Source organism: Delphinapterus leucas, chromosome 9 (assembly GCF_059928025.1).
Source record: "Delphinapterus leucas isolate spDelLeu-1000000601 "Yukka" chromosome 9, BTC_Dleu_Yukka2, whole genome shotgun sequence".
NCBI classification, from domain to species: Eukaryota; Metazoa; Chordata; class Mammalia; order Artiodactyla; family Monodontidae; genus Delphinapterus; species Delphinapterus leucas.
Window position 1 is genome coordinate 33086488 of NC_143137.1, and position 144179 is coordinate 33230666.

Below are 144179 nucleotides of genomic sequence, written 5' to 3' on the forward strand. Positions count from 1 at the left end.
GTGACCTTTGTTGATAGAATCCACCATTTATTAACATCCTCTGTTCCTGGAAGAAAGAAAAAAAATCAATATATTGCAGCTACCAGGATTCTCCATGTGGGGATTTTTGCAGGTATCCCCCATTCCAGCGAGAACAAGCACTGTGAGGTTAAATGGAACAAAGAGAAAACTGGAAACTGGGAGGCTCTTGAAAGTTCGGAACAGCACTACGGGACTTGCACTTGCTTTTAAGAATGGGTGCAGTGTTTTGGCTGGGAAAACCAGGAGCAGGGCATACACAAGCTGTGTACTCATCCTCCTCTCACATATATGTGGTTATCAATAGCCAGCCCTGTGATTCACCAGAGACTTATTTGTATAGGAGACTTAGAGGAAAGACAGGGAAGGGGAGCTCTGAACTCTAAGGTTAAGCCCTATGACTGGGAAGAAGCAAGAGTTCAAACCTCTTAGCCATCCAGGAGAGAACTCTTCAGAAGGGAGAGCAGTACTATTGTAGTCTCCGAGTTACTTTATAATTCTTTAGCACTAACAGAGGGATATGTGTGTGTATGTTTAGAGTGGATAGTGGTGGATAGTTAACTTCTGAAATACTGGACTAAGGAATTTACACTCCGGGGGTAGTCAACTAGCATTGAAAAACCATAACCTGCAATCCTATTAAAACTTTATCTCCAATAAATACAAGAAGGTTTGCTAGTTTGTGTAAGGGATACTAGAATGGTTTTTCATTGGTGAAAGAGTGGTGATCGAGTTATGTGGATTAGCTGGAAATGTTGTACATGCATTGCTGCCTTTGTATGAACATCAGGGAGTAAGAATCTAGAGAGAGCCTCATAGGGGCCTTCTTGGACAGGTCTTCATTCAGGTTTTGTTCAACAGCTTAACACAGGATCCTGTGGCTTGACTTCTGACCAGAAATTTAGCTGAATTCTTCACTAGGACACTGATGCGTCTGCCTTGAGTGACCATTTTATACATAGATAGTGTTTCCTGGGACTTCACTGCTCATGTCAGGTTATCTAGTTGTTTGGGGGCCTTATTGTAATGAGTATTTGAACAGGTGGCTTCTTTGATCTGAAATGTGTTTTCAGTATAATATATCACTTGGTAATGGATTGTGGGGGAGGATAATTACAATTCTCACCCATAGCTACTGGAGGTGACTGATATCTGCCAGAATAACCTAAAACTCATGAGCAACCAAATTTGCTTGTCAATTCCTTAGGTACACTCTCTTGATCTAAGAAAATTGTTTGAGGGTTGAAGAGAAACAGTGGTTTTTGAACACAGCCTAGTGAGTGTAACTGGGCTTGTTTCCAGTTCAGCCCTCACAGTTCTATGGAAATAGAGGCTTTGATGAAGGGTGGGTCAAAAAGCCACCTCACTATGGCCTCTATAAAAAATGTGGAGTAGAAGGAAGTCCTGCTTTGAGACACAGTAATAAAGTTGATAGCAGCATGATTTTTCTTCAAAACACAGGATATGAGTAATATTACATTTCTTTCCTTTTCCTAAATAAATTTAAAATGCTCCAAGCTCCCGTTTAGCCTGACTGGTAGAAACGTCAAACCTTGTCATGATAAGGTCCTTTTTGTTGCCATGCGAATGCCCTGAGGGTCTCTTGTATTTGGTCTCCAAAGATCACAGCTGACGTAGTAGTCAGTCTTCAGATTTGTACCATTCCATATCCTTCTCAAACTCTTCCAAAAAAAAAAAAGATAAATAAAAATAAAAAAAATAAAAGACTCAGATTTGTACCATTCCTCACGGCTGGGGGTTCTCCTGGGGGACTGAGGTCATTGCCAAGGCCAGGAGCTAGGTGCCCAGGGTCCTGCCTCTTTAGGAACTTTAAGATCCCTTCTGAGGTCCTGTCACATATCGAGGCACTGCAAGACATCGGGAGAGGGACTCCCAGTGCTTGTGGAGTCTACACACAGCTGCTGTCTCCCTAATCTTGAAGGATACTGTCCAAATTGCCTTCCAGTCTTGCTTTTTCCATTCCTTTCACTTCTGAGAGGAGCCCATATAATCATTCTTCAGGGGGACCTTTAGAAACACAATGTGAAATCTCCTCCTTGGGGGAGTGGCTGGGAAAATAATATGCCAATACATTTTTTTTTTCTACAAACACAGATCCTGTAACATAACCCTGTTGTGCCAACAGCCACATCCAACAATGTTGAGAGATGGGTGAGAGGAATAGCTTCAGAATTGTCACTTGAAGCCACCCAGTAAGCAGGGTGTGACCTTATGAGATAGGAAATGGCGGAGAAAAAACAGAATTCAATTTAAAGTGGAAGAAAGTAATTTGACCTTTTTGGAGGGCACATATATGTTTTTCCTGTGCAAGAAAGTACATATCCAATCATTTGCTAATAGCACAAGCACCATTACTATGATAATCATTATTTTTAGATATTACTTAAAAATAAGTAACTTTTAAACCTTTGTTTAACATTATATATTGTCACATTATAGCATTGTATATATAGCATTATATGTTGTCACACATGTGATCTTATTTGCTGTTCACCACATCCTGGGAAGTAGGCAAGGCAGATAAGATTCCCTCATTTTGCAGATAAAAAAAGTCAAGTGTTTTTTATGCTAACTGAGCTCCAAAGTATATCAGGCAGTAGGCAATTCAGTGGGATTAGAACCCAAGTAGATTGTTTTTCTACTTGACCACTCTGCCCTAAGCTGTAAGACTGGGATTGAAAATATGGTTTGTAGATGACTTATTCTTAAGCAAATCAGTTACTTTTAAGTGTATCTTTCAAATTAGCCACAAAAGGCTTTCCTCACAATATCCAGAGAATGATCAAATTCACTCTTCCTTTAGATCACATATTTAATCCCAACTCAGCCAAGTTAATGATTAGGTATTGAATGCTTCCAGTACTCTGCAGCTGACAGCTGTTTGGAGGGATGTGGTTTTAGGAAGGATTAGGTAGTCATTCATTCATTCAGAAACATTTGAATAGTAACTACTATGTGCCATGCATCACTTTAGACTCCAGTGCTGCTCTGTCCAACATAGTAACCATGAACCACAAGTGGTGACTTGAATTTAAATTAAATACAATTTAAAAATTCAGTTCCTAGTCACACAACCACATTTCAAATGCTCAATAGCTACATATGGCTGGTGGTTTCTATTGGACAGTGCAGATACAGATTTTTAGAGGAAGAAAGTTCCTTCAAGTGCTTTCCATTTATTATACTGGAAATAGAGCATTTCTATACTTGAAGAAAGTTCTATTGTATAGCACTGCTCCACAGTGACAGAGATGTAAAGGGATCAGACTGGGCCCCTCCCTTTTAAAAACATAATTACTGTATGCCTGTAGCACAACAGAATATATCATGGTAAGTTCTATAACAGAGGTTCAGTTCAGTTTAGCAGATATTTATTGTCAGCCCTTATGCTGACCTCTGTGGCCATACTGATGGCTAAAAATTGGTCTCTGCCCCCCAGTAGCTTACAGTTCAGTGGAGATATGAATGAAATGTCTCAAGGCCTCCAGGGCAGAGCAACTGTCTCTGCCTGGGAAAGTTACAAGAGGAAAACACAATTATGCCCATTTTTTTTCATCTTCTCTATCCATGAACATGCCTTGTTTCCTGAACAACACAGAAAACACTTTAATAACTATATTATGTAATAAGCAATTATTATAATTTTGCATTGACATTCTCAAAGCACTGGACTCCCTTTGCTCTATTTTACAAATGAGCCTGGACCATAGGGTGGGAACCATGACAACTCCCAAATTCGCTTGGTGACATTATTCATAAGGCAGGCTATTAGACCTCATCCCAATGATGCTTCTCTTTGCACTCTGCTGCTTAAAGCTGGGAGAACCTTCCTCCCATCTCCTCCTCTACCCACCGTGGGTCAGGTGCAGAAGACATTTATGTTTAACATGGTCCCAATGTACTAAGAGTGGCCAGCAGTGATCTTTTATTGAAATTTCCGAGAGCGGCTGTTTTGTGTCTCTTCTCCTTTTATCATGTATCATTTAAATTTGTACAAATAATGAAATAGTTGTCCTTTAGAGTAAGATAAATCCTCATTTAATTTGAGGGTAGTGGCTGAATATTAACTGTGTTTTCTGAGACTTTTATGAAAGAGACTCCTATTCACTGGCTGAATTATGGGGGGAAAAGTTCTCCATTGCCCTCTAGGGTTAGTGCCAAGGATTTAACCCTTAGGTTCTTTCCTGACTGGCATTAATATGACTCTACAGAAGGAAGTTGCCCAGGAGTGAAAGCACAGCATTGTTGAGACACAAGTCCATTTCAAGCTGATTTATTCCATTTAGTGAGCTGGGGTAGTTCCTTCTTCTAGTTGTGCCTGCGTTTCTGTCTTTACAATTGATACTGATTCAGCATTTGTTGCCCTTGCTGTATTTAGAAATCTTTGCAATCTTAATTGTTAAAGAGAGACCAGGCTGCCTAAGCTCTCAGAAAACCTGGATTTATATCTTGCTCCACCAGTCACTCATTAAGTGACCCTAGGTAAGTCTTTTGTCCGTGTTGTTTTATTCTTTCCATATGTAAAATGAGGTTACGGGACACCTCCATTCCCTCATGGGAATATGGAGGGCACAGATGTGGAAGAGTTTGGAAGATTAGAGTTTTATGGATATTTAGACTGTAAGAGACATGTTTGCTGGTTTGCTGGCCATATCCCTATTTCTAATTAGCTTCCCTTCCTTCCATAACCCCTTGAATGGATAACCTTTCAAACCAGGTGACTCTGCTGCCATAGCTGTCACTGATAGGATTAGAATGGACAACAAATGTAGGAGAAGCCAGTCTATGATCTAGGCTGAGCCAGTCAGATGTCCATCCTCTAGTATGAATATAGAGACAAGAAATGGAAGTCGGACAATGATAGGTCCTTGAAATAAAACGTCGGGTAGATTTTGGACATTTTAACTCAGTCCATATTGATAAGCACAAGAAGAAATATGGTTTATGAAGACAGGCAAGAGAATGGCTAAGATGTGTGTTTATCTATATCTATATCTATATCTATATATATATCTTTATTGGGATATAATGGATTTACAATGTTGTGTTAGTTTCTGCTGTACAACAAAGTGAATCAGCTATATGTATACATATATCCCCATATCTCCTCCCTCTTGAGCCTCCCTCCCACCCTCCCTATCCCACCCCTCCAGGTCATCATAAAGCATCGGGCTGATTTCCCTGTGCTATGCAGCAGCTTCCCACTAGCCATCCATTTTACATTTGGTAGTGTATATATGTCAGTGCTACTCTCTTACTTCGTCCCAGCTTCCTCTTCCCCCACCATGTCCTCAAGTCTGTTCTCTACATCTGTGTCTTTATTCCTGCCCTGCCACTAGGATCATCAGTACTGTTTTTTTAGATTCCATATATGTATGTTAGCATACGGTACTTGTTTTTCTCTTTCTAACTTACTTCACTCTATATGACAGACTCCAGGTCCATCCACCTCATTACAAATAACTCAATTTTGTTCCTTTTTATGGCTGAGTAATACTCCATTGTATATATGTGCCACATCTTCTTTATCGATTCATCTGTCGATGGACATTTAGGTTGCTTCTATGTCCTGGCTATTGTAAATAGTGCTGCAATGAACATTGTGGTACATGTCTCTTTTTGAATTATGGTTTTCTCAGGGTATATGCCCAGTAGTGGGATTGCTGGGTCATATGGTAGTTCTACTGTTAGTTTTTTAAGTAACCTCCATACTGTTCTCCATAGTGGCTGTATTAATTTATATTCCCACCAGCAGTGCAGGAGGGTTCCCTTTTCTCCACATCCTCTCCAGCATTTATTGTTTCTAGATTTTTTGATGATGACCATTCTGACCAGTGTGAGGTGAAACCTCATTGTGGTTTAGATTTGCATTTCTCTAATGATTAGTGATGTTGAGCATCTTTTCATGTGTTTGTTGGCAATCTGTATGTCTACTTTGGAGAAATGTCTGTTTAGGTCTTCTGCCCATCTTTGGATTGGGTTGTTTGTTTTCTCAATATTGAGCTGCATGAGCTGCTTGTAAATTTTGGAGATTAATCCTTTGTCCATTGCTTCATTTGCAAATATTTTCTCCCATTCTGAGGGTTGTCTTTTTGTCTTGTTTATGGTTTCCTTTGCTGTGTAAAAGCTTTTAAGTTTCATTAGGTCCCATTTGTTTATTCTTTATTGTATTTCCATTTCTCTAGGAGGTGGGTCCAAAAGGATCTTGCTGGGATTTATGTAATAGAATGTTCTGCCTATGTTTTCCTCTAAGAGTTTGATAGTGTCTGGCCTTACATTTAGGTCTCTAATCCATTTTGAATTTATTTATTTAATTTATTATTTTTTTTTGCGGTATGTGGGCCTCTCACTGTTGTGGCCTCTCCCGTTGCAGAGCACAGGCTCCGGATGCGCAGGCTTAGTGGCCATGGCTCATGGGCCCAGCCGCTCTGCGGCATGTGGGATCTTCCCGGACCAGGGCACGAACCCATGTCCCCTGCATTGGCAGGCGGACTCTCAACCACTGCGCCACCAGGGAAGCCCTGGAGTTTATTTTTGTGTATGGTGTTAAGAGGTGTTCTAATTACATTCTTTTACATGTAGCTGTCTGTTTTTCCCAACACCACTTATTGAAGAGGCTGTCTTTTCTCCATTGTATATTCTTGCCTCCTTTGTCAAAGATAAGGTGAACATCTGTGTGTGGGTTTATCTCTACGCCTTCTATCCTATTCCGTTGATCTATATTTCTGTTTTTGTGCCAGTACCATACTGTCTTGATTACTGCAGCTTTGCAGTATAGTCTGAAGTCAGGGAGCCTGATTCCTCCAGCTCCATTTTTCTTTCTCAAGACCGCTTTGGCTATTCGGGGTCTTTTGTGCTTCCATACAAATTGTAAAATTTTTTGTTCTAGTTCTGTGAAAAATGCCATTGGTAATTTGACAGGGATTGCATTGAATCTGTAGATTGCTTTGGGTAGTATAGTCGTTTTCACAATGTTGATTCTTCCAATTGGATGTGTTAAGAAAAGCAGGTAAGGTACCCTGAGACACTGGAAAGAATGAGATAGGGTGATGGAGTGAAGGGTTGTTTAAAACTTTCTATTTCCCATGAGGTCTGGCTCTGTTTTAGGCATTTTTACTTTTTAATTTGAACCACAGTCTCATGAGACAGGAGGCATTATGACTGCTGATTTAGGAGAACATAGTTATGTGACTTATCCAAGGTCACATAGTTGGTTTTGAAGTTGGTTGAGGATTTTTCTTTTTTTTTTGTGGTACGCGGGCCTCCCACTGCCACGGCCTCTCCTGCCCTGGAGCACAGGCTCCGGAGGCGCAGGTCCAGTGGCCGTGGCCCACGGGCCCAGCCGCTCCGCGGCATGTGGGCTCCTCCCGGACCGGGACATGAACCCGCGTCCCCTGCATCAGCAGGCGGACTCTCAACCACTGTGCCACCAGGGAAGCCCTGGTTGAGGATTTGATTACAGTTCCCTGCTTCTAACTTCAAAGTTTTTTCTGCTACAGTATTTCTTATTATTTACATTCATTGTTGTTTAAGGTTGAAGGTGAAATAAGAACTAAAGAAGTTGTTTTAGTCCAATGTAGATACTGAAGGCTGATATTTTATTTGTAAGTTGCCTGAGCAATATCTGATGTCATCCCAGATATTTGTCCTAATGCCAAAACCTCACTGTTAAATTTGTTTCCTCCTCAGGAATATAAATGACGCTCCTAGTTTTTTCCTATTCATCCCACTCAAAAATTATTACTCATTTCTGTTAGATCTGGAGTATGAGAGTTTACAAGGCTATTGTATATTTTTTTCATGGTTTTGATAGATATTTTCTGAGCTTGGTCATCTCAGTTTAGCTTGGATTTTCAAAAAAATATTATTAGGACATATTTGAGTAATAATCACAAAAGCAAGCACTAGTCTTTCATTTAAGATCTAAGTTACTATAAAAGATGTATTTATTTCATCAAGGCAGTGGTTTTCAAATTTTCTTAGTGATGGAACTATTTAATCAAATAAAATATTATGTTGAAAATTAATATGAAAAGAAATTAAAATGGACCTTGTTTGTTTGAGGGAAAGTGGTAGATACTGTTCCTCTCATCTCTACCCCTAGCCCACCTCTTTTCTCTTAGGGGATCTATCAGTACTTCTGACTTCTATAGTTCTATATTCCACAGTTTTAAGGCCACTATACTAAACCATAAAATTTATTGTCAGTAATTTTTATTTTACAAAAAGCTATTTTCTCAGAGAAAAATAACAAAACATTAATTCTAAGAGTCACTTTCATTGGTGCTTCACTGAGCTTCCTTGAAGACAAAGGCCTTTGTCCTACCCATTTTGTCTTGCTTGTTTTTCTATTTTCTACTGTACCAAATAGTTGCTTCCTGCGAAAGGAAGAAAACGAACAACTATGTGAACAGAACCTTGGACTAGGGAATATATTATCTGCATGGCTTTTAACCATTTACTGTCTTTTTTCCCCCTTGATGACACTATTTTAATACTGCCCAATAGTACTTCACTTTTGCAATTTCTCCCAAGAACATAGTGAGTTTCTCCATAAAGAAGAGCTTTGGAGCTAATAGTCATGGGTGTTAAACTTTCTGGGAAACCTTGAGTAATCTGTTTAACCCCTCTGAGCTTCTGTTTTCTGATCTCGAAAACAGAGCAGTGGCATCCAGTTGACTTAGATAAGGTCACATAAGCCATAGGGTTGTTGTTAGGAATGTTTGTAAAATGCTTAGCATACTGCTCCGCCTAAGGTATGTGCTCAGTAAATGAAACCTATTTTTATTTTGAGGGCAATAGGAAAGGCAATGAAGAAAAGGACAAAATCACAGTGAAAATGCAAAGTCACTGTCAAGCCAAATTATATCCATCAATGTGAACATTGTGCTATGTATTTCACAGAGTGCTTACTTGTGTTATACAGTTGATAGAAATTTGTTTTAGAGTTGGCAGGTAACTAAATCTCACCTTTTCCAAGTGTTCGTGCAATGTGATGAAGAGCTTAAAAAATATCCTCTCAAAAATGACTTTGACTAATGCCTGGGATAGTTATTATCTCATTAATAGTTAGCATGATATTAATACAAATGAAGTAGAGGAGTAGGTTTCTTTGTTGCCCATTCATAGAGTGGCTCAGACTGACAGCTGTTACCTTTTTTTAATGACTGCCTTCTTCCTGCTGCAAGTACCCCACCCTTTATGCCAGTTTCCACATGTTTTTCACTTGTTCTGTTAAAATACTAGGTAGATTATAGTTTTTTCCCTTTGACGTATAAATTACTCAACTTTCTATAGCATCAAATCTGTCACTCCAGTTGATTTTATTCATTTTCCCCTATCTAACTCTTCCCACTCCTCTCTCATTACAATAATAAAATTCCTCTTCCTTACTTGTAACTTTCTAGCTCTGTAGAAGTTTGAGTGACTCATCACATAGTGGAGTTGATGAAGTCAACAGCTGCTGGAAAATCATCTTTTTCCTTAATAACTGTATCAACATGTGTTTGCCATTATTCAAGTAAGAAAAAATGTATATATCAAATATCCATGGTAGTCCTTGCTAAAATTTTCATAGGGGAAACTCATGTTTTAACATATCAGAGTGTTCAAATGGGTACAATAGAGAAAGTTTCAATGGGGGAACAAAATCATGGAGAAAAGAATGAAGTTGGGGAAGAAAAACAAATGGCAAGTATGTTGTTGGTAATGCTATAATTTATTTCACAATAGGTTAGGTGACCTTCTTCATGACACTATTAGCAGTAAAGCAGAAACTTGGCACTTCATGCCTTCATATTTTCCATCCATCTATCCAGCAATCTATCCATCTAACAAATACTAATTGAATGTCTATTATGGTAAAAATCTCTGCTTCATGCAGTTTGTATCCTAAGGGAGGTAAAGACAAAAAATTATAAACTGAAAAATAAAATAATTTCTCAATATTATGTGCAGTGAAGGAAATAGGCAAGAGGCTAAGATAGAGACTAACAAGGGAGGACTTGCTTCAGATAGGGAAGACATGGAAGACCTCTCTGAGGAGTGATATTGAGGCTGAGACTTAAAGGATGAGAAGGAGGTAGTAAAGTAGAGAGGAAGGTATAAGAGCAGTCCAGTCTGATTGAACAGCTGTGCAAAGTCCTGTGACGAGATGGGACTTAAAATGTTCTTGGGAATGAAAGATCAGTGTGTCTGGAGGACAGGTGGTAAGGTGGTGGTGGTATGAGCTAAGATGGAAGAGACAGGTAGGGTCTGGGTCATGTAAGACTCTGTGGGCCTTGGTAAAGGGATTGGATTTTATAATGAATACAATAAGAAGCTACTGGAGTGTTTTAAGCTGTGTGTGTTTGTACATATGTGTGACAGTTTGTGTTGCTGTGTAGGAAAATGACCAAGTGAGTTAGATTAGGGGGCAAGAGTGGAAACAGAAAAACTAGCTAGGATAGTTTAGGATTTAAATGATGGTTGCTTACACGGAGGTAGTGACAGGGGAGATGAGGCAAGAGTTTAAAAGCACTGGAGGTGGAACTGACAGAATCCTATGAGTTAATGATAAAAGAGAAACCATCCTAAGAAAAAATTGCTCAATGACATATAAGTGATATCATATGATATTTGTCTTTCTCTGTATGACTTCACTTAGTATGATAATCTTTAGGTCCATCCATGTTGCTGCAAATGGCATTATTTCATTCTTTTTTTTGGACACAGCAGTGAATTTATTTATTTAAAAATTTTTTATTTTATATTGGAGTATAGTTGATTAACAATGTGTTAGTTTCAGGTGTACAGCAAAGTGATTCAGTTATACATAGACAAGTATCTATTCTTTATCAAATTATTTTCCCATTTAAGTTGTTACAGAATATTGAGCAGAGTTCCCTGTGCCATACAGTAGGTCCTTGTTGGTTGTCTATATATTTTAAATAGAGCAATGTGTACATGTCAATATGGCTGACTAATATTCCATTGTATATATATACCACATCTTCTTTATCCATTTATCTTTTGGTGGACATTTAGGTTGCTTCCATATCTTGGTAATTGGAAATAATGCTGCTATGAAGATTGGGGTTTGTGTTACTTTTCAAGTTAGTGTTTTTGGTTTTTTAGGATATATACCCAGGAGTGGAATTGCTGGATCATATGGTAGTTCTATTTTTAGTTTTTTGAGAAAGCTCCATACTGTTTTCTACGGTGGTTGTACCAATTTACATTCCCACCAACAGTGTAGGAGGGTTCCCTTTTCTCCATATCCTCTCCAACATTTGTTATTTGTGTTCTTTTTGATGATAGCCATTCTGACAGATGTGATGTAATATCTCGTTATGGTTTTGATTTGCATTACCTAATGCTAATGATTGGTGATATTGAGCACCTTTTCATGAGCATGTTGGCATCGGCATTTCCTCTTTGGAAAAATGTCTATTCAGATCTTCTGCCCATTTTTCAATCAAGCTGTTTATTTTTTTTATGTTGAGTTGTATGAGCTGTTTATATATTTTGGATATTAACCCCTTATCAGTCATATCATTTGCAAACATTTTCTCCCATTCAGTATGCTGTCTTTTTGTTTTGTCAATGGTTTCCTTTGCTGTACAAAAGCTTTTCTTTAAAGTCACTACACTGATTCTTCTTGAATAACTTTGGCATAACTTTGGCCAAGATCTGACATGCTGCCACGGTCAAAAGCATGTCTCCACACTGCGTACGAGAAATGGATTTAGTGGGTAAACACAAATGCCAGCCTGGGTTATTAAATAATCAGCCTCAGTGCTTGCTTGAGAGCCCAGCAAAGGGAGGGACTCTGTTAACAACATGAAAGGAGTTTCAGGGGGAGAGAAATTAGGAGAAGATCCCTTTGCAAAAATTTTTTTTGGAAGCTGTGATGGTTAATTTTATGTGTCAGCTTGACTGGAGTACCCAGATATTTGGTCAAACATTATTTTGGGTGTTGCCATGAGGATGTTCTCGGATGAGATTAACATTTAAATTGGTAGACTGGGAGGGCAGACAGCAGAAGCAAGAAGAACTACAATCCTGCAGCCTGTGGAACAAAACCCACATTCACAGAAATACAAGATGAAAAGGCAGAGGGCTATGTACCAGATGAAGGAACAAGATAAAACCCCAGAAAAACAACTAAATGAAATGGAGATAGGCAATCTTCCAGAAAAAGAATTCAGAATAATGATAGTGAAGATGATCCAGGACCTTGGAAAAAGAATGGAGGCAAAGATTGAGAAGATGCAAGAAACGTTTAACAAAGATCCAGAAGAATTAAAGAACAAACAAACAGAGATGAACAATACAATAACTGAAATGAAAACTACACTAGAAGGAATCAATAGCAGAATAACTGAGGCAGAAGAACGGGTAAGTGACCTGGAAGACAGAATGGTGGAATTCACTGCTGTGGAACAGAATAAAGAAAAAAGAATGAAAATAAATGAAGACAGCCTTAGAAACCTCTGGGAAGACATTAAATGCAACAATATTCGCATTATAGGGGTCCCAGAAGGAGAAGAGAGAGAGAAAGGACCTGAGAAAATATTTGAAGTGATTATAATCGAAAACCTCTCTAACATGGGAAAGGAAATAGCCACCCAAGTCCAGGAAGCACAGAGAGTCCCATACAGGATAAACCCAAGGAGAAACACGCTGAGATACATAGTAATCAACTTGGCAAAAATTAAAGATGAAGGAAGATTATTGAGAGCAACAACGGAAAAACAACAAATAACATACAAGGGAACTCCCATAAGGCTAACAGCTGATTTCTTAGCAGAAACTCTACAAGCCAGAGGGAGTGGCATGATATACTTAAAGTGATGAAAGGGAAGAACCTACAACCAAGATTACTCTACCAAGCAAGGATCTCATTCAGATTCAATGGATAACTCAAAAGCTTTACAGACAAGCAAAAGCTAAGAGAATTCAACACCACCAAACCAGCTCTACAGCAAATGCTAAAGGAACTTCTCTAAGTGGGAAACACAAGAGAAGAAAACGACCTACAAAAACAAACCCAAAACAATTAAGAAAATGGTCATAGGAACATACATATCGATAATTACCTTAAACGTGAATGGATTAATGCTCCAACCAAAAGACACAGGCTTGCTGAATGGATACAAAAACAAGACCCATATATATGCTGTCTACAAGAGACCCACTTCAGACCTAGGGACACAGACAGACTGAAAGTGAGGGGACGGAAAAAGATATTCCATGCAAATGGAAATCAAAAGAAAGCTGGAGTAGCAATACTCATATCAGGTAAAATAGACTTTAAAATAATGTTACAAGAGACAAGGAAGGACACTGCATAATGATCAAGGGATCAATCCAAGAAGAAGATATAACAATGATAAATATATATGCACCCAACATAGGAGCACCTCAATACATAAGGCAACTGCTAACAGCACTAAAAGAGGAAATCGACAGTAAAACAATAATAGTGGGGGACTTTAACACCTCAATTACACCAATGGACAGATCATCCAAACAGAAAATTAATAAGGAAACACAAGCTTTAAATGACATAATAGACCAGATAGATTTAATTGATATTTATAGGACATTCCATCCAAAAACAGCAGATTACATTTTCTTCTCAAGAGTGCACGGAACATTCTCCAGGATAGATCACATCTTGGATCACAAATCAATCCTCAGTAAATTTAAGAAAATTGAAATCATATCAAGCATCTTTTCTGACCACAATGCTATGAGATTAGAAATGAATTACAGCGAAAAAAATGTAAAAAACACAAACACACGGAGGCTAAACAATATATTACTAAATAACCAAGAGATCACTGAAGAAATCAAAGAGGAAATCAAAAAATACCTACAGACAAATAACAATGAAAACACGACAATCCAAAACCTATGGGATGCATCAAAAGCATTTCTAAGAGGGAAGTTTATAGCTATACAAGCCTACCTCAAGAAACAAGAAAATTCTCAAAAAACAATCTAACCTTACACCTAAAGGAACTAGAGAAAGAAGAACAAACAAAACCCAAAGTTAGCAGAAGGAAAGAAATCATAAAGGTCAGAGCAGAGCTAAATGAAATAGAAACAAAGAAAACAGTAGCAAAGATCAATAAAACTAAAAGCTGGTTCTTTGAGAAGATAAACAAAATTGATAAACCATTAGCCAGAATCATCAAGAAAATGAGGGAGAGGACTCAAATCAATAAAATTAGAAATGAAAAAGGAGAAGTTACAACAGACACTACAGAAATACAAAGCATCCTGAGAGACTACTACAAGCAACTCTATGCCAATAAAATGGACAACCTGGAAGAAATGGATAAATTCTTAGAAAGGTGTAACCTTCCAAGACTGAACCAGGAAGAAATAGAAAATATGAACAGACCAATCACAAGTAATGAAATTGAAACTGTGATTAAAAATCTTCCAACAAAGGAAAGTCCAGGACCAGATGGCTTCACAGGTGAATTCTATCAAGCATTTAGAGAAGAGCTAACACCCATCCTTCTCAGACTCTTCCAAAAAATTGCAGAAGAAGGAACACTCCCAAACTCATTCTGTAAGGCCACCATCACCCTGATACCAAAACAGACAAAGATACTACAAAAAAAGAAAATTACAGACCAGTATCACTGATGAATATAGATGCAAAAATCCTCAACAAAATACTAGCAAACAGAATCCAACAACACATTAAAAGGATTATACACCATGATCAAGTGGGATTTATCCCAGAGATGCAAGGTTTCTTCAATATACGCAAATCAATCAATGTGATACACCATATTAACAAATTGAAGAATAAAAACCATATGATCATCTCAATAGATGCAGAAAAAGCTTTTGACAGAATTCAACACCCATTTATGATAAAAACTCTCCAGGAAGTGGACATACAGGGAACCTACTTCAACATAATAAAGGCCATATATGACAAACCCACAGCAAACATCATTCTCAATGGTGAAAAATTGAAAGCATTACCTCTAAGATCAGGAACAAGACAAGGATGTCCACTCTGACCACTATTATTCAACATAGTTTTGGAAGTTTTAGCCATGGCAATCAGAGAAGAAAAAGAAATAAAAGGAACACAAATTGGGAAAGAAGTAAAACTGTCACTGTTTGCAGATGACATGATACTATCCATAGAGAATCCTAAAGATGCCACCAGAAAACTACTAAAGCTAATCAATTAATTTGGTAAAGTTGCAGGATACAAAATTAATGCACAGAAATCTCTTGCATTTCTGTACACTAATGATGAAAAATCTGAAAGAGAAGTTAAGGAAACATTCCCACTTACCACTGCAACAAAAAGAATAAAATACCTAGGAATAAACCTACCTAGGGAGACAAAAGACCTGTATGCAGAAAACTATAAGACACTGATGAAAGAAATTAAAGATGATACCAACAGATGGAGAGATATACCATGTTGTTGGACTGGAAGAATCAATATTGTGAAAACGACTATACTACACAAAGCAATCTACAGATTCAATGCAATCCCTGTCAAATTACCAATGGCGTTTTGTACAGAACTAGAACAAAAAGTCTTAAAATTTGTATGGATACACAAAAGACCCCGAATAGCCAAAGCAGTCTTGAGGGTAGAAAACGGAGCTGGAGGAATCAGACTCCCTGACTTCAGACTATATTAAAAAGCTACAGTAATCAAGACAATATGGTACTGGCCCCAAAACATAAATATAGATCAATGGAACAGGATAGAAAGCCCAGAGATAAACCCATGCACCTATGGTCAACTAATCTGTGACAAAGGAGGCAAGGATATACAATGGAGAAAAGACAGTCTCTTCAATAAGTGTTGCTGGGAAAACTGGACAGCTACATGTAAAAGAATGAAATTAGAACACTCCCTAACACCATACACACAAAAAACTCCAAATGGATTAGAGACCTAAATGTAAGACTGGGCTCTGTAGAACTCTTAGAGGAAAACATAGGAAGAACACTCTGACATAAATCACAGCAAGATATCCTTTGATCCACCTCCTAGAGTCATGGAAATAAAAACAAAAGTAGACAAATGGGACGTAATGAAACTTAAAAGCTTTTGCATAGCAAAGTAAACCATAAACCAGACGAAAAGACAACCCTCAGAATGGGGGAAAATATTTGCAAGTGAATCATCGGACAAAGGATTAATTTCCAAAATATATAAACAGGTCATGCAGCTGAATATTAAAAAACAAACAAACAACCCAATCCAAAAATCGGCAGAAGACCTAAATAGACATTTCTCCAAAGAAGACATACAGATGGCCAAGAAGCACATGAAAAGCTGCTTAACACCACTAATTATTAGAGACATGCAAATCAAAACTACAATGAGGTATCACCTCGCACCAGTTAGAATGGACATCATCAGAAAATCTGCAAACAACAAATGCTGGAGAGGGTGTGGAGAAAAGGGAACCCTCTTGCACTCTTGGTGGGAATGTAGATTGATACAGCCACTATGGAGAACAGTATGGAGGTTCCTTAAAGAGCTAAAAATAGAATTACCATATGACCCAGCAATCCCACTACTGGGCACATACCCAGAGAAAGCCATAATTTCAAAAGACACATGCACCCCAATGTTCATTGCAGCACTATTTACAATAGCCAGGTCATGGAAGCAACCTAAATGCCCATCGACAGACGAATGGATAAAGAAGATTGGTACATATATACAATGGAGTATTACTCAGCCATAAAAAGGAACAAAATTGGGTCATTTGTAGATATGTGGATGGATCTAGACACTGTCATACAGAGTGAAATAAGTCAGAAAGAGAAAAACAAATATCGTATATTAATGCATATATGTGGAACCTAGAAAATGGTACAGATGAACTGGTTTGCCGAGCAGAAATTGAGACTCAGAAGTAGAGAAAAATCATATGGACACCAAGAGGGGAAAGTGGCAGGAGGTGGGGGTTGTGGTGTGATGAATTGGGAGATTGGGATTGACATGTATACACTGATGTGTATAAAATGGATGACTAATAAGGAAAAAAAACATAAAAAAAATAAATTGGTAGACTGAGTAAAGCAGATTGCCCTCTCTTATGTGGGTGGGCCTCATCCAATTAGTTGAAGGACTGAATAGAACAAAAAGACTGATCCTTTCCTGAGTATGAGAGAATTCCTACTGCTTGAATTCTTTTGTACTGGAACATTGGTTTTGTCCTGCCTTTGAACTCAAAGTGAAACATCAGCTTTTCCTGGGTCTCAGCCTGCCAACTTTTGGACTGGAACTACACCATCAGTTCTCCTGGGTCTTCAGCTTGTTGACTTACCCTGAAGACCTTGAGACTTTTTAGCTTCCTTAACTTGTATGGACCAGTTTCTTACTCCTTAATCTCTCTCTCTCTTTCTCTATATGTAGTTTCCTAATATATTCATATATGTATATTTCATATATGTATTTCCTATTGGTTCTGTTTCTGTGGAGCACCGTGACTAATACAGAAGCTCTTAATGTAAACTTAGCCAAGGCCAAAATAAATTATTTCTGAAATGTGCATCTTAAAAAATTCCAGTTAAGAAATGGCAAAAATTCAAAGCAAAGCCCCCTCCCTGAATGTATCATTTATCAATGGAGAAAGTTAATATCTATCACATAAAGTTGTTGGGAGCTCAAATTAGATGACATAAAACAAAACATTGAGTAAACTGCTAAACAAATATTTCTTATTAATTATAACTTTCACCTGAAGTAACTCATGAATGTTGATGGCCTTAGAAGAAAGAGCCCAACTAAATGTGGAAAATGTGGTCTTGAAAACTGGAAGACCACCACCCCCCAAAACATACTACAAATATGTACACACACCATGAATATGCTCATTACACACACACACACACACACACCACAGAAATCAACACATACAGAGCTGTTTTGAGGAAAAATAATAAAGCTGACAAACTGTTAAACATTTTTATTGTGCAGACTTATAACTTTACAGGACATGCAGGATAAAAAAGTGTAAAATATCAGTAAGCATATAAAATTTCAGCTATCTTTTGGACCAGCACTTGATTTGTACAAGGGACTAAGCATCTATATAGAACAGACATGTCTTGGGATACACAGTTTACAGATTGAATCACAAAGCAATTTTCCAAGTGATTTTCCTCATATAAAGATAAAAATATCTTTGCACTTAAAAATATTTCAGTATAGTACATTTTCAGTTATGTACACAATTTAAAAGTAAAACTATGTCCATGCCAGTGTCTGTTTTAAATGCAAAAAACCTAAGTAGGTAACAGGTTGGCAATTAAAGTGTCAGGAAAACTGGAAGAGGCCAAAAAACAAACAAACAAACCAACAAAAAAAACAAGCAGAATTCCAACAGTTGTATGGAAATAAAAATAAAAGCATAACTGAAGGTTAAAAATAAAGTCCCCCTGGGAGGACTCTTAATATGAGCAGGAGGAATAAAAAGCTTTTTGATGTACCAGGCAGCTTTCTGTATGACTCAGGTTTACAGGTAAAATTCCTCAGTTTGAGTTCAGAAGAATTTGAATTTATTCCAGCAAAATTACCTCAATCTTTTATTACTGCCTCCTCCCCCATCTTCTCTCTGAGCAAAGTGATGCTTGGATTAGGTCCAAAGCTCCTGGCAGGGGGAGGGGCCATGTGTCACAGCATTACAGACAGTTGCAAGTGCTTTACTTTGAAGAGGTCACATTTGCAACAACTCTGACAGTCTCACACAATGGCCTCCATTTTATGAGCCCTTCCCCAGAGGCCCACTGATCAGCTGAAAAGGGAACACAATGTTCAGCCACTAAACCACCCCAGTGATGGATTAGTTTGGAGTCAGGAAAGCGTGATTATTCTTGAAAATAAACGAAGCTGAATAGACATGCTGACCTCATTCAGCTGGTGAGAGGCGGGGAAAGTTGGCTTCTACTCCTGCCAGCCCAGAGAGGGCTTGGCCCCATTTATCCACCTTAATTCGTTTAATGGGGCTGATGTGGACCATACTCGATATGGGTAAAGATGTGTGTCATCAAGTGCAGACATGAACTTCATCTGATTCTGTATCTCAGAGTCAGAAACAAGTGTGAAGAACTAGGTAATGGATTTTTCTAATTTTGGTCTTCAGGGAGGCTGCTGACATAATGAAAGTTGATGAGGTGGACCCTATTTGAAAAGGAAAACCTGAAGAACAGGAAGGCACTTAGGTGTCACCATCTATATAACAAATATTCAGGCACAGGTTAAAATTTCAGGAGAGTAAGGCATTAGTCGGATCATGTGCAGATTATATTTTCTAACTTGATAAAGATCACTAGATTCCACTGGATCATTAAAGTGAATGGCAGCAATTCACTAACAGTTCAGAGGGAAGAGTTGGTTGAAAACTGCCCACATACCTGTACACTCAATGGCAATAGCCTGGAATTCTTCCCTTACCATAAAATGATCAACATTTTAGAACAGGCAGTTGAGGTTGTTAGTTTTTTTTTTTCTCCTCCTCAGTTCTTCATATTTCTCACAAATTATCTTTCAACGATAGGCTCATATCTCAGCCAATAAAACAATGATCCAAATGTAAGGAAAATATTTTAAGTGGGTTTTAAAAATTCATACCACCCCAAAAATAGAAGACATAGCTCAGAAGAGACAAATAATAGTTATGAAAACTGAGTGATTTCTTTGCTCTGAACCAAGAAAATTCATTCATATATTGTTGCTAACAACTTGAAATTGGCACCAAGAAAATTAAAAGGGAAAAAAAGAATCGGATATACTTCTATCCTTGAAATGTCATTTATATTTCTTTCTGCGTGTTGATGTGGATATTGCTGAATATTTTGCCAATAGACTCAAATAGCGGGTCACAGAAGGCGTGGACGTAGATGGAATAGACACGGCTGATGCACTGAATCTCAATCAAGAAACTCTTAATGCACGGTACAACTGCCCAGATGTGCAGAAAAGAGAGAATGGCAAAATAAATGCCCCAGATGAGTGCCATTGGGATGCCAAAGAGGGCAGACAGCAAACGGTAAAACCAGTACTTCGTCACAGTGAAGGTGGTGAAGCTGGCCTTCCAGATGCCATCGAAACTGTGTGTCCCTTCTGGTTCTGCAATCACATCTTCAAAATCAATCTAAAAGGAAGAAGTGACAGAACATGAGCATGAAATAGAAGAAGAAAAGAAAAAAAAAACATTTCTGAGTATGCATAAATATATATTAGCTTTTATGTACAGGTTCTGTGTAAGATGCTAAAAGGCACCCAGCAGCATAAGCCTCGCTTGGAATTTGTAGGAAATTCAGAGATTTGGGCCCCACAAAAATCCCTAGGAGTGGCATCAAGGAGATTTTCTAACATGTCCTCCAGGTGCTTCTTTGCTGTGTGAAAGGTTGAAAACTGCTGCTCTGAGGGAAACTAAATGGATATGATAAAATTCCTGCCTTCAAGTAAAACCCAGCAACATGGATAAGTATACATGGCACTCAATAAAATGTAAATGACATGACCTAAGTTAATTGACTCCAAGACAACTACACACACAATGTTAAAGGGTAGTTAGTTCATAACTGATTATCAACTCTTCAAACATTCAACTGGTAGAATATCTTCAGGAAATTAGATCATTGTGAGCTCTGAGGATTCAAGAAGTCTTCATGGGGTGGTGGGACCTGAGCAGGGATTGGAAAATGGGGTATGATTTGGAAAGGAAGGAAGAAGTGATCTTGAAAATGCAGTGAGCAAGGCCCCAGGAACAAGGAAGGATGATACAGTGAGTGTCACAGGCAGATAGACCTGTGTGGCCACGGCTGGAAAGATGGGTTGAGGCCAGATTCAATTTTATTTTATATACAGTGGGGGTCTATTGAAGATGTTGGAGAGGAGGAATACAGCCACAATCAATGCAGTCATTTATCAACATGAATTTGATATCAGTGTCCAGCCTGAGAAAAAAGGAAGAGACTCAAGGCAGAGAGATTCTTACTGTATCTCAAGTTTGAGATGGTAGGGCCAAAACTGGAATAGGCCATGAAAAAGAAAAAAGAAAAGAATAAATAATGAATTTCAGGATGTTAAAGGAAGAATCCACAGGACTTAATTACTTCAAGGATAGGGAGAGAGAAAAGCCTAAGGTGAGCTTTGAGCTTTGAGCTTCAGGTTTTCCTGCTAGAGAGAGCAGAGGTGACATTAAAAGCAAGAAGAAAATTAGGAAGGCAGCTAAGAAAATGTTGAGAGAACTTAATTTTTGAATTGAGCAAACAGTAAGGTTTTGAATAAGGACAGATGCAAACATCAGTGGTCCACACCTGTACTAGTCCCTTTTGGTGGCCACTAGGAAGTAATCAAATGAGTTTGCAGTCACATAGCACTTAACAGTTACCAAGTGCTTCTACATGCATTGTCTCCATGTGATCTGGGATTTCAAACCAATCTGGGAAGGTAGGTTGTCATTTTACAAAAGAAGATACTTAGGTTTAGAGAGGTGAAGGTGACTTCCTGAAGTCAAACACAAAGCAATGGTGGGGACAGAATGCAAACTTGGCCCCTTTCCCAAATAGCGTTCTCTCCCACAGTACGTGTTCACTTAAGCAATTAATTCCCAGGAGCTTTTATCCCTCTGGAAGGATTATATAGACTAAACTGAAACATAGGGTAAAAAAATTACCACCAAAAGAATAGGACAGAGCCAGCTTAACTGCTTGGTGGTGGCAGCAATATGAAGGGATCTAATGTAGTTTGAAATCCAAACAAGTTGATGACTGCTAGCAGCAATCCAGCTAATCTCAGGATTAGGGAATTAGGACTTGGGTGACTCCATGGAGCCTCTCAGTGCCAAGGAGCCACTTTTGATTCAACACAACAAAACCTCTTTCGTAAAAAGTACATAATACTTACCAATAGTTAAGGTTTATTCTCTAGAACATTCTGTTTCTTGATCTGTTGTCCAATGTCCTAAGAATATGTAATATATAAAAATGGTATGTCCACAATTATCTAAATGAAGCTAAGTAAATTTATTGTTGTTCTAATGTTTTCTTTCTTCATTTAGATCTAGATTCAGAAGTAAACATTTACTTGTGTGTCTTCAAAGGCTGTTCTAAATATGTGGCAAGTCAGATCAGTCCTTTAATGAAGTTTCTGTGCAGTTTACTTGTCTACTGTGGGGTTTTGCTCAGATAATGCATTTTCCTAGAGCTATTAAAAATAAAGCCCTGCTGTTTTCCTTCATTCAACTGAAAGGTACCCAAAGAATTTTATTTTTTAAAGATGACCTTATTTTGTAAGAGGATTTGGTGAAGTCAGAATGAATGTGCTAGAGCAGGTGTTCTTAATCTGAGTCAAAGGATGGGCAGTGTTGGTCCACGAATGCCCTGAAGTGGGTGCATACATTTTGAGTGTACAATAGAAAAGGGTCCATTGCTTTTTCTTAGAAAATAGTCTATTACCAAAGAAGGCTGGTAAGCACTTTATGGGAACAGAGGATTCCTATCTCTTTACAGAACAGAATTTAAGCACGTCTGCCTAGAGATTCTTTTCCAAGGGAATGGATAGTTGCTAACATTTGTTGATTGGCTATCATGATCAAACACTGTTCTCATTTAACTTACAGCAACTCTGTAATTTATTATTCCCATTTCATAGAAAAATGTAAGGTTTAATAAGTTGTCCAGGTAAATAAGAGGTGGATTTGAATTTCTAATCTTGTTTGAAAGATACCGACTCTTTCTTCAATACCACATTGCTTAAAAAAATATTTTTCAAATTTTCTCTAAGACGATTATAGTATTTCATAATTAAATGGTACATTAACAAAAAAGAGTTTACTGAATTTAACCCTTTGGTAACTGTAAGAATTCCCACAGTGTGGTCTCTGAGGAGCGTGTTATGATGAGGTCATACACATATATTCACAACTGGTCCTTAGTGAAGATCTATGAACATATGCATGTGTGTAAGATTTCTCAATGATAAGTTAATTTTTCTAAACATAAATATAAATGCTTTTTTCAATGAATATTTTGGAAATTCTTAAGCTTTATTTTAACTTGCTTTGATTATTTCAAAGCAAGTTTAGTGTTTTTTAATGCTTTCCAGAAACTGCAGTGAGCATGATTTATTTATCCTCAAATAGCCAAGTAAATTTAGAGCAGGTCTCCAGGGGTGGACAGCAACATGACAAAACTAACATGTTATATAAATATATTCAGTTAGTTGCTGCTTTAGTCTTAAAAACTTTAAGTGGCTTAAAATAATATTAAAAGTAGAACCAATTAGATGCAGCTGAGAAAAAAAAGGCAGGTTAAGGAAACACAATGAAGCCAGAAATAATGTTTCGTTTCTCTCCACCTCCATTTCTGCAGCAGTAGTAGTAATAGGTTTTTGTGAGGAGAACATGAGAAAATTTATGCAAAGTGCTTAGCATGGGGATAGAGCATTGCAATACAGTAAATGCTTAATAAACGGCATTAAAAAAGTACTTGCTCTGGGTGACTAAGCTTTTTAATTGCAATAAGAGAAACTATCAGCTGCAAAGTATATGGTGGCTGTGAATTCAAACCTCATCAATGCTTCAAAAGAGCTAACTTCCATCTGTAATCATCTTTAACACAACCCTCTGAGATGCGTGCTCTTATTCTCATTTTACATATGAGGCTACTGTGGGAGGTTAAGAAATTACCCAAGGACACAAGGATGATAAGTGGCAAAACTGGAACTTGTCCCACCCCAAGTTTGACCTTTTTTTGCTTATGTATCCCTAGGACTATAAGCTCTTCCAGTAGGCTTATTCGCTTAATTTTCACCCATATAGATATGCTTTCTAAAACATTCACATTTTGATTATTAAAGGAATTACTCTTGTTAATGTTTCCATTTTAAGTTAGGACATCTAGTAACTACGATGTTTTGCATTTTTGGTACTGATTGAATTTCCATGGCCCTGAACATTATGTTCTCACAGTCCTGGGCTCTAGCCAAGGACTCTCTCTAAATGGCAGATAAGGAAACTGAGGCACGATTTAAATGGGCCAGACATTCTCAAGGTCCCAAGTGAATCAGTGGAAAGGCTGAAATTAAAACTGTAACTTCCTGATTCCCAGGCCTAGGTCCAGCCCTGCCCTCCACATAATTTCCCTAGGAACTTACATCTCTCTCCCCAGGTCCCTTCTCTGCCTACCCCATTCATATCTCTAGGTCTCCTGTAAGTCTCTCACTGTCTTCTAAGACATAGACTTGAAATGTATCTCTGTGTGAGGTTAGGAGAAGTGTCCTTTTCTCAACACTAATACAGACATTTCTGTACATTTATCTAGGGTGAAGAAAACTGGAGGGAATATTTTGAAAAATATCCTCATTGTACATTTTGATATGTATTCATAATGCACTGAACCCAACAAAGTTCTGTTAGTAATCAGTCATTCCATCTAAAGGTAGTTCACAATTCCATCAGTCAAAGCATAGTTGCTTTAGCAGATTCATAGGTATTTAAAGCTGAAGGAATCCTTAAAGAAAGGAGTCCCATTTGAGATAGAGAAATCGATGGCAAAGCTGTCAGATGACTGGATCAAGAATACTTTCCCACTTAATGGCAGGCTCAGGATTGGAATTCAGACTTAGAAACTCTCCTGGGCTCTTCCACAGCTGTCTGCTGTCACCATACATCCTCAATCATCTGGATGCTACATTCTGTAGTCAATGTAAAAGGCAGCTAGGCTTGTATGTGAATTTGAACATCACTGAATGAATGATGATGCCTGTTTCTGACAATCCCCAGTGTGCTCATCGTTCACATGCATCATTGGTTTGATTTATCCCTTATCAAAGCTGTCACTCTGGCGTCCCGTTCCCTCAGGGACATGCTCCTCTTATCCCTCTATAGGAGGGCAGGTCTTGCTCAGAGCAGAACTTTATCTGCTCACCTAGATTTGGAGCAGAACAGCAGTTAGAGATTTGCTTTTAAACAAACACAAAAACCAAGACAAGCAGGTGCCATTTAGTTTCTTAGAATGGGATGCCTCAGATGAGGTTGAACAGCTTCTCCAAGAACTGATTTTCTGTTCTGTAATCTATGGAACAGGTTGCGCCTCTGGCCCGAATCATTATGCAGACTGCAAGATCAAAGGCATAAATATGCTTCAGTGATATTTCTGTGTCTTAATAGATGCTTTATAAGGAGTCAACAGTTTATATAACTAGATTTTTATAAATGACATTAAATACTTTTGTGCAACATTGACTTATGATGCTATAATTTTGGAAACATAAGTTAAAAATCTATCAGCAGATGTTCAAGAAAAGCAATCTGTCTCATTGTGTTTTAATAATAGCTGGCTAATACAGTAAGCCTCAGAAGATTTCATCTTGTTAAATGTATGCAGTGGAAATATTTAAAAAACATTTTATATGTACACAGGATTAAAAAACCATGGGGTCATTTTTTGTCTCAAAATTTGGACATTTTATTTATGAATAAGGAATTTTCAAGAAGGAAACTTTAAGTATATTTGAGATTTAACAAGCAATGATGCTTGCCTTGTCTGTTTCTGTGGGAAAATATCTTTTTAGACTTTTGTCAAAATTGTGAAAAAAATCACAAAATTGTGATTGTATTGGATATATGGAGCACATAAATAATAACAAACAAGATGTTTACAGAAGATGTGTGTTGCCTGCTCTAAATCCACAGTCCCACTTCTCTGCCAAGTGAATCTTCGTTTATTCAGGTCTTGGAAATAATTCTTTTATCTCAGAGTTAAGTTATAGTTGGTTATAGACTTGCCAGGGTAATCTTAGTCTCCTTGGTGAATGGTCAGTTTAGAGTAGACATGTGACCCAATTCTGGCCAATGAGATCTAAGTAGAAGTCTGCTGGGCAAGACTTCCAGGAAAGCTTTATCTTCCTTATGAAAAGAAACAGAGGTATATGGTGTGGCCCTTTGCCCCTTTCATCCTACTTAGAAAATGATGTATTGCCTTAGTGTAGAGAAGTCATCTTGTGACCATGAGGTGACATGTATAATTAAAAGACCAAGAGAATAGAAGATGCTGCTTTTGCTATTACCAAACTACTGAAACAATGCCAGTAGCTGTCTGCCTCTAGACTTCTCCTTATGCTCTTATTTTTAAGCCACAGCTCTTCAGATTTTCTATTACCTATAGCAGAGAGCATTCTTAAGTGATATAGTAACTAACACTCTTTCCTATTGGTTGGCATAGTAGGTGTACAGCTCCTCATATAGAAACCTGAGTTCAATTAATAACCTCAAAATATCTTTTCAACACTACTAGACTCTACCCCCAGAATGTACTCCTTGACCTGTATCAGAAGAGTTTGTTTTACATTAACATTTAGTTTTAGCAAAGTGTAAGTAGGATGATAAATTGACTATGAAAAAGCAAATTCATGTATTCTGTGATAGCATCTAAGATGACTCCCAGTGATCTCCCCTCCCCCACTTCTTAGTATTCATGCTTTGTGTAACACCCTCCCCTTTAGTGTGGGCTGGATTTATTGATTTGCTTCTAAATAGTAAAATGTGGCAAAAGTGATGGGGTGGTCACTTCCAAGATTAGGTTACAAAAGACCATGGCATCATCTTGCTTCCTTTCTTGCTCTCTTGCTTGCTTGCTCTGCTGGAAGCCAGCTGCCATGTTGTGAGCGGCCCTATGGAGAGGTCTGTGTGGAAGTTAACTGAGGGAGAACTCTAGCCAACAACCACTGAAAAACTGAGTCCTCAATCCAGCAGCCTGGGAGGAACTGAATCCTACCATTGGCCATGCGAGTGAGCTTGGAAATGGGTCTTCTCCTAGTCGGGCTTTGAGATGACTCCAGCCCTGTCCCCTGGACTGCAGCCTGTGAGAGGCCCTGAACCAGAACTACTCAGCTAAGTCACACTTGGATTTCTGACACTGTTAGATGGTAAATATTTGTTGTTCTAAGCTACTAAATTTGGGGGTCATTGGTTATGTGGCTAGAGATGACTAAAACAAACCATCTTTATTTTGATGATCATGTTTTATTTTCTATTACATTGCTCTTTTTTCTGTTAGATAATTTTTAAGCTTATAGAAAAATGTATATAATGAATGTACATAAATATCCTAGAATTTGGTCCTGGAGCAAAGTCTAGAATTATATGAGAAGGAAATGCAGCATTTTCAACGTTCTACAATTCATATCAAACTGAATATTAGAAAAGTTTTAGGCAATTGATAGTGCTATCAGCGCATATCCATAAAGTGCTTGGCTTTCTACCCAGATATGCACCAAGGACTAAGAGCCAGCTCCACCTAGAAGACGCATCACTGAATCTTGACTTCTGAATATAATGTCTTGAATGCACCAGCACAGGGGTAGTGTTGCAAAAGAATCAACTGGAGGGAGGATGCTTGTTAAAATGCAGATGCTCAGGCCCATTTCAGACTCATATCACACCCTCTGGGTTGGGGCCTGGGGAATCTTATGCAAATGATTCCTAGCGAATGACACATCCATTTGGATTTAGTGACAACTTCTTTTTGTTGCCGATACTCTTTCCCCTCCATGCCTGGAAGCCCTAGTCTGCTTCCTGCTTCTTTCTGGAAACTCCTCATGTGCTGGCTGGCATCTGGAAGTTGATGGATAATGAATGAATGGAAATTCTCTTGAAAAGCTATTCCTAATTTAAACCTATAAATATTTATTATTGGACAAGGATGAATGACTACTATTTATTATGAAAAACACAAAAACTGGCAATAGAAATCCTGATTTATTTTTCATGACTCTAAACCCAGTATAAACAAATGCATGTTTTAAAAATCAAATACGTACTTCTAAAATCCTAACACATGAACCAAACCCACACATACAGAAGGAGGGTTGAGACTAATTTCAAACTCCCCTCAGTGTTCTCTCACATATTTCCAACATGTTGAACAGCCTTTGAAGTCAGTGGAATAAATGTTGTCCATGAGTGTGTGGGTGTAGAGAGGGCTGAGAACCAGCACAATTAAATGTTACCAGAACACAGGAACTTTGCTCTAATGCCTATGTGTTTTCTCAGGGGCAAAGGCAAAATACCCATTTGTTTACTGGGCTGAACTAGCACCACTGTAGGAAAAAAGCTGCAGTGTTCTTGCAGCCCCGATTGAAAAGAGGAGGCCTGGACTGTATCCTTAATGCTTATGATTGCTTGGATTTCCAGAGGATCCACACACGGTCCTAGGAAAAATGTAAACCTGGGGTGGGAACATTGAAGTGTTCTTGGGCTGCTTTGGGGTAGCAGGTGCTAGGCAACTTCACCTTGTGGGAGAGCACAGGATTGCCTGAAGGGAGAGGGCTGCATTACTAACCAGGGTTTCAAGCTGAAAGAGGACAGAAAGGTGGGTATATACCTACCTCTGAGTGAGAGAAGAGGGCTGGGTGTAGAAAGAGGGGTGCAGAGGGGACCTGCAGTCCCTGGCCTGGGCCTCCAGCTGGGACCCTTGAGTGTCTCTCTTTGGATTGACCTCCCTGTTGTTGCTTCTCAGACATTACAGAGACCTCAGAATAATGATATTTTATACATATAGTGTCCTATTTCACTCATCTGCTTCTCTTCACAAACTTGTGAAATTCTAGGTTATCTTCATAACAAGAAAGGAAAATAGTCTTTTATTTCCCCAATAAGGAAAGGTCACTTAACTAATAAATGAATGGACCAAACCAGGACCTAGGGTAGGTCTGTATCTGTTGTACCCATCTTGGTATCCTCCACAATTCCTAGTAGTACTATGCACACATTAATTAGCAAATATTCCTTCAATATGTATAATATTTTAAAGGAGCTATAAATGTCCACTGAAAGAATGTAGGCATACATTAACTATCATATTATCTACTATGAATTCTTTTCCAATTTCACAAGTGCACTTTTATTTATCGATATTTTTGGTATCCCATTTTATTAAAAGAGATGCTCTTTTCACCATAGCTCTATAATACCACAATCTGATCAAAATGAAGTGTAGGGTTGGTTATCATTTAAGTTACTTGAACGGCATGGAAAGCCTACAGAGGAGGGGGCAATTCAAACTCAGAAGTCTTCAGCTTTAAGGAAGAATGATTTAGAAAATATTGATTAAAGCATGTTGTTGCTTTGTTGGGTTTTGCCTCAATGATCTGAATAACTACAGTTGTGTAGATCTGGCCCCAAAACAGGGGGCACGCACTGGAGTATGTTGAGGAGGGGAAGCAGGGGTAGAAGCAGAAGTAGCAGCCCAGCTCTTCGGGGGATCAGTAGAGCACACCAGTGGGGGAGAGATAGAGTGAGGAGAGTGAATTTGTTCTTTGGTGTCTCTAGTCTCCACTTTTCCTCATGTTTTCCTGTGTGTGTGTGTGTGTGTGTGTGTGTGTGTGTTTCCCCAGTGCAGGAGGCCTACATTGTAATTTGTACTTTAGAATGAATTTAGGTGACTATGTTCTTTTTCCTGGCAGGGGTATAGGGGGATGCACAGAGCAAGGCAGAGCATCATCTCCAACTGTCCTTTATTGTGTCATTAATGGACTTAGGGCATGAGTGTGGCGGATATATTCTGAGGCAGGAGAGTTGTACAGAGGTTTTGGAAAAGCAATGACATACATTATAGAGTACTATATGCCTTAATTGGTTCATCACATCCTGTATGTGAGGACCTTCAAGGCAGGTGTTATTTCCCCCATTTTACAGACCAGGAACCTGAGTCTCAGGGAGGTTGTAATCAGTGACTGAACCAAACGCAGGACTTAGGTCTCTTGGATCCTCCATCACACAACTCTCTTTAACCCCACACCAGTCCTTATTCTGCTTATGAAGCCCTGCTCAATCAGAGTCACGTAGGAATTTCTGAATCCACGTGCTCTGGTTGCTCTCCCTTGCCTGCAACCATGCTTCCCATCCAAACTAACAGAAAATGCTGCCCTGACTCAGTATAACCATTTCTACCAAGACAGGGCATGTGAATCCAAGCCAGAGGATGTGGCTGGCCTCCTTCTGCTGTCAAACCTCCATGCTCAGCATTACCCTCACTCTCCAGCAACCAAGCTCTTCTCTGGTCAGGACCCCCTGAGTCATTGACCATTGGTTACGAGGGTCCCCATTGCCTTGTCACCTCTCTGTGGCTTTTTCTGGTTTACCATAACATTGTACCTTTCCCTATTCCATTCCTGTAGGGCCAGTGGTTCTCAAACATTAGTCCACTCATTTCTTTGTTAAAATGCAGATTTCTGGGCACTGAGATTCTGAATCGGTTGTGTCTGAGAGTAGGGTCCTGGTGTCTGTACCTCCTCCCTCATTTTGATGCAAGTGGTTATAGGTAAGAAACTTTGAGAAAGAAAAAAAAAAAACTGTCTTAGGCTGTCTTAGCTCTTTGCTAGGTGAGAGCATCTGAAAAATCTAACACTCAGACCTGAGTGGGCATGATATTAAGTTAGTTACTGTGTTGCTCTCTACTGTTGAAAGGCAATATGGTACCCTGCTTGATAGCATGAGGGCTGCTTTGAATCTCAGCTTTGCTAAGCTACTAAATCTCCCTGTGCCTTAGTTTCTTATCTGTAAATTGTGGGTATAATGGTATATACTTCATAAGATTATTCTGTGTATTAAATGACTTAACTTATGCAAGATATTTGGGACAGTGCCAGGGGCAATGGTCAATACTACATCAGGAGCTTCTGGCCCAGGCACCCAAACCAGGAGAAGTGGGGAAGTGTCAGGGATTTCGGTAGCAGTGTTGGGAGGATGGAGGAGCTATCTTGGAACAGGAGAACCTCTTGGCATTCCTGGAACCATTTTGTGCAGGTGGGTGCTTATTTTCCATTCTGCCATTAAGCAAATAAGAAGGATTAGCTCATCTCTTGCATGTGCGTTAGCCTTCTGGAGTTTATTGTAAACATGAGGCATACATGCCCTGGGGGAGAAGATGCTCCAGCTGACTGAGTGACTGGATGTGTCTGAAAGTGGCAGCAACACCAAGCAGACAAGACTCTCTTTGCTTTAGATTAATTCCTTTTTGCCTTATTCTTCCTTTCCTTTTGCCTTTCACCTGAAGGCAACCACCAGGTTTTTCCATCTTTTGCTCTTCTTAGGAGGGAGAATAAATGATCCTTGGGTTTGTATTACACTTTGAAAATTTAAGTTAAATTTCCCTGCTCTGATAACAAAAATATACACTCCTAGTTTACATCCTGTTATGCATTGAATTGTGTTCCTCTCAAAAAGATATGATGAAGTCCTAATCCCCAGTACCTCAGAATGTGACCTTATTTGGAGACAGGGTCTTGTAGATATAATTAGGATGAGGTCACACTGGTGTAGAAGTGGGCTCCCCATCTGAGATGGCTGGTATCCTTATAAGTAGACGGTAATTTGAAGACACAAGGAGAAGGCCATATGATTGATTTGAGTTATGCAGCTGTAACCCAAGGAATGTCAAAGATTGCCAGAAAACCAGAAGCTAGGGAGAGACAAGGATGGATTCCCCTGCAGGTTTCAGAGGGAGCATGGCCCTGCTGACCTTTTGATTGTGGACATCCAGACTCCAGAACCATGAGACTGTAAATTTCTATTGCTTTAAGCCACCTAGTTTGTGATACTTTTTAAGGTATCCCTTGGAAACGAATATACATCCTTTTGAAATTGCTAAAAACTGTCCTTGATGATGAGATGATTTGGGGATTCCAGAGCATTTTCATACCTCCTTGAGTATGCTGTGCACTCTTTCTTCTGGCGATCCCAGTCAGGAACCTAAAACCACATTTGGTGTACCTGAGACCAATTGGCCGTGAGCCTTCTTCAGGAATCTGGAACTATCTCTCCTGTCCACATGGCCTCACATTTTCATTATTACAAAAAGCACCTAGTTTCAAGTGGCTTGGTACAAAGCAGGCTACATATCTTTTGATTCTTTTTTTTTTTTAATCTTCAGGCTTCTGGTATTGATTTGGTGGCACTTGTTGATGTTGAGTGTTACCAAACAAGTGACATGGAACAGTTCACAGTGTAAAAATAGGCCAAGCAAGGGCCAGTGATAGGAGCACTGAGACTAGAGCATTGAACTTGAACAGGGAGGAGCCATACCTTGGGGGCGCTTATGTTTGTCATCCTTGAGGAGAAATAACTGCAGCCCTTCAAAGTGTTGGAAGCTTACTTCTCAAATAGAAAGTCCTGTATTGTTTAATGCATGGAAATCTTATTTTATCCAAACATGCAATGATAAGGATTCATCCAGAGGGCTCACTTTCTCACAATATTCTGTGTTTACACTTGGGAGTTTGTTATTCTTTAAACTTCTGGGCATGTCATGGGAAAAATATGAATGATCACTGCACTAAAGAAAATAAAAGCTCTTTCCATTCTATCAAAGACGTAAGAGACGGAAATGTCTTCACTGTTTTCAAGCTACCCATTGGTTCACATAGACATTTGTTTGAACCAGAGCTTTTTAAACACTCTTAACTTTTTTTCAGTTTCTACAACTCACTTCCTGATGGCAGAGGTTGTTTCCTACCATTCACTTAAGTCAACCTAGTGTTACTAATAGTTTTCGTCATACCTCACTGCTTGAATATTTTTCCCTCCAGTGCTTTAAGTCTGTTTATTAAACAAATAGAAAATTAATGAAATAAATCTCTGTAGGTTTGAACATTGCTTGGCTAGTGAGGAAAAGGATTTACACTAGGGTCCTTGTAAGGTCTAAGCAAGGATAATCACTGCCCATCATGTGGCTCCCAAGACACAGCTACCAAGCTCTACCACAGGGTTACTCCATCTGGGCACTTGTTGGCATTTTGGGCCAGATAATTCCTTGTTGTTAGGGTGAGGGTGCTGTCCTGGGAACTGTAGGGTGATTCTCAACATCTCTGTCGTCTACCTACCAGATGCCAGTAGCACCTCCTAAATTTTGACAACTAAAAATGTCTCCAGACATTGCCAAGTGTCCCCTGGGAGGGGGAGCAAAAAATATCCCTGGTTGCAAACTGGTGCTCTAGAAAATCAGAATACAATTTGCTGAGACAGAACCTGAACTTTAGAAACATTTATAGCCTAGAATGCATGCATATTTATTGCAGGCACTTTTGGTTTACAGTACTGTGGCCTTGTGAGTTCATTCATTCCTTCATTCAGTAGTTATGAAATACCTACTTTTTGAGGATGGAATAAATGAACCAAGCAAACAGAGCCAGGATAGGGTCTATGAGCTGGCTACGGGTGTCACTGAAAAGGGGACAGTGCCAATAAAATAGACATGGCCTCTGGCTGCTCAAGCTTACTTTTAGGGTAATAGAGGAAGTCACTTTCTTGCCCCTCCCCAAATCACTAACCTCTTGAATTTAGACCAGACAATTTTTTTCATCCCGCCTACCCCACACCCCACACTTATTTAATGGTTTGATTTTGTATGTGTGTGAGATTATTTCTGCTACTAGACTGTAAGCTCCCTGGAATCTAGTAGATACTAAATTAATATTTGTTGAATAAATTAGTGAATGCTTCCATTTATTAAGTTATAGTTCTCTCTTTCTCCTATTTACAAGAGCACAAACACGATAAAATCTCCTTTAGGAAAGAAAGTTCTGAATGTGTTATTATCTGGCCAGAGGCTAGTGATTGCATTTATTGATTGCATTCTATTATTCTAACCCAGTCATAGTAATTTTGGTAAAAGAATGATCAAAAGGTGAGTAATGACAGGGAAGACAGATCTATTCGGTTTTTGTTTATCATGAAATTTGGGTTCATACCTACAGATTTAGGTTTAGATTTAAACCGATAGCTTAGCTTAGGGAGCTGATGAGCTCCCTGAGAATGTTCAGGGGGTCTGGAATTCAAACAACTTCATTTTTACTTTCAGATTCATACAGCTGGGGTGCTAAATGATGGGATTAAAATCACCTAGGGTCCTAAATTCTGAACTTTATATGGGTCAGAGAGAAACAGACTCTTTATAGCTGGGTAATGGGAAAATATGATTCAAAGTAATAGTGCTTCCGTCCTGTAGTTCTTAGTCATCTGATCCTATTGCTCACAGGTGGGCTGTTAAAAGAACTTCAGAAATGTGGCCATATATGAACTAGGTAAATTTGATAACTGTTGGCACTCAGAAAGTCTGAGCATTTTCTATTTAGCTAGACCTTTTTAAGACCATTGCTCTAACTAAAGTTGCAAATAATTATGCGCTTCTTTGTTATGTGAACTAAGAGAAATTGGCTGGTTACAAAAAATAAAAAAACAAAAATTACTGAAAGTTTGTAACCAACTTTGGAACTGATTTTCTGATCCATCTTTGAACACAAACAGCCAGTTTGGAGGCAAGGGCAGTAAAAGGAAAGACTGCAGAGTTCTGAGCCCAAATGAGAAGGGGAAATGAACTCCAGCTCTTGATCTTCTTCAGGACCAAATATTTATTCGCAGTGTATTTGCATTCAGCATGCCATCTGTTGATAGCTCAGTATTTCAAAGATGATTTAGTTAAGTCCCACAGCCTTAATATTAAGAGTAAGAATGACAATTGGTAAAATCTAGGAAGAAGGTAATAAAAATAGTATTGATGAGGGGGTCCTCCACCGTTATCTCTGCATGGACTTTTATGCACGTTTACAGCGTTCCACACTTTTATGAATACTGGTTAACTGGAATCACAGAATTTTAGAAATAAAAGTGACTTAGCGATCTTCTAGTTCAACTGATTGATTGTTAGATGAATAAACTGCTGTCCAAAGGGTCCAAGTGACTTTTCCGAGGCCCAAGGTAACACTTGAGGTCAGTGTCCAAGAGAGATCTGGAATTCAGGTTTCATCTGAGGCTCAGTTTCCCCATCTGCTCTGAGGAGTGATTGGCATCAGTAAAGCACTTCTCAGTGACTTCTCTCTTCTCTGTGCCAGGCCCTGGAGAAGTGTGGGACACCTGCCATCCCTAGGTCCAGTGAAGCTTCCTGTGGCCTCTGCACCATTAGGAGAAAAACCAGTGCATGTTGTCAGCTCCATTCCTAGTATGCCTGAACCATGAACCCAAGTGAAAAAGAGGGATGGGGATGATGTTCTGACACTCTAACCTGCTGATCTTCCTCTTGGGGAGAATAGAAAGAATGAGCAAAGGAAAGGGAAAAACACCAGGACTGAATTACATAAGTGACATGAGATTTATCCCACATACAAAGTCTATCTTATGTAGTTGCTATAGCAGAGTTCCAGAAAGCACTTTTTTTTGTAATAGGAATTTGAGTGATAAATATCATATTCTAATAAAAATTCTAAGGACTGCAGGATGAGGACCTAGAGAAGTAATAATTTCCCCACTGTAGCCCTTACAGTCCTGAAAATTTTGTCATGATACACAGTTTTATTATTAAGAAATTCTGCGAGTCGAAACCAGACTCAATTCCAGCTGTACATTAGCATCACCTGGGGAGCTTTCCAAAGAGAAAAGAATACATAGGCCTGGGCCCCATCCTAGACCAATTCAGTCAGAATTTCTAGGGATGGAGCGTGTACAACAGTATTTTTAATTGTTCTCCAGATGATTTGTAGCTAGGGTAAAGGACCACTGGTCTAAAGTCACAAAACAGCCACCCTTTGCAGAAGCCACACTCTCTCATGAGTTTAAATCACAATAGGGATTTATACAAGCTGCAAAATTGTGTGACTATGCAGTGTGTAGGAGGGAGTGGATGGGCAGGCTTGCCATAAAGATAATGTTTCATACTGACCTTTTGGTACATACAATGCATGCATTTTGTAGTATTCTACTTTCAGATGTTTACTACTTGCATTCTCAACCACTGTTAACACAATGCCACATCAATTCCTCTTTGCCCCCAAACAAACCAGGTATCCTGCAGGAATAGAGGAAAGTGTTCATACATATGCTTGTGCTTAATTATGAGACTGTGTCAGTATTCTTATACACCAAATTGTAGCTGTAGAGGTAGAAGGATTTGAGAAGCTACATAGACAAGTAAGTAATTTAACACACTACTCTTACAGAACAATCTCTTGTGACACATTCCTGGGATTAACTGCTCTTATTACTTGGAATTTCTTCTCCCATGTAACCTAACTTTTCTTTTTTTTTCAACTAACCGCTTCCTCCTTTTTCCTTGTCCTGAATGGTGATTGTGTCTGAGCAGTATTTTCCTTGTTAAGTCTCATAAGAACCTAGCAGTAACTAAAGGCAGTTGTCATTTTATGTTCACTCAACTCTTCTAACAAACTGCCAGACAAAACAGTCCCTCCCCAGCCCTACCTGGGTGTTTCTCTTCATCTCTTATCTCCTTCCTTTTGCTCTTCCCTAGGATCTTTCCAGCATCTCTACCTCCTCATAAGATCAAAACAGATCCTATATTTAATAAGTCTGACCAATAGCAAATAAAGTAGAGAATCTTGTCTGTGACATTTTTGTTTTTTTGGATTACATTCTCCTTTTGATTCCATTCATTGTGCTTCCTTTAAAATATCATTAAATTATTGAGATGTTTAATGTTCAGACACAATTGATAGACTTAGTTTTGGTCCCCTATTGCTTAAGGGGTATGGAGCATGATGGATTCATTTAAGGGTGTGTTTACAATAGTGATTCTCACCCAGGAGATCTTGGTCCCTTAGGGGCTGTGGAATTATTACAAAGGGTTTCCATATCCGTTGTGTTTACCAACCATCTTGATTTTCCACATCACAAGCTCCCACAGAAATGACAACCCTCTCCTGATATTTTCTTATTTTTCATATATTTACCTATTTGTTTCCCACTTAATAGCTATACGTTTTATTCCTAGTCTTTTAACATTATCTTACTTTGTATTGGTTTTTATCTTATTTTTATGGGCTGTTTGTAATTTGCCAAAAATCACTTTGATGTTATTTTTTATATATGTTAATAAGGTCATTGTAATTGGTGTCATTTGTAAGTTGAGAGTCCTCTTTAACTTGTTCATTCCAGTCATCGATAAAGCATTAAATGTGCTACGACTGTGGTCTTGGCTGTATATTAGATATCAGTCACACCTAAAATTCACATTACACATCATCACCCTTTTTTAATGGCAACTTTCTAGTCCTACCTATGCTTAACCGAATAATGACCCTGATTTCCTATACTTAGCTTATTGATGAGAAAACTATTTGGGGTCAAATTGACACATCTTACTCTTATCCTTATTATAGTAAATCAACCTCCTATCACGGGAAATGATAGAAAGAAGCATATCTGGAAAAGGAGCTAACATTCATTTCACTTGGCCCAGACATCAATAATGAAACAAATGATGTCTGACCCCCTTCTAGAAACATTTAAGTGTTTTGCTTGTTTTTTGTTTTTTTTCTTCTGAGAAGAGATCTGAGATCTCTGACAGACCACCTATGAGGTACAAAGAAACTTCTGTGCTTTTGAAATAGTGGATACCACATCCCAGCTAGTAAAATCTCAGATCTCTGTGTACTTAATATCTAGAAGTAATAAAGCGAAAGAGAAGGAAGAAGAGGCTTGGGTTGCTCAAAGCTGTTGTCTCCTTTAGGCTTTGAGAAAGGTTTTAGATTTTTCTTCAGAACTGTCTCCGGACCTAGTCATTTCTCTGATGTTTGCATTTGTCCAGAGGTATATGGGGAGTCTGACAGGGAGTCCTTCTACCCCTCTCTTGGCAGGGGAGCTCTCATGTGGCCTGAGACCCAACTCTCAGCCTTCATACTTCTGGCCCCAGGGGGCAGTGCCAAGCAGCAGCAATGGCATCTTTTGGCATTCTAGGAATCTCCTGCCCTGCCTGTGAGATACTTAGGAGATGAGCCTTATTCTGCAGGCCCTGGGAAGTCATCCAGGTGCCTCAGCCTGCTTATTGGAAGGCTCAGGAGAGATGTATCTATGTCCTCTTCAAACTGGAAATTAAAAAATTCTAAATAATAAATTTATATACATATTAGAGCAGGTTGTCTCTTTACCTTAGTAAACAGAGTGAATGTTTTTGGATTTCTTTCTTAATTATTTGGATATGTGTTTCCTTATAAGGCTTTAAATGTGGCAGCTGCAGAGAAAAGGAGCAAAGGAATACACTCAATGACATAATTCTACTGTCTTTTAGCTCACTGAAGACATTCAATTACTTAAAAAAGAAATTTCAGATTCTTTTCAGCAGATTCAATTTGGCATCCATTTTCTTTCTTTCTTTCTTTTTTTTTTTTTACTAAAGTACATGCATATTTTTCTTTAATTGGTCTTTTTGCATGTCCACTTTTCCTCTAGACATGAAGTTTTGTTTTGTTTTGTTTTTTTAACATTTTTATGGGAGTATAATTGCTTTACAATGGTGTGTTAGTTTCTGCTTTATAACAAAGTGAATCAGTTATACATATACATATATCCCCATATCTCCTCCTTCTTGCGTCTCCCTCCCTCCCACCCTCCCTATCCCACCCTCCTAGCTGGTCACAAAGCACCGAGCTGATCTCCCTGTGCTATGCGACTGCTTCCCACTAGCTATCTATTTTACATTTGGTAGTGTATATATGTCCATATATACACTACCACTCTCTCACTTTGTCCCAGCTTACCCTTCCCCCTCCCCGTGTCCTCAAGTCCATTCTCTAGTAGGTCTGCGTCTTTATTCCCATCTTGCCCCTAGGTTCTTCATGGCCATTTTTTTTTTTTTAGATTCCATATATATGTGTTAGCATACAGTATTTGTTTTTCTCTTTCTGACTTACTTTGCTCTGTATGACAGACTCTAGGTCCATCCACCTCACTACAAATAACTCAATTTCGTTTATTTTTATGGCTGAGCAATACTCCATTGTATATATGGAGTATATCATACATATACTTCTTTATCATAATAAAGAAGTATATATACTTCTTTATCAATTCATCTGTCGATGGGCACTTAGGTTGCTTCCATGTCCTGGCTATTGTAAATAGAGCTGCAGCGAACATTGTGGTACATGACTCTTTTTGAATTATGGTTTTCTCTGAGTATATGCCCAGTAGTTAGATTGCTGGATCATATGGTAATTCTATTTTTAGTTTTTTAAGGAACCTCCATACTGTTCTCCATAGTGGCTATATCAATTTACATTCCCACCAACAGTGCAAGAGGGTTCCCTTTTCTCCACACCCTCTCCAGCATTTGTTGTTTGTAGATTTTTTGTTGATGTTGGCATCCATTTTCTGACAGCAGACTCCGTGTGGGGCCCTGGGTGGGCACTGGGCAGCCACAGTCCTGGGGCCACCAGGGGCCACTGTTCTGTCCTGAAGGACTTGCATATGATGTGGGAAGAGAAGAGGGGAGAGAGGCATGGTGATAGAGAAGCAGAATGCTTAAAGGGCTTTGATACACGCTAAAATAGAAACAAAAACAGAGTGTGGTGGGAACCAAGAAAAGAGATGACCAGTTCTGATGAGGGCAGTCAGGGAAGGCTGACAGACGCCCAGATATCTGAGGTGAGCCTTGGTGGATGGCTGTGGTTCTGTCAGGCAGGCTCTGGTGCACAAGGATGCATGGCAGGTTCCACGCATACTGCAGAGTAAGTGCTTCCTAAATATTTGCTGAATGGCCTTTCTAGGGAGCACCCATCTGAGAATGACTCTCATTCCTACCTTTATAACTAGAATAATAGGCTTACCCAAAATACTTTGGTGAACTCGTGGTTATTAACCATTTTAGACAAACAATTTCTCTCCCTACTAAAAAGCCTGACACTTAAGAACAAGTGAGAAAGAGGGCTCTGTTGACCTAACCAAAATAACTGGCAATGAAATCCAATGAATGCAGTTGCATTTCCTTGACACGTTTTGGTATGCCCACTTCCAGCTATATATTATTATTACTAACATAGAAAAAAAACAGTGAGCCATGATTGATGGAACATTTTAATTGTTCTTCTGAGAGATTAATGGTACGTTGTAAAAATGCACTGTTCCTTACTTCTGGTATTTGTTTTTGAGAACAAATATGTAGTTATTAGGGAGGAAGTCTCATAGAAACTACTTTCAGGATTAAATAGGCATTTCTCCCACTAGCATAAAACTAGGATTTTTCTCAATTGTTTCCTATTTTTACAATGTATTGTTGTAATGGCACGAATATCTGTAGAAACTGGACAGAAAAATTGAGAACCTTAAATGAAGCTATTAAATGCAAAGTGCCTGTCAGGACCTGCTTCATTTTCTCACACCTAGCCCTCCCTGCACATCCAGGCAGGGTCAGCTGCAGCCCAGGAGCTGTGGCCAACCTGGGCAGTCAGCATGCTTTAAAGACTCAGGTAATTCAACACAAGCCAGCGTTGCAGCTTGTCTGGTCCTGAGTGTGTGTTCCACTTCTAATCACTGGGACACATCCCCACTTTGTACCCCACTTCTGTCTTTGGGATTTGACCCTCCCTGCCTTGTTGGGAGCTCACCCAGCTTGCATATTTCTTGAGGTGTGTGGGGTTTTATCTTGGTCTTTACGTTGGTCCTTCCTCCTCCTTTCCCAACTCACCTACCAGGATCTAAAGTCTGACCTTAGAACTATAGGCCTGTCACTCCCCAAACAGACCATGTCTGGAATCCCCCTGCCAAATGCTGCTCAGCCACTCTGAGAACACAGTCATGTCTTTCCTCACTATGGAGACACCACTGTCTGCTTGGATCATGATCTATTACAGAGAGGCACTGGAGCACAGTGGTTAAGAACCCTGGTCCTGGGGTCTAACTGTCTGGGTTCAAATTCTGAGTGTACCATTTCCTACCTATGAAATCCTGAGCAAATTGTCAGGTCTGAATCTCCTTATCTGCCAGATGAATATAACTGAAAATGATAGCATCTCCTCAAAGGGCTGTTGGAGGAGTAAGTAAAATAATCTGTGCCAGCAAGCTAGCCTGTAGAAAGTGCTGGAGGAAGCCTTCCATGTCCTGTTTCACTCCTACCTGCACATTTGGCATCCCTTGGTTTGCCCCGTTGCACTGAAGTTAGCCCTTTCTGTTAGCAGATGTCATATCTCATCAGGTCACTTCCTGGCCTAAAAACACCTCTGTGGGTTGCTGTGGCCTACACAGGGACAGGTGCTTTGGCTGGGCACAGAAGGTCATGCGGATCTGGCTCCTGCTTGTGTCCCTTGCTCTGGCTACACTGACCTGCCACTGGTGCCCAGAACATGTTAGGTGTCCTCAGGTCTCTGTACCTTTGCTCCTGCTGCTCCCTCTGCTGGCATCCCTTTCCTGCCACACATGCCTGGTGCTCAGCCTTGGAGATTGTTGAGAACTCTCTGCTTTGTGTCCAACTATAGCGCATCCCTAAGTTACAGTGACCTCACTCAGATTTGTTTATATATTTGCTTTCCTGATAAACTCTTCAGGGCGGGAACTGAGAGTTAATACTCAATCAATGCCTGAACCTGATCGTGTCATCAGACATGACAGCACCGTGCAAAGCAATGGATGTGGGGGGCTCCTGGAGTTGGCACGTGCAAAGCCCAGTCCAGCACAGGGTGGGTGGCAGGGCAGGGAGAAGGGGCCTTGTTGTCCTTTCTTTGTCTTTGCTTCTTTTCCTCCCAGTTTCCTACTTTCTCACTACTTGGGTTCAGAAATCAGAATCTTTCTCAGTTCTTCATTATAAATGAGAAACCGTAATTGTGTTTGATGCCTACATCAGTGAGATGACCCGGTGTAATCTCAGGATGCATTTTATCTTTTTACATAGAATCTATCAATGTCCATTTGTATTATAATGTCCTTGCTGGGCTCAAGAAAGGTTTAAATACTGAATGCACCTTTTAAAATTTTCACTTTTAAATTGCTATGAAATAATATATTAAGCACATACATACACCATCAAAACTTATTTAAGCCTTCTCAAAATTAAAAATGCCTGCTTCTTAATTACCTAAATAACTAACAGTGGCTAAAGGGAAGCTCAGTTGTGTCTTTAGGAATATGTACTTCCCCTGCTATGAAATAATGACCAAAAAGAGACATCTTCTCAAGGTTTAATAAAGAAAACAAAATGTATTTTATATCTAAAACATCAGCATAGGAGAGGCAGGAAATATGTATTCTGTGCAGGTGTAAATCTGTTCTACCAATTAAATTCCCTTGGTAGTTGCTCAGTACATGGATCATGCAGATTTCCTTTAAGACAAAATTAAAAGCACTTCCCCACTCTAAACAATGGCTCATGTGAAAGCATGCCATTTTATGTTTCCTGGACTAACTGAAAAAAATTAAAACTATTTTAAACATTTTAATCTTTGATTGAGTAGTTGACAAAGTATGTGATGGAAGGATGTCAGTTTCATTAACCCTGTGTTGCAGGGAAAGAAACTAAGGTCTGAGGGTAGAGTAGATTGGCACTTAAGAGCAATTCCTCCAAGTTATAGTACAGCTTGGTGGCCAATGAAGGATAGGAGAGAGGTGACACTGGAGACTGGAGAGGAAAGAAAAGCATGACATTCTTAAATGGAAATTTTGCCCATTTTGCTAAAAAAATAGTGCAAGTAGGGACTTCCAATGTATTTCAGGTACAGGAATCAGTGACAGGTCATTGCCAATTCATTCATGACCATATAATTTTTCTTCCAAACTGGGACAATTCTGAGAATGAAAGGGGCATTATTAATAATTAATTATAATTAATAATTAAAAATAATTAATAGTTATTCAGGATAGCTATTGACCATTATTAACTTGCCTGCATGGGACAACCTAGAACATATGGCCACCCCACCCCTAGGTCACTCTGAGGCTCTAAGCTTGCAGTTGGCTGTAAGCCCAAGTGGCCTCAAGGGATGGAGGACCACTGAGCAAGGCTGACTTGGGAACCCTCTATGGTATTTCAGAACTCCTTGGCAGAGTTTAAACTGGCCTAACCTTCAAGTGTTCTTCTGGCAGGAGGAACATCTAGAATTACATAGTGTGACTGAACTGTTCTCTTAGGGTAGAACCATTCAAGTGTATATCTTTAAGCCAGCCTTGGGTACAATAATTTCTAAACCTGACTTCACAATCTAGGGAGCTTAGAGGCCCTAGGTTAGGCCCCATCCCTAGATACTCTAGTTTAGTAACTATGTAGTGGGCCTAGGCATCTGTATTTTTTAAAATTCCTGTGATGATTCTGATGCCCAGCTGAATATGAGAGCCCTCTTGGGTTTGTAAAGAGGATATGAGGTTTTAAAATGGTTGAAAATTTTAAATTTTCAATAGGATGATTAAAAGTCAAGCAACAATATGGGAAGGGAGAATATTAGAGAAGAACTGAAATATTTTCTATAAGTTAATTATAATTTTTATAGGACCCAAACAGGGGCAAATTGTTTAAAAAATATATGTTCCTTTGGTGTTTTCCTAAATAAAAGTGGTACATTGGACTCTAAAAATATATATATATATTACATATTTTTTATATATATATATATATTATAAATATATGTTCCTTATTTTCCCCTAGCCTTACTTACTGGCCTAGGAACAATTCGAGGCATTATAGATGAGGCATGTTTTAAACTATGCCCTAAAGATTTTAAGATTTTACCATACAGTAGAATTTGGTAAAGGAATTTCAGCAAAAGTTTTCAAAGGAAACTGCAATGAAGAGAGACAAGGAAGATAGTCATAAACTCTTTGTGGGCAGTGCTCATATCTATCTTTGTTCCATATTGTAGTGCATGGCACATAATAGATATATAGTAATCATTTATTGAAAGGTGAATGGGTTTGGGAGGGGAACGCTATTATATGAGAATGACTCTCATTCTTTTCTTTATAGTTAGAGAAATTGAAGCATAGAAACGTAAAATAGCTTGCTCAAAATACTTTTAAGGCTGGTGTTTATTAGCTTTGATTAGTTAAACAAGTTTGCTTTTTGCTTATGAGCTCCACTCTCAGGGACTGCTGAGGAAGAGAAATCTGTTGCCCTGACATCCTTCCCCATCCTTCCTTGGTGTCCCACACTAATGGGACTAGACACTTTCTAGTTTGGCCCTTAGGTTGAAACCAAAACTGATCTGATTACTATGTGCATGCCTTTTCTTGATTTTTAAAGAAACAGAATTTTGTGTCTATATATTTAAGAATCGTTAACATTCAAGTTTTAAAAAAGAAAGTTAACAAAAGTCACAAAAATTTCTTTTCTTGGCACAGTACTCTTTCTACTCTGTCCAGGTGCCTCTGAGCACCTGTGGTTAAGCATATTTCTAGGGGCTAAGGGCTACCTTTTTAGAAAACTTCTTTTAACAGAAGTATAGCATGCAAATCTTTTTCTCCAGGGCCTTAGTGTATAGTAACTTAGATAGTATACATAGGGTCCAGAGAGTGGAAGACGAGTGTGTGTTTCTTGGCCTAAACCATCTTTGTATGAAAATAGCAGCCCTACCCTTTTCCCGCTGCAAATCTGGCCAGGAGGATCATGAAAGGGCCCAGGAGCCCATAGCCCAGTGCACACAGCCCTATTCTTCTAGGGATCAGCTCACTCTGGATATTTCATCATAGAGAACAAAAACTTATGGTTAAAAGTAGGGCAAACTAAAAAGCAGTTTAATTTAGAATATGAAAGTGTCTGTTATTTTATGAACTTGAGTGGGCAGGACGCATAAGCAGGTGGTTTTTGAAGTTATTGGACTTTCCAGATGCAATAGTTTGCAGCTGCTCTTACTTCAAACCCCTTTAAAAGGTAGCCAGCACTGCTGTCGATTGGAAGAATAACCCACATCATGAACTTTTTCATAATTCAAGAATATTTGGTGTATCTTATCTTAAATTTTAATAAATAATATGAAATTTTATTCAGTTAGAACCAAAGTTGAGCTAATTCTTCAGTTTTTTTGGACCACAATTTGGAGGTGGAGAAAGAAAAAATACTTTCTTTTAATAAGCATTTAAAATGTATGTCACTGTTGACTGAATTTGAAAGTGTTTCAGGTGGTTATGAATGAATAATGTCCCCCATTTTAATATTGTTATTTGCTCAGTGATGTGAGAATAATTTCCCAGCACACATGACCATAGTGCTCTTTTACAAGCTGGGGATTCTGAACTCCATGCATATCCTCATGTGTGGCAGAGTATTAGTCACCATCTTGTGAGGCTATCTCCTAAACAAACAAATAAGCAAAACCAATTCCAACAGAAGAGACTGTTAACATGGTGCTGAGTGTTTTGGGCCAGTCTGACCTTTTAAATCTTATGCTTTGATTATATCAAGCAAACATGAAATTTAAAATATCTGTTATATTGATATTAATTACTAATTGCTCTAGAATGCTTTATAGTTGAAAGGGATCATGGCGGCATTAGGCTGTTATTTTGAAACCCAAACTGATTACCCTGCACATCCCTTTTCTTGACTGCTAAAGAAAATTTTGTATCTGTGTATATTTAAGAATCATTAATTCAAATTTTAGAAAAGAAAGATACAAATGCGTATTTTTATTTTTAACAAAGATCTCCTCTCAGATGTACTGATTTGTCTCAGAGCTAGGCTCAGAATCATCTCAGCTCATTTCTCCTCTCATGACAATAATCCATGAAAATCACATAATCTTATCTATTCATGCCTTATGTTATATTTCAAAATATCTGTTTTGGACACTAACCATGTGAAAACGTGGATAGAAATTTAAACTTTTTTAACCCTTAAGTTTCTCTTAATGTTAAAAAAAGGAATTGGGAATTGGAGGTTAACCTGGTAACCATTACATTCTCTTCCAATTTTAAAATTCTGTCATTTTGCACCTATATGGTTTTATTCCCAGTGCCACCGCATATTGTTCTTCTCATTTCATGTCCAGACCATGATGCAATTACATCGTAACTGTTTGCTCCTCATCCAGACTGGCTATCTTTTATTACATCCTGTACCTTAACCAGTCATCTTCCAAAGAACCCACCTTCATCATGTCATTCCAAGCTTGAAGTCTTCTTGGCTTCCCACTGCTGACATGATAAAGTTCAAACTTATCAGGAGTACTGGATTCAGGATTCTATCATCTGGCCACGATCAGTCGTTTCATCTCTATGACCTACCACTATGCCACATTAACTCTAATTTCAGTCAAAATGGGCTGTTAAACCTTCCAGACTTATGCCCTGTGTGTGACATTCCCATCTCCATGCCTTGTCGTTTAGAATTACCTCCTGTACTTTTCTCAGCTATTTGCATTCCATCTGTCGATTATGACCCAACTCACATTGCACCTCCTTCATGCCCTTCTCCATTAAACTATCTATAATGCATCCTTCTCTCACCCTAATGCCCTATCCAAGTAGGGTCTCCCTAACACTTAATATCAGTACCATTCACTTTCAAAAAAACTTTATTGAGGAATAATTGACAAATATAATATTTAAAGTGTACAACATGATGACTTGATATACATCCATATTGTAAATGATTACCAAGATCAAGATAATTAATGATTCACTTTTAAATAAACTTTTTATTATGCAATATTCAATACTACTTACTTTTGATTTATTATAGTATATATTTGGTATATTTCCAAAATGATAGTGAGAAACCTTATGATAGAGACTGCATAAAAACGCATGCCAGTTGAAAAAGAAAGTGAAAATTCAAACCCATATGTGAGAGAGAATAAGTAACATGGATTAATGAAACTTAAAAATCTAGTTATATGTTTCCTGGCAAATAAAAAAAGGACCAATTAGATAGCATTTGGAAGTGACTTACTGTTGTGATATTGTGTGTGTGTGTGTGTGTGTATGTGTGTATGTGTGTGTGTATTTTTAATCTGTATGCATCTTGTCTTCACTAACTCTAATCTTTGTGATTTCTAGGACTTATTTTAGGAATTACACTTTGTAGTACGTAGCACAGTGTCTAGTCTAGCATGTGATGAGTTTAACAAATTGATTGATGGCTAATGTGATATCAGAATCATAAATTTGAAGTCATTTTCTTTATTAGAAAATCAAAATAGTACATAATAAACATATGAATGAAATGTGAGCATAAGAAAACATAGAAATCTTAGAGGGAGAATGGACAGTCTGAAGGTATGACCATTTTAATTAGAAGAAATTTTAAAAAGCGTTCATAACTTACTCTTTTTTTTCGATAAATGTCTATACAGACATCTCATAATATGGTGTAGCAAACCTTTAGTGAAATAAGAAACCAACTTTATTGGAACTAAATTGTTCAGTCTAATTTATGTCATTATCACTAGTGGAATAGGTGATAATACTCTACCTTCTTGAAGTATAAATTCACAACACATCCATCTTCTGAGTTTTCTTCCCTACCCTAAATAGCTGTTTATTGGACTAAAAGGATACTGTGCAGATACACTCTGCTGCTCCTCACACTGTACATCAGTGTTTCATTTCATCTCCATCTACAAGTTTCTAAACTTGATATGGGGACATTTTTAATATAGAGAGAATGAACACTCTAGTCCTCTGCTGTCCAATAGTAATTTCCATGAAGGTGGAAGTGTTCTAAATCTGTGCTGTCCACTACGGTAGCTACTAGCCTTAAGTGCTGAGAACTCAAAATGTAGCTAGTGTGACCGAAGACTGTATTTTAAATTGTATTTAATGTTAATTACTTGGAATTTAAATTGAAATAGCCAAAAGTGGTTAGTGACTATAGAATCGGACAGAATTGGCAGCTTTTACAGAGCTGCTTGCTTTTAGAACAGACCTTTTCTTACCTGATTTGGTAACTCTAACAGTAGATTCAGTTGGCCACTGTTTCTTTATTATCATGTGAAGTTTTAAGCTACCATGCATTAAGCGTGAAGCTTTGGGTGTCTTTATTATTTTAAGAAGTCTGTGTAATCAAAAGTAAAATTTAGAGAAATTTATTATTTACTGTCTCGGTAACATGGAGAGGATCATCACTGTTTCTATCATTAGATTTGTGCTTGGATTCAAAGAAAAAAAAATTATAAAATAGGAGTCTCCACTGGGTGTAGGCCCCCTTTTCTGGCCCTACTGGCAGATGTACTCTTTGCATCTCTCTTTGCAGGGCATTCTCTGAAGGCCTCTTTAAGCAATACATCTGAGTAAGTGAGCCGACCAAATTCTTCTCGAGGTAGATTTTTTCTGTCTGATTGTCTTGTTTTGCTCACAGTTCTATGAGCAAGTGGGTGGAGTTTGCTTTCTCTAGGCCAGCAGAAGCTTGTTCTAACTCTTCCTTTTAATTTCTTTAATATGAGGATCCCCACACTTGCTCTCTGAAATGCTATTTTGTGAACTATTTCCTCTAAGTCTGTTATGCCTTTTTTCCATTTGTGTTGAAGTCTCTTTTCCCACGGGGGCCTTTCTTTCTCAACTTAGTCATGCTATGTGTGGAGACCCACATCTACACTGCTGGCTTCTCTGACTCATCCTGGGAGGTTCACTTGCTTCAGGAATCCCACTCAACGCTGCAGTGGAACAACAGGGAGGCTCTAATGAAGCTAGGCCCTTCTGAAATCTGCATCTTTTCCTGGCACTTTTCCTTCTTGTCCAAAGCTACATGAGAAGGGAAACAAGCAAAAATGCCCTTTCCTCCTTTAAGGCAATGTTTTTAGTAAATAAGTTTTAGCAATTCTAATTTCCAGTTTATAAGCTATTTTTGTTATTGCTGCTGCTTTTAAATATTCCATAATCTGGTTAGTAGAAAAGCCTGCTAAGGCTCCAATTTTCCTTTTTCCTCCACCAGCAAGCCAAGAGAGTCAATTCTGACAGTTACATTTTCCTTCCAGTTGCAGATTAAATTGTTCCCCTTTTTGAAATATATTATTCATAAATGTGAACAGTCTCTGAACTATGGCCCCTCCCATCCTGGATAGGAGGCTGGGTGGGCGGAAACTGCTCATCCACCCCATTGGCTGCTCTGGGGGTCTTCACACTTTAATCTTCCAGGCCAGGAATTTCCTTGGTCATCCCCCTTCATGAAAGAAAACCCTCTGCCAAGGATGGCTTAGGCCTATGATTTCCCAATCAAGATGGGTTTAAGCAACAAATTCCTCTGATGAGATTTGTTCAAAGGGTCAAAGTTGAGTAACATAATCATAATCAAAAAGTGACCATCCAGTCAGATCTAAGTTTAGCCAATACCCATTCAGTTAACCTATTTTTAATCTCACCAAGCACATCCTTAAAGTATGAAAAGAAACTCCAACCTGAACATCCCATTAGCTCAGGGAAGGCTTACCCAAGCAGTCACTAAAGAAGCAACTTTCCACACCTAACTAGAGGTCTATAGGAGAAATCAAAAGGCACAGATTATTTTGGTTGTGTAAATATGCATAGCTGTGTACAACAAGCGCCATGTTTTTCCAGTTAAATACCTTTCATATAAATATTAAATATTTGATTCTATTCTGTATATATATGTGTATATATATACATATATATACACACGCACATATATATATATTTCATCTTTAGTCAGAAGTATTTCTACCTACTTTGTTATTTTTAAGAAAATCACTTCAAGTTATCTTAATTTTAGCTGAGGGAACCTGCTCACTTAGTATTCCAGTTGTCACCTTTGGCACAAGACCTTACCAAATGATCTCACTGCTTAATTCTATATACAGTGGAGAGCCACCCTTCACTTAGACTTTCAACCTGAAAACGGAAAAAGGGTGACCTGCAGCGCAAACATCTCACCCTCTCAAGGAGTGCGGGGCTGTCTCTTGCTGAGATCCAGAGGTTCATTTGCCAGGAGAAGAGTGCAGTTAAATGAACTCCTACAAAACTCAAGTTAGCTAAATTCCAGCTGAACTAGCCGGCAGGAGTGGGGAGGGGAGATGTGACATTTCTGACAACCGCGGGAGTCCCCGCACATCAAGCCCAGAAAATGGTGAGTGTGTGGCAAAGACAGGGAAAGATGCACAGGCAGCTGGCCAGAGGAGAGCTGTCCCGGCCCTCTCAGTGTCTTCTCGGGGCACATCCCTTCCTTGCTGGCCGCCTCACCTTACCTTGACCACGTCGTCGTTGAGATGCTTGGGGTCGCGGTTGACCAGGTCGATCTCCTTGGTGTGCGCGTCGTACACTTGCTTCTCGTTCGTCTCTTCTGCCATGGCCTTGTTGTTGGGCTTGTAGATGTTGCCCTGTTCCCGGATGGGAACAGTGTAGAGATGTCCCTGCGGAGGGCGGACGGCCAGGAGGGGGAGGGTGGCACCGGCCGTAGAAGAAAATTTCAAAAAGAAAAACCGGCGATCAGAAAAGTCAGCCTAGTAGCGCGGCAAACCTCGAGGCTCAAAATCGAACTAACCGCTTCGGAAGCGGTGGCTCCGCGCACAGTAAACTCCTTGGAGCCGCAAGCTTTTTAAGAGGATCGAAGAGAGGACACCACACCCCTCGGTACCAGGCAGGGAGCTCCTGCCTCCCCCTCCCGCCACCGCCAGGGGTCAGGGCAGACCCCGCCGTGCGGTCCGCCCCGGCCTCAGCCCTGTGCACGCCCTGCCCGCGGCACCCCGCGGAGACCCCCGCAGGGGAGAGGACCAGACTTCCGACTTTTCTCCAGCCCCTCTCTCCGCCACGCCACCCTCTACCCGAGCTCTTCACCTGTTCCCGTCCCTGGCCTCCATTTCCCTTCTCTCCATAATCCCTTCTAGCTTCGTCCTTAAGACCCAGCTGGAACCCCCCGACCCATGGAACATCCTCCGCACCTGTCCGCGTCCCCCACCCTCCCTTTGCAGTCTCTGTTCCTGCGCAGCTCCCACCACTCCCCTGGTGCTCACAATCCCGCATCCCCCATCTTTGGGTCGAGCCAAGTGTCAGACCCTCCTAAGCTCTCTAGAACGGTATCTAACCTGCACAACCCCCCGACCCACCCTGAGGTCACTCCCAGGCTGCCGGCCGGTCGCTGAACGGCGGCTGAGTTTGGGAAAACGAGGTCTCGACACCCAGGCGGAGACCGAGCGCCGGGAGGTGGTTGGAAGGGCGGGGGGGGGGGGAGTGGTAGTTAGGGGGAGGGGAGGTCCGCTCCTCCCCAGAGACCCCTGCCAGGCGCCGAGATGCAGGAAAAGTTCTTGAGGTGGCCCAAGAGCTTTGGAAAGTGCAAACAAGACGCGCGCTGTCGCCCCGGCCAGCCGGTTCAGGCGCCTGGCGGGGAGTCGGGGGGACTGTCCCCAAGACTGCGAGTGAATGAGCTCCCACCCTCTGCTCTGGCTCTCTGCCTCCCAGCAGACTGGGGCCGGACCGTGGGGGTCCCACAATAAGGCAGTGCCCCTGAGCCATTCAGAAACGCGCCCTCGGTCTGGCAGACCCAACTTGAGGACCCCGACGACCCCCTTTTCCGCGATCCTCTAGCTTAGGGGCTCCCTTGACCCCCTTCCTAACAGGAAAACATAAAACATTCCTGCCTCCTCTTCACCTCCCCGTCCAGACCCATTCCTCAGCAATGCCAGGGGAGAGGAGTGCTCCGACGTCGAGAGAGGGCTGAGGCAAGCAAAACAGTCGGAATATTTGGAGTGGGAGATAGCAGAAGCAGCACTTCTTGCGCGCCGCGATCCCGGAGCACACCCACCCGAGCCTACCTCTGAGTCTACGTATTTGCCCCCCGACATTCTGGCCCGTGGCTGGATGAAGGCTCTGAGGAGATTTCCCTGGGCTGTGATTTAAGGGAACTGAGAAAGGAAGATCTTGTATTGTATGGGGGTGGGGGGGTGGGGAGGCTCTGGCGGGGGTGGGGGGGGCGGTGGCTGGGAGGGAGCCTCCTGGCTCTCCGCCAAGGGTTTGTTCTGCTCGCGGTTGGCCGGGATGTGTGCTGCGCCGGGTCTAGGCACATCCCCCAGGTTTTGGCAGCAGAGGGCGGGGAGCGCTCGCAAGGAATAAAGAGCAATGAGAAAGCGTTTTCACCGTCTGGGCTGCTTGGGCAGATATTTTAAACCTGGGGCAACATTTTTCCAACTATAAGCCACTGAGAGGCGTCCGGGCAGGGGAGCTAATGTTTTCGCAGTGCATCATCCCAGCAGGGGTGGGGAGTGGAGGAAGTCGATTGCCCGCAGAGATGCCCAGTATGGGCAACCGAGCTTCTGAAAGAATTCTGCCCAGTTCTAAGCCTTTTCTTCTCATCGCCCACGTTCCATCGCTGCTTAAGACACAACTATCTCCCTGTTTCACAGAGGAAGGGATGAAAAATGACCCGGAACCTTTAGGTGCATTTCACATCTAAACACAAGGAAGGAATCTGTGTGGGTGCATGTGTGGTGTGCTTTTGGTGACACTGGTTTACATCTAGTCTGTGTGGATGGAAACTTGGAGAAGCAGGCATGCAGAATTTAACGTTTACCAACCGCTTCTGAAATGTCTCTCAAATGCTTTGAAATAAGAAATAAAAATGTTTAACTCTTCTATTAATTTATTACTTTTTTCCCCCGGAACAAAGGAAACAGGTGATGCCATATTTACAAAATACATAAAATATTTACAATTGTACAAATATTTAATTGGAGTTTCAAGTTTACCAGAGAAGATTCTTTTTTTGTTTTTTAAGTGCTTGGCTGTGAGTTAGAGGAGGCTTAGTTTTTCTAGTAATTGATTAGAATTTTTTAAAAAGTTGTTAGCAATGAAAATATTTTATCTGTTCCTAAATCGGGGTTTTCTTTACCTTATTATAAAGTGGCACAAGATGAATTGAGCAATAATCAGTCATTTTACTTTGGGGCAATAATAAGGAGATTCACTATCCTAAAACGGAAAGGACATTTTGCATTACGTTCCACATGTGATCGAAAGTCAAATTATGATTTGAAATGAAAAAGCTGGGACTATACCTGAAAGGGCACAGGATACATTAAAAATACTGGCAGTCTAGAAGAGGGAAAATGGGAATGGACACAAAAGGAGGAGGAGAAAGGGAATTAGAGGATGGAACTCCTAGAGTTGATTATCAAGGTGGAGAGAAGACATAAACATATAAAAGAGAATGACAAAGCACAGGTTTTCGTTATTGTTGATAGCAGAAAGGCAATACAGTTTTTGGAGAAAAGATCAATTTCAACTAGATGGCAGAGAAAATGTCACAAATGTTGGCATGACTTTAATTATGCTGACTAGTCATCATTAGAATACTAAAGATCTTCCCAAAGTTGGGTTTTCTTAATTTTACTTCTGCCAAATTGCATTTCTAAATGCTTTGAACAGATTACATGTTAACAAACATGATATTCTAGAAAAGGGAGGTGTCAGGCTCAGTGTGTTGTGTAGTGCCTAGTCTACCTCTAATGATTGCGAAAAGATTGCTATTCCTCTAACTCCTCCTTCATAAAAATGTTGGCTGCAAAGCAGTTGAGTTTTGTTCTATGGAAAAATGTGGAAGCTGTTTCCCATCTTTTGTTATTCAGTCTTCAGCTGCAGTGAGTAATCTTGACTGTGAAAAAAGTCAACAGGAACAGGGAGAGAGCATGTCCTGCATTCCAGCAAGGAATGGACTTTGTGGGGAGGCCTGTGAGTGAATGCTTAACTAACACTCAAAGGAGGGAAAGCAGCCTCCCTGGGGAAGTCCACCCCAAAGTCAGCACAGCACATGGAATCATAATGATCAGTGAAGCGTTGTCAATGCCAAAATGAATTCCTAATGAGAAGAAAAACCACAAACTCTTCATTAACCTGCCCCAACAAGAAGCTGGCACCAAAGAGAAACAGATCATATTCTGGTTATAATAGCTGATTGGGATAATTGGCTCCATCCAACTTCATGAGATACAAAGAAAAGATGAAGTAGAACACTGTTAGCAGAGATTTGAAATGAATAGATGATGTAAAAAGATATATATATTTTTTGATACCCACAGATATAACTTTAGGCTTAGAGGCAAGTTAATAACTTCTCCAAATCATTTACTAAAAAAAAAAAAAAAAAAAAGGGTAAATGGCAACTCATTTGCCCTCTACATTTTTTTTTTTTTTTAGGAAGCAGCCTTAAAGGTCAGCTCATGCATTATATGTTACTATATAGAGAGCTGAAAGGACCCAGGTCATCAAACCAGCCGTCTTCGAAATAAGGAAACTGAAGTTTAAATACATGAAAATGATGTTCTTAAGGAGTTTTGTGGGGCAATGAAACATTTTAAAATTCATAAATAACTATAGCACCTGTTAACAACTTGCGGGGTGTGGGATTCTTAAGTAGTGTAATGAGGACGGCTGTGGCAATACTGTGACGTTTGTTGCCTTTCGTGTTCTCTCATCTCTTTCTCTAGGCTCCCTAACCCCTGAGCACAGCTTCCTCTTCCCATCCCTTCCACCCTAGGTCCTCTTCATACTCTCAGCTGACTTCATCTCATTCCCACTCCAGGATTAGGAGTCTAAGGTTTGACCACTTATAATGATATGAAGGTTTAAAAAAGCAGTCATCTTTCCAAGATTTCTCAACACTCAGAAGCTTGATACTGCCCAAATGTGCCTTTGTTGATGAGTTCAAAAAAGTGAGTGTAGCTTAGATTATAATAAGAATTATCACTAGGTGTGATATAAAAACAATTTAATAACTAGTATGGCAGAGCCACCAAGCAGTCATTCTAGGCTTGAGTCACAGCTCTGGAGCTGTGCCTTAGTGTCCTGCCAGCTAGCTGCTGGCTTATTGGGAGTTGGGGGCCCTTGGGAGAAGGACAGGAGGGGAGGGAGTACATTTTAGAGCAGTGACTATTTATACGCAAGTACATAAATGGCAATATTTTTACAATCTGTGTTTCAGCTGAGTATTTACCCTGTTTTCACCATCACCACCTCTCATACCTTCCCCTATTCACCCCCATAACCCAGATCCCATTCAGGCCTTCTTCCCATACCTGCCATACCTTCTTCCATACCTTCCATTTTATACGTGGAAAGAAATGACGTTCTAGAAGAAGACTTTGCCTCATCACCCAGTCCCTTCCTATCCCTGTTCTGGTTTGAAGGCCTCACTGGAATCTTCCTCAGTTTGAGGAATTCATTGGTCTTTACATTTTGACTCTCTTAAATGATTTTTTTCTATTTATTTTCTTAAAAAAAAAAGGACAACTATTTCTACATCTTAAAAATCTGATCAAGATGGCTGAAAAAGTATCCTTTTTATACTGTTTCTTTAAATTAGTTTTACTTTCTTTATTTGTAAAATGAAAAATATAATTGACGTCTACCCAAGAGGGGTGCTGTGAACATTCAATGAGGTGATGCATTTAAACCACTGAGGATACTGCCTAAATCAAAACAGATGCTAGGGTTAAGGAGACAAATTTCAGTCCACAGATTCAGGATTGAAATAAGTGTATTTTCTTTTATAGTATTTTTATTGTAAAATAGTTCAACCATCTAAGATATACCAAATAGTGTAATGAACACTCACCATAAGCCTGATCAAATACTTTTGTTTTGCCTGGTTTGCTTCAGATTTTTAAAGTGGAAAACATAGATATTATTCTGGTCTCCTGTGAGGTATAACTTTCTCTTTTATTAATAACTGAACTTAAATTTCTTTTACAAACCCCATTCCTTCAGGTGGCAGAACCTTCACCTCAATCAAGTCCTAGTTTCTTCCATTTTGTTAAGGTTGTATTGCATCTAAGTTCCAGGGGCTTATTGCCAAGGAGTCTCAGGGTGGGTCTGTGGAGGAGAGTCTCTTCCTTAGTTGTACATCTTGGATCTGCTGATAGGTACATATCCTGTCTGTCATTGGTCCATTCAGGATGCTGCTATAATGTCCTCGTGCTGATTCAATATGACCCTTAGGGCTAGAGACACCTTTTGCTACTTCTATCCTTTTCTTGGGGCTCTGTGCAAGTCTGATGAATCTGGGTGGGCAGGCCTGATGCAGCATCATGGAGCCTCCTATGGTAAATGTGGCGTAGAGAACAGAATAAATGCCCTACCACCGTGCAGAGGAACTCTAGAGGGTTGCTATCTCTACAGGCCCTACTCAGAAGCAGGAGGCACAAGTACCTCTGCTCTCAGATCCTCTTTTATCTGGGTTCATGCTAGGGATACACATGTGTCAAAAATTACTTTGTTTATTTTCCTAATTTTGTCTCCCTTGAGCAGGAAGCCTTGCTCATATATCACTCAATTTCTTTAATGCCCTGAATTCCCCCAGGACCAAGGCTTTTGGAATCAAGAGAAGCCTTATCTCTGCTTTTTCGTTGTAATAATCCTTCCCTAGGTATGGTGGGAGGTGAGGTAGGGGAAGGCTCCATGGGCATCCAGAAAAGAACATCCGTAAACATTTCAAAAGTGTCATCATTCACTAGTTTTCCTCTTTCCCTTGGAGGGGGAATTAGATGAAGCTAGTCAAAAGGTACAAACTTCCAGTTATAAGAGTAATAGAGATGTAATGTGTGAGTGATAAACATAATTAACGCTGCTGTATGTTATATATGAAAATTGTTAAAAGAGTAAATCTTGAGTTCTCATCACAAGGAAAAACCTTTTTTTCCTATTTCTTTAATTTTATATATATAGTAAATGATGAATGTTCACTGAACTTATTGGGATAATCATTTCATGATGTATGTATCATCATGCTATATACCTTAAACTTATGTAGTGCTGTGTATTGATTATATCTCAATAAACTGGAAGAAAACATAATCCTGGTAAGATTTTGCTGGTGACATATAAGATCTATCTGGTCTTTCTGAATTATAACAAACCCTCAAATTCAAATTCCAAATATGTAACTTTAGAACTTCTGCCAACATTTATATTTCATTGATAGCCTTATATTAGGGCTTATATCCTTCTAATTAGCTCAAAATATTGATGGTGGAATAATATCTTTAGCCTTTAGCTTTTACTGTATCAGTTTACTATATAATTTTCCTGTCAAATCTTTGTTATTCAAGACCAAATCAATCTGACTGGTTATTCAGTATTATTGAAATAAGTTTAATTCTTGGGAAAAGTTTTGAGTAGGAAATCTTGTGTAGAGAAGTACAATTCTTGTCTGTGTCCTAAGTAAAATTGGTGAAAATATAGTTGTAAGTACTAAATCAGTACAGATGACTATGTCTGAATTCACAACAGCTAATTAAAAGCAAAAGATGCAGTGAACTGGTTCTTTCTTTGTCATCATATATCTAACACATATTTTAAAATTGAATTTTAGGGTGTATCAATTATTGCTACAATAATTCAGCACAAATAAAGTACTACAAAGCTCAGTGGTTCTAAAGAACAACCATTTATTTTCACAGATTCATGGGTTGGCTTGGCTGGGGCTCGGCTGGTCTAGGCTGGGATGGCTGGGGCAGCTCTGCTTCCCACAGCAGGCCTGTGCTGGCTCTGCTCCATATGTCCCTCACCCTCCTTGGACCAGCAAGCTAGTTAGGGCAGGTTCTTCTCATGCTCCAAGGAGCAGCAGAGGCACAAGAGACAAGATAAAATGTGCAAGACTTCTAGAAGCCTACACTTGGAAATGACATACTGACACTTCTGTCCTGTTCTGTTGGCCAAGGCAAGTCATATGACTCAGCCCAAAGTCAAGGGACTGACAAGTGAATCCCACCAAGATGAGGCCAAGGTGAGGGTGTGAATGCAGCAAGATGTGAGAAGCCCAAATCTACATCACCTGTGTGTGGTCTTCAGCGACTGGTTTCAATTTTTCAAGTTTTAATCTAATTTCTGCGATATACCCTTTGCTATCTTTTATTTCATTCTCAGAAAGCTTTACATATGTTTTAAAAATCTTTGTATTAAACAGTTGGTAACAACAATAACTAAATCTCTTAATCTTACAGTAAATGCAAATTTTCTATATGAGGCTTCTCAAATACAATGCTTGACAGAGGGCCTCAGATCAAGGGGCCCAGCAGGTCACAAAATAAGTTCTCTTGGCTTTAAGCAGAATATGATTTTCAAAGCAGCTGACAATCTACCTTACTTTCAAAAATTAGGCCATCTTATTGTCATCGTCATTATTATTGTTCCGGATTTAGAACTCAATATGATGAAACTTGTGATTTTTCCTTGAAAATGCAGCGAAATTTTGTCTCTAAGAGTAGGTATTCAAAATTTACAGACTTCCTTTTTCTTTTATATGTAAATTTTTCCTTGAGTTTTCCCCCATAAATTACATTAAAAACAAAATCATAATACAATCTGATTTGTCAGCATACAAGTAAATCTAAATATTGAGAAAATGCTAAATGTAAGCAAACACAAATCACATTGAGTTCTTTCTTATTTGTGCTAAAATTCCAGGTTCAGTTCATCATTTCATCATGACAGCAGTGCTCTACCTACCTTGACTATTTTAATAACTGGATAGTAGCCCTACCAAAATAATTGCTCCAACATTTATTAAAGAGAGGAAGTCTTAGTCCAAACACTGATATGATCAAGGAATAATATGTTCAGAAAACGTGAAAAGAGAGGTAAAAATATCAATATTTGGCTCATTTTGTTTTTTACCTAGGTAGATTTATATAAATAATAAAAGTAATGCTAATTACAGTCCTAACTAATCCAAGATTGAAAATGTTTAATATGAGGCTCGGGCATAGCAATTTTTCAGAAAAATTGGTGTCAAGTGGTGAGCCAGATTGCTACATTACATCTAGTTGAGAGAAGTAGAATTTTAGATATGTGGACGATGACTACATTTCCTCCTATTCAAGTGAAACAAAATTCTGATCACCCTTTATAAATATGGAAACTCCATAAATCTTATTCAAAGTGTGACTAACACTCAGCAAACCTAATAGGACAACAAAATGTAATATAATATATATCTGAGATAAATGGCATTTTATAGTATACTAGTAGAGTGTTTGAACAGCCTACAAGTAGATCTAAATTTAGAACATCACATATTTTATTTTAACAAATAATTAATTTAAAAATTCTATTTTAATGAAGTGATAAAGAATAAAAATGGTAGTAGTCCCTGAATACTACCATGAAATTATAAGGAGATATACACTGTAAAACTTTCATATTTTTCTTAAGTTAATGTAAATATTTGGGAGGAGTCCTTTACAAAAGCCCTTTGTTTTGTAACCAACCCATCTGGCTTTGTCAGAGCTCCATTATTTAACAAAGGAAACTCTCTTTCCTTTTGGCCCTTTCCCTAGTAAATAAACTATTTACCAGGAGTTGCTTTTACCTGGGGGAAATTTATGTCTACAACCACTCCCTTTGAGGCAACAATGCTTAATCATAAAATATTTCACTCTTCAAAAAGTATATATCAGTTCATATTGACCATTTATTAAGTGGTCTGGTCTTTATAGAGAACTTTACTTTCTTATAATTATATGCTGAGTATATTGAAGGTTTTTTTTTTTTTAACCAATTCCAGGGAAAATTTTGGTAACATCGGCTTTTGTACATACTGGAGGATGTGTTTAATTCGGCACTGCTGGCTTTGCTGTCAATCAGTTCAACTTACTTCAGAGGGAATGTGAATGTGTTTTAAACCTAGTATGGGGGATTATAGTTATGGGACAGACTGTAGAATCTTTCTTTTCTTTTTTCTTTTATGATTGTGTTGGGTCTTCGTTACCGTGCACGGGCTTCTCATTGCGGTGGCTTCTCTTGCTGAGGAGCACGGGCTCTAGGCCCAGGGGCTTCAGTAGCTGTGGCTCTGGGGCATGTGGGATCTTCCCGGACAGGGCTCGAACCAGCGTCCCCTGAATTGGCAGGCAGATTCTTAACCACTGTGCCACCAGGTAAGCCCTAGAATCTTTCAGAGGGTCAAATAATCTCTCTTTCAGTTTCTTCTTTTCTCTGTCTTTAGCTACTTCATCTTCATCTCTCTCCATGTCTTACTCAAGCTAATTACTAGGGCCTTGCTACCCAAAGGGACCTGCAGCCTCACCAGCAGCATCAGCTGGGAGCTTGTTATAAACCAGAATCTCAGGTCCAATCCCAGATTTATTGAATCAGAATCTGCATTTTAACAAGATCACCAGGTTATTCGAATGCACATTAAACTTTGAAAAGCAGCATTCTAGGGGAAACTTGAAAATGCTTATTCTCTGAAGGTGTTAGGGAGGTGTTAGGCAGAAGCTGGGCAGGGAGTGAGTGTGCACACACGAGGGTGGGCCAGTGAACCCCGTGGCCCTGGCACATGATCCCAGACCGGCTCCGTTGCTTGGTGGCTCAGTCTGTATGTCCCTCAGTGGGTGCCATCATGGCGGATGCTACCATCCTGTCCCAGCCACTCTTGTATGTGAAGGTGGGATATGAGCCTCTTCCTCCAACAGTTGGACGAAATATTTTGGGACGGCAAGTATGTCAGCTTCCTGGTCTTTTTTGTTAGGCTCAGCACATTGCAAACATCCATGGAAAGTGTGGGTTGTGCACAGGCTTAACTCCAAGACTGTGTTCAGGGGTCCTTGGAACTGTGGTCCATGGTAAAGTTTTACAACATTACCAGTAGTGTGACAAGGTTGAGGAGTCATGATTTGGAAATGTACAGAAAGAAGTTTCATCTTTGACCGAGTTATCAAGGAGACAACTGGAGAGATGATGGCTTCTTCTGCTGCTACTCTCATCACTCATCCCTTTCACGTGAGCACCCTGAGATCTATGGTACAATTCATTGGCAGAGAATCCAAGTACCATGGACTTTGTGACTCCATAGTAACTATCTGTCAGGAAGAGGACATACTAGGATTTTTGTGGGTGTTATTCCTCGCCTCCTAAGTGACATCATTTCTTTGTGGCTCTGTAACTCAGTGGCCTACCTCATCAATGTCCTTGCACCAAACGGTGGGGTTTCCCCTATGAATGAAATGAGTTATTCCCTAACTGTCACAGGATTTTTTTGCCAGTGTGTTGACCTATCCCTTTGTGCTTGTCTCTAATCTTATGGCTGTCAACAGCTGTGGGCTTGCTGATGGATGCCCTCCTTACTCCCCAATATATACTTCTTGGATAGATGGCTGGTGCCTGCTACAAAAAGAGGGAAATATGAACCGAGGAAATAGCTTGTTTTTCCAGAAGGTCCCCATTAGGAAGACTTATTGTTGTGACCTGAGAATGTCAATTTGAAGATGTGGGACAGGGACAGTGACATTTCTGTAGTCCCATATACACAGAATTAATGGGAGAGAGTGTTGGTTTCTATACAGTGTGGAATGCTTTTTATTAAATAATCATTCAGTCTTGGGAAAATGAAAAAAAAGGCAGAAGTTATGTCAGCAAATAAACTAAAAAACAAAACAAAACAAAAAATCCTCATATATAAGAACCACGGATGAAGAAAAACCTCCACAAATACATACATAACAGAGCTTGTACATCATCATAGGAAGAGCAGTAGTAAGGCAGCCTGGATGACTTACAGGGAATCCCAACTCCGAAAAGGAAGTAACATACTATTAAAGAAATATTTGAAGGAAATTGAAGGAAGCATCATTTAAGGGGAAACCCTACAGGCTAAGTTGTCCAAGTTGCTTTACAGGGAACTGGCAGTTCTTTCCATTTCTATAAACTGAAGTCTTCTTGGGATGTGAAATCAAGAATTACAAACTGGACAGCAGCCAGGATGGGTTTTTGTTGTTGTTGTTGTTGGTTTCTTTTTTTGTTTGTTTGTTTGCTACGAAAGGAGTTGAGCTGTATTAAATTCTCCCATTAGCCACACCCAAAACGTGTTGGCTGTGGCAAGAGCTGAGGCAGCACTGGCCTTAGCGAGGGCTTCAAAGTAGCCCAAACCCACCCTGTGCTAGAAGCGTGTCATGCTGGGCCAGCTTCATTGAAGATTTTAAGACTGGGAGGATTTTCCTTTCCAATTCTGAATATTTCTTCAACTCTAAGAATCATGAAATCATGGAAATCTTTACGTGAATCCCTAGTTCATCATGCAGCATAGAGACTGCCTGCATCTGATCTGTCTCATCATTCCAAAAGTTCTAACATGAAAAGTAGTTTATGATCTTTTTTGCCATTTCCTCTTGTTCAATATATTTAGGATCACAATTCTTTTTGCGTGTGCCTACTCTAATAAAATTATCACTTAAGATGACCCCACTTAGTCTTTCTCTCTCTCAGAAAAAAAATAGCTTTAATAAAATCGTTCTTTGTACAATATTTTTCATCTTTTATGTGGCCCTTTATTCACCTTTAGAATAAATAATATCAACAACTCTGGCTCTTTTTCCGGGGTCTATTTTCAAATTTATAATCATCATAAGATCTTCCTCTTGTCTAAATAAAATGTACATAAATAATTCAGTTGATTGCTCACTTGTTTTTTCTATACGATAAAAAAGTTTTTTTGATGTTTTATTTCCAATGCTTTGATCATGGCCCTCCCTCACCCCTTCCGCCCTCTTCATGGCCCCTGCACACGGAGGCTACCATGAAATTGATCGAATATGCTAGATACTCTGTGGAGATTTCATTTAGTTTATATTACCTAACCCTAAATAATGTGTGCTATTTCTGTGACTGCCTCAACACAGTCATATCTAAACTGGGAAGGAAGGCTTGCTTGTATCTTATGCTTTTTATATATTCCAGTGTGATGACTTCTCATTTTCCATATGGCTCCCTATTATGATATTGACTAGTTTACCACAACTGCTTTGTGAGAAAATATGTATGTAAAAAATGTTTGTTTTTGCAGACATGTTCATTTGGTGATTTCTTTATTTTGGTGCACTATTTGCAAAGTTTCAATCAGAAAGAATATTAAACTTTGTTAGATCATTTAAGACAGAGTTCTAAAGAAATCAAGATCATGTGTGATCCACTGAGTTTTTCTTTGTCTCATAGCAAAACGTTGTAAGCCTTCACCCTTCAAAGCCATCTAAAATATTCAGTTCATTGGACTGGATGAGAGCAGAGAGGAGGAGAAAGAGGGAAGGAAGAGAAGAAGAGTGGGTGGATCTCTGCTAGCCATTGCCAATAGTGGGAAATATAAACACCATGCCCTATGATAGGTGTTCATCATAACTGTTATTGCAAAGCACAGACAGCATTACTATATTAAAGTGAATCAAAAATTAGGGGAAAATGAGTGTGGGGATCACAATACTAGTTATCGCTGTAGAAAAATGTTTGTTAAAATTTTATGTGTGCAAAATGGAATACTATAATGTTGTTCTATAATACCACCTAATATCTTAGTAAAAATTACATATATATGTAACTTTTACTGATATACATATATACACATGAATGCTGATAATGTGTGGAGACATATACACTGCTATTGCAATTGTAAATTGTACAAGCCTATTGAAAAGCAGTATGACAATATACAACCAAGCCATTAATATGATTGTATACGCCAATCTGGTTTTTCTGTTTTTAAAATTTCTCGTGAGCAAATTATCCTATTGGAGGAAAATAAAATTATATATGGTTTTCCCTAGAATTTTCAAGGTAAAATAAATGACAGTAGGATTGGATAACATACTAAAAGCTGTACAAACTGATAAGAAATTTCCATAAAATGAAGATATGAAATATGGCCCCTATCTCGAAAGGTATATGCTTAGCCTAACGAGAAATTATTACTGTAATTATTAAGATTTTACATGTCTAGGTGTTTAGTATTGAGGAGAAAGATCATCATTGTGTTTCTGATACATAATAAGAAAGTTTTTGTTAAAGGTAGTACAAGTTTATGAAATTTACAAAACATGGGAATAATTGCATGTGAAAGATAATTTTCTTTTTAAAAAATTTTTTTTAAGTTTTTTTTTTTTGATGTGGATCATTTTTAAAGTCTTTATTTGAATTTGTTACAATATTGCTTCTGTTTTATGTCTTGTTTTTTTGGCCCTGGGGCATGTGAAATTTTAGCTCCCTGACCAGGGATAGAACCCGCACCCCCTGCATTGGAAGGCGAAGTCTTAACCACTGGACTGCCAGGGAAGTCCCTGAAAGATATTTTTCTGACATTAGCTGGAGTGTTAGGGCCTAGGGCACAGATCATACAGGGAAGGAAATGGTGTGCTCAGGAAAGTAGAGAATAGGGCTAGGGGAGGGCTCAGGGATCAGAAGGGGGCAGAGTGAGGAAGGTACAGGGAGCCCAGATACCAGGTTGTAGGGAGCTCCCACCACTGAGGACTTTGTACTGACTCCATTTATGGGAGAAAGGGAAGAAAAAAGGTGCTTCTCATAGCAGGAAAGGTGACATGACTGAACAATGAATGAAAAAGAAGATTTTGGTTGGAAGGCAGAATTAGTCATTAGAATAGCCATACCCACATCCTAGAAATAGCCGATAATCTCTGTAGTGATTAAGAGCCTGAACTCTGGTGTCAGACTCTCTTGGCTCAGATCTTGACTCCCATGTGATCTTGGGAAAATTCTTCAACTTAAGGACATCAGTTTTCTCATCTGAAAAACAATAATAGAACCCACATCATAGAGTTATTGTGCAGATTAAATAAATGCCCAGCAAATAATAAATGCTTAACAAATGGAAATGTTATTATTTGTACCAGAGATCAGGATTCTCCCACTGTTGTAATGCATGAAGGATTCCAACTGGTGTCCTCCTCAGTAAAAGAAACATGTTATCTTTGCCACCTGCCTCCCTGGGAAATGCTGTGTTTATCCCTGCAACTTTCCAAATGACTCCCTTGTTTCACTGTCCCAGTTAGCTGAACCAGCACTTGGCTGGAACTGGTGTGCCATTCAGTTAGAGAGGCAGATCCTGCCTCCTGCCCTTCTCTCCCCTTTTGTTACTGGCAGGTGCTCGATGACAAGCTACTCAGAGGCAGGGAGAGAAAAGAATGCTCCAAAGATGACCTGTAGCTCCTATCTCTTCCTGATCCATTTATGTCTGGGAGAAATATTTGCCCTTGGTTATGTGCTCTTTCCCACTCTGAGTCATGTCTCTTCCTTTCTTTCATCATTCTCCACCCCTACCTTTTCCTATAATGGCAAAACAACTTCTCCAGCTGTGCAGCCAAGCTGAATGACCTGACACGTCCAAGTGCAGGCAGATAGGTGTCTGTCCTATTTTTGGATAATTGTTGAAGTGGTGTCCTCTGATTTCTCTGACTGCTGCATGGTCTTCTTTCTTTGCCACAGATACACGGCAACAGTCAACAGCACAGAGAGGTGAGGTGGAAGAGAGACAGATGGTCACAAGTTGTAGTACAGTTTTCATTTTAACTTTTGCTCTTCTGCCATTGTCTTTAGGGCACAGGGTTCTAGAAGAGCCCTCATGCCCCCTCCCAAGGCCCTTTTATTTAACAAGACATAAGGAACTTTCCTTTATGGTCTTAGCTGACTTCGACTCCTTCCACCCTCTTCAGTTTCTATTGACCTCTTCGCTAGGGGTTTGAACAGAGGTGTCCAAAACCAAAACTGTGAAGGGTAAAGATTGTGTCATTGGAGCCTCCTGTTCTCCCTTTTCTGTCTTGACTTTCACTTTGGTGGCGTGTCTTTTAATCAGTGTAAGATGCTCTCAGGTGGCGCTCCACTCAAGGCCCTCATGCTAGGGCCCCTTATATAGTTTTCAGCATCCCCTTCTCAGATCATCCATTCACAGTGAAGTAATGGATGTCTACTAATAGACTGAAATGTTACCTCACCCAAAGGTATCATTCATTTAAACAAGCATCAAGGTGTAAAGGCTCCAGTGGTAGCAGTTCAGATATAGTCCGAAGAAAGAAGCTGAAGAGTGGGTGCAAAAATGGTTTTAAAATACAACAGCGTGCCTTCTTTTGCTCATTTGGCGGTAAACAGGGAGAAGAAATTGGGAAGATTAGGTATGGAAGCCGAAATTATTTTTATTCCTAAAAAATATAACCTAGATATCCAGTATATCCTTATCTTCTGCTCCCTCTCCTTCAATTCCTTCTCTTGTCCTCCCTACATACACATATACCGTGAAGGAAGGAAATATACCAAATCCTGATTTATGATAAGTTGCATTAGTGGTGCAACATTTTCATTGCAACACTACCTACTTTTTTTTTAATCTGAAAGTAATATGTAATCTTGTAAAAATTCTTTAAGCTCTTGTTATCTTAAGTAAACATTCAAAAATGATGAAATTGCAAGCTAAAGAAACTGAGCCATTATTTACGTGATTTCTCCACTATGCTATTTAATTTGTCCTGGATTCAAATGAGACAGTGTATGGGACTGTGTTTTCTAAAATGTAAAACTCGATAAAAACAATGTTTTAGTATAAATTTCAAAATGGGAAATAGGATAGTAAAAGAAATAGCAACATTCTAAAATGCCAGAGAGAATGTTTCCAAACCAGTTTTAAGTACTAGCATTTCCTACCCCTGAAGCTGTGAAAATAAATTTCAGGCAAGAAAATTGAGAGTAAAGATAGGCATTACCCCAAAAGATGAAATATACTTGATATGCTTTACATACATTTTCATTTTCCCAACTTAATGATTCATGAGTGGGAAAATCTTATTAGGATCAGTACTTTTCAAACCCCTCATGCAAATGAAGAAAATTATGATGTCAAAATGTGATTCCCACTCCAGCTCTGCAATCATCCCAAATCTTCTTCAATTATTTATTCATGTAGTTGTTCATTTAGAAAATATTGATTGACCTCACTAAGTGGTTGGCACCATTTTAGAACCCCAGGAAACAAAGATGAAGTCATATTTTTGGTTCTCAAAGACCTAACCAGCAGTCTAGTGGGGTTATTTAACAGGGTTAGTTTTACCATGTGGTAAGTGATAATAGGGGTTTGTACAAGATTTTGTATGAAGACATAGAAGAAGCACTTAATGTGGCGGAGTTCTGGAAACAGGAAGGGTTAGACAGGCCATGAGGGGAAGAGTGATGCTGCCGTGGACAGGAGAGGGCTGGGCACTTCAGTGAGGGCTGCAGAAGAGAGTTGCTGAAGACAACAGTGGGTTGATAGGGAAGGCCTTGTGAACACTGCTCAAGAGTTTGTATTTTATTCTAAGGGCAATGGCATATAATTGATAGTTTAAGCAGGGGAATGACATGGAGTCTTCATGAGATCACTTCTTTTTTGAAGGGGAAGATGGATCGGAAAAGATCATATTGAAGCTGGGAGTGAGACCAGTTAAGAGGCTGTGGCGACTAGGCAGGCAAAAGGTGAAGACGGCCGTGATTATGGTGGTATAGCGGTGATTTGGGTAGAAAAATCTATAAATAAAATAAATTGTAATTAATTTAAAATACAGAGTAACATATTATTGGGGGGAAACTGTCACAATAATAAAGACTTAGAATTGTTGTAAATCTAGGAATCCCTGTCATGAAGAATCAAAGCCACATACAGTCTCATAATCAACAGAACTGTGAAAAGTGAATGCATTAATTCCTGTGTTTATGCATGCCAGTCCTTTAATTGATAGAAAATTCATGATTTTAAAAAATGCCTTTAAAAAAATTCCTGGACTGAACAGCAAGATTGCATATACATGCATATACATAGCCAAGTCTTCATTCTACAGAAGTCACAGGAAACAATGAGATGGGACGCTCCTAAGAGATCCTTGAGTCTAATCCTCTCATTAAAGATAAGAAAACTGAGACCTTGAGATTAAACCATTTGCAGGAGGTGACACACCTCAGTAATGGCAGTACTGAGACAGGAATCCAGATGCCTGACCTGGAGGGCAGGGCTCTTTTCACTAAACTCCAACAGCTTCCCAAGAAAGGTATTTAAATAAATTCATGGGATGTAGACAACTATTGAAAAGAGGGACTTTTAAGTTCTTCACAACTTTAAAGAGCACTTTAAAAAGCTAAACGCATGTTTTATTATTGGAGATTGGTCATTTTTCCAGATTAACTCACAACAAGAAAATCTGTGCCAATATCAGCAACTACTTTTCACATATTGACTTTCCAAAAATAATTTTGGACTCTGGTCTGGCTTCATGGTACTGGTATCCAAGAACATGTGATTTATATTGTTTTATTTTCTTATTTAAAAAATTGAAAACAGAAATATGAGTTTATTTAGCATTAGCAAGATACTTTATTTCATGAAGAATATGAAGTATGGTTGGTTTAAGAACATGCTATTCTATCATATTCATCAAGTGATAGAAATGTTTATAGGGAACCTCTTAAATGCTGGGAAAACAAAAAAGTTAAATTACCAATCTTGTAATTTTTCACAAATACATTCCTGAATAAGCAATAACTCATGTATTTTTATATATTATGAGTATTTTAAATAAGGAAAAATTAGTTTTAAAATGTTCTTTATTGATGAGTTTGACATGTAGTAAAAGCAATAAACACATTTTATGAGTTTTTAAAAAGTTTATTATGGATACTGGGAAAGTCCCATCATCACCCACCTCTTCCCCACCCCCAAATAAAAGAACCAACATATTTGCACATGAAACCTGGATTCACTTGGTACAAAATTTCAATCTTTGAAATAAAATAGTTAATGGCAAATCTCAATAAAAAGTTATTTTGAAAATGATCAATGTTATTCAGAAATAAGGAAATCATATATTCTACGTTTTGCAAGTTAATAGGGTTTTGTTATATGACTGTGTATATATTTTGGCTTTAAAACTTGCCAATAACTAGAAGATAGAAGCTCATGATTTATTTAAATAGATATTTTATTAATCAAATACATTTGCCCAATCAACATATCCAAATATTTTTTAAAAACATCTTAAATACAAGGTATAAAGTCATGAGACTTATTGACCTTTTTAACTAACTATATAGTAACATCTATATAGTCAAATGAGTAGTAATGCTTGAAGTTAATGATCATGAGAGTGTTTTCTAAGGATGAATGGCCTAAGGCAACTTTGAAAAATCTCTTTTGTAGCTACCTTCAAAAGGATATGAGTTTCATAATCTGATCATTCATTTGCTTTGGTCCCCAATAGTATTCCAGTACAATCATCCTGTATATTCACCAGCCTTAGAATTTGGGAAAGTAAAATTAATCTTCATTGAATGAGGAGTTGTCCTCTATGAAGATATTCAAAGGAATGTTAATCCGAGTTCTAATAGTAATTCTGAAATTTGAGCATTTATACACTTTTAAGATATGCAAATTATAGTTAACCACTCACATCAGAGACATCTTTTGTACATGCCTATCATTTTGCAATAGAGATTTTTAAAACAACAGTGACTCATAACACTGAAATAGGACTCTACAGTTCAAAAATAATAAGAATAATTTTATACTGTGTAACAAGACTCATATTAGATAACATCTTGAAAGTTTGCAGCTGTTAGTTTTTAATTTATATATACATAGCTCAGTAGCATGGACCCAGTAAATTGACAACTCTCCTGAAATTACTACGTGAATTACTGTAGCTGAAATTGTACTTAAGTGTCAGAAATAGCCTTTATTTTAAAATGTTATTAAATAGCAGCAATATTACTTGAAGGTAAAGCGAAACATTAATAGGAATGCAGAATACAGGTTTAATTTCTAATTACAAGACAGAAAGCATCTCCTAGATGAAATATCAGTTGGGTTTGTATTAAGATCACAGCCAGATAAACATCAGCCATAAAACACTTCAGGATTTTGCTTGGAAAAGTTAGAAAGAAAAGCCTTGTATATCTCTCTTTTCCATTCTATTACCAAAGAAGATGCATATGCTTATGTAATCAAGACAGTGCAATCTCACCAGTGAAGTTCCTTGTGGAAGACACATTTACTCCTCCTATATATTAGCTCAGCAAGATAACAAACATAATGAGTTCTTTAAAGCAATCTGATTAGAGAAACATTTACAATAAGTACAAAATATACAGTAAATTGCAACATCTTGTTAAATATGCCTGTAGGTTAACTATGCCCTATTTAAAGGAACATATTTTCATGAATCTATTTTCACACTTGTTTTATCATATTTGAGAGCCCCTATCATCACTGTATGCTTTTGTTACTGTAATTTCTAGAATCTTTGTATTATCTTATCTCTAAGTATCCCCATGACTTTACCTGCAAAGGTAATTTAAAAAGTATTACTTCCAAAGTAAAAGAAAAATAAGAAATTCCATATTTTTATGAGCAGCTGTACACAAAACTATTGTAGTGTTTGAGAGAAATGTCCCTTGATCATTATAGATTCATCATTACAAAATGTATACTTACATACTAAAGCAAGAACTGTCTGCCTTCAAAATTAAGTGTTGCCAACCTACTGAGTAATTCTGGTTATAAAGTTAGATATGAAATCCTTGGCTTTTAATATAGAAAAGCATTATTTGAAAAGATCTGAAAATAAACATTTCTACATGTGGTTGCCCATCTTAATAGCTTTCTTAATTTGAACATTTGGGGAATTAACAGAACAGTAGTGCCTTTATGTTATAACAACAAAGAAGTATTACAGTATCCAAATCTCTGGACCTGGGGTCCAAGTATTCAGTCATGGCTCAGTTGCAGGCTGACAGAAGAGAAGCTGCGTCCTACGCTCCTACACAATGGGGCAATGACAACATCTGTCACGCTCTTCCATATTGTCTGCACTGAAGGCAGGACCATTAGGCAGGTCTTTACAAAAGGCATTATAATCCTGGAACGGAGGAAGAGAGATGTGTAAAGATTATTAGTGTTACCAAATAAGGCCACTGACTATTGCATATGCATGAAAAGATATAACAATGGCCCAGTTCACCTAAGCAGGATTAAGCATTTGAAACAAATGAACAGTGACCCACATCATGATAAGATGCACAGAAAATATGTTGCTTAAAAAAAATAAACAAGAATGTACATGATAAACACCAATATTCTTTCTATTGGTAGCAGGCAATCTAAAATAGTAAAGCAAAAGATAAACAAAATAGTAAATTTATTTACCTGATCTCTGCCCCTAAACATTAAACTGCCTAAATCTTCATATGTCTCTGAGGTCCTACTTCCTGGTAGCTTTTCCTGTTGTCTCATCCCACTTCCTCCCCATTGGACCAGGCTGGGTTGGATACCCCTTTTTTGTGCGTCTAAAGTACTGCAACAAACTTCTTAATCCTCAAATTTACCAAAAGATATCATAATGGATGCTTACCGCTTATATTTCTGTCTTTCCTATTAGAATGTAAGCTTTTTAAGTTAGGACATCCTTTACCCTTAGTAAATGTTTGAGCTGAAGTGAATTTAGTATTCTCATATGCTTTATATTATTAATTTTCCACAGTAATTACACACACTGAAAAGGGTTGTGTAGTACAGTTAAAAGAGCCCTTCAATTATGTCAGAAGTCTTAGACAAGAAAAACTAGAGTATCCTAAATTTATTTTTTCTTTATGCCTTTTCTTAAGATAACCACATATTTTCATATTCCTCAGGCTGGTTAATTTTTTCTGTAGTCCTCTGAATAATGTTCTTTGTCATAGTAATGCTTTTTGGGCACAAAAGTGTTTGTGAACTCTCAGGCATTGTTGGAGGGCTTCAATAGAATTTTTATTATTACTCGGGTGGGCACAAAGAAGTAAGGTTGATTTTCTTGGTTTGCTATTAAAATGTGGCTTAAATAAAGGTCTGTTGTATTTAGCCCAAAGTAAAGAGAAGATCAGGCATTTGAGTGATTGAGATATTTTTAGAATACTGAATTATTCATATTGACTGCCTGCATAGATTATATTTATCTTGTGTTTTGTTCCAAGTGCTAAAGACTTGAAGCAATTTTTTAAAGAAAATTAATTACTAGGTGTTTCAGAATTACATAGTTGAACAGAAACCTGAATGATAGCAACTTTTAACTTCTTATCCCATTATGTTTCTCACTTGATATGTGGCCTTGGGCAAATCACTACAAATTAAAGTAAGTATAGGAAATCTTATAGACCAGCTATCAGGATTAACACTTACTATGCATCCCTGACAGGTCCACATGATGCTGTCATTATAATGAATAATAAATAGAACTATTTTGAAGTCAGAATATATAATGAAACAATTATGACAAAATAATCTCAATTTGACTTAAGTTTAGTTTGGAAAGCTTCCTAGCCAAATTCACTTCCCTCAGAATATAATGCACTTTCCATTCTTTCTTAGGCTGAGAAATTTTCTTTCCCCTAACTCTTTAGATCTCCCTGTCCTAAGAGGGAATTAAACACAGGACAAAAGTGCAGCAAAGTGCAATTGCCCACATTTGAGGACTCAGTTCATAGGATGTGGTGAACTCATTTTAATTTTATTTTCTTCAAGTTGTTGTTCTCTCACTCTGGATCAGAGGATCCAGTGATCCACTGACAACAAACTTAAATTGTGTTCTCAACATCCCAGTTAGTTTCCTTTCTGAAACTCCAGGCAATTTGGAGGGACCCAAAACTTGGTTGGGGCTCTATGTGACCAACCAAATATTGCTTACATAAATCTTATTTATTTATTTTAGCAAGATTATATATTTATCCATTGGATAATAAATCCATTAGAACTGGGACTTTTGTTTAGCTTTGTATTAGCTATAGTGCCATAAGACTGCCTTGTCACAGCAATTTGCTGTATTAAAAAGTCTTCTGGAAAATGAGACTGCTACTACTGAATTTCCATCAGTTGGACCATTTATTTGAATTGCATCCCAGCAAAAATAAAAGGTAGAGGGGTCCAAGCCACATTTCTTTGGTATGATCCACTTATGACCAATAACCTGTGGTTGCCAAATGGCATATACCTCAGTTTATGGTATGGACTCAAACCAATTCACCGGTCCCTAGTGACCTGTACTTCTGGCCTAGGATCCAGCATCACCAGACTGAGTTCTGAGTGTTTTGTTTTTGTTGTTTGTTTGTTTAAATAATCTAAAGTCAGATCCATTGTGACCATGCAGTGTGGTTCAAAGAACTTATTACTGCATATTTTCATAGCTTTGATCACCAAGAAAAAAAGTTTACTCAAATGGGTTTGCTCTTCTATAAGGCCTCTCCTTGATCTGGTCTTATTGTGTCACTGGAATGTGATCCATTAATGATAAATCTATTTTATCAAGGTATAAACTAACTTTTAAACATTTTTGTTTTAAGTTACTCCTCTACTTGCAATCACAGCTGCCTGATGACAAATGTATGACAGTTAAATATTAATGTCCCACATGAATGTAATTTGAAAAATAAGCTATAGTTAAATAATACATTTTCTGTGGCTGAAAAAGAAGTGGCTTGATGATTCACCTCTGGAAGCACTACACAAAAAACATCTCCCATTCTCAGGAGAGCCAGGTGGAGAGAAGCATCATTTGGTTAATTGTAGTTTTACTTATATCTCTCCGCCATTTAGTAAATGGAAACCTTTTTGTTGTCAGTTATTCCACAAGTGCTTTAGGAAAGCCTAGCTTTGTTGACTGGCACTCTATGTTTCCAAATAGCTTCATAGCCAACATTTCACAATATGTTATGTGGTCACTCAGTTTTTCACATTTTGGAAAGTGAGAAAATGGACATAGAGTTTAGATGACTGGTTTTATTCAATTAGGAATCCAAAATTTTATGCACTGACTTGGGCATCTTTAAAAAAAATTCATGTGCTAATGTCAAAATATAAGCTTAACTATATACATCCTTTGTTGATCTGCTCATGTAAACAGGCAAAGATTTTCATTCCTCTGGCAGTTTTTTGGCACTTTCAATATAGTTTAATTGTTTACAGTTTTTAGTGATCAAATTAAATTGATGTTTGTTGTTTATCCTTTACTTATTGGGTGAACTTCAATTTATCCTTTAAAAGCCTTTGTAGACCCTTTTCTTTTTAAAAGCCTTCCCTGTGCTTCCCTCCTCCACAGATCTAGCTGGGTTTTCCTCAGCAGCCACCTCTGTACCTAGCCAGTTGTCCTGATGTGCTGTGAGTAAGCTGAAGGCAGATCTTGCATCTTATTCATTCTGGGTCCAGTGCCCAGCACAACCTAAGCACTCAATAAATTTTCTTGGTTGAACTAACTAGCTAGCTAACTGACTAAAGAAATTGATTCAGATGGTAAAGGGGAATGGAGAACAATTTCATAACTTCTAACAATGAACACAACATGTATTAGGGTGTGGCAATACCATATAAAGTGATTATGAAAGACATGGAGACATGTGGGGTTATATATTTCTGCAGGACTGCCCTAAAAGACAAGCTTGGCAATTGTTGCCATACAGGGGATAATCTGAATGTTCTTCCTCTCAGAATAAAGTGGACATTTTTAAAAACAACAATAACAAAACTTCTTGGTAAAATATGACATCTCCTTTTAAATTTTTTAATGCTTAGAAATGTTCTCTATAGCTTTATGATGCATTTTGTGTGTGAATAAAGTTACTCAAAATGTCCCAAAATGTCCAATAGGTTTCTATATTTATTTCCCCTTTTACTAGATGCCACTCCTGTTGGTGCCTCATAGGTGAGAAAGTAACTTGGAAGCCTTCTCATTTCATTATCCTGCAGTTTGAGTTTCATTCGTTTGTGCTGGGGGCCCCTTCACCTTAACTGCACACATCTTGCCTCTCGTCTGTTCTCATCCTTGCCATTTGCCAGTGACAGGATTGGAGCCGCCTCTCCATAGCACTGCTTAACCAGGTCTGACATCCCTCTGCAATGATACTGTCACTGGCATTCTGCTCAGAGATCTCTTTTGTTTTACCCCAAGCACAGGTGGTGACTGAATAAAAGGTGGTGAAAGAAATAAGAGCCCTGCCCCGAACCATGGGCACAAGTCAAAACAGGGCCCTATGAGAGAAAAGCCTGTGGCTGGAAGCATGGCTTCCAGATCTCCACCTCCACAGTCAGCTGGGCTTTAGCATTCGAAGGAAGATCACACCCGTGGACAGAGGGACCTTCCTTCTTCTGTTTAAACTCCTAACCCAACCTACAATTCTAAAGAAAGCACACTACCCTTCAACGCCTCCCAGTTCTGCTACTGCGTTCAGAGATGATGTACCTTCTTTCGCCTGCAAGCCGGCCTGGGAGAAGGGGAGGGCAGGGGGCAGGGGGCAAAGAACATTCCTACGTTTCAGAAAGCCGGTCCACCCCAGTGTGCCCCTTCTCACCAGATGTGCAGACAGCTGAGGATGGCAAAGAGAATTCCCGCAGCGAAAGCCAAGGGGATGGCCAGGAACACCGTCAGGAACTTGTAGATCACGTATTTGCTGATTTCAAAGAGAGCGTGGCTGCAGATCCACACTTTGTCAAAAGAGTGTGTAGACACGGGCTCTGCAATCACATCCTCGAATCCCACCTGCGGAGACAAGACTCAGGGATCCTGAACTGTCGCCCAACCTGCCTCTCCAGGATACGGGAGAGCTCGGGGTGGGAGAAGCAAGAAAGAAAGACTTGGCTGCGGTGCCCCACCTTCTCTTAGGGTCATGGTGGGCGGACAGGAATTTGGCTAAGAATTCCTGGCTACTCAGGCGGCCCCACAGAGGGAATCCGGATCCCGTACCCTGCGGCGCTGACTCAGTGGCGAGGGTGGGAGTTGGGGTCGGAGCAAGTTAGAGGGGGCACCCCCACTCCCAGGCCTTGGCGGGGGCTTGGGTCAGCCTCAGGTCCAGGGTAGGGCCCGCCCCAGGCTTCACCTTGAGATGCGAGTTGAGCCGGTGGGGATCTCGGTCGCTGCCCGGATCCACGAACTTCTCGGGGTCGGCGTAATCTATGCTGCTGTGGCGGCTGTAGGAGTCCTCGTCCATGAAGAGCTGGACATCCGCCTTCTCGGTCTCCAGCCCCATCTCAGCGCTTGGTGTGCGGCAGCTGCAGCCCGGCTGGCGCAGCGCGGCTCCCGGCCCGCGCGGCTTCCCCTTCCCGTGGCGGTCGGCCCCGCCCCGCCTCGCTTCGCCTCGCCTCTCCCAGAGCGGCCCGGACGGCGGTAGCTTCCCGCTGCCGGCTTCTGCTCCCGGGCCCGCGCGGCCGGAGTCCCGCCCCTCGGCCCGGCCAGGGGGCGGGGGCCGAACGCAGCCCGCGAGATGGCTCCCTCCCCGCGCACTCCGCCGCCCGTCCCTGGTCGGGTTCCAGTCCGGCCCAGGCCAGGAGAGGGATCAGGGGGATGTCCAACCAGGCAGATCCCGGCCCTGCCCAGGTGGGCGAAGCGTGTCTCGGGGATGAGGACCCGAATTCGGCCCTCAAGGGGCAGGAAGGCTTCTTGGGTCACATTGCACGACACCTAGAACTGGATGCGTAAGAGCCGGCAGGTTGACCCAGGGATAACGGACACACTGCAGCGAGGCAGCTTGGTGGTTAAGAGCGTGGAGGTATCGAATATGAAGGCCTGTCTTCACCTGTAGGCACTACCGTTTACCTTGTGTGCTCCGGAGCGAGGTACCGAGCCTCTTGGAAGCCTCCTTATAAGGAGCTGCCTCCTTGTAAAATGGGAGCAGTGGTGCCTGCTTCACAGTGTTGTCCCGTGAGAATTAAATGAATTAATTCAAGTAAACCTCTTACGTGGTCCCTACACACAGTACGCTTCCAATCAACGTTGTTACTGCTGTACTGTGAGATAAGAAGCCATAACACACCTGAATGCCAGGCAACCTTGCAAGTGCCAGGGGACCCCGCAAGCGCATCAGCTCTTCAGCTATCCCAGTACCCAGAGTATGTGAGTCAGCTGGAGGCACCATGAGAATATGAAACTTGGTACATGAGCCTCCTAACCCCTATGGGTTTGCATCTTCAGACCATAAGGGGAGGTCTGATTTTTTTTTTTTTCCACTCTCTCTCTAAATTATAACTTACTTTTCATTTGGATCAGATCCTGTTGAAAGATTTCAGGTATCTCTAAGATGCAGTCACATCTGCAACTACCTTGTAGGAACCATGTAAACAAACCCCTTTCATAAAGCCACACTGCAGTAGATGAACCAGCCTGTGAACTACTCACACAAACGCTTTCAGAAGGGAGGAGCTTGCATGTTCATAAAGGGTTTAAGGTCTGGTGGACTTACACATGGGGGAGGAAAAGCACCTAGTGAAAATTTGCTGAAAGCAAAATAATGAGTCCTAGACTTGAGGGGGTGCCTGCAGCTTGCTCAGAGCCTAAGGCAGAGTAGGCACCCAGTAGGTATTGCTGAATACAGGAACTCACTGAACATATCAAATCCCCTTGTGTGAACTAGATTTGAAGAATTACTTCTTCTGAAAGAAAAAGACTATTTTTGAAAATATACGAAAAAACAGCAGGATCCGAATTGGAAAAATACTTTGGAGCCAAAACTCAATAGTCTAATAATTAAATAAAAAGTTTACGTACTGCTACTACTGCGTATGGATGGCAGTGTTGTAACGCTGTAGAGTGTTAACATAGTTGAATGTTATGCAAACTTTGCCCCTTCTCTCCCAGAAGTGGTTCTGCTTGCCCATTCCCTTATTTCTTATTTTCTTTCCCAATTTTATCTATGTTCAATTAATTCCAAAGTGATGACTTAGACATTCTGCTTATTGCTTTTTCTATATTTCTCTACTTCCTCTATTCACCAAGGCACACTTGACTCTGAGAGTTGGGACTTTTCTAGAGTTGTTGCCCAACAACTGTTTATCAAAGTGAATAGAAAACATTAATCCTTAAGGAAATCCGTTATATCAATTAACCAGGAGATGGAAAAGAAGAGAGAGTTTACGGCTAAATAACATTTTGTACAAACTTATTTTCCTCAAACTTAAAATTCAAGTTTGAAGTTTAAGATTTCCAGATGTTTCATCCAAAGAAGAAAGTCATTCCCATAGTGCTAGAGTGGGCGTAAGCAGTGGCTGAAAATCTGGCATTAGGGCTTCTTTCCTTATCCTTCTCTGTCCTCTTGCCACATTTACATTTCTAGTGGGATTAGTAAGACATTTGCAATAGTTATCACAAGTAATTGACTCATTTTTTCAGGTGGCAGGGAGAGGAGGCCAAAAGGAAGGTAAAATTAACTTGGTTTTAATGGGATAGCTTATAGATTCATTTGTAAAATGGTAGGTATCGATGAAAAAGTGTCTCTAAAACCTAAGTTAAAAGAAACTCATCCAGACCCATCTAGATTTGTTGTATTTAATGTGGAGCTTAAAAGAGAACAATTCATTTGTCCATTTGTTTACAAATTTCTCTCTCCCCCACCCCTTCTCCTTTGGTAACCATAAGTTTGTTTTCTATGTCTGTGGGTCTATTTCTGTTTTGTATTTATTTAAGTTCATTTGTATCTTTTTTTTTCCAGATTCCACATGTAAGTGATATCATACAATATTTGTCTTTGTCTGGCTTACTTCACTTAGTATTAATCTCTAGGTCCATCCATGTTGCTGCAAATGGCATTATTTCATTCTTTTTTATGGTGAAGTAATATTCCATTGTATATATATACCACATCTTTATCTATACAACTATCAATGGACATTTAGGTTGCTTCCTTATCTTGGCTATTGTAAATAGTGCTGCAGTGAAGGTTCTTATTTTGATGAAATTCTTGTCCACCTCACCATTCTAATACATAAAATTTTTTGAGATGAGCTGTAACAATGATTTTGCTTATCTTATTAGTAAATGCTTAGAAAATCTTAGCTACTATTGTCCTCAAGGAGTTTAAACCAGAGTGATTACCACAGCAAGTAGTATCCTGCTTCCTCTAAGTGGGAGATCTACCAGAAAAGGGGGAAGAGAGGAGGTGGGTGGGAGCTAAATGGCTGAGCACTCTCTAGGATCTTCCATACCACAGAATAGCTCTCCAGTAAGCTCTCTTTAATTTTTTAAAATTGCCCTATAACCCAAGGAACTAAAAAATTTCATAACAAATCCCATACCGGTGCATTTATTTTCTGCACTGGTACAAGAGGGCTGATTTTCCAATGGTTATTAATATATTTGAAGAATAACCACTTGATAATGTATTAGTATTTTTGAGTAGGATAGTTTATAACCATTTTGTTCTTCACCTTTCTCAGCATAGTGCCTAAGAAAGAAGGTTATATTTCTGGTTCCTTGAAAATTGTATGTGAATACTTTTATGAATAAAAATATCTATTTTTCTCTTCAGTTTTTTAATTTTTTCCAGATCACATATGTATATATATATATATTCCCTCTGTATGCTTACATACAACTTTAGGCAGGTTCTGTTCAAACGACCTTTGTGAAAACTGGTTATTAATGAAAATAATGACTTCTTGATTTCACTATTATGGTTTGATCATATTTAAAGCATTTGGATTAGGCAGGGTTTCTCAGCTTCAACACTATTCATATTTTGGACCAGACGATTCTGTGTTGTGGGGACTGTCCTGTGCATTGCAGGACGTTTAGCAGCATCCCTGACCTCTACCCTCTAGAGGCCAGTAGTACTCACCAGTCGTGAAAACCAAAAATATTTCCAGACATTGCCAAATGTCCCCTGGAGGCCAAAACCACCTTTTCCCTCCTTTCCTGGGGTGAGAACATTGGATAAGATACTGCTGAAACAGTTCTTCATGTGAATGGGAATAATTAAGCTCCAGCTGTCTATTTACAAACCCATGCTTAAAGCTCAGAATTGTAATACCAATTTGTCAGAAACTCCAGGGATTTTTAAAATTAACCTTAAGGATACTTGTTTGTCCTGTAAAAATTTCAGAACTTATTATCATCAGTTAAATTGCAGATTTTCAATATAACACTGGTATTATTTGAGGGATGTACATATACCTCATTAAGAGACCAAAAAGAAACAACTGCTCTGCCCTATCTACCTTGCAGCCTCCTACATTTTCCTTACAAAGGCCAGGGCTGTTTGAATGATTATAGCTGGAAAAGTGAGATTTGGGGACTTCTTGATTCCATCTTAAGGCTGTAAAACTTAGTAAGTTTTGACACTCTTCAGCACCTGAATAGCTTTTGCAAGCTTTAGGTGACCTTAACTGAGAAGTTCATGGATTTGTTGGTGGAACAGCTAGCTGGTTGCTTACCAAGTCCTTTAAGCATCCCTTCCCAGACTTGTTTGCTGGCAGCAAGGCAAAGCCTGAGAAACTTGGAAAGACCTGCAGTATCTTGCATGAGTCATTCTCTTTGTGGATAGTGGGCTTTGCATAAACTTCCTTCCATGACTTCCTGTCCCGTACTCCATCTTCATTCATGTATCTTTTCATCTTCTCCCCCCTTCACCGCTACCCTCCAATTATCCCCTCCCCAGGGCCCCCACAAAAAAGTTTAAGGGAACAGATAAAAAATGTCTGTTATTAAAGTTATTCAATAATTAACTTTTGTGGACTGGTGCCAGAGAGTTGTATGGTATTTAATAAAAGCTTTTTCATTTTTTTTCTTACCTATCACTTGTCTCTGTTCACATTTTGGGTAAAATTAACCTTTACCAGCAAATTCTGAGTGAACCAGCAAATTCTGAGTTTAGTATTAACGCACAGTAGCTAGTTTGTAATTGGTGCCAGCTTAATCTTCTGGCTGTTTCAAATAGTACCACCTCTGGCCATAACCTCTTTTCATACACAAGAATTTCCAGAATTAACTTTTGTTTGGGAATACTTAGCTATTAGAAATTAGACGAGGAAGAAGGTACACTCCTGCAAAGTCTATATTCATGACTAGAACTGAGAGGATCGTCATTCTATTCTCATTCAAAACAATGCATGACAATTAATTTTGGATTTTTTTTATCCTGTCTTCCATAAATAAAGGATGTTCCTGTTTAATCTTTTGAGCATCCCATTGATTTCTGGAATACTGTATGTATAAATAAGACATCTCCCCAGGACTTTGGTATTTTATCTTTCCAGAACATGAAGTAGGCACTAAGTGTTGGTGAGCACTAACTTTCAAATTAAACTCTTACTAAGTACAACTTCCTCTACGTTCAAATGGGAACATATTTCTGCAAAGCTGCATAGTTAAATGTTTTTCAAATACCAACTGAAATGTGCACAATAAGATTACTAGTTATCAAAACAAAAGATCAAGAGGTTGTTTTCTTAATTTGGGGTTTTATTTTGGACAAAAAAATATTTTAGTTCAATTTGAAGCCTTTGTTTTCTCTAGTAATTCTTGTTTTTGCAAATGTTATTCTACTTTTCATTTAGAGTAAATGCCAACTTTTAAAAATGACACAGTTAATTTACATTAGTCAAAAGAAAAAAGTATGGGAAGTTTTTTGTCTGCTTGTTTTGTTTGTTTTTGTTTTTAATAAATTTTAGTATTATTGCATATTTCCAATAGAAGAATAAAGACAAAAACACAGAATACCTTCTACCTGGTTCTTGTAAATTACTGCTTTGGTGTCTGTTAGGTGAACTTTAATTCTTGCGAGAGTCATCTGGGAGTCAAGAGCAAAGGGAGGGCTTCCCTGGTGGCTCAGTGGTTGAGAGTCCGCCTGCCGATGCAGGGGACACGGGTTCGTGCCCCAGTCCGGGAAGATCCCACATGAGCCATGGCCGCTGAGCCTGCGCGTCCGGAGCCTGTGCTCCGCAACGGGAAAAAAAAAAAGCAAAAATGCAAAGGGAATCCAATTGCATGGAGCAGATGGAAGACTGGGCGACTGCCAAGGGGCTGGGCAGAAGAATTTTTAGATTATATTTTCCTATCAATAAATATCTGGGAAGAATTTTGTTTCCAGAGAGTTTACTAAAAGAATGTCTATTTTTGTTCCGTGGTTACATGAAACTGTAAGGCACATTTCTACACTACATAAAGACATGAAATAAATTAGTCAGTTCAGGTGTCTGTATCCATTCTTTCTGGGCCACTGAAGCCTAGTTAGACCCTCACTGCCTGCCAACTGCTTATTAACTTCCAGGTTCCTTGTTAGAATAGGGAGAGGATTGGATCCAAATATAGATTTTAAAGTTACTTTATTAAATTCATTACCAGTAGGACTATTGACATTCTTGTATGTCTGAATAAGGTAATTCTTCTCTAGTTAAATAATTACTAAATGAATAAATGTATTATTTCAAAAGCAACTTTAGTAGATGTTTGCATTTTCTTAAAAAAAAAAAAGGAATTCTTTGAAGCATTCAGAACATTCTCATCATGCTAACCTCAAGAGAAACAACAAACTTCATTGAAATATACACAGTTTCCTATAACATCTGTATTTATGTCACCATCTCACTTTTGGGATATGATAACAATTATTTACCAGATAGGTAGAGTGACTATTTTCCCCTTAATAATAGTAAGTGAATATAAAAATCTTGCTTCTCACTTATTATCAGTCTATATATATTCACATAATTACACATTTTACTAACAAATAAGCTTTTTTTCCCTTTTTAAATAATATTATGGTCATTGGAAGCTCTTGGATAAACAAGTCACTGAAAATAAACTTAGATAGTAAAACACTGTGGTCCTGAAAAACTGCACACTACTTTATTTGGAAATAGTAGAATTTGCAGAATGTTGCTGTAAAGGGCATGCTACTCAAATTACTTGGTTCTGAAGACTCTTACTATGAAAGCAAAGTATTTTCTGAAGGAGTAGAGCACAAATAGCTAAATGTTTGAGCCAAAAAATAAGAGTTATTATTTTACTGTCTTGGAAAAGCCTATCCAATTTCACCATGTATGTATTGCAAGTCTTTTTTATTAAAAAGATAGCATAATAGAAGAAGCAAGAGGTGACAAATAAAAACTGTTTAGGCTTAAGTTATTTTTAGCTATAGGATGCTGATAATCTATAAGAGTTGGACTGTCCTTTAGGAAAAGATTAAAATGCAGTTAAATTTCTTTTAGGTGTAGGGAGATGTTTTGGGCTATTAAAACCTACTTTAGAAGTCTACATTCCTGCCATGGATCTTATTTTCCCCTAAGTTTCTTCAGTGTTTTCTTGTTGGTTTGTTTTTTCCTGCCAGAGAAAGAGCTTCCATGACAGAACTGTTTTCCTTTTTCTCCCCTTTCTTCCTCTCCTTCCTCTCTCTTTCTTGCTCCCTTCCTTTTCAAAGTGTTATTTTCCCCAGTCACAGTCTTACTAACAATATCTCAGGGTTGGGAAGAACTTTAGAGGTTCTAGACTAATGATCACCCATCAATGAATCTTCATAAGTGGCACACAGGCTCTGTTGGAATAGTTAGCAATGGGGAATTTATAAAGCAACCCAAATATGGTTGTTATAACATTCTTCATCATATGTGCCAGGGTCATCTATCTACCTAAAATTCTCCCTCTCTCCCTCCCTTCCTCCCTTCCTTCCTTCCTCTTCCTTCTTTCTATCTCTTTCTTTCTTTTTCTTTATCTCTCTATCATCTTCTGACTTCTACAGATTAAAAAAAGTGTGAAATGTCAGCTCTTGAAAGTAGTTTCTGAACACCAACCCCTGTCCCTACTGAATCTCTTTTCTAGCTAAACAGATTTATTTCCTTAGTTGTTCTTCACGTGTCACTGTTACCAAATGCTTCTTATAATTTTCTTATTCTCTGGACCTGCTCCGTATCTCAAAAACCACACTTAAAGTATAACACTTGGTCTGGGGTCTGAGCAGTGCAGGGTAGAGCAAGAATACTATATTACCTTCTTCATATTGGCCACTAGACTGTTTTGATGTTTTTGGCTACTCTCTCCTAGTGCTGATTCAAATTAATCCTATTGGATATTGAAATCTCTAAGTCTTTCATACTCATTTGTATTTTGGTTAGGTCACACTGCTAGTATGAAGTAATTAATGATTTGAATCTAAGAGGATGACTATATTATTCCTATTAAATAGTGTCATGCTTTGAGTTATTTTCTTATTTTTGACTGTTTTCAGTGTCTTAAATTACTGTTAAACCATGATTTTGCTTATACCTTTTTACAGAGTCACTGATAAAATTTTGAAAAAAGCAGGGTTGAGAATCAAGTTATGAAGCATTCCAATTTAATGGCTATAAATAGAGATGATTTCTAAATTTATAGCTCTAGCTGTTGCTGTTTCCAAGCTTCAAATTCATATATCCTTCTGACAACTTTGACATTTCACACTTTATATTCCAAAAAACTAGATGTTGATGTCCACCCCCATATCCAACCCTCTGGTCATTCTCATCACACAGTTGGTCAAACTCAAAAATTATGAGTCAGCTTTATTTTCTTCATTTTCTTCACTGCTTCCTTTCCCATCAAGTCTGTTAGTTCAATCTTCAAAACCAGTGCTTTCACTTTCTTCCATTTTCCCTTCCCTTCCCTGGTCTAAGTTCATGTCTTAACTGAACCATCTCAACAGGCTCCATGTTTGATTCTGCATCCACTCTTCTCCCAGAAATTGCTTTCTCCACATAACAGCCAAAGGATCTTTTAATGTAGAACTACTACATGATCCAGCAGTTCCATTTCGGGTTATTTATCTGAAGGAAACAAAAACACTAAATCAAAAAGATATCAGCACCCCCATGTTCACTGCAGCATTATTTACAATAGCCATGACATGGAAACAATCTAAGTGCCCATCAACAGATGAATGGATTAAAAAACTGTGGCAAATATATTCAGTGGAATATTATTCAGCCATAAAAAGAAGAAAATCCTGCCATTGGCAAAACATGGATGAACCTTGAGGACATTACGTTAATTAAAATAAGTTAGAGAAAGACAAATACTGTATGATCTCACTTATGTGTGCAATCTAAAAAGAAGAAATAGAACTTGTAGATACAGAGAAAAGATTGGTGGTTGCCAAAGAGGGTGGGGAGTGGATGAAATGGGTAAAGGGGGGCAAAAGGTATAAACTTGCAGTAATAAATAAGTTCTGGAGATGTAATGTACAGCATGGTGACTATAGTCAATAATAATGTATATTTGAAAGTTGCTAAGAGAGTAGATCTTAAAAGCTCTCATCACAAGAAAAAAATGTGTAACTATGTGTGATGATAGATGTTAATTAGACTTATTGTGAAAAAATGCATAATTTAATGAATATTCTTGTTACAAAGTATAATATATACACAGCTTAATATATATACAGCAATATATATATATATATACCAAATCATAAATATGCAGCTCAATGAGTTGTCACAAGGAAAACATACCTTATGACCTCACACAGATCAAGAAATAGAACACTACCAGACCTCAGAAGTCTCTGTTGCCATGTCTCTCACCAACTTCATTTCCTTCCCGAAGTAACTGAACTTTAACATGATGCATTAGACTTGCCTGTTTCAAATTTTACATAAAAAGAATCATACATAAAACTTTTTTTGAGTCCAGTTCATTTCATTAAACATGACTGTGAATAGTGCATCTTTGTTATATAGAGGAGTAGTAGTTTTTTTCATTTTCATTTCCTCTCATTTCATTGCTGTATAGTGTTTCATTATATGACTAAACCACAATTTATTTATCCATTCTAACGTTGATGGATATTTGGGTTGTTTGCTATTAAGGGCTGCTATGAATAATGCTGCTATGAACATTTCTGAATACGTCTTTTGGTGCAGATATGGACACGTTTCTGCTGGGTTTATATCTAGGAGAAGATTCACTGAGTTAAAGGGTAATGTATGTTCAATTATAGTAGATACATCGAATTTTATAAAGTGATTATACTAATTTATACTCCCACCAGCAGTAAATGAGAGTTCTAGTTGCTCCACATCATCACCATGTGTACCTACAACTTTGAATTTAAATAGCAAAAGCATTGTAAGAATTAGATAATTCAGCAAGAAAGAAGAAAATATTAAGATTGGCAACATCAAGAGTAAAAAGTGACATATCCCTGTGGTTATTTTAAAATCAGGAGGTAGATGAGAAGCAAACCAAGTACTGGTTTGAGACTGATACTCTTTCTGAGGGGTGGGTCACTGGAAACCATACAGGGGCCAAAATAATCAACCTAGCTAAAATGTCCCTTTGGGGAGTGGGAAATGAATTCTTATTCACTGTACTTGCTTCCTGGGAAGGGATAATATCAAGTGTTAGGGGAGTACCTTGCTTTTACAAACAGTCTTTTAAAATATCTTATGAGTAAGTGAGTTATTTTTCTACAAATATGTTGACACATCCAGTATTGCAATTCTTCATTTACATTTCCATGACTTCTTTATTTCTCTTGTCTTTGTTGTCTCTTCAGTCTAGTTGCTCACCTGGTTTTTATCTTCCTCAAGCATCTATATTCCCTTTTAGCTTAACTTCATACAACTTTAAAAAAATATCTAAATCTGTAGCACATTTACAAATCTATAATTTTGATGTCCAGTAATGACAGTTGAGAAGTACTGATCTAATTCCTTGATGATTCTGATTAACCTTCATGGTGTAAAGACAGTGTTAGCATCTCAGGTCCAAACCAAAACATTTTTGAGAGTGAAAGGGGGGCACTGTTGATAATTATATTAGGACAACCAGCAAAGACAGAGATTGTCATGAGCAAATTGGGACCTGTTGCCATCTGAGCTTGATAACAATCTTCAGGTAATCTTGCCTTCCCATTTCCTGGTCTATGGATGGTGGACACTGTAATTTGGTTGCTTTAAAGGAGATCTAGGAAAGGAGAATCTGCCCCCCACCCCAAAGTATCATGTAGTAGAAAAAACATGAATTTAGGGTTAAGTTTTAATTCCTGTTATAAAATCATTATCCATGTAGCTTTTTTACTCAATCTCTTTTATCCTTGGATTCTTCAATGAAAAATGCAATGATGTAAGAATGAACCAAAATGCCAGAGAAAGTGTTTAAGTCTGTCATTACCAGGAAAGATACTCAATACATATTACTCTTCCAAGGGAGTCAATGCTTGCAAATAAGAAGGTAATCAAAGGGAGAGGAGGTGACCTCATACTGAATACGGTCCAATTCTCTCATCCAACGTATAACTCTTAATATTGTATGTATCTTTTATATTTTTCTCCAAATACTTTTATATTTGTTTCTAAGAACTGTCCTGTGGTAAAGGCAGGGCAATTTTTATTATACCCATATTAGAGACAAAGAAGCAGAGGCTCAGAGATGTTCATAGTTTTGACAAAATTGCCATGGTTATTAAATGTTAGGTCCAGGATGTAAACCCAGGTCTCTTGCATCTTGGTCTAGGACTTTTTTTTTTTTTAACATGTCTGGCTCTTCCTGCCTTTTTCAGGTGCATGGATGGGTAATTAATTAACTATGGTCCCCAGGCTTGAGATAAGACACTGGTTTGAAAGAAACCATTTAATAAAATATTTAAGGTATATTTGCTTGTATGATATGCTTTGCTTTATTTTTTGACACAAGTGAGGTGTTGATTATAGTTCTGGAAGCAGCTAAAGGATAAAAATCACTAACTTTTTATTATTTGCATATGTATCACACATTTTATGGTTATTCTAAAACAAGTGTTTGGTTCTGCAGTTGCTTTTCCCTGAATACTAGAAACACCTCAGATATTTTTCCATCAACCGTCTATTCAGTGAGAGTATTATGCTCTGGGAATGCTGATATTACATCCAAAATACAATTAATAATTTCAATCTGTGATATAAAGCACATAAATTATTTCAAAGGCAAATGAAAAATAAATCAGGGCCCGACTATGTTTTAGCATTATTTTCCACCACATTCTTCAGCTGATAGTATGAGAAAGCTAGAGTTAATCCTAAAACCTTTGGAGCTTAATAGTCAGGACATTGCTATTCAACAACAAAAGAAAGAAGGGGAAACAGATGGACAATGTTCCAAATCAATGGGAGTGGCTCATGCTTCTTCAAGGGGAGTGGGCTGACCCTGAGCACAGGGTGGGATGGGGCCACCCACATGGCTGCAGGTTCAGCCCAAATAGTTCTAAAGTGCCTCAGAAAACACTGGACTAAAAGAGTAGAAATAAGTACATGTCTTTGTATGACTTGAGAGAATGGTCCAAAAAGAAGATAGAATCCATGTGGAAAAAATTTAGACTTCCTTTTTAAAGGAAGCTTCCTTTTTTAAAAAAAGTCACAGCTTTATTGAGCTATAATTCACATACCATACAATTTACAAATTTAAAGTGTACAATTCAATGGTTTTTGGTATATACACAGCGTTTTGAAACCATCACCACAATAAATTTTAGAACACTTTCATCACCCCAAAAGATATTCTTTGCACATTAGCTATTATCCCCCAATCCCTCCATCTCCCCAGCCCTAGGCAACCATGATCTACTTTCTGTCTCTGTATATTTGCTTATTCTGGGCATTTCATATAAAATAATTTATACAATATGTGGCCTTTTGCGACTGGCTTCTTTCATTTAGCATAATATTTCCAAGGTTATCCATGTTGCATTAAACATCAGTACTTCATTTCTTTTTATTGCTGAATAATATTCCTTTTTACTAATATTATCTATTAATTAATTGACAGACATTTGGATTGTTTTTCCTTTTTGGTTATAATGAATAATGCTGCTGTGAATATTTGGGTACAAGTTTTTGTAGAAACATGTTTTCATTTATCTTGCATCTATACCTAGGGGTGGAATTGCTGGGTCATATTGTAACCCTATATTTAGTATTTTGAGGAGCTGCCAAATTTTTCCAAAGTGGCTGCACCATTTTACATTCCCACCAGCAGTGTAGGAGTGTTCCAGTTTCTCTACATTCCTTTTTTTTTTTTTTTTCCCCGGTACGCGGGCCTCTCACTGCTGGGGCCTCTCCCGTTGCGGAGCACAGGCTCCGGATGCGCAAGCTCAGTGGCCATGGCTCACGGTCCCAGCCGCTCCGCGGCATGTGGGATCTTCCCGGACCGGGGCACGAACCCATGTCCCCTGCATCGGCAGGCAGACTCTCAACCACTGCGCCACCAGGGAAGCCCAGTTTCTCTACATTCTTACCAACACTTGTTATTTATCTTTTTGAATATAGTTATCCTAGTGGATGGTAAGTAGTATCTCACTGCTTTAGTCCTCTTGAGATGCTGTACTAAAATACCATAGACTGGATGGCTTATAAGCAACAAACATTTGTTTCTCATATTTCTGAAGGCTGAGAATTCTAGGATCATGGTGCTGGCAGACGTTAATTGAGGGCTTCCTGGTTCATAGACAGCTGTCATTTTGCTTTGTCCTTACATGGTGGAAGGTGCTAGGGAGCTCTCTGGGGTCTTTCATAAAATCACTCCCATTTAAGCACCTCTCAGAGCCTCACTTAATACCATTACACTGGGCATTAGGATTTCAACATATGAATTTTCAGGGGACATAAACATTTAGACCATAGCCCTCATTGATTGGCATTTTTCTGAAAGCTAATTATAGATTTCATTTTTGTCCAGAACGTTAGCCAATATATATGCCCTTCAGGGGCAATATTGGCTAAATATTGCAAATCCCTGTATATTATCTCCACTGTAAAAGTTCTTTGTTCATTTCATGTAATTCCTATTCCATAGTTATGTCTTCCCCGTGGACTTGTCATGTGGCAATTAAGTTATAGTGTGTTTATTATATTGCATTAAATCGTATTATATTTATATATTGTATTGTTATAGGGTATTGTCTTATTAGTTACATCTTTTCTAGGGGCAATATATAATTTTCTCCAGGAAGACTGCAACTCTCAGAGGATAAGGTCCATGCTTCTCGTTTATTTTGAGACCATTTCATGATTTAATACAAAGTTGAGCATGTAGTTTGCGCCCACTAAGAATTTGTTTATTGACTAGTTCAGCTGATCGCTCATTTTTGCTAGGCTAGTTTAAATGAAGTCTTAAAGCTAAAAAGATGTAAATGAACCAATATTCACAAAATGTAAACTTCATCAAGGATTGGGTAATTAGGATTTTACCAAATTAATTTTTTAAATTCATAGCTTAACAGAGCTTGATAATTAAGTACAGTAGCATCCCTAAGATAAGAGGATTGGGGGTGATTCCCTGTGGAGGTGAGGGTGTTGCACAGGGGCCCTGTGCTGCTGTTTCATAGAGTGATGTGGGGAGTTTTCTTCATCTCTATCAGTCAGACAAATAGAACCACATTCACAGATTCTACTGGGAGGCATTTGGAAGCTTAACAAGGCCTATGTGAGTTAAAGTGGTTTTAAGTGTATCAGTTTTCATTTGTTCAACTTCCATATGTACTCTAACAAAATTGATTTGTTTGATAACTCATCTGTTGTTTTCCATTCCCACTTCCCCTTTCAAAGTTGCTCCTTTTCCATGTCATACCAAATGCAGACCTCTCATCCATCTTGAACTTATCACGCTGCTGTGCTCAGTGCTGTAAAAGCCTCTGGAGAAGAGAGTGGGGAAGGGACAAATTCAAAGTATTGGTGTTAGCAGTCTTCTTCAATCAAGAAGCCATAAGCACTACCCCTAATTCATCTTATTAAGATAAACATTTCCAATGCATTTTTCTTTTTGTTTAGTAATTACTCACCAAAATTTGTGAAACATTTATACTGTCTTGATCAATTATTTACTACTACCTTTAATAGTAATTATTATTTATTATTATGATGTACTAATAATTGTTATAGCAATACCTCATTCCAGAAGGAAACTTATAATTCTTAGATGTTTAAGATCACAGGCAATAAAAATCAATTTCAATTTATAGACATATTTTTGTAGCAAAGAAGTATGCTAAGGTGGTCAAAAGTAGTTTTGAGCATAAAACAATTACTTTAAAATCATATTCTATAGATGCTGAAGGGGAAGCCACATGAAATAATCATCTCAAGAAGAAAAAGGACAAAGACAAATTTTTTATAATTAAAGAAAAACTTGTCATGTATTTGCTTATTTATTAATAAAATAGATGATGGTATCAAATTGATGATACCTATATATCCCATTGGCTACATTTAAAACAGTAATGTTAGTATTTATAATATTCTGGAAATTACTTTCTTTGCAGCTATTTAAACTGTGGTGAAAAAGACATTTTATGTGTCAACCTAGAAATTTACAAAGTTTTTCTAAACTTTTTCATGGGGTATTGAGCAAAAAAAGAATAAAGAGAAGAATATTGCTATGGTTCAAGGTAAGGTACTTTCCAACCGCACAGGCTTCGTTTTTGTAACTTCCTTTCCCCATTATATTAATTTTGGTCCTGATTTTATCCGAAAAATCTGATGTTGGGGGAGGGTGAGGGAGGAAACAGAGCAGCAGCTGTCCAGTCTGAGCACATTCTGCTGCTGGAAGTCATCCCAGAAGATGCTCCTCAATGATTCCAGTGTGATGTGAACCAAGTCTGCTTTCAAGACCTTCTGAGAAGGCCCTTGATCTTTTCCGCTCAGACGGATTTTCATAATTTCTTAGGGTTTTTGTCAAAATATTAAAAGCATTTAAAAATATTTTCAAGTTAAAAGAAAACTTTCCTCGTTATGTCTAAACTATAGAAGGTAAAATTTCAGAAAAGTGGTTACATTTAAACATAAGAGTGTTGCAAGTTGGTAAGTATATTGCAATGTTTGATTTGGCAGCTGAGGAGCAAAGCTTTAACTGAGGGTAGGATTTTCATCTTTTCAAGCCAAATATAGTCAGTTTTAAACTCCTGACAGTGTCCATATATATATGTCTCTCTTAATAGTTTGACTTGGATTTATCAATCATACAACTCAGTCCTCCATGTGGCAAAATGGGGTTTTCCTGCCTTTGACCCTTTCTTGTGGTTCGGCACTTGCCCTGCTCCCTCTGGGGTCCAGGCTCACGAAAAAGTAAACTAATAGGAGGGGATCCTTGTTTATCCCCATATAAAGGGATTTGCAAGGCATAAGTGAGGAAAAGTATCTTAAATTGCTTTGCAAACTCTACAGTGCTTTCTAAGGGTTACCTTTATTACAAATAGCCCAGGGGTTCCTTGAAGACAGCAACCATACCTTAATGAACTTCAAATTTTTCACATCTAGCACAGTGCTAGATATACAATGTGTAGTTAATTTATGTTTCCTGAGTAAATTTCAGTTTTTTTCTCAGAACCTCAAGTTAATCTGTGCAGCTTTGAGGGCAACCAAATAGAATTAATGTTCATTGAGTGTCTACTAGATACCTGTTTTAGTATGAAGGTATCTCAAGTGAGAAAATTCCTAGTGTCATAACTACTTGGCAATAAGAAACTCTGAGAGTTCATACTAGGTTAATGTTGGGCCTGCTGGACTGCGAGAGGCTGAGAGAGATGGGCTGGCTATGGAGCTGGAGGTGTAACAGATTGAGTCCTCTAGGAACGGATGCCAAAATGGCATTATATACTAGATGTGCAAGAGATTTATTGGGGGGAACACGTGTAAGAGAAAGAGGAAAGGAAGAAGAGTTGCTTAGGAAGAGTCTCAGACTGCAGCAGAGTTATAAGAAAGCTTGGGCTGGCCTCAGCATCCCCATGCTCAGTCATTGGCTGGGGGCAACCAGTGGAAAGTGTGGTGTCAGCAGGAACAGGGGGGTGGATTCAGAAAGCAGGAGTTAGGGCCATCTATCAACTATGTTCCCCATAGCAAGAGATCTGAGTGGTGCATTTTTCAGGGCCACAGCAGGCTTTTTGTGTGGATGGAATTAGAAGAAGTATTCCAAATTACATTGACAGGAGGCTGAGGCAACCCTGGTTTAATCTAGCCAGCTGATCCTGAGAAGTGGGTAAAGAAACAATTAGTAAGGAAGAATGGTAATCTGGAAGCACAGGTTAAGGAAGAGCCAGTCTTTTGGGGTTGAAATAAGTGAAGTAGGGAGTGAGTAGAAGAGACTCATGAGTGTTTTATGCTGAGTGAAGTTAATTGAACAATGAGATGCGGAATATACTTAATTATATAGAATTTGAAACTTCAGATTATTTTCAGTGTGTCAGAATGATTGTGCATTTAAAAAATGGTTGATGGAATGTGCTGTATTAGAATCTGGAGAAAGGTCATCAAAGAGCATTAAAAAGGGGAAAGATCACAAATCTATCCCAATAGTATGAGAAAAGAATTAAGTGGAAGCTTGGTGAAGAAAGTCCTAAAAAGTTAAGGGACGTGTTTTGTTATTTCTGTCCTTTAATGTTCCTGCTAGCATTCACTTGTACTTAGTTACATTTCTTAGAAAATTAATACATATCTTTTATATTTTGTTGACGTAGAAACTTATCATCCCCTCCTTTTAAATTATTTGCATATGCAAGTTTAATCACATACCTTTGATTGTAACATTTATGTACTCTGGTTGTGACAAATGATTTTATAAGGCAAATTTATCTAATCATACCCAAGAACAGGGGATTCCCTGGTTGTGCTCTTGTCCTCCCAGCTCCTGGAGTAATTGTGTGATGACCTATCTGGTTGTAACCTGATCTTATCAGTTAAATTATTTTGTTTTTTAGTGTCAATGTTCTAAGCTTACTCACATTTAGGAGAAAATATATTATCATAAATTTCCATTTTCTTGATTTACTGAAATCAGTGGTGAATAAATGACAATAGTTTTTTGGGAGTTACTGTTTATCAAATTGTGGCTAACATTGATAGGAGAAGTTTTAGTTAAAAGATTTTATGTGTTGTAAATTTTCTGTAAACAGTGTAAATGCTTTGCAAAATTGATATTAGGCAGTCTTCTTCATATTTTACATGGCATGGTAGATTCTGGTATTTATCTACTTTAATTATTGGCATTGTAGAATTTATTATGTGGTTCTATGAAAGTTATTTTCTCTTACATATTTTCTACATTTAAAAATCTTCTAACTCATGCATTATGTAACCCATTTTAATCAGTTGTATTAAAATGACACCTGGGCTGCTTTGGTGGCGCAGTGGTTGAGAGTCCACCTGCCAATGCAGGGGACACGGGTTCGTGCCCCGGTCCGGGAAGATCCCACATGACGTGGGGTGGCTGGGCCCATGAGCCATGGCCGCTGAGCCTGCGCGTCCGGAGCTTGTGCTCCGCAATGGGAGAGGCCACAACAGTGAGAGGCCCGCGTACCGCAAAAACAAAAACAAACAAAAAAATGATGCCGTATTGAGCATCTAAGTTGCTTATTCTACGTGTCTTAAAATGGTAATTGAGATTTCCACAATGTTAAAAGGATACACATTATGAAATATAAAATATGTAGGCATCATTTTGATGGCCTCTGAAATCTCGATGAGTTTTAATGCCCTATTATAAAAGTGTCTTTTTCACTGTCTAGATTGGGATGCAGGTAGCTTTTTGTTTTTCCCCAAGCTCTGAGTCTGGTTGAAGAAGGAGTCATAGGAAATGGGGTGAGTAGAAAGATGGAAGGGATGACATGGTATATGTTCCCAGCCTGGCTCTTTGGACAAGAATTGAGACCTTGGAATTAGAAGGGAAGAGCTAGAAGGTGGAAGAACTGTTTTCTTAAAAGATGTAAAATTCTGGATATATTGGAGCTATTTTGGTACTCATTCTTTCAGGCTCTTTGTGGATTCCAGTCCTGCTCTGATATCCCAAAGATTGATGGCTTTAAGAGCTTCAGGATTCAGCACATGGCACAGATTTTGGGTTAGTGGGCATTATCTGTGGGTGCATTCCGTGAGGCTCAATGAAATGGGAGAAGAAAGGACATTGGATGCCACTAGGTGACTAGAGCTAATGAAAATAGCTATTGGTCAAATGGAAATATTGGTGGCCTCCATTTGGGAGTGGTAGAAATAATCAGAGATCATTTTAAATAGGTTAGCATTTTTAATGGAGCTATCACAATTTGAGTATGTATATGTGCATAGATACACCCTGGTGAAACAAAGTGGTGTCCAGTTTTCCCAGCACCACTTATTGAAGGGCCGTCTTTTCTCATTGTATATTCTTGCCCCCTTTATCAAAAATAAGGTGACCCTATGTGTGTGGGTTTAACTCTGGGCTTTCTATCCTGTTCCATTGATCTATATTTCTGTTTCTGTGCCAGTACCATACTGTCTTGATTAAGGTAGCTTGGTAGTATAGTCTGAAGTCACTGAGGCTGAATCCTCCAGCTCCGTTTTTCTTTCTCAAGATTGCTTTGGCTATTCGGGGTCTTTTGTGTTTCCATACCAATTGTGTAATTTTTTGTTCTAGTTCTCTGAAAAATGCCAGTGGTAGTTTGATAGGGATTGCATTGAATCTGTAGATTGCTTTGGGTAGTATAGTCATTTTCACAATGATGATTCTTCAAATCCAAGAACATGGTATGTCTCTCCATCTGTTTATATCATCTTTAATTTTTTCCATCAGTGTCTTACAGTTTTCTACATACAGGTCTTTTGTCTCCTTAGGTAGGTTTATTCCTAGGTTTTTTATTCTTTTTGTTGCAATGGTAAATGGGAGTGTTTCCTTAGTTTCTCTTTCAGATTTTTCATCATTAGTGTATAGGAATGCAAGAGATTTCTGTGCATTAATTTTGTATCCTGCTACTTTACCAAATTCATTGACTTGCTCTAGTAGTTTTCTGGTAGCATCTTTAGGATTCTCTATGTATAGTATCATGTCATCTGCAAACAGTGACAGTTTTACTTTTTCTTTTCTGATTTGGATTCTTTTTATTTCTTGTTCTTTTCTGATTGCTGTGGCTTAAACTTCCAAAACTGTGTTGAATAATAGTGGTGAGAGTAGGCAACCTTGTCTTGTTCCTGATCTTACTGGAAATGCTTTCAGTTTTTCACTATTGAGAACGATGTTGGCTGTGGGTTTGTCATATATGGCCTTTATTATGGTGAGGTAAGTTCCCTCTATGCCTAATTTCTGGAGGGGTTTTTATCATAAATGGGTGTTGAATTTTGTCAAAAGCTTTTTTCTACATCTATTGAGATGATCATATGGTTTTTCTCCTTCAATTTGTTAATATGGTGTATCGCATTGATTGATTTGCATATATTGAAGAATCCTTGCATTCCTGGGATAAACCCCACTTGTTCATGGTGTATGATCCTTTTAATGTGCTGTTGGATTCTGTTTGCTAGTATTTTGTTGAGGATATTTGCATCTATGTTCATCAGTGATATTGGCCTGTAGTTTTATTTCTTTGTCTGGTTTGGTATCAGAGTGATGGTGGCCTCATAGAATGAGTTTGGGAGTGTTCCTCTCTCTGCAATATTTTGGAAGAGTTTCAGAAGGATAGGTGTTAGCTCTTCTCTAAATGCTTGATAGAATTCGCCTGTGAAGCCATCTGGTCCTGGGCTTTTGTTGGAAGATTTTTAATTCCAGTTTAAACTTCAGTGCTTGTGATTGGTCTGTTTATATTTTCTATTTGTTCCTGGTTCAGTCTCAGAAGGTTGTGCATTTCTAAGAATTTGTCCATTTCTTCCAGGTTGTCCATTTTACTGGCATATAGTTGCTTGGAGTAATCTCTCATGATCCTTTGTATTTCTGCAGTGTCAGTTGTTACTTCTCCTTTTTCATTGTTAATTCTATTGATCTGAGTTTTTTCCCTTTTTTTCTTCTTGAGTCTGGCTAATGGCTTATCAATTTTGTTTATGTTCTCAAAGAACCAGCTTTTAGTTTTATTGATCTTTACTATTGTTTCCTTTATTTCTTTTTCATTTATTTCTGATCTGATCTTTATGGTTTCTGTCCTTCTGCTAACTTTGGTGTTTTTTTGTTCTTCTCTCTCTAATTGCTTTAGGTGTAAGGTTAGGTTGTTTATATGAGATGTTTCTTGTTACTTAATTTAGGATTGTATTGCTATAACCTTCCCTCTTAAAACTGCTTTTGCTGCATCCCATAGGTTTTGGGTCATTGTGTTTTCATTGTCATTTGTTTCTAGGTATTTTTTAATTTTGTCATTGATTTTTTCAGTGATGTCTTTGTTATTTACTAGTGTATTGTTTAGCCCCCATGTGTTTGTATTTTTTACAGATCTCTTCCTGTAATTGATATCTAGTCTCATAGCATTGTGGTTAGAAAAGATACCTGATACGATTTCAATTTTCTTAAATTTACCAATGCCTGATTTGTGACCCAAGATATGATCTATCCTGTAGAATGTTCCATGAGCACTTGAGAAGAAAGTGTATTCTGTTGTTTTTGGACAGAGTGTCCTATAAATATCAATTAAGTCCATCTTGTTTAATGTATCATTTAAAGCTTGTGTTTCCTTATTTGTTTTCAGTTTGGATGATCTGTCCATTGGTGAAAGTGGGGTGTTAAAGTCCCCTACTATGATTGTGTTACTGTCTATTTCCCCTTTTATGGCTGTTAGCATTTGCCTTATGTATTGAGGTGCTCCTATGTTGGGTGCATAAATATTTACCATTGTTATATCTTCTTCTTGGATCGATCCCTTGATCATGATGTAGTGTCCTTCTTTGTCTCTTGTAATAGTCTTTATTTTAAAGTCTGTTTTGTCTGATATGAATTTTCTTCTGCTTTCTTTTGATTTCCATTTGCATGGAATATCTTTTTCCATCCCCTCGCTTTCAGTCTGTGTGTGTCCCTAGGTCTGAAGTGGGTCTCTTGTAGATAGCATATATAAGGGTCTTTTTCTGGTATCCATTCAGCCAGTCTCTGTGTTTTGGTTGGAGCATTTAATCCATTTACATTAAGGTAGTTATCAATATGTATGTTCCTATTACCATTTTCTTAGTTGTTTGGGGTTTGTTATTGTAGGTCTTTTCCTTGTCTTGTGTTTCCTGCCTAGAGAAGTTCCTTTAGCGTTTGTTGTAAAGTTGGTTTGGTGATGCTGAATTCTCTTAACTTTTGCTTGTCTGTAAAGGTTTTAATTTCTCTGTCGAATCTGAATGAGATCCTTGCTGGGTAGAGTAATCTTGATTGTAGGTTTTTCCCTTTCATCATTTAAAATATGTCCATCAGTTCCTTCTGGCTTGTGGAGTTTCTGCTAAAAGATCAGCTGTTAACCTTATGGGGATTCCCTCGTATGTTATTTGTTGTTTTTCTCTTACTGCTTTTAATATTTTTTCTTTGTATTTAATTTTTGATAGTTTGATTGATATGTGTCATGGCATGTTTCTCCTTGGATTTATCCTATATGGGACTCTCTGTGTTTCCTGGACTTGATTAACTATTTCCTTTCCCATATTAGGGAAGTTTTCAACTATAATCTCTTCAAATATTTTCTCAGTCCCTTTTTCTCTTCTCCTTCTAGGACCCCTATAATTTGAATGTTGGTGCGTTTAATGTTGTCCCAGGAGACTGTCCTCAATTCTTCTCATTCTTTACTCTTATTCTGCTCTGCAGTAGTTTTTTCCACTATTTTATCTTCCAGGTCACTTATCTGTTCTTTTTCCTCAGTTATTCTGCTATTGATTCCTTCTAGAGAATTTTTAATTTCATTTATTGTGTTGTTCATCATTGTTTCTTTGCTCTTTAGTTTTCTAGGTCCTTGTTAAACGTTTCTCTGCATTCTATTTCCGAGATTTTGGATCATCTTTACTATCATTACCCTGAATTCTTTTTCAGGTAGACTGCCTAGTTCCTCTTCATTTGTTTGTTTTGGTGGGCTTTTACCTTGCTCCTTCATCTGCTCTTTGTTTCTCTGTGTTCTCATTTTGCTTAACTTACTGTGTTTGGGGTCTCCTTTTCTCAGGATGCATGTTCATTGTTCCCATTGTTTTTGGTGTCTGCCCCCAGTGGCTAAGGTTGGTTCAGTGGGTTGTGTAGGCTTCCTGGTGGAGGGGGCTGGGGCCTGTGTTCTGGTGTATGAGGCCGGATCTTGTCTTTCTGGTGGGCAGGACCACGTCTAGTTGTGTGTTTTGGGGTGTCTGTGACCTTATTATGATTTTAGGCACCCTCTCTGCTAATGGTTGGGGTTGTGTTCCTGTCTTGCTAGTTGTTTGTCATAGGGTGTCCAGCACTGTAGCTTGCTGGTCGTTGAGTGGAGCTGGGTCTTAGCATTGAGATGGAAATCTCTGGGAGAGCTTTTGCTGTTTGATATTAAGTGGAGCTGGAAGGTCTGTGGTGGACCAATGTGCTGAACTCAGCTCTCCCACCTCAGAGGCACAGGCCTGACACCCGGCTGGAGCACTAAGACTGTGTCAGCCACACAGCTCAGAAGAAAAGGCAGAAGAAAACAAAGAAAAAAGAAAAATAAATAAATAAATAAAGTTATTAAAATAAAAACTAATTATTAAAAATAAAAAATTAAAAAGTAATTAGAAGAGAGAAAGAATAGAGTAACCAAACCAAAAATGGAATCCACCAATGATAACAAGTGCTAAAAACTATACTAAAAAAACCAACCAACCAACAAACAAAAAGACAGACAGACAGAATCCTAGGAGAAATGGTAAAAGCAAAGCTATACAGACAAAATCACACAAAGAAGCATACACATACACACTCACAAAAACAGAAAAAGGAAAAATATATATTTACCATTGCTCCCGAAGTCCACTGCCTCAATTTTGGGATGATTTGTTGTCTATTCAGGTATTCCACAGATGCAGGGTACATCAAGTTGATTGTCGAGAAGTTCTTTGTGGAGATTTAATCCGCTGCTCCTGAGGCTGCTGGGAGAAATTTCCCTTTCTCTTCTTTGTTCGCACAGCTGTTGGGGTTCAGCTTTGGATTTGGCCTCGTCTCTGCGTGTAGGTCGCCTGAGGGTGTCTGTTCTTTGCCCAGACAGATCGGGGTTAAAGGAGCAGCTGATTAGGGCGCTCTGGCTCACTCAGGCTGGGGGGAGGGAGGGGTACGGAATGCGGTGAGCCTGGGCGGCAGAGGCCAGCATGACATTGCAACAGCCTGATGCGTGCCGTGTGTTCTTCCGGGGAAGTTGTCCCTGCGTCACGGGATCCTGGCAGTGGGGGGCTGCACAGGCTCCCTGGAGGGGAGGTGTGGATAGTGACCTGTGCTTGCACACAGGATTCTTGGTGGCTGCAGCAGCAGCCTTAGTACTTCATGCCCATCTCTGGTGTCCACACTGATAGCTCATGCCCATCTGTGGAACTTGTTTAGGCTGTGCTCTGAATCCCCTCTCGTCACGCACTCTGAATCAATGATCTCTTGCTTCTTAGGTAAGTCCAAACTTTTTCCTGGACTCCCTCCCGGCTAGCTGTGGCGCACTAGGCCCCTTCAGGCTGTGTTCACGCAGCCAACCCCAGTTCTCTCCCTGGGATCTGACCTCTGAAGCCTGAGTCTCAGCTCCCAGCTCCGACCCGCCCCGGCGGGTGAGCAGACAAGCCTCTCAGGCTGGTGAGTGCTGGTCGGCACCAATCCTCTATGCAGGAATCTCTCCACTTTGCCCTCTGCACCCCTGTTGCTGCGTTCTTCTCCATGGCTCCGAAGCTCCCCCCCACTTCATCTCCGCCAGTGAAGGGGCTTCCTAGTGTGTGGAAACCTTTCCTCCTTCACAGCTCCCTCCTAGTGGTGCAGGTCCTGTCGCTATTCTTTTGTCTCTGTATTTCCTTTTTTCTTTTGCCCTACCCAGGTATGTGGGGAGTTTCTTGCCTTTTGGGAAGTCTGAGGTCTTCTGCCAGCATTCAGTAGATGTTCTGTAGGAGCTGTTCCACATGTAGATGTATTTCTGATGTATGTGTGGGGAGGAAGGTGATCTCCACATCTTACTCTTCCACCATCTTTAAGATCTCCTCTGGATCTCCAAGCTTAATGTTTAGTCAGAGGTGACTATCTACAACCAGTTATAACATGACAGTAAATGGTTTTTTGAAACATTCAAGTAGTAATTACAACACATTGCTTCAGGTAGCAATTTATAAAAGAAGTTGTCATATAAACTCCACCTAGTCTGAGTCTGTACCCATATAGTCCCACCCGGGAATAAATCCTATACGAGGGGTATGCTAAAATCGAAGTGTCAAAGAGCAGCTCTAACCTCCCACAGTAAATGATTCAGAAACTGAACAAATTAATGAAGCAACTGTTTCTAATGTTCGGAGAATAAACAGCATAGAATTGTGATCTTTGTAAGAAAGGAAGCAACTGTGACCCATACAATCTTCTTGGTTCTCTGCCTGGAGTCAAAACCAAGGGAGGGAACACAGGGATGGAATCTCAAACAGATCCTGGAAGCCTTGCTAACTTGAGAAGATGAAGATCAGAGTCTGGGGAGGCTGAGACAGCTGGAAGTTACAGGGCAGAGTTTTGGAAAGGGGGCATTTATAAGAAAAGAAGTCCATAAATCTGCATGGGGTCACCTCTAGTTTTCATTGAGTACTAGGCTACCCACATAGAGAATAAAGCTCCACAAAGATGGAGAAGGAATGACTATGGGTCTGTAAGAAGAAATATTCAGAGCTCACAAAGGGCAAGAAGACATTTGAGCTCTGGCCATCCAGAATGGAGAGTTCTTAATTATCATCTGGGAAATTTAATGCAGACCCCAGGATTCCTGCCTTAGAAGTAAGAATGAACCAACATTGGAGTGGATGCTGTTGTTGACCCACCCTAGCAAAATGTATAAATAGACCTCAGAGGTGATGGAACACGAAAATATGCTCAAAAGCATTAGTCATTAGGGAAATGTAAATTAAAACCACTATGAGGGCTTCCCTGGTGGCGCAGTTGTTAGGAATCCGCCTGCCAATGCCGGGGACACTTGTTCGAGCCCTGGTTATTTAACTCTGTACAGGAAGAATGCAATGCAAACACTTAACAACATAACACTCACAATATCCAGCATCCAAGAAAAAAATTAATAAACAAGCCAAGAAGAAGGAAAAGGGGACCTTTAGCCAGGAAACAAATTAGTCAATAGGAAAAGCACGAAATGAAGGTGTTATTAGAATTAGCAAAGATGTTAAAAACATGAACACAGTAAGGAGAGAAATGTAAACTATTAAAAAAGAGGCAAATGGAATTTATAGGAATAAAAATGTGATACATAAAAATAAAGAAATGATGGCTCCAAATTTGATGAAAATTATGAACCCACTGGTTCTAAAAGCACAATGGACCGAAAGCAGGATGAACACACTCATGCTAACATAGATACATCAAGGTACACCATAATCAAGTTTCTGGAAACACTTGAAAAGAATATTTTAAAGGCAACTAAAGAAAAAAGACATTAGATAAGAGAAATAAAGATAGAAATTACAGTAGATTTGTCATCTGTAATTATATAAGCCAGAGCAGTGGAATGACATTTTTATTTATTTATTTTTATTTTTTGAATATTGATTTAATTTAATTTATTTATTTGGTTGTGCCGGGTCTTAATTGTGGCTTGCCAGCTCCCTAGTTGCAGCACATGGGCTCCAGCTGTGGCATGCAAACTCTTACTTGCGACATGCGTGTAGGATCTAGTTCCCTGATCAGGGATCAAACTCGGGCCCCCTGCATTGGGAGTGCAGAGTCTTAACCACTGCGCCACCAGGGAAGTCCTGGAATGACATTTTTAAAGTGCTAAAAAAAAAAAAAGCCTTCAATCTAAAAGTCTATAAACAGAGGCATTGCTCCTCAAATAAGGGCAAATAAGGACAATTTTCTGAAAAAAATTGTTTTCAGCAGAGCTGAACCACAATAAAAGTTAAAGGAAGTTTATTGTGTGAAGAAGAAATGATACCAATGGAAATATGGATCAATAAAAAGGAATGGAGAGCACTGGTAATGCTAAATATATGCTTAAATATAAAGACCTTTCCCCTTAATTTTTAGTGATTTTTAAAAGTATTTAATTGCTTAAAGTAAAAATAATACAATGTATTTTGGAGTGTATAACATACATAGAAGTAAAATATATAGTAACAATAGCACAAAGGAGAGGAGGGAGAAGCAAAAGAAGATATGCATATGACCAAGACATACACGAAAATATGCTCAAAAGCATTAGTCATTAGGGAAATGTAAATTAAAACCACTATGAGGGCTTCCCTGGTGGTGTAGTCGTTAGGAATCCGCCTGCCAGTGCAGGGGACACTTGTTCAAGCCCTGGTCTGGGAAGATCCCACATGCTGTAGAGGAACTAAGCCCATGCACCACAACTACTGAGCCTGAGCTCTAGAGCCTGCGAGCCACAACTGCTGAAGCCTGTACACCTAGAGCCTAAGCTCCACAACAAGAGAAGCCACCGCAGTGAGAAGCCTGCACACTGCAGTGAGGAGTAGCCCCCACTCGCCGCAACTAGAGAAAGCTGCATGCAGCAACAAAGACCCAATGCAGCCAAAAATAAATAATAAATAAATAGATAAATTTATTTTTTAAAAACCCCCACTATGAAATACCACTACACACCTGCTAGATTGTCTACATTTACAAAGACTGCCCATACCAAGTGCTGGCCCAGATGTAGAACCATTGAAACTATCATATATTGATTTGGGCAATATAAATTAAACAGGCGCTTAAATTAATCACTTAAATCAATAACAATCACTATAAATTAAACAAAAATAAAATAAACAATCACTTTGGAAAATAGATTGACAGTTTCTTAAAAGTTAAGTGTACACTTACAGTGTGATTTAGAAATTCCACTCCTCGGTTTTTACCCAAGAGAAATGAAGTTCACATAGACTTGCACATGAATATTCATAGCAACTTTTTTCATAATAGCCAGAAAATGAAAATAACCCAGATGTCCATCCATAAGTGATTGATAAACAAATGATGGTATATTTATAACACAGAATGTTACTCATCAATAAAAGGGAACAGAGTAATGGTGCAAGCAACAACACAGATGAATCTCAAAAATACTATACTGAGTGAAAGGAACCAGATTCCAAAGAGTACATACTATATGTTTCCATTTATATGAAATTATAGAAAAAATAGAACACTAATTTAGAGTGACAGAATACAGATCGATGGTTACCTGGAAACAAGGTGTGAGGGTAGGGGGTTCATTGATTTAGAAGTTACACAGGAACTTTCAGAGATGACAGACATATATCATATTTTGACTGTAGTGGTTGTGTAGTATATACATTTATTAAAAATAATTAAAATGTATACTTAAAATAGGTACCTTATATATATATGTAAATCTTACTCAATAAAGTTGATTAAAAATATGTCATCAGCTCTCTCCCCTCACTCCTCACTCTTGTGCTGCGAAGAAAGACCATCTGCAACCCAAAGGGGGAGCCTCACCAGACACTGACACTGCTGGCACCCTGACCTCGGACTTCTAGCCTCCAGAACAGCACATCATGGAATGCAACTCATCTCAAGCTAGAAAAGCACAGTCGTTTCAGGATTTCAGCACCCAAATGAGAGTTGTGAGGACAGAAATTGGAGGTGGACCAAGGCCACATACTGGAGTGAGCATAAGCAGAGCACAGAGCGTCATACTTGGCAGGGTGTTCCAAGAGTGATTGTTGGGAGAAAACCAAAAACAACCCAAAAGCACTGGTTGCACAGGACTTACATAGGTGTGCAGCCATGTGGCTGACAGGGTCTTGGTGCTCTGGCCGGGTGTCAGGCCTCAGCATCTGAGGTGGGAGAACCGAGTTCAGGACATTGGACCACCAGAGACCTCCCGGCTACATGTAATATCAAGCAGTGAATGCTCTCCCAGAGATCTCCATCTCAACGCTAAGAAACAACTCCACTCAACGACCAGTAAGCTACAGTGCTGGATACCCTATGCCAAACAACTAGCAAGACAGGAACACACCACCACCCATTAACAGAGAGGCTGTCTAAAATCACAGTAAGGTCACAAACACCCCAAAAATGCACCACCGGACGCAGACCTGCCCACCAGAAAGACAAGATCCAGCCTCATCCGCCAGAACACAGGCACCAGCCCTCTCCACCAGGAAGCCTACACAAGCCACTGAACCAACCGTATCAAGTATCTTTTCCAACCACAATGCTATGAGACTAGGTATCAATTACAGGAAAAAATCTGTAAAATATCCAAACACATGGAGACTAAACAATACACTACTAAATAACCAAGAGATCACTGAAGAAATCAAAGAGGAAATAAAAAAATACCTAGAAACAAATGACAATGAAAACATGACAACCCAAACCCTATGGGATGCAGCAAGAGCAGTTCTAAGAGGGAAGGTTATAGCAACACAATCCTACCTCAAGAAACAAGAAATATCTCAAATAAACAACCTAACCTTACACCTAAAGCAATTAGAGAAAGAAGAACAAAAACCCCCCAAAGTTAGCAGAAGGAAAGAAATCAAAAAGATCAGATCAGAAATAAATGAAAAACAAATGAAGGAAACAATAGTAAAGATCAATAAAACTAAAAGCTGGTTCTTTGAGAAGATAAACAAAATTGATAAACCATTAGCCAGACTCATCAAGAAAAAAAGAGAGAAGACTCAGATCAATAGAATTAGAAATGAAAAAAGAGAAGTAACAACTGACACTGCAGAAATGCAAAGGATCATGAGAGATTACTCCAAGCAACTATATGCCACTAAAATGGACAACCTTGAAGAAATGGGAAAATTCTTAGAAAAGCACAACCTTCCGAGACTGAACCAGGAAGAAATAGAAGATATAAACAGACCAATCACAAGCACTGAAATTGAAACCGTGATTAAAAATCTTCCAACAAACAAAAGGCCAAGAGCAGACGGCTTCATAGGCAATTCTGTCAAACATTTAGAGAAGAATTAACGCCTATCCTTCTGAAACTCTTCCAAAATATAGCAGAGGCTGAAATTCTCTGAAACTCATTCTACGAGACCACCATCACCCTGACACAAAAACCAAAGATGTCACAAAAAAGAAAACTACAGGCCAATATCACTGAGGAACATAGATGCAAATACCCTCAACAAAATACTAGCAAACAGAATCCAACAGCACATTAAAAGGATCATACACCATGATCAAGTGTGGTTTATCCCTGGAATGCAGGGATTCTTCAATATATGCAAACCAGTCAATGCAATACACCATATTAACAAATTGAAGGAGAAAAACCATATGATCATCTCAATAGATGCAGAAAAAGCTTTTGACAAAATTGAACACCCATTTATGATAAAAACTCTCCAGAAAATAGGCATAGAGGGAATATACCTCAACATAATAAAGGTCACATATGACAAACCCACAGCCAACATCGTTCTCAATGGTGAAAAATGGAAAACATTTCCACTAAGATCAGGAACAAGGGAAGGTTGCCCACACTCACCACTATTATTCAACATAGTTTTGGAAGTTTTAGCCACAGCAATCAGAAAAGAACAAGAAATAAAAGGAATCCAAATCAGAAAAGCAGTAAAACTGTCACTGTTTGCAGATGACATGATACTGTACATAGAGAATCCTAAAGATGCTACCAGAAAACTACTAGAGCTAATCGAAGAATTTGGTAAAGTAGCAGGATACAAAATTAATGCACAGAAATCTCTTGCATTCCTATACACTAATGATGAAGAATCTGGAAGGGAAATTAAGGAAACACTCCTATTTACCATTGCAACAAAAAGAATAAAAAACCTAGGAATAAACCTGCCTAAGGAGACAAAAGACCTGTATGCAGAAAACTATAAGACACTGATGAAAGAAATTAGAAATGCTACAAATGGATGGAGAGATATACTATGTTCTTGGATTGGAAGAATCAACATTGTGAAAATGACTCTACTACCCAAAGCAATCTACAGATTCAGTGCAAATCCTATCAAACTACCACTGGCATTTTTCAGAGAACTAGAACAAAAAATTGCACAATTTGTATGGAAACACAACAGACCCCAAATAGCCAAAGCAATCTTGAGAAAGAAAAATGGAGCTGGCGGAATCAGGCTCCCTGACTTCAGACTGTACTACAAAGCTACCTTAATCAAGACAGTATGGTTCTGGCACAGAAACCGTAATATAGATCAGTGGAACAGGATAGAAAGCCCAGAGTTAAACCCACGTACATATGGTCACCTTATTTTTGATAAAGGAGGCAAGGATATACAATGGAGAAAAGCCAACCTCTTCAATAAGTGCTGCTGAGATAATTGGACGGCTACATGTAAAAGAATGAAATTAGAACATTCCCTAACACCATACACAAAAATAAACTCAAAATGGATTAAAGACCTAAATGTAACACCAGACACTATAAAACTCTTACAGGAAAACATAGGCAGAACAGTCTATGACATAAATCACAGCAAGATCCTTTTTGACCCGCCTCCTAGAGAAATGGAAATAAAAACCAAAATAAACAAATGGGACCTAATGAAAGTTAAAAGCTTTTGCACAGCAAAGGAAACCACAAACAAGAGGAAAAGACAACTGTCAGAATGGGAGAAAATATTTGCAAATGAAGCAACTGACAAAGGATTAATCTTCAAAATTTACAAGCAGCTCATGCAGCTCAATATCAAAACAACAAACAACGCAATCCAAAATTGGGCAGAAGACCTAAATAGACATTTCTCCAGAGAAGATATACAGATTGCCAACAAACACATGAAAGGATGCTCAACATCAGTAATCATTGGAGAAATGCAAATCAGAACTACAATGAGGTATCACCTCACACCAGTCAGAATGGCATCATAAAAAATCTACAAACAATAAATGCTGGAGAGGGTGTGGAGAAAAGGGAACCCTCCTGCACTGTTGGTGGGAATGTAAATTGATACAGCCACTATGGAGAACAGTATGGAGGTTCCTTTAAAAAGTAAAAATAGAACTACCATACGACCCAGAAATCCCACTACTGGACATACCCTGAGAAAACCGTAATTCAAAAAGAGTCATGTAGCACAGTGTTCATTGCAGCTCTATGTACAAGAGCCAGGACATGGAAGCAACCTAAGTGTCCATCAACAGATGAATGGATAAAGAAGATGTGGTACATATATACAATGGAATATTACTCAGCTATAAAAAGAAACGAAATTGAGCTATTTGTAGTGAGGTGGATGGACCTAGAGACTGTCATACAGAGTGAAGTAAGTCAGAAATAGTAAAAGAAATACTGTACGCTAACACATAAATATGGAATCTAACAAAAAAAAAGGTTCTGAGGAAGCTAGGGGCAGGAGAGAAATAAAGATGCAGATGTAGAGAATGGACTTGAGGACACGGGGAGGGCGAACAGTAAGCTGGGACAAAGTTAGAGTGACGTGGACATATATACACTACCAAATATAAAATAGATAACTAGTGAGAAGTAGCCACATAGCATAGGGAGATCAGCTCGGTGCTTTGTGACCACCTAGAGGGGTGGGATAGGGAGGGTGGGAGGGAGACTCAAGAGGGAGGCGATATGAGGAGATATATATATATATGTATGTATAGCTGTTTCACCTTGTTATAAAGCAGAAACTAACACACCATTGTAAAGCAATTATAGTGAAATAAAGATGTTAAAAAATATGTCATCAATGAAACAGAAATGTAATTAATTTACTTCTATTTTGCTGAATAGTGGAAACATTTTAGAGTCCTGTGGTAGACTTGGCCAGGCCTGCTTTAAGCTTGTTTACTGTAGAAACATGGTACAAAAATATGTAACTATAGCAAGAAAGGAATTGCATCCGCTCGCTAATTTGTATCCTTTTAATGCTTGTTTCTGGTTGGAAGTGAAAACAACCTTGAACTAACCTGGCACTCTCATTCTTGCTCATTTTAGAAACAGGTGCTGTGTTTTGTAGTATGTTCTAACTTAAGTGTCTATTGCAACATCTGGATTAAAACAATAAAATAATGTGTGAACATAAGCATAGACATAGTGGAATAATTAAGTAACGAAATCTTAGAACAGTAAACACCTAGAAATTACTTTTCCCAATATCTAAGGCCAAGGAAGATGAAATTACTGTCCCAAATCACAAAACTAGTGGGAGGCAAAAGCTTCGATTTTAAGCTGAAATTGCTGTTTTTAACTGATGCTGAATTTTAAAGTATAGTCCTTTCTCTCTGCTTTTTGTTACTCTGTCCCTGTCCGTTTTGCTCTTGTATTTCCCTAGATGGGGCGTCTTGACTTTCTCATGCTTGTTTTTCCTGTTCCCATCTCTGTGCCTTTGCTTATGTTACTCCCTCATCTGGAATGTCCTTTTAATTCTCAGCAAATACAGATGGTGAAGAAAAGTGACCATGATGTTAGAGTACCACAGCATGTCTTTCCTAAGAAAAATATATTAATATACTTAAAATACATTCACCTCTATCATTTTAACCTCAATCTTTGTGCCCATCATTTGTGTTGTGAACTAAACTGTATTCCTCCAAAATGTGTATGTTGAAACCCTAATTCTCAAGGTGACTGTTTTTGTAGATAGGACCTTGAAAGAAGTGATTAAGGTTAAATGAAGTAGTAAGGGTGGGGACCTAATCCAATAAGACTGGTGTTCTTATAAGAAGAGAAAGACACACCAGCAGTGCACATGCATGGAGAAAAGATCCTGTGAGGACACGATGAGAAGGTGGCCATCTGCAAGCCAAGGAGAGAATCTTCAGGAGAAATCAACCCTGCCAGGACCTTGATCTTCAACTTCTTAGCCCTCAGAACTATGAGAAAGTACATTTCTGTTTAAGCCATCCAGTCTGGTATTTTGTTATGGCAGTCCTACCAGACTAATACAATTCCCTTTGAGTACTTTCTTAGACTCCATTTACTCCAAGAAAATATTTCTAACCTATAGTTAGCATCTCCTCTATTCCTAGTATCTATTTTGTAGTTTATTATGTTTTGTTTGCTTTAGTTTTTTATAGGCAATTATATCATAAACATATATAAAATAGTGCTTTTAGAAAATTTATTATTTGGTGTCTATGGGCATTCCTGTTGTGAACTAGAATTATTTGCTGGTTTGACCCAAAGTCTGTGAAGCCTGATTATAAGCATTGCTCTATGGTTTTAAGAAATATGCACTTAAATTGAATAGCTGTGTTTGACTTGTACAATTGATTTGCCTATCAAAAACTTAATCTCAGTCAATACTTAAAAAAATTCTCCAGTAAAACACAATGTCTTAAATAACAAGTTATTTTTCATAGTACAGCAGAAACAAGACTCTAATTAGTCCATTTTTTCTCCTTTAGATGTCCTTTGTAAACAAACTGTTTTAGAATTCTTTAGACTTATATAGGCATGTCTCACCTCCTATGAAGGCACATAGCACATATTTTATTTCTTTCATACTATATTACTTATTGAAGGGAGGGAGGAAGGAAGGAAATGATAGCTCCATACTGCAACAATGTTTTTGGCTTCTTTATAAGTAGGAAAAAATTCCAAATCCGGAGGTATTGGTCAGTGAAAGATCCAGCTAATGTGCAGTATTAGGTAGAGGGTGAGATACTCAAGTTCAGGATTGAGGGTGAGTGGGAGTAAAATGATTCTGTATGAGGGAGGCTGATAGAGAAAATTATCAAAGAAAATGAGACCAGAATGGAGATGGAGTGACTGGTGGGAGAAATGAATGGATAGAAAGGGAGATCAGGTGACTGGGGAGGGTGGGGAATTGAGGCTGAGAGGAGTACTAGCTGCTGACAGCTGAAGAGCATGGGAAAAGAGACACATGTTAACAAGTAATATTTGGGTGAATTTGTGTCTCTCTGTTTTAGAAATATTCATTAAAATGTACATTGCTTCTAAAGTTTTTGGACACATAGGGTTGTTTTCTTAAGCATTGAAAAAGAGAACATGAGGAAAACCTTCTGTGTTACATAAGTAAAAATAATGCATAAATCTAGAAATCTCCACAGTGTTCCTGACTGTAATGAAAATCAAGAGCTATTTAAAATACTTAAAATATTCATAGCAACATGAGGGTGTGGTCATATATACCACATTATCTGATTCCTTGATTTATTGTTTAGCAAAGTATTTAGAAGACTATCGTATTGGAGTAAAACTTTGGGGTCAGACTTAAGTAAATAGGGAATATGTCAAATAATTTGTAAGCACCAAAATGGAAATTCCTTTTAAACCATTTGAAGCACAGCATATTTTATTGTTCCCACTCTAGTGGGAAAGATATTTAATAAATAAGGCTGAACTTACAGAGGTGCTCCTGGAAACTGTATCATACCGCAGAAGTATGCCATTGCATGAATATACCACAATTTGTTTATCCATTCACTTATTGATGGAAATCCAGGTTATTTCCAGTATTTGATTGTTATGCATAAAATTTCTATGAGCTCTCATGTACAAATCCTATTTTGGGGATATATGTTTTCATTTTTCTTTTTTTAAAAATATGTTTACATTTTTTTGAAGTCTTTATTGAATTTGTTACAATATTGCTTCTGTTTTATGTTTTGGCTTTTTGGCTGTGAGGCATGTGGGATCTTAGATCCCTGATCAGGGATTGAACCCACACCCCCTGCATTGGAAGGTGAAGTCTTAACTACTGGACTCCCAGGGAAGTCCCTCATTTTTCTAATATAAATACATAGGAATGAATTGTAAGGATGTATGGTAAATAGATGTTTAGTTTTATATGAAAATGCCAAACTGCTTATTTGTACCATTTGTCACTTCCAGAAACAATGTACAAAAGTTCCAGTTGCTCCACACACTCACCAACACGTGGCATTGTGTCTTTTAAATTTTAGCCATTCTAGTGGGTGAGTAGTGGTATCTCATTGTGGTTTTAATTTGTATTTTCCTGATGACTAATTATTTTGAACATTTTTTATGTCCTTATTCACAATTCATAACCTATTTTGGTAAAATATCTGCTCATCACTTGTCACTTTTTAAACTGAGTTTCTTGACACAAGTCCCTTGTCATATATGTATTGTGAATATGTTCTTCTAGTCTATGGCTTGTCATTTCTTTTTCTTAATCATAGCTTTCAGAGAACAGAAGTTTTAAATTTTATCCAGTTTATCAACTTTCATGGTTCATGTCTTTTGTATCCTTCCTAAGAAATATTTGTTTACCCCAAATATATTCTGAATATATTCTCATATATTTTCTCCTAGAAGTTTTATAGCTTTAGCTTTTATGTTTAAGTCTGTGATCCATCTCAAGTTAATTGTTGTTTATGTGAAATAAGCACTGAGGTTCATATTTTTTCATGCCCAAATGCAACTATTTTAACAACATTTGTTGAAAAGAATTTCCTTTCCCATTGAATTATCTGGTGACTTTATTAAAAAATAATTGCTCATCTACGTGTGGTCTCTCTCTGGACACTATTCTGTTCCCTTGCTCTATAGTATATCCTCATACTTCACTGTCTCAAGTAATGTAGCTTTAAGTCTTGAGATCAGGTTATGTAAGTCTTTCAGCTTTATTCTTTTCCAATAGTTTGCTGAGAGTTTTTAATCATGAATGGTGTTTAATTTTTGTCAAATGCTTTTTCTTCATCTATTGGAATAATCATATGACTTTTTTTCTTTTTTCTGTTAGTGTGGTTATTTACATTAATTGATCTTTGAATTTTGAGTCAACATTGCATTTCCGGACAAAATTAACTTGGTCTTAATGTAATATCGTTATTTTGCTGCATCTGGTTGGCTCATATTTGTTGAAAAATTTTGAGACTGAGATATCACAGTTTGTTTATTGTGACATCCGCTATCTTATTTTGCCCAATACAATTGCTGATCTGTCCCAGATTCTGCCATTTTCTATTACAATTTATAGCTTCTGTGGATTCTCTGCTTCCCGCACCTCCCACCCCAAGTGTTTAATGTTGGAATGTTGCCTCCTTATTGATTTTATCTTTCCTTATTGCCAGTTGCAGAAAATCCACAATCTCTTTCAAGGTACTTGCTCAAAATTAACATTAAGAATTAATTCTTCACTTTCCATATCTCACCCTGCTCCCTGTGCTCTTGATCTAGGATTTCTTTAGTTGTATTATACATAATGACCTTCATATCTGATACAAGATATTTTCACATGGGTTGTTACACAAATAGTTTAACTTAAATGTTTCCCTCCCTTTCATCAGACCCTACCATCTCATTCTCAGTATTTTCTGTTATTGGCAGCTCCATACATTTTATTTATTTACATACATTATTTTATCCAAAAAAAGTGATTCTCCCCCTCTGTAATTCTCTATTTTTGATCCATAACCAAGTCTTGCCAATCCTGTATCTTGAAAATCCCTCAAGTTCACCTCCTCTTTTGAATCTTCTCTGTCATTGCCTCCAGATACTCACCATTTCTCTCCTGGATTACTGAAACCAGCCTCCAATTGGCCTCTTTTGCCACTGCCAACCCGTCCTTCACACTGCCACTAGTTTGATCTTCCTGAAAAGCAAATTTACTTTTCTGCTTAAAATTATTTAATGTCCTTTTTTTGCCTTTAGAATAAAACATGAACTCTTTGGTACAATCTCCAAATTCTTCAAGATCTGTCCCCTGTTAAAGAAATGTCCAAAATGGGCTTGAGCTGAAAATGAATTCTACGTAATTTAGCAAAATGAAAAACAACTTCTGTGCAGTAACCCTAGTCAACATTTCCCCAACAGTAGCATAACTGAGAGTTTCACACCTAGTTTAGCACAGCTAAGATGGTGGGAACCATCTTATTTCCAGTATTGTATGGGCCAGTAATTACATATTGAAGAAAAAACTTGTCAGGGTATTCACATTTATTTGGCTCTAAATCTATTTCAGTTTGTTTGAGGCAAAAAGTCCCATGACCCTAAAGGAAAGCTCCTCTTAATTATATTCACCTCGAAAATTAGGCTGCATTTGATGAAATGCTAATGATTGAAATTAAACAATCGTTTTAGCTCAAAAGTATTTTCATTCCTAATTCCTTACCCTGGTCCTGAAGTCAGAAATAATCCATTCTTCATTTGTGCTCTGAACCCCCCTTTAAGCTTGCACTGCCTTGCTCTGCAGTTAATTTCTTTTTTCTATACATGTTTCCACAAAAGGTTGACATTTTTGAGGCAAAGGCTTAATGATGTCTCATGAAGAGTTTGGCTCAAAAATGTGACTTAATAAGTATGAGTCAAGTTTATGCCAAGACTAAAAGTATAAGAGTACAGACACAGAGCTATTATAGAACATAAACATTATAGGAAGGCAGCTTTGGAACCTCTAGAATGTTATACTGTGCCACCAAATCCAGAATTTCATGGATCCAATATACGTCATTATTAGAAATGCAAATGCAAAGGTATACAAAACAACTTCTTACATGTGTAATAGTTAGACTTTGGTACTTGTTTATATTTATGCAGTTTTTACTGAACTTTTAGGGGGTAATGCTCATGTCTTGCCAAAAAAGCCAATGCAGCTTTTGGTTTTTCTATCCTCTTAGACTTCAGATATTTGGTTTTGGTATGTTTTTATTTTTATTGTTTGCTATTATTGGCTTAATTTTGGTTAGAGACAATATTTTTTCCTTATTTTTAATTTTGCCTAACAAAAACTGTATGAAGTTAATTAAATCAAGTGTTTTTTCATATGGGTGAAGAAAAATTTTAATGAGCAATTTGAAAAACATTTTGCATATGGCCAACATATTTAAAATCTTCTTTTGCTTTTTACTTTAATCTTGGATATAAGAAAGGCATCATAAAAGCAAAATCTTAACAGATGTATGATCTTCACATGTGGTTTATGAGCACAGATCACTAATCACTAATATGAACTTGTTTATGATTTCCATCCCTTGTGAAAACTTTGATGAGTAGAAAGTTAGATCATGAGCCAATTGTAGCTTTCCCCCAAATGAGCAATTTGTATTATGGTACAAGAAATAGATACATAAATTTATTTAATGCATCTACTATACTAGTTTTGTCTTGAAACTGTTTTCTATCTACATAAAATCCTCTGATAAATTTAATTGTTAAAGCCAGTGTCATTCTGGCATATTAATCCAGAGTATAAACAAGCCAATTAGGTAGGTTCATACTCAGTATTGGGATGAAACTACAAGATTTAAACTATCCAGTGAATTTAGAGAACATAGACACTTACCTCTGTGATTCTGGGAAATTGTGCTTTTATGTCTTTTTTTTGGGGGGGATACACTTATTAACTGGAGTGATTTGGGGCAAGTTGCTACATTGTCTCTGAGTTTGTATTTTTACTTATGAAATGTAAAAACATGTCTGCCTCACCCACCCTAGGTTAATCCAGTAAATATTTATTTAGCTTTTATTATGGGACATATACTGTTCCAGGCATTTATGTTACATAACAGAAGAGAAACAAATGAGTAAGGGTGTACACAATAAACACAATAAATAAATCATATAACAGGCCAGAAGATGGGAAGCAGTAGAAAAAATAGAGTGTAAAGGCAGGAAGTTCCTGGTGGAAGGGGTGGGTTCATTGCAACTTAAAATAGAATTGTCAGAGTAAGCTTCATTAAGAAGATGGCAGGGCTTCCCTGGTGGCGCAGTGGTTGAGAGTCCGCCTGCCGATGCAGGGGACACGGGTTCGTGCCCCGGTCCGGGAAGATCCCACATGACGCGGAGCAGCTGGGCCCGTGAGCCATGGCCGCTGAGCCTGCGCGTTCGGAGCCTGTGCTCCGCAACGGGAGAGGCCACAACAGTGAGAGGCCCGAGTACCGCAAAAAAAAAAAGAAAAAAAAAAGAAGATGGCATCTGAGAAAAGATTCAAAAGACATAAAGGAGGCAACCATCAGGGAACATTCCAGGTTAAGAGACTCACTAGGGCAAAGGCCCTAAGGCATGTTTGGTGAGTTGGCAGAACAAGAAGACCAGTGTGACTAAAATGGAGTGAGGGGGAGAGTAGTAGAAATCAGAGAGATAAGGAGGACTGGGGTACAGGTTGATTATACAAAGTCTTGTAGGCCATGGTAAGGATTTTGCTTTGATTCTAGGGGGAGATGAGAATACTTGGGAGGATTTAATGAAGAGTGATATGATTTGAATTGTATTTTAAAAGGATTATTCTGACGACTGTCTTGAGAGTATATTATAGGGCAAGAGTAGATGAAAGGAGACTATTAGGAGGCTATTGGATCTGAGAGAGGTGATGTTGGCCAACAGGCCAACATCAACCTAGGGTACTAGTGAAGATTCTGGTTGAATGAGTCCCACAAGGTTTTTGTGTAACCTGAGTGTCCAAAGCTGAAAAGCCTGTGGCTGTTTTGAAGAATTGAGCATTTTATTAAACTTTGGTACAAATTTCAAAAAAAGAAAACCACCTAAGATGCCACGACAGGAAGTGGGGTGAAGTGCTTGAATTGTAGATATGTTCTCAAGGCAGAGCCAACAGCATCTCCTAATAGACTGGATGTAGGATGTGAGAGGAAGTGAAGAGGTCAGGGTTGTTCAAATAATTTGACCTGAGCAACAGGAATGATGGAACTGACATCAGCTCACATAGGGAACCTGCAGGTAGAGTAAGTTTTAAGGAGGAACATCAAAAAAATTCAGTTTTAATTACATTAAGATTGAGATGTCTTTTTAACATCTACCTTAGGATAATCTAAATTATGCTAAGTCTCAAAATGTCAGTGGCTTAACACATCAAAGGGTTACTTCTCAGTCATGGTACATTTAAAACAGGTAGTAAGGGCTCTGCTTCAGACATATACTCAGGGACTAAAGCTGCCATATTGTAACTACATTGGAGACATATGTTTTCCACACTCATAAAACAGGGGAAGAAAAGAACTAGAGAATCACATGTTGTCTCCTAATATATCAACCCAGTGACACAAGCTGTCAGGCCCAGAGTGCTTACCTAGGATCCTGACAGGCTATTGCAATCTCCATTGCCTTAGGTATTATCATTTCTCTTGGGAACAAAATTGAACAGCACAGAGATTTGCTTCGGTGGTGGTGGTGGTCATGGTGGTGGTGTGTGTGTGTGTATATATATTCTTCATTAATTCAAATTAGCAATAATTAACCAATTAAATCCATGCATCATTGGAACTTTTCTATCTTTTTGGATCTATAAAAACCATTTTCTCTGAAATTAGTAGATGCTATATGGTAAAGCTGCCATGTTCTGAAAAATCAAGCTATTTTTGCTGTTACAATTCTAAACATGTCTAAGAATAGTACTAATAATTGAATCACAGAATTATCCAAAGTGTTCCTACACTGTAGTGATTTGTACCCAGAGGAGAGAAGGAAAAGATGTTAGAGGCCACATGGTAGCCCACTGCCATCGTCTATATTGCCCAAAGAAGGCAAAGACTGTGAAATGGAATTGCTAGTGGAACCCCTCTCTGGTCTTGTTGGCAAATCTTTTATGAAAAACACATTTAATTAATTCTTCCACTCCAGACCTTTTAACAGGATAATAGTTGACAAGCTGCCAGGCTTTATTGGCCAGAATAGAAACAGACATCATTATGTCATAACAGTCCTAAACAGGAGCTTCTACACTCTTTAATGCAGCATTTGAAGATTCTGAATTTTTAATGTATTTGCCTTGCTTTTCCACCTTGCATATCAGGCTTAAATTGATAAGCTGAACATATAGATATTCACAGCATTTTACTTTTTCTTACATACATTGAAAAATCTTATAAACATAATACATGTCCATGTTTAAAAATAACATATAGAAGAATTTATAGTTAAAAGAATCAGCCCCCTGCCCCATCTTTTCCTACACGGAATTCTGTTTTCCAGAGGCAAGTGTTTTCTTCTCTCTTAAGTGTTCCCATCTTAAACTTCTTTCCTAGTTAACTTCATATATATGTATACTGTGTATACTATGTCACTGTCTCCTAATTTTCCATGTAGACGTTATTCATTGACTTTCTGGTAGATGACAATTAGCCTAGGTAATCCCCTCTCCACCTCCACCACCATCACTAGCACCTTCCAGTTTTTGTTACAGCACTGTTTATGACTTCTATTGGCTATTTGTGTTTTCTACCAATTACAGACAGTATCTCTAGGCTCCTCACTTTATAAAAGAACATTAGTGCCCCTACCCTTGATTTAAACTCTCTTCCTTATTTCTGTCTCCCAAATTACATTATTTATACCTTTCAGCATTTGTATTCTGTTCCGCACCCATAATTAACACCTTTCTGATGTAAGGCTGATTTGAAAATCAGCATATTCTGGGCTGTGATTTTTTTTTTTCTGGCCAACTCTACTAGTTATCCCATCTCATTTTACTTTTTGTCTCCTGAAAATTCATTGAAAACTCTTATTTGCTGATGGTTTGTCTCTGGTTTTCTGTTTTTGTGTTCTTTTCGTTTAATGCCTTCTTTATTTCTTTACTTTTAATAAGATCTAGAGAAGGAAAGAGGATAAACAAATGAGCTCAGTTTACCATTTTGCACCAGAAGCTACTTTTTTACTTGAATTTTTTTCCTGATACATATGCAACGAAGTGTTGTACCAGCAATAATTTAGCTAGATGTTCATATTTCCAGTAATATACTATTGGAACAACATTTTATCCATATTTTCTTTTTACTTCTGCAGTCTAATGTTTCATTATTCCTTTAAATTTTGAAGAAAAATGTTCTAATACAAAACACTCTGAGAAAGCAAATTGGAAAAGCAAATCCACACTTTGGAAAATTTAACGAAGCCTAAAAAACTGACCATCAATTTTAATTGTCTATTTACTTTGACATTCTTCAAATATATTGAAAACAAAGATCCTTTCTTTTAAAGTATTGGCATGATATTTTGAGTCTTCATTCTTCTCCAACTACAGTTTATAATACATCTGGCAGGCAACTACCCGTTTAGATATCTTTATCTGCACTGCAGGATGAGATACTAAAATGCTTTCCTCTTGCCTCTGCCTTTTGTGAAGTCTGGATTAGAGTTTCAATAACTCCTTGGAACAAGTTACTATACAACATAAACATATATTCCTGTTTATTCATAGTGGCAGATTTGTTATTGCTGTATTATGAAAACAATTGTGATTCCAAATAAAATATACTCATAAATTAAAACCAAGAGAGCAACGTAACTACAGTCTATACACAATTTAAAGTCCCAATGATTTTGTTTCACAAAATTCAGCTAGCCTCAAACACATTGCCTACAATAAAGGCAATGTCTGCATGATTCATTTTTTTAAGTATGTCAAATTTACGTCTCCCTGTTTTCTTACTGACCTCTAATAGTACAATCTTCTTGGATATTTTCATTACCACTTTGTGAGCTTCGGGGCATGTCTTGATGTACCAGCTTTATCCTGGACTGAAGGTGATCTTTTGGAAAGCTGACTTCAAGAAAAGAGAGGCAGTGCAGCTTGGTGGTGAAGGGGCCTGGCTTGGAGAGCAGGCAGTGGGTGCCAGTCCTGGCTCATCATCTTACTGACTGGGTGACCTTAGACACTTGATTTACTCCCTTGAAGCTTGTGAAATGGGAATAATAACAGTATTTACCTTAGAGAGCCGCCAAGAGTCTAAAATAAAATAATACATGTAAAACATAGCAAAATGCCCACACTTACTACATACACATTAATTGTTAGTTATTTTTATTCTTAGTAACAATAATTATTTGAAAGTATTAATCTGTCTGAGCACACAGAAATACCCCTTAAGTTTTTTGAGGACCTAAAATACATTCTAAGGATAGCTTTTCAATATTAGGAACTTTTCCTGTTTCACTTTATGGACATGATTTTATTTTGGGGATTACTTGCACTAGGCAGAAATATTAGATCCAACTTTAACTTTTCCCCCACTTAGGAGGTCAAGTTTGTATAGCTTATTTATATCTAAATCCCTGTTTTCTTAAAGCTGACTTCAGTGAATTAACATGTACATTAGTTTTATAAAACCTGTTTAACCTTCACTTGACATAGTAAACAAATCTCTAAATGTCTAAGAGGGAAGTTTTTGTATCCCTAACCAGGTAAAGGAGAGAAGATGAGGTAGAGGCAGGACAAATACTAAAAACTCAATTTAATTCTGGTTCTACCACTAAATTTCTTTGTAACTTGTCAAGACACTTTATTCATCAATTCATGCATGTTTATCCTGTACCATGTACCAGGAACTAAAGTAGAAACACAAATAAAATCCCTTACCTTGGGAAACACACAGCTTGGTTTGGAAGGCAGAGCTAGTACAATAAAACATCGGTCCCCAGCCATTTTGGCACCAGGAACCGGTTTCGTGGAAGACAGTTTTTTCACGGACTGGGGTGGGGTGGGGAGGATGGTTCAGGCGTAATGAGAGCGATGGGGAGCGGCTGTAAATGCAGATGAAGCTTCGCTTGCTTGACCGCTGCTCACCTCCTGCTGTGCGGCCCGCTTCCTAACAGGCTGCGGACCACTACCAGTCCTCGGCCCAGGGGTTGGGGAGCCCTGCAATACAACATATGTGACAGTACATACACAGTGTGACAATATATATATCACCAAATGATACATGATGTGATGTGTGTGAATGTATGTGGCATAATACATGTACTATGAAATCTATTTTACTATACTTTATTAGTTTTTTTTCATTTTTTAGTTTTTTGTGTATATATCTTGCTTGATATTTGCTGAATTTCTGAAATCTTTAAATTTATATCTTTGACAAAATTTGGGATATTTTGTCATTATTTCTTTAAATATTTTTTCTGCCCCATTATCTTTCTCCCTTCCCTTCTGGGATTACAAACACACACACACACACACACACACACACACACACACACACACAGGAAATCTTTTCTATTCTCCCACAGATTCTTAAGGCTCTGTTAAGATATTTTTCCTTAGTTGTTATCTGCAGTAGGATTGACCCAATAGGAGCTCCTCAGCCATTACCAGAAAGGGAATCCTCAATTTGTATTATCATACATAGAGCTAGAGTAGTTAATTTCTGTAATTAGCATTGTATCTCAGCAAGTAAATAGTAAATTCTATGTGTTCAATTTATCTCTTTTATAAGTACTAAATCCTTCACAAATGGTCTGCGGCTATAGATCTAAGAAGTGTAGCTATACCACATTTTAGGATTAGTTGATTTAAACATTTACCTATATCTGTGCTGGGTGTTGTAGCATGCTGTAATTTAAGAGTGATGCAAAGTACTTGAACTCACCTCTAAAAAATATTATTATTTTTGGAGTAATGCAGAGTGATGAAAGAAGTTTGTTTTAAATATGTGACTTCAGTATGCTGTTTATTTATATTGTTCTATAGGTGTGCTATCTAAAACAGTAGCCATAGCACATGTGGCTACTTAAATTTTTAAAAAGTAAAATGAGAGTCCAGTTCCTCACTTATACTACCCACATTCCAATTACTCAATAGCCACATGTGGCTGGAGGCTACTTTATTGGACACAGAAGAATAGAACATTTCCATTATTAGAGAAAGTTCTGTTGTTTAACACTGTTCAACAAAGTGCTGCTCTGTGAGCAGACAAGTATACTTACTAGGAATTATATTTGTTCAGTAGGTCATCTGAAATCCACAGGTGTAGAATCCATTGCCAACTAGAGCCATACCTCAATGGACACGGATGTTTACCCTCTTCTGTCACATTTGCTATTTTTTCCTTTCACGGGTTGATCAACTATGTAGATCACTGCTTGTTCCTGTGAAATATCTCTGTAGACTTAAAGCCAGTGATACTTTGCATGGCTTAACTATATTCTAGGCACTGTGCTCAGCACTTTATCTGCATTATCTCATTGAACCATTATAACAACTTCATGTCATACGTGCTGTTAGTTTCTCCGTTTTACGGGTGGGGAAGCCAAGACAGAGAGGCTACATAACTTGCTCACAGTCCCATAATAGGTGGGAAGTGAAGCTAGGATTTAATTGTGGAAGAATAAAGGAAGTGAAAGAATATATATATTTTATATTCCCTGTGGGAAACTTTCTGAATATCAAAACTTGGAGATGACATTGTTTTACTTTTATGAACAGAAATATAGTACAAAAGGATTACACAGAAATTAGTCACATCTTTTTAAACTCACATAAAAAAATTCAGTTATATATCGTTCCTTAGTCACATAAATTCCTGATCTAGGACTGTTTGTGGAAAATATTTATATTCCCTTCCCTTTTTCACCTCTCTCAGATGCCAAATTTCCTTTCAAATTACCAGCTTCTAGATCACAGAGCATCATTCTAATTCTGACTCATATCACTTTCCAGCCTATTTTAAACTCTTTTAACAGTATAATGTTTTGTTTGTCTTTTATTTTCTATTTAAAGATGATTAACATTTTAATATCTCCTACCAAATACACATTTCTATGTTTTAAACTTCTTTCTTTTACATAAAAGAATTTCTTGGCTAAATTAATTTCTTTTCATTTAGAAGGTTTCATCTTTTTTATTAGCATGTATTGATTCTATTTATTTATTGATTGCTCCTCCACCATTACCCTTCCTTGTTCTCAGTAACATTATATGAAAAATGTCCTAGTGGTTTTGAACTCTTAAATTTAATGTTGGGGTAAAAGTTCCCTTTCTTAATGAAACGATCCATCCAAGAGAGGAAGCATGGTGACCACAGTGCTGAAGCTGGAGCATAGAACCACTTTCTTGCTCTGTTTTTTATCTCTCAAATACTATGCCCCTCTTGCTACCATTAAATGTGTCTTGGTGGTGTCACCAGCTCAGGCTTCATCAGCCTTCTTTGGAAACAGAATAGACAGGAATGACCACTTAAAGCTCATTTAGATTAATATTTGTAATAAAAGAGTAACATCTGTAAAATATATTTTGCCCAGAAAAGGAAAGCATGACATAATTATTGTGACATACTTTTTCTTAGATGTGAATAGAAGAAAAAAGCTCTAAAAGATTCAGAAAGATATTAATAAAGAGTACTTAATAAGCTTTTATAAAACACTAAAAAAAACTGATTATAGTTAGAAATACAAGTAGAACAAAGTTTTTATAGTGGCCTGGCCTTTGGTCACTTGGTAAATGAAGTGAACTTGTCCCCATCAAAACGTTGTAGTGGCCTGGCCTTTCGTCATTTGGTAAATGAAGTGAACTTGTCCCCATCAAAATGTTCTTTGCTTATTCCGTAGCCATCTTATAAAAGAGGAAAATCTGCAACGAGATCCTGTAGGTTCAAATCACTTAACTCTACTTATTTTTATTTAGAGACGAAAACAGGAGAGCCCTCATAATTCCATCATGAACCACAGGAACAATAGTTTTAGAAACATGCAAATTTCCTTTGGTATTCAGCTGCAAGGAGCTCTTTGAAAGAACTTCCCAGCCATACTTATTTTGGAGATGCAGCTGGATAATTATATACATGTGGCAGAAACAGGAAGGCCTCATTTCCTCAGCATTTTACCACTCTGCTCTTCAAAGGGAATGTGAAAATATTTTTGTTAAAGGATGGGATTCCCTGCATTTCCTAATAGTTGAAATTAGTTACTCCTCATTAAAGTGTTACATTTTCCCCCCCTGGATGGAGCACCTGTGTTTCTGCAAACTCTTTTTTTTTTTTTTTTTTAATTTGAAGGAATTTTTTGTAATTACTTAACAAATGAGCATATTAATATGTAACATTGTACTAGATTTTTGTGAGGTTCACTGCAGGTCAATTTATTACCTACTGAAAAAGTCAAGGGAAAAAGTGCCTTAAACAGAAGAGTAGAAGAATCAATCATTACTCTATTTAGAAATGAATTTCTACATCAAAGCATCACCCAATTTAGAGTGATTTGTGAATTACCTCCTTTTCTTTTTACTTCTTTGTATTTTAACTTTGTCAATAATATTTGTTATTTGTGTGATAAGAAAGAACAAGAAAATGAAGCATTTACCTATCTTATTTTACTCATAAGACAAGGAAGACAGGATTTAACAACTTAAAAGACTTTAGTCTGGTCGTTAGCATATTATTCTCTCTTACAGATATATTTCACCATTATTAGCGCCATCTAGGTCCAGGTTGTCCAGTATAACTTTCTGTGGTGATGGAGACATTCTGTATAATGCTGCTTATTACTCTAGTCACATGTGCCTAGTAGCTGTTGAGCACCTACGATGTAGCTATGATAACTGAGGAACTGAATCTTTAATTTATTTAATTTTAATTAATAAAAATTGATATAACAATGTATTGCTAGTGGTTTCCATATTGGACAATTCAGGCTTAAGAGCCAAAACAAAAATCATTCACAAGCATCTAAAAAGTATTGTAAGATAGGGATATAGGATTAAGAAATACAAACTACTATGTATAATATAGATAAGCAACAAGGATATATTATACAGCACAGGTAAATATAGCCATTATTTTGTAATAACTTTAAATGGAATATAATCTATAAAAATATTGAATCACTATGCTTACACCTGAAACTAATATAATATTGTAAATCAACTATACTTCAATTAAAATAAGAGTATTGTAGCACTATTTGTGGTTACCAAACCTGCATTTATTTACAGATAGTTCTTTGGATGTTTATTTTCTCTATAAATGATGTGTCTATAAAATGGAAAGTTTGTTAAGTAAGTTTTGTTAAGCTTGTCCATACTTAACAAAAGTGAACTAGAATTTTGCTATAATACTATTAGTTATAGGAGAAATTAAGAAGAATGCAGGTCATAACTAAAATGAAATACTACAAGAATTTTAAAAATCTGTAAGATAGCCACAAGCCTTTGTCCTTGATTCTAATAGTTCAGAAAAGCTCGGGTATGTGTAAAACATGTTAGACCTTCAACAACTCTAGTGGTAAGGGAAGGGAATAAGCTAGGAGTAAGCAGGACAGAGACTGGTGAAACTCCCAGCCATGGGACCTGACCTTGCATGAGTAGTGAGAGGTATATAGCAAGACTGATATTGGTTTTAACAAGTGTCATTATGGAAGGAGGTATATGTAAGCGTAAGCTAGTATTATTAAAACAACTAAGCATTTGAATTTATGGGGGAGCCTTTAATCACTATTATTGTTTCTGGTAGGTGCAGTGGGTTTTTGTAAGTCATAAGGCAAAGGGTCAGAGAGAGAGATAAGGCATGAAAATTTGGGAGTGGTTGAGGGCTTGAGGAGTAGATAACATAGATAACATTAGATAACGTAATTATAAATAATTGAACCACAGATTCTTTAAGACTAGAATGACTTTAATAAAGGCTACCTCTTATTGAGACATCGACAGTGCATTAGGCACTATACTAAACACTTCATATACATTAACTCATTTTTATTAATTTATGGTTACTAACTCATAACATTGTGAGGTATATATTATTATCTGCATTTTACAGATGATGAAACTGAGGCACAGCAAGTCTACGTGATTCCCTAAGGTCACACAGCTAGTGGATATAGAGCTGAGAGTCAGCCCAGGCAGTGTCTCCACATTAGCTGCTCCTTTGTGATGTCTTTATAGTCATTTCTATGTTAACAACTTATACCCCTGGGAATCCTTTCATTGTAGGTTACAGAAAACCCATTTCACAATGGCTTAAACTATGTAGAGGATTTATTGGCTCATGTAACCAATATCCCCAGAGATATATAAGACTCTAGAACAGCCTATCTTGCTCTGGTTTGGTTCCCTGTGATTTTCATGGTTCTGCCTTTCTCAAGATGTCAGCCTCATCATCAGCTACATGGAGGAGCTGGTAGGGAGTTGACTATGGTTGTTCTAGGTGCCGTCATCCAAAAGGGAAGAGATATTGTCTCCAGTTGTTTCCCAGAAGAGAAAGTTTCTGCTATAGAAGCCCCTGCAAATACCTCTTCTAGTCTCATAGAGAGAAATTAGGTCATACAGCCTCCAGTACCAATGGCCCTTGGATGGTGTATGCCGGAGCTGTCTGCCTCACTTCTAGATCCAGGATGGAGTCAGCTTTCCCTGAAGCATGCAAGTTCCTCATGGGACATGTGAACAAGCAAGCTGAGGTTGGTTATTACCAGCAGACTGGGGAGTGGATGGTAGGTAGGGAACCCCAGTGCTTACTTCATCTCTCATATTGAGGATGTAGACCCTCAGAGATATGGTGACTTACCACAAAGTTGCTTAGCAATCCATCTATCTTTGAGCTATAAACGTCTAAATTCTAACAACCTCTTCAGGGAAACTTTAAAAATCACGTCTTATTGGAACTCTTCTGGGGAAATAACATTTATCTCTAAATACTTTTTATAAACTATGAAGTAATCAAGGTTTCTAAGAAATTAGAATTTTTAGTTAATTATGAAAAAGAAAACAGTATGAAAATAAAACTGATAATTATCTAGTTCTCATTGTATATTTAGAGATTATATACATTATATATACAATATATTTTATATTGTATAACACCTTGTAATTATAAAAACAGTATAATATACTACTATGTAGTACAATACAATCGGCAGCATAGCTTACTACTTTATATTTGATTTTAATATTTTTGTGAGCCCATATACAACTAAAAATGATAAAAAAAACTCTCTGAAAAGTAAGTGGTTAAGATATATTGTAGAATATCTGTTAATCAGCCCATTGCAACCTTAGTTCTCTTTCACTAAAACTGTATTGCTGTTTTTAAAATTGATATCAAAGCAAACTCTGATAGACATGCATTCATCTGTTCCTTCATTTAGTGAATTCTATATTTATTGAGGGCAAAGCACTTGGGGAGAGAGTGTTGAGTACTTGTTAGCTGTATTTGAATTCTTTGTGAATTCTCAGCATTTCTTTCCTGAGAGGCTAATTTGCTCCTCTGTATGTAACTGAGCCTTTTTACATTCTACCAGCAAAGCAAACTTTATAAAACTCAAATTCAAAAATACTTTGTTTCTGCTTAAATAACTTCAGTAGTTTCCCGAGAACTATAGGAAAATGTTCAAAATCCTAGAGTGTCTTAAAAATGTTTTCACAAGCTAGCCTGGACCTGACTCCCAAGCCACATTTTGTGCTGCTTTCTCACACATACACCCCTAAACCTGCCCTACTGAACTCCTCACTGTGCTTTCAATAGAGATTTTTTTGTTTGTTTGTTTGTTTTGCGGTACGTGGGCTTCTCACTGTTGTGGCCTCTCCCGTTGCGAAGCACAGGCTCCAGACGCGCAGGCTCAGCGGCCATGGCTCACGGGCCAAGCCACTCCGTGGCATGTGGGATCTTCCCGGACCGGGGCACGAATCCAGGTCCCCTGCTTCGGCAGGCAGACTCTCAACCACTGCGCCACCAGGGAAGCCCAAATAGAGATATTTTTAATGCTAAGGCTTTGTACATGCTGACCCTTCTTTCTGGGAGATCCTTTCTTGCTCTTCTCCATCTACCTACATTCTACTCACGCATCAAAAACTAGCTCAAATATTACTCATTCTGTGGCTACTTCAGCAAACTGTCTAGGCAGAATTACTTATCCTTTATTATATTTCCATGAAACTTGATGTGACATTATTGTTCCATTTAATACAGTGCATTGTAATTTTTTTGCATATCTCTCTTGTGAAATGAGATAGTGTTGATCTTTGAACCCAGTGTTATCATTCACCGATATACCAGTCTGACCAATACATAGACCAATGAGCATTTTCTTTCATTGTTTCTAAAAATATTTTTTGAGTACTTTTTCTAGGCCAGATACTGAATTGGTATCAGTATTAGCTCCAAAATATGGCACAGGGACTTTGTTTTATTTTTAATAATCCATGTGCTTTTTGGACAGTTGGATATTTATTTTGGCTTTGGTGATTTTCCAAGATGTATCAAAATGAGAATTGCCATTGCCAGAAATTGATTGTGTACTAGTTATTTTTTTTCTCCCTGTATATAGATATGTACTAACAGGGCAAGAGTGATTTGCTATCATTCCAACATACTATTTATGATGATGGCAATCGATACTAAAATATTTGGTGTTTCTCTCTTTCTTCCCAGATAATTCTTATGCCTCTCAGATAGTTGAATATAACAAACTTTTAATTTAATTTTTTCATATTTCTATCTGCATATTATTGACTGCAAAATTCCAGGTTAAAAAGAAATGAAAGCGTATTTGTTTGGAATTAAGGCTCTAACTTGGACTTCAGATTATAAAATTTTACTAGAAGAATTTTTGAATTACTCCAAAGTTTTCTGACCTATTAATTTGAAAAATGTATTTCACAAAAGAAACCTGTGGTACACTTAAGTGATTTTTTTTAAAATTCCATTGAAGAACAAACTTTGAGATCGTAATTCCTGATTCTGAATCAATGAAGTAATGCTACTTTTGCTTATAAATATTCTTACTTTAAACATGCACAAAGTATGAAAAGCTTATGTCATTTCCCTATCAAAAAAAGAATTAAAAAAAGCATCATATTAAAAAATTGTTAGGTGATATTTCAGAATTAGTTCAAACATTTTTAGTTACTATGGAGTGTATTAATCTTCCTTCTAATTAATAATTTTAGGAGTGAGATTGGACTTTCTTTTCAAATTTTCAAGCAGTACCTTGTTGTAAATGGTTTTCTTACAAAGAGGGTTTTGATTCTTTCCCCTTCACAATTATTTGTTCTTTGCCTAGAGGATGAATATATTCCATCAAAACATTAAAAAAATGCTATCCTTATCCTTGTGTTTGTTAGTCCTGAATGTTAGAGACCTAGGATATGACCTTTTGGGTCTCTCTCTCTCTCTCTTTCTCTCTCTCTCTGCCAAGCCCTGAGGAATGCAGTCTTGCAGTACAAAGTGGAACATGAGGCAATGAAAAACAGAGTGCAATAGGCATGATTGTTTTAATTTGCCACTGCCAATTTTCACTAACAGGCATTAGACTGCACCTGTGTTTCTAAAAATTGGACTAAGGATCTCACCACAAAATAAGAGTTAACTATGTTAGGTGACAGATTTGTTAATTATCTTGATCGTGGTAATCATTTCACAGTTCATTTATATCAAATCATCACATTGCACACTTGAAATACATGCAGTTATGTTTGTCAGTTAGTCCCTAATACATCTGGAAAAAATGCAAATAAATAAAATTTGAAAAAAAAAGATATTGAGACAAAGGAAAGATCATTCCAGAAAAAAACAGGGAAAAAATTTAACATTATATCAATGAGTTTCATCACAGACTATTTCAGCCTCTCCTGAGCTGACCACACTTGGCCTACTCAAAGACTGACATGAAGACAAACTACAGTATACCATGAAGGTTGAAGTTTATGATTCCAGCCTGATTCAGACTCAGGCTAAAAGCCCATTGGGACAATCCCATTCAGTCTCATTGCAAAGACAAGAAGTGTATGGCAAGATGGCATAGGAAGTATTAATCTCTGGTGAGATAACAGTTCAAATACTAACTAATGTCAACTTTCTTGTTTTCCCTCTTGTAATGCCACCTTCTTCCTATTAGGCAATGAGGGAAGGGTGCACCTGCTGCTCAGAGAAGGAAAAGCCCACACATGAGAACAAAGAGCTTCTACATCCTATTCTAAGCTATATTTTAAGCTTCTACAGTCAAAAGATATCTCAGTTTAAGACCAAGACGATTTGATGCAGCTCCACTAGCAGGGAGAATAGGTGTGTCTTTCTGCCCTTCATACTAGACAAAGGAACTTCACGGGAAGTGGAGAGTTTAGGAAATAAGTTAGAAGTATTGCAGGGGCCATGAGTCTGTCACTCCCCGACGTAGGAGTCTGGTGTGTGTGTGGGGGGGTGTGGTGTGGGGAGGAAATGATCTAATTAACTTTAAGTAGGAATATGAGGATAAAGGGTCTTGTGACCCACTACTCATCTAACAACTCAGAAGGCAGCAGCGTCATGGATGTGGTACACTCTGTCTACCAGGGCGCTCTAGTAGGGACAGTGAGATGATGTATCTACATTTGAGAGAAGGGACAAGTTGGCTAAGAGGTCTTGGGACTGGGAAAGCAATAAGCAGAGATGTGAGTGCTTTCCCAGCGACAGATAAGAAGGATTGGCAGTGCTAGAGTGCCAGGTGATCCACCCGTGGGCAATTGCCCTCTGAGTGTAACATATGCTTCACACACGTTGTCCAGTTCCCTGTGAGTCAAGTTACATGACTAGAAAAGTTCTCAACACAGGATAGAGAAAAAGGGAGACTGAGAGAAAGACTCCCTGTTCCCCCCACCATGACACAGTGGCCGTTCTCTAATGACCACCTCTTGACCAAGGAGTATGGGTTAGGGTTAAAACAGGAGCACATATACCTTAAAAACTTGGAATTGGTTAAAAGGAGTCCCTGGATAGGATTGAGAAATATGGAAGTTGACCAAATTGAGGTTTTTTTTTTTAATATCATGTAGATATGGGAGCTCATGATAGATAATAAAATTGTTAGTGGAAATAAAGTTATTTTTACAACACTGAGAATTTTGTGGACCATTGTGTCAGAAAAATGCACACACACATATAGAATGATAATCAGCAGAGCAAGATGGCAGGTTATGTATGTGTGTACAGAATAATTGACTCTGGAAAGCAAGGGTCTTGTGAAATTCATGTCAGGAATGCTGTCAGAATCAGATTAAACCCTGGCATTTTTAAAGTGCATATTTATAAAACTGTATTTGGCACAGCTGAGCCAGTTATCTATTTTCCTTTCCAGCGTTTCTGCTGAAATGTGAGGGGTTTTTTTTTAGCAATGTTTTTCCCCACAGTGAAGGATAATGAGCATATGTGAGCATATAAGACAAAGAGAGACAGAGACAGAGGGAGACAGAGAGGTTTTTGGAGCAGCAGGAAGCCCCCAAAACCTAAAAGATACATTGCTAGCTCTGCCCTCAGCCTGGTAGCACAGACCATCCTTCCTCTGTGATAACTGATTGCAAAATCCTATAGTAAATGCCTGTAACCACAGAGAGCAAAAAGGGATTCTCAAACACACCAGGAACCACCAAAAAACTGAGAAAAATCAAATTGAAGAAATGGAATTAATGGAGAAAACAGAAAACTTTAAAAAAATCATTACTATCTTCAGAGGCACTCAAGAGATAGCATATCAATAAAATAAGAACAGGAGGTTCCAAGAAATAGACAAAAGATTTTAAAAAAGAAAAAAATTGAGGATCAAAATATGTATCAGTTAATGGCTATTGAAATAAAATGTAGCAGTATTAATATCAGGTAATATATAATGTAAGGAATATATTAATTTAACATTGCTTTCCATTTTATCCTTGTTCTAAATTAATTCTTCATACTGTATACCATGGGACGTGGTTCACTATTGTATCCTAGAGAATTGCCTTATACTTAATAAGTACAGTAACTATTTCTTTAATTGAATTTAATTGAACCTGAATCACAAGATCTTTTTTTCAGCAAGCTAGACTGAGGAGGAGGGCATATAACTTCAGTTTTTTGTTTTTGTTTGTGTGTGTGTGTGTGTGTTTGAGAGAGAGAGAGAGAGATGGGGGATAATTGTTAGTGAAAATTTCAGACTCTTCTGTAGCAATTTCATGTATATAGTGATGCAATTTTTCCAGTTCTATGCCCTATCCATATTTATTCATTTTATAATAGAGTGTCAGCTATCTCCTGGAATGCTATTCTAAATTTATCTTTATGATTATACTCCTGAGGTCACAAGACTCACAGCTACACTGGATCCATTAAGGCTATGGTATCATTGGCTTTAAGCCCAGATAGAAAAAAATTGTGCCTTTGACTTCCAGTGAATGGAATTTCTGAGTCACACATCCTTGCCCTGCTTCATATGCAGATGCATCCTCAGAAAATGAGAGCCATTCTGAAGAGGCATTTCCCTGTTTTGGTCAAAGGTATCCAAAACAATGAACTAATTATTTAATTTATTCAAAAGGTATTTTTTGTCTTTGTACAGTATTATGAGATTCATTTTGGACCCCTTGATATATTTATCACATAATTTTCTAATGCAATTCAGAAGTCCTTAAGAAACTATTATCTAGGCCTCAACTTTCTATTCCCTGAGGGGCCAGATGTTACCAACAAGATTGTGGAAGAATCCTGCACAAGCTTGCAATGTGATGACTTTATTGTGACAATGTGCTGACTTCTCTTGAAAACCAAATCTATTCAGTGAAATTATATCACATACACAAAGGGGTAATGACTAAAAACCACACCTATCCAGTGCAGGCAGGTAGTCTTTATAATCTAGGCATACTTTAAATTTAAAACACCCACATACTATGTCAAAATGCATTTAATAGCAGATTTGCAGGTCCCTACTCTACTGGTGTTATAATTATGATCCAATATATCCTAGAATCCCAAAACTTTATGGCAGGTACTCTTTTTCCAAATCTCTCAGACCTTGACATTTCTGTTCATTAATCTAGATTTATTGAGGGTGTGCTAAGTGCCAAGCATGGCTCTATGCACCATGGATGCAAAAATGAGTTAGATACACCACTGTGCCAAAGAGCTTATATTCTGGGGGTGGTGGGGGGAATCATAAACAGATAATTAGAAACAATCTGATGGTGCTGTCATAGAAGTAAATGGAAATATGGAACTACCAATGAGGAGAACTTCACCTGACTTGAGGACTTGAGGAAGACTTCCTGCTGGACATGATAACAGAGGTGAGTTAATTAGGTGAATAGTGGGCAGGAGGCCATTCTAGAGACAGTAGACTGCATGTGTTAGTGCATAGAGGCAAGACAGCATGGTATGTGAGGGATTTACAAGCAGTTCTAAGGAATAAGGGAAGGCAGGAAGTGATGAATGATAAACTGGAAAGATGGAGGGCCATATGTGAAAAGGTAGCTTTAACCTTATCGTGTGAGTTAGGTGGACTAACATGGTCATATTTTTATTTTAAAAATTTCCCCAGCTTTATGTGTAGAGGATGGATTTTAAGTCCAATTCTGGAACCAGGGAAACCATTGAAAAGGCTCTTACAAGGGATAATGAGATACTAAGCTAAGGATGGAAAAATGGGGTAGATCGGTGATATTTTTAAGGTGTTAAAACAGCAGGACTTGGCATTTATATGTGGGGTTTAACGCAGGATATGGACTCAAGAACAACTCTGAGATTTTTAGAGTAGGTGACTGGATGGATTGTAAATTATATGTTTGTATATGGAGCTCTGAAGATAAGTCTGAAATGGAATACTAGTTTAAGTTTCATAAGCATGTAAGTTTTAGTAGAATTCAACACCAGGGGAAAAAAAAGGAGATCTCTGTGTTCTAATGTAGTTTTTAGAATTTATACCCATTGGATCTTTTTATTTCCTTTCCTTTTTTTTTTTTTTTAATATTTATTTATTTATTTGGTTGCGCTGGGTCTTAGTCACGGCAGGCAGGCTCCTTAGTGGCAGCTCGTGGGCTCCTTAGTTGAGGCATGCAAACTCTTAGTTGTGGCATGCATGTGGGATCTAGTTCCCTGACCAGGGATCGAACCTGGGCCCCCTGCATTGGGAGCACATAGTCTTAACCACTGCACCACAATGGAAGTCCCCTACCCATTGGATCTTAATGATTATGATTTTAGAAAAACAAGGTTATTCTTCTACCCAACTCTCATACACTGTTGCTGGAAATATACAATGTTACAACCACTGTGGAAAACTATCTGGCAGTTTTTTAGGCAGTTAAGCAAACTTACCATGTGATCCAGTCTTTCTACTCCTAGGTATACCCAAGTGAAAGATAGCATGTATCTATACAAAAACTGGTACACTGACACTGATAGCAGCTTTACTTGTAATAGTCAAAAACTGGAAATAACTCAAATGTTCATCAACTGGTAATGAGTAAACAAACTATAGTATATCCAATGCAATGGAATACTACACAACCAATAAAAATGGTTTTTGATAGTGGAAATATTGTTACATGTTAAAGCATGGATGAATCTCAAATAATTATGCTGAGTGAAAAAATCCAGACAAAAAAAAGAGTACATATATATGATATAATTCATAGAAAAGTCTATGAAATGAAAACCAATGTATAGTAACAGGAAGCAGGTCAGCGTTGGCCTGGGAGGGGTAGGGCAGGAGGGAATGATAACAAAAGGATACAGGAAAACTTTTGGAGGTATGGCTATATTTATTATTTTGATTGGGTTTTCTCTTTTCATTTTTCAGAAGGCAATTTGGACAGATTTTCATATTTTCTTAAAAGAACACAGGAATATTGAACTGATTAAGAGTATGGGTTTTAGAGTTGGTTTGGAGCTCAAATCCAAACTCTGTGATTCAACTTTGGCAAGTGAATTCATCTCTCCAAGTTTTAGTTTCCTCACCTTAAAAATGGGGATAACAGTAGTACATATCTTACAGAGTTATTTTAGGGACCAAATAAGATAACACATAAAAAACACAGCATAGTACCAGGTATAACACACAAAATGTCAGTTACTATCCAGAATCCTTGAAAAGTTCCCACTGCCTGTGGGAAACCTAGAACTGAGCCTCCTGACATGGTAGGGGGCAAAGAAGGAAATTAGCAGAGACCACTATAAAATTACACTTTGGTACATTTCCTTTATTTAGAGAAATAACACTGCTCCGCTGGTGTAAAACCAGAGGAATAAACATGGAGGGAAGACTCGATATAAGAAGTAATAAAGAGACTAGCTAACATCTGTGCAAATAAATAAGCAATCTCAGAAAAAGACATTGGGAACACCATTATCTGTGCTGCTAAGCCACTACTTTAAACTGAAGGGAACTTTTTTTTTGCGGAGGGGAGGCATGCAGGTGGAAAGTTGTATTTTAAGAATAGATGTGGTGAGTGGAGAAAGAAGAGGATCGAGAAGGTGGTTAATTCTTGTCTATGCTTTGGTTCCACATTCGCTCACTCACTCCTTTTTCATTTATGTTGTTTCCATATCCTTGTATTGCTTCATCTACTACCCCACACTCTTAAGTTAAAATGAACTTCCTATGTTAAGGCAACAAGTGTTTTCCTCATGAAATTATTTCTAGTGAAAACTTTAAAAGGTGAGGCTGAATTCCTTACATTTCTTTTGTCTACACCCTGATTTCTTTGGCAAAGCATCAGTTCTTAGGTTTTGGACATTAAAACATATGTTAATAATCATTGATTAGACTAATCTGGCAAATATGCCAAAAGATGACTAACTTCTCTGCAAATGGGGTGATAATGAACAAATATAGGAAATGTCTAGTATCTTTCTAATGTGAAGTGAAATATGTTTTGACAGTTATTCTAACCTTTCCAAATAATAAGATATTATTATTAGATTTTTCAATTCTTCATCCTCCTCTTTTCATATTTAAACATTTTTAAACGATTTAATGGATTTTAGTTTGAGATTTTGTTTTGGAAATTTTCACAAGGCCTCTTTGGATCCCCCCACTTTGGAGAACTATTTGGGCAATAGTTGATGATGATAATAAAATGTGGACAGTTCAGGTTAGTCCTCTCATTTAAACACAGGAGTATTTCCTCTGCATCAGTACTTATAATGTGCCAGGAACTGGGTGAAATATTTTACCTTTTGAATATTTTTTCTTTGCCAATGTCTTTTCTATGGCTTGTTAGCAGCATCTGATTTGGAGGAAGATTTTTGTTGTTGTTTTTAATGGATATTCACTTCCTGGGATGATGGTCTTTCTAGTGGCATTCTGATTAAATTCCTGTGAATGATAATGTAGACAAGCTTATTTTGTATTAGGTTATAAAAGTGGTTTGGGGAGATGATGGGGAACGGATTGGGCAATAGAATCCATTGGGGCCTGTGTAAAACATACTTTCCTCTGGTCTTACGTGTTGTGGCTTAAGGCATTAACAAATTTTGCTGAAGGCACACTGGAAGGCAAAACAATAACCAAGCTGTGTGCTGAATGCATTTGTAATTGCATATACATTTAATTGTTCAGGTAATTTGTACGTGAGCTAATTATACATGTAACTGTATATTAAAACATGGCTTTCTTCTCTAATACAACTCCCCATCATTTGGTAGGATGGAATATAAACTTATTAGCAAAATAAAATAACAGTTCCCAGTTACGCTACAAGGCAGTATATTTACAAGAGGATGATCTGTTTCTTGTCCACGTGTCAGTCTGAAGATCATGTGGTCCTCAGGTCCCTTTCAGGGATATGCAGGATCTGCAGAATATGATTCTACTCCAAAATAGAGCTAGGACCCTAGAAGGAGAGGAGAGTGGAGTAATTCAGGTGTTGGTGCTACTAGGGAGATGATTATTATACATGGAGACACATATTTAATGTGGTTCGTGTGTTTTGTATGTGTTTTATGCTAACAAAGTCGCTTACTCTTTAATCTACTTTACTGAAGACCAGGAGTGGGATTGGGGTTGGAGAGATGGAAGAGAAAGCCAAGTCCTTCCCCCATATTTAATGTACATAAAATATCTTTATACAACATGGTGAGGAAATTGCTCTGACATTTTAAAAAATTTATTTAGTTAATGCTACCATTTTAACTCTGCAGTTTATTTAAGTGCTGTACTTAATTGGGAATAGGTTTTATATAACATGATGCATGGTTCAAATAAGTGCATACCTTCTGGACTGGTATACCCTGAACACACCCTATTCTTTCATGGCCAGTTCTTCTAGGAGTGTCTTGTTTGCTAATTTAACATTCAAAAAGATAAGATAAATTGCTTTTATGGTATGAGACATTGGAATTGTCTGCTCTGAACACAAACACAATAACTTATTTCAAACTGGCAGAATGAATATTTACAAACACTTTAAAAGAAGGATTTTATGTTTTCTAATCCTCCATCACATGAAAGAAAAGCCGCCTCTTTACTTTGTAAATATTGACAATGATTAAGTTATTTGGCATATAGTAGGTGGTTCCTAAGTGTGATAACTGAGTAAACAAATGAATAAGAATTTAGAATCACCAAGGAGCAGACTAAGTCTAAAAAGGATTTTTTTTCAGAGTAAGCATGCTTCTAAAAGGGCCGTTAGCTATGCTGCTGGTACAAGTCCTCTGAGTATGTTTTTCAGCTGAAGTTGCTGTAGGAATAATGTTTTCCTTTACCCTACTCCACCTCACCATACTTTTTATTAAAATTACCTGAAAGTCAATTGATTAACATGTTTTAAACTGATTAATGAGTGAAACAATGTACTAACTACAACTAACTCCCAGGCAATGCTTGTCTAATTTCCTGATTCCAAGGGAGACTTGTCTTTGGAAGCAATCCCTTCTCTCATTCTTTTGGATCTGCCCCCTTTTTCCTGCTACCCTCAATCTGGCTCAGTGAATATGGAGAATATAGTGCCAGTATTCCATCATTCAACTTTAACAGGTCCACATTCCTGGTCTTACCTCTACACCTTCTTTTCATTCTTTGCCTGTCATCCAGTACTTAGTTCTTGATACAGCCCTGCCATGCAGCCATTTCTGCTGTTTGAGCCTTTTACCACCTGACCCACCGGACCTAGGGATGATATTTGTAGTTGCTTATCATAGGGGTGAACCCTTGAGATGTAGGTGATTGTGAAAGAGCTCAGAATTGGGCATCAGGAACCTGGTTTACAATCCTGGCTTTACCACTCACAAACCGTAAACCGTTGGGTGGTTGTTCACCTTCTGTGGCTTCCATATTCTCATCTGTAAAATAAGAGTTAATGCTAGATAATTTTAGACTTCCTTCTGGAGCACATATTTCTCTATTAACATAAAATAGCTGTTTCAAGGAAGAGAAATATAATTAGAAATTTTTTGATGCATGGGTTGTGGAACATTTACTTATGTTAATTTTCTATAAATATTATGAAAACTGTCCTGGGCAAAATAATCTATTATTAAATAGTACTGCAGCCTTGCTTTTAAAAAACATTTTTAAAGAAAAATGTGCTTTTAAAACCCTGCCTAGTATATTCTATGATTTTTAATAAAGGGGCTTAAGAACTTTGTGTAATTAACAAATCATTTAAAATTAATGAAAACCCACCTCAGTATAAATTAGGAGAAATGAGTGACCTGATTTATTTTGTTCCAGAGTGCAGACCAAAGTCTGAAGAATACATAAATAAGCAAGCAAAATAGAACTCATTGGAAAAATCACATCTGTCCCCCATCATCACACAAAAAGGCACATTGTGTGGTCTCGAGAAAGATTACACATCTTGCAAGGGAGGAAGCTCTTTCTCTAAGACAGAGGTGAATAACTAGAAAAGCAAAAGGTTCTGTGAGAAAAATGAAAGACTGGGTGGGTAGAGCCGGAATTAGAGGAAGAATTGAGACAAGAGGAAAAACCAAGGACAAATAGTTTTTACCTGGACATTCAGGCTTGCAGGTGTCATCTGAAATTGCAAAAGGAAAAAAAAAAATGAGCTTGGGATGTGATTAGGATAGTCATATTGTGTTTGTTGAACAAAATATAATGAAAGAATGAACACAATGATTTAAGAAGGAACATATATATATATTTTTCATTCAGTTTCCTGCATTTGAATTTGAGTATAGAGTATATAGCCTGAGTATAGAGTATGTAACCTCTATAATAGCTGGATCATACCAAACTGGGTGGCAAGGGCACATAAAGATAAAACTGCAGGCCTCCAAAACATACAACATGCTCAAATTCTACGAAGCAAGAAAGAACTAGCATTTATAAGTGGACAATGTTATTGGAAGTTGGGTATTGCTGAGCATCAGGAAGGATGATGTGCTTCCTGGATATTTCCAAGAAAAATAAAAATAAATGGATAAGTCTGAGCCTGGGATCCCTTCTGTGGCAGATGTTGTTGACTGGCTTGCCCAGCACGTAATCTCAACTTTTTCTTCCTTTCCAACCCCAATTATAGAGACTGGAAAGTAAAATACTTGCTTTCCCAGCCTCCCTTAGAACTGAGGGTGGCCATGTGACTAATGAGAGCTAGAGAGACATCTGGTGGGGTTTCCCCTTGTCCCCCCCTTCTTTCTGCTTGAATGAGGACATGTTCCCTATGGCTGTGGCAGTTATCTTGTGACTATGAGGGAAAGGGTAAATGAATCAGACAACAGTCATCACATCACTGAGCCACTGAATCCATGCTACCAGTAATTTACCTTCAAATTTATTGTCTAATAAAAATAATTTCTCATTTGTTTAAACCCCTGATAACCAGTTTTATTCTTTCTTGTAGATAAATGCATCCTAATACACCTTCCAGAGAAGCAAATTCATAATGCTTCCACGTTATGCACTCTGATTCCACAGTGAAGTGAGACTTATTTTGCTTCAGGTCTCTTATCCTCTTTCCATGAACAAATAGAGTCTCTTCCCAGGGCATCTTGGCAAATAGACACAGGAGCTTGCCGAGGTCATTCTGGCATCCTATGTGTTGAAAGGAGTAGAGGTAAAGACTGTTCCCAGAAACGTAAGCTCTCTGTTCTCAGAGCAGAAGCAGACTAGGGTCCTAGAACCTAGCATGTTCCTTCCTCTGCATCTCCCTTCTTTCCTCATCCACAGGACAGTCAGAAAGACAAATAGCTCAGGGTCTCTGTGCCTGAGAAACTGTGCTCTGTGGGTGTGAGTGTGTGTGTGTGTGTGTGTGTGTGTGTGTAGTCATCTCTATGCTTCCTCCACTCCCAATAAGTAAGGCAGGGAAAGCAGGAAGGGAGTTCAGTACCACAGCTACGAAGAGCAAAACTCAACTTGAGATCAGCAGTAGAGAGGGGACTCCAAGTTTGCTGTGAACAGCAATAGTAAAGGGAAAGACTTTGGGGTGACTTAAATGAGCCACAGAGTGGCCTAAATGTAGTGAATGATCCATTAAAAAAAGTTGAGAAAATTTATACAGAATAATCATTTTGCGTGGAAATTAGGGGCTGTTCACAAAAAAGAAGAAAGTGTGGAAATGTTATTCTGGCCTCATTTTCTCTTCCAGTTGCTTAGATTATATTAGCAATGAAAGTAACTGGTCATGCAGATGAAATGTATACAAGTGAAACCTGAACCACTTTGGAAAAGTCTACTGATGGAGACATCTAATTGGTAGAACTGCCAAATTGGTCAGAGACTTTGAAAATATTGATACTAATGGAAAATATCTGGACTACTAGTTTGGCCTGCAAAAGGGAGAATAAATTTGATTGAAAAATAGCACTCACTGGAGACATCTGTCCTGTGTAACATCCACACATAGTCTTAACAGGGGTAAGAAAACCTTTGCCCCAGCCTTCTGAGGTATTGCTTAATAAAAATTATGAAATCTGTGACAGAGATTGCTGTCATCATAGAACAATCAGAGCTATTTAGTATCAAGCCATTCATATTTAGTAATATTAATATTAAATTGTAACCTGATATATTATTTGTGCTGAAATAAGATGGTATCTAATGATATTAATATGGAAAATCTGATTTACTTCATTTAACTCAAACACATTTGCGGTGAACATTTTTAATCATGAAGGAAATGTTACTTCACTTGTAAAGAATTTAAGAGTTCTTGTGATCTGAACTGGAGATCAGATTTCCTCTATTAATTATGAAAATTTGAAACTAACCTATATATTCTAGAGAACTGAGACAATTACAGATATGAATATGCCATAGAAATGATAGCTTCAGTGGTATTTTGGGAAAGACTTACAAATCGTTTATTAACCAACAGTACCCTTTTCTGATTAAAATTAAGTAGATTCATATATCCACTGATACTGGGAGTTAGTATTGAGTACTTCTCATTTCCACTTTGGCTACCTGTCATCTTTACTAGTTCTTCTGGTTGTCATTGACTTTTGATGAAGGAGGAGTTTATAAAGAAAATAAGCCAAAAACCTAAAGAACTCTGCTGTTGTGGGCAGCACACATAGTTTCTCAGAGTGAAAGTTTGAGAAGTCGAAATACAAGGCTTGGTTAATATTTGAACAATGTAGTTTTATATGACCTAATTGATGGATTTGTCCATTGACTCCCTAGAGGCTGACAAGGTTTGACTCTCAGGAAATTTTCTTGTGTTTATTCTTCAGTTTTCCTTTTCATATTTTCCAGTCATCATTCCTTGTTAATATTCCTCTATGGACTACCTTAAGTGATTTCTCATTTTAATGGCATTTTTGCTCTTCTATTTCCTGATTAGTTAGGATACTGCCAAATTATACATTTTCTTAATCTTCACTCATAGCTTAATTCCTTCAACAACATTTCAATGATCATTAAACATTTCTTTCAATATACCTCTGTCTTTAAAATACCAGATATGAATGTAACAGTGTCACCAGCATTATCTAGAGAGTTTTAATTTTAAGGAAATTGTACTACAATGATAAAATCTAGCATTCCATATGATTTCCACTATTGTATTTAACCATGGATTTGTATTTAAGTTCATCAACATTTGTTCTTAAATAATTTCTTTCAATGGAATTCCCTCTGAACCAAATAATTTGCCTTTACATTCTTTTAAAATACCTCATTTCCCCCCAATGAAAGTCTGAAATGTTCATTTAACATTGTGTGGTGTGTGTTTTCTGTTTACAAAACAGCAAAGTGAACATACCCTGTACCCTTAGCATTTTTGACATATTTCAGTCTGTTGCAGGCACAGTATTTCTGAGATTTCCTCTTGGGATTATTAGGGATAATCCTGGGGAAGTTCTTTGGAGAGTACTTGTTATTCTTCTTTACAGATGACTGCAAGAGTCTCGTACACCAGAAAAACTTCTGTTGGAGGAAGATTTTGACTGTTTGCTCTAGTGACTAATCTCTGATAGGAGAATCCAGTGTTTGATAGATAATTTATCAGAGAAAATATGGGGCTCCCAAAAGGGCCAGAGGGGAATCCCTTCCGTCATCAGTTGTACTGAGAAATATTGTGACTCATTTTAAAGGGAGTTTGGCAGTAATAGTGTCATGGGCAAGGGGTTTGAATAAAACTTACGGCTACATGTGATCTCTTCTTGTTCTAGTCAGAATAATTTTAGTCTTGTTCTTCAGTGTTTCAGGTTGACAGTCATGAGATTTGGGGAGAAAAAAAGATTGAGGTAAAACAGGACTTATTCACTTCAGGAAACATAGACTTAGTTTTCTTTGCAGGTGTTTGTTACCCCTCTTCTCCTCAGTCCACCAATTTGGTGAATGAGCCTTCCAGCTAGGACGAGTAAGAGATGATTGTGCCTCTGTCCAAGGGGTGCCTTCTAGGCCTATGGCTAGCACAGTGGCTGCTACCAACTGTGAGGGGCTTTGGAGGCTCCATTGAACATATCACCCACAACTTCTTGATCCTAGGCATCTTCTTTATAAGAAAGGCATCTTTCTCATGATTCTTTGTAATATACTAACTTATTTGGTTTATAATTGGTGAAAACAGAGCATATATTTTTGAATAACTCCTAAGTTATATAACTCCAGAATTTATAAGAAAAAATAAAGTAACAGAGCTCTTCAAGATTTAAAGAAATGTAGTATGGTACTAGTGGGCTACTTTACTACATCAGGGAGTTCAGAATTAAGCTTTATTATCCTTAAAAAAATGATCAAAGCCCCAGGAAAAGCTTCCTTTGGCTTCTAAGTATTTTACAAATCCAGGGAGTCTCTGTGTCAAGTATCACTTGCTTATTTATTGAGTGTTTCCCTAAATGACTAGTGTCATCTCCCAATGGTCATTAATATTCTTCTCCAAAGGTTCCATCTGTCGGAAATGGTGAAATGTGATCCATTGTAAATAGCATGAGGTATTTTCATTGGTTCCTGTGGTCTACCATGGCTTGCTGCTGCTCCCAAGGGGAGACAGAGGTTCTGTTCAACACAGCTGGAAAGTTTCTAGCCTCCAAGCGTCAAATCAGGAGCAGAGACACAGCAGTTTTCAAAGGAAAACAAAACAAACAGCTGATACATCTATCTCTTTTTCTCTTCTAGTACATATTCTATCACCACCTCATTTAAATTTCACTCTCTCACCTTTGTTTGAACTAAAGCTTGAGTTCACTTTGAGCCAATAAAAATTACAAGAAGGAAATATCTGTACTGTTAAGTAACTAATGCTACTGTGATAGTACAGCAAAGTGAAAATCTAATTAAAGATCATATGGACAAGGTTTCAGTGGATGATGTTTTCAAGGCAGGAAAAAATTGACACTACAACGATTAATTTCACGTATGAAATTAGATTCATGTCAAATTTGCATTTGTATTGTCTTATATTTTATAACATTTAAAATATATACTATTCTATGACATTTGATCCTTGAAATAAATGGAAGGATAGGTATGTTACACAGATTTAGTTTACAACATAAGTAGAAGAGCCAGTACAAGATCCTAGTAAATTCTTTACAGAAGTTATCTGCCTGTGTTAGAAAACATTGTTGAGTTGTAAAATGAATTATTTAAGAAATTCTCATTGATTTGCTGCTAAGTATTTTAAATGCTTTCTGGAAGGCAATTTGATACACGTTTTTGTGGACCCAGAAATTCTACTTCTAAGAATATATTCTAAGTAAATAATCAACGTTTGCACAAAGAGTTAGCTACAAAGTGGTCTTCTGCAGCATTGTTCATATATTATTTAGATTAAGTAACAGTAACACCAGCTGCTGTAAAAGAAATCCAAAAATTTTATGACTGGACATACAGAAAAGCATATTTCGTGTTCATACAAATTCCAAAATGGATGTCCTTAGTGAGTGCACATCCATATAATTATTCAAAGACTCAAACCCCTTCCACCTTGTGATTCCTGACGCCTTCCTCCTCTGAAGGAGATCCTCTGCCTTTGGCTGACCTATGTGATCACAAGAATATGGAAGTCACATGGAAGATGCTTTATGCTGAGTATGCAAGTGGCATAGATCACTTCTGCTTCCTTTTCATTGGCTAGACACAGTCTATGGTTACCCAACAGTATGGGAGGCTGGGAAATGTACTCCAGCTTTGTTCTTAGACAACAGAAGAAATAGATTTTGGTGAACATGTAATAATTACAAATTTTAATTGTAGATACACTTTAAAATAAATTATATCCATATGGTAGAACACTGAGCAATTAAGAAAAAAAGTTTTTTAATACTGAATGCAATGATAAGGTGTCCTTGATGTATTGAGTGAAAAGCATGTATTACAAACCGTACTTTTGGCACAAATGTTGTCATTGTTCACATGGTCACCATGTCTTATGAAGATCCTTTAGTTATAGAAAGCTGACAGAGCAAAACTTCTGAAATGATATCATCTCAGTGATGTTATAATTACTACTTTCCCAAGCTTTCCTTCTTTTTCTTTTCCCTTCTAAAGCCACATATGTTTGGTAATGAGACCATAACATGGCAGAAAGATTTCACACTGTGAAAACTGATTGGTATAGGTTTGAATATGGATTTTTGTCATTTATTAGCTGGGCTAACTTAAATCCCAATTTATCAACTTATATGAAGATAAATTTCTTTTCTTTTTGAAAACGGAGGAAAATAATAATCCACTTCATATGTTTATTATGAAGACAAAATGAAATTTCATATGGAATACACTTAGCAAATTGTCTAGCACATAGAAGGGGCTTAAAAAAATACTGCAAATGATGGAGAGATGTCAGTTGTTATTTTTGATATCATATAGCAAGTCCAGTTATTCTAACTGGATAGTAATTTGTTGAAAGTATCATATTCAAATGAAGTAATTTTCTCCTGCTTTTTCCTTATCTTCTAATAGTTTGATATACATTTTTACATGAAATTTTCTTGTCTTAAAACCCAGCATCTTATCTATCACAAACCTTCCAAAGTATATATCACAGACTCAATATTTATTCCTGTTTTTTGAATATTTTATTTTTATTATATTTGACATTGGGTGGTCCTTCTGTTCTTGACTAAGTACTGAGAACTGCCTTCTCAAATTGAGGTAAAAGATTGTACATTTTGGAAGACATGTAGGTTGCCTACCAAACAACCTTTTTCTCCCTTCCCCTTAACAGTGGAAAAGTCTGTTTGTCTTTATGGACCTGAAAAGGTCAGACTCTGGCTATCCAGTCTTTCATGCAGCTAGGGTGTGGACATGTGATTTAATCCTTTAATCCTGTCCAGTGAGCCACGGGAAAAATCTTCTGGGGAAGTC

General features: G+C 38.0%; 2 protein-coding genes and 1 pseudogene across 2 annotated transcripts; 1 reads left to right on the forward strand and 2 right to left on the reverse strand.

Annotated features, from left to right (window-relative positions):
- Positions 1-15407: 15407 nt before the first annotated feature.
- Positions 15408-51600, reverse strand: CAV1 (caveolin 1). Its single transcript, XM_022582778.2, has 3 exons — positions 51503-51600; positions 49940-50104; positions 15408-20186 (listed from the first exon to the last, which is right to left on the reverse strand). Exons 1-3 carry the CDS (start codon positions 51530-51532, stop codon positions 19845-19847), a joined length of 537 nt encoding a protein of 178 aa, XP_022438486.1. The 5' UTR covers positions 51533-51600; the 3' UTR covers positions 15408-19844.
- A 7465-nt stretch (positions 51601-59065) lies between these two features.
- Positions 59066-62694, forward strand: LOC149748377 (mitochondrial carrier homolog 2 pseudogene; annotated as a pseudogene).
- A 5175-nt stretch (positions 62695-67869) lies between these two features.
- On the reverse strand, positions 67870-75596 carry CAV2 (caveolin 2). Its single transcript, XM_022582803.3, has 3 exons — positions 75363-75596; positions 74838-75025; positions 67870-70384 (listed from the first exon to the last, which is right to left on the reverse strand). Exons 1-3 carry the CDS (start codon positions 75510-75512, stop codon positions 70234-70236), a joined length of 489 nt encoding a protein of 162 aa, XP_022438511.1. The 5' UTR covers positions 75513-75596; the 3' UTR covers positions 67870-70233.
- Between the last annotated feature and the right edge of the window lie 68583 nt (positions 75597-144179).

Excerpts from the sequence above, each read along its gene's own strand:
- CAV1 (XM_022582778.2), bottom strand. The coding sequence starts at position 51,532 with ATGTCGGGGGGCAAATACGTAGACTCAGAG. Across the intron at positions 50,105-51,502 it reads GCAAATACGTAGACTCAGAG|GGACATCTCTACACTGTTCC; the intron begins GTAGGCTCGGGT and ends CGCCCTCCGCAG. Across the intron at positions 20,187-49,939 it reads TCAACGACGACGTGGTCAAG|ATTGATTTTGAAGATGTGAT; the intron begins GTAAGGTGAGGC and ends TCTTCCTTTTAG.
- CAV2 (XM_022582803.3), bottom strand. The coding sequence starts at position 75,512 with ATGGGGCTGGAGACCGAGAAGGCGGATGTCCAGCTCTTCATGGACGAG. Across the intron at positions 75,026-75,362 it reads GGCTCAACTCGCATCTCAAG|GTGGGATTCGAGGATGTGAT; the intron begins GTGAAGCCTGGG and ends TTGTCTCCGCAG. Across the intron at positions 70,385-74,837 it reads CTCAGCTGTCTGCACATCTG|GATTATAATGCCTTTTGTAA; the intron begins GTGAGAAGGGGC and ends CCTCCGTTCCAG.